We start from the raw sequence: 144,179 nt of genomic DNA on the forward strand, positions 1-144,179 counted from the left end.
GTGATACAAATGGAAACAGGCCCTTTGGCCCAACTCGCCTACACCGGCCAACAATGTCCCAGCTACCCTAGTCCCACTTGCCTGCGCTTGGTTCATATTCCTCCAAACCTGTCCTATCCATATACTGTACCTGTCTAACTGTTTCTTAAACGATGGGCCCAGCCTCAACTGCCTCCTCTGGCAGCTTGTTCCATACACCCACCACCCTTTGTGTGAAAAAGATACCCCACGGATTCCTATTAAATCTTTTCCCCCTTCACCTTGAACCTATGTCCTCTGGTCCTCGATTCCCCTGCTCTGGGCAAAAGACTGTGCATCTACCTGATCTATTCCTCTCATGATTTTGTCTACCTCCATAAGATCACCCCTCATCCTCCTGCGCTCCATGGAATAGAGACCCAGCCTACTCAACCTCTCTCTATAGCTCACACCCTCTGGTCCTGGCAACATCCTCGTAAATCTATTCTGAACCCTTTCAAGCTTGACAATATCTTTCCTATAACATGGTGCCCAGAACTGAACACAATATTCTAAATGGGGTCCCACCAACATCTTATACAACTGCAACATGACCTCCCAACCTCTATAATCAATACTCTGACTGATGAAGGCCAAAATGCCAAAAGCCTTTTTGACCACCTTATCTACCTGTGACTCAACCTTCAAGGAATCATGCACCTGTACTCCTAGATCCCTCTGCTCTACAACACTCCCCAGAGGCCTACCATTTACCGTATAGGTTCTGCCCATGTTCGACATCCCAAAATGCAACACCTCACACTTCTCTGTATTAAATTCCATCAACCGATCCTCCGCCCACCTGGTCAATCGATCCAGATCCTGCTGCAATCGTTCACAACCATCTTCACTATCTGCAAAACCACTAACTTTTGTATCATCAGCAAACTTGTTAATCTTGCCCTGTATGTTCTCATCCAAATCATTGATGTAGATAACACACAGTAACGGGCCCAGCACCGAACCCTGAGGCACACCACTAGTCACAGGTATCCAGTCCGAGAAGCAACCTTCCACCATCACCCTCTGCTTCCTTCCCTGGAGCCAATTTGCTATCCATTCAGCTATCCCTCCTTGGATCCCATGCGATCCAACCTTCCAGAGCAGCCTACCATGCGGAACCTTGTTGAATGCCTTACTGAAGTCCATGTACACAACATCTACAGCTCTACCCTCATCAACCTTTTTGGTCACGTCTTCAAAAAAATCTATCAGATTTGTGAGACACGACCTCCCACGTACAAAACCATGCTGACTGTCCGTACTCAGCCCTTGCCCATCTAAATGCCTGTGTATCCTATCCCTCAGAATACTCTCCAGTAACATACCACTTACAAATGTCAAGCTCAGCGGCCTATATTTCCCAGCATTTTCCCTGCAGCCTTTCTTGAAAAGAGGCACAACATTTGCCACCCTCCAGTCTTCGGGTACCTCTCCTGTATTTAAGGGAATTATCCCACTTTCTCATCCACTTTCTACACACCAGGTGCAATTGTACTGAGGCCAAGGCACAGGGTCGCAATGGTAGAGTTGCTGCCTCACAGCGCCATAGACCCAGGTTCAATTCCAACTATGGGTGCTGCAATATGGAGTTTGTACGGTCTCCCAGTGACAACATGGGTTTTCTTCGGGTGCTCCAGTTTCCTCCCACACTCCAAAGACGTGCAGGTTTGTAGGTTAATTGGCTTCGGTAAGTTGTAAAATTGTCCCTGGTGTGTCAGATAGGGCTGGTGTACGGGGTGATCGCGAGTCAGCGCGGTCTCGGTGGGCCGAAGGGCCTGTTTCCACGCTGTATCTAAAGTCTAAAGTCTAATCGATAATCTAATCTAAATCTATTAGTCTAATAGTCTAAATCTATAATCTATCAGAGATAGATAGATTCTTGATTAGTACTGGTGTCAGAGGTTATGGGGAGAAGGCAAGAGAATTGGGTTGGGAGGGAGAGATAGATCAGCCATGTTTGAATGGCAGAGTAGACTTGATGGGCCAATGCCTAATTCTACTCCTATTCCTTATGACCTTATGACCTTAAACCGCATGTCTTTGGGATGTGGGAGGAAACTGGAGCACCTGGGGGAAAACAAATGTGGTCACAGGGAGAATGTGCAAACTCCACATAGACAGCACCTGAGGTCAGGATCGAACCTGGCGCCGTGAGGCAGCAGCTCCACTAACTGTGCCATTGTACCACCTTCGGCTAAAGTTCATCAATTGAAAAGATTGAGTATTTGGTATTCTTGGGGGAATTTTTGTATCCTTATAGATGGATAGTGATAAACTGTCCATTATAATGCAAAATAGATTTGTAAATCAGAGACATGTACCCCAAAGGATGAATAACAAAGAATAAATGGAACATTTGTCGATGAGAAATAACTGTATTTATTACTCTGGATGTTAGAGCTAATGGCAATTAAAATAATTATACATTATCTATGAGTATTGAGTTTGCAGGCCTGTTATACTGATGCAAGTAACGAGTGTGAACAGTTGTTTGATGGTTGGCAAAGACTCAATGGGCTAAAGGGCCTGTTTTCATGTTGCATCTTTCAAACATTCATTTAAAAAGACACTATATCTTTTGTTGCATTGGTTTTGTTTACACAGAAATACATAAAACTCACATCATGGTAGCTGGCTGTTCCATCCTGGTGGGTCATACAGCGTTGAAACAGACCCTTTGGCCCAACTCATCCATGCTGACCAAGATGCCCCATCCAAACTAGTCCCATTTAGCCCATATCCCCATAAACCTTTCCTTTCCATGTACCTGTCCAAATGTCTTTTGACTCGAAGCACTGTTCAGATGCGCATGGAACTTGAGGTCAACTGCCCCATGCATTGGATAGAAAGTTATTGAGTTTCTTGAGCTTATGACTAAAGATAAGGTCCAATAACCATTTCAGTGAACACAATCCAAAGTTAAATGGAGACCACAAGGCCCCAATCCGAAATGTAGAATCTGAAGAAGGACCCCAACTCGAAACATGGACCATTACCCATATCCTCCAGAGATGCTGCCTGACCCGTTGAGTTACTCCAGCACTTTGTGTATTTTTTTAAATCCAAAGTTAAATAAAGAACGGGCAAATTTTTGCATGTATTAGTTCTGAAAGCATACATTTCCTGAAATTCGTTATTTCCCGAAAAAGGCGCATTTAATGTTACTTCACTTCAGTTACTTTAGAGATACAGCATGGAAACAGGTCCTTCGGCCCACCGAGTCCGTGCCGACCAGTGATCACCCTATACACCAGCACTATCCTCCACACTAGGCAGAATTTACAATTTTACCAAAATTAATTAACCCACAAACCTGTACGCCTTTGGGGAGTGGAAGGAAACCGGAGCACCCGGAGAAAACCCACGCGGTCACAGGGAGAACGCACAAACTCCGTACAGCCAGCACCCGTAGTCAGATCGAACCCGGGTCTCTGGCGCTGTGAGGCAGCAAGTCTACCGCTGTGCCACTGTGCCGCCCTAATCTTAAGGAGAGGTGGTGGCTGGTCCAGCTGTGGCACGTGCCCAGCCCCACTTCACACCCCAGCCCTACCTCATCTACCTCCTCTGGCACTCGTTCCACACACCCACCACCCTTTATGTGGAAAAGTTGTTGGTTATCAGTTTATCGTCCACAAGCAGCAGTCCAAGTCCCACCGAGATGCTTCCCTTTCTTATATTATTGCTGTTTGTTGTTCATCATCATGTTAATTCCTTAACCTAGCTCTTGTGTTCCCTTTTTGATAGATTTAATTTTCCATTCCAATCATATTGTGTAAGGCTCAAAATTATTGTTAGCAATATCAAATCAACACTAAATAAATTTGAGCCGAATCTCCATCCTTGTTATTTTAATGTGGATTTCATATGAGCAGCTAAACATTTATGCAATAACATCACTCAAGGTGATTTCCAGCCGGTAGTTCATTTTATTATTCTCTGATCTTGACTTATTAATCATAACACCAATCCCTAATCTCTTCAAAACACATTAGGCTAATCATATCAAACCATCGTTAACTTAAAGCTTGCTTCTATCATACGCTTTTACCTCTGGAGACCATTACGATTAGCAGTTGGTTTACAATACCTATAGTAATATAAGCAACAAACTTTACTATTACTATAGTGATTCGTGCGATCAACTATGTCCATTCATTTTCCATAACATAACTCCATATTTATTCATTATTTATATATTTACATTTCTTTTATCTAATGCTTTCCAGTTTAAATATGATACCTCAAGGGGACTATTGATTGATTGAAAGGTGCAGTATGGAAACAGGCCATTTCATCCCACTGTAGCGACCATAGGGATTGGTCCTGAGAGTCGAACCCTCAGATTGGCCAGCAAGATCACGTGTGAGTGCGACCGTAGGGATTGGTCCAGGGAGTTGAGCCTGCTGATTGGACAGCGTCATCACATGTGGTTGTGGAGATTCCTTCGAAGTGAACAGTTAGAATTAATGGTTGTCTGTAATCTCGTTCGTTATACTTTGTGATCGAATATTGCTGTCGCAATAAACTTCAACAAAGAACGAGCCTCCAGACTCGCCATACCACCAAGTCGAGCCAAGTTGGCGTACTGGGCTAGTCTCATTTGCCTGCATTTGGTTCAAATTTGGTCTAAACCCTTCCTATCCATATATTGGTCTAAATTAGAGGAATAGATCAGCTAAATGCACTTTTGCCCAGAGTAGGGGAATTGAGAACCAAAGGGCGTAGATTTAAGGTGAGGGGGGAAAGATTTAATAGGAACCCGAGGGGTAACTTTTTCACACAAAAGGTGGTGGGTGTATGGAACGAGCGGCTGGATGAGGTAGTTGAGGCGGGTATTACCGTAAAGTTTAAGAAACATTTGGACAGGTACCTGGGTGGGATAGGTTTAGAGGGATATGAGCCAATTGCAGGCAGATGGGAGTTGTGTAGACCGGGACATGTTGGTTGGTGAGGGCAAGTTGGACCGAAGGGCCTGTTTCCACGCTGCATGATTCCATGACTCTATTTCTTTTATGCAATGCTTTCCGATTTAAGTATAAAATACACCAAGGGGAGTACTGATTGATTGAAAGATACAGCATGGAAACAGGCCCTTCATCCCACAAGGTCCACATCAACCATCGATCACAGGGGCAGCACAGTAGTGCAGCGGGAGAGTTGCTGCTTCACAGCACCAGAGACCCGTGTTCGATCCTAACTACGGGTGCAGTCTGTACGGAGTGTGACTGCGTGGGTTTTCTCCGGGTGGTATGTTTCCCTCCCACACTCCAAAGACGTACAGGTTTGTAGGCTAATTAGTGTTAGTGCACGGGATGATCACTGATCGGCATGGACTCAGTGGGCTGATGGGCCTGTTTCCATGCTGTATCTCTAAAGTCTAAAATCTAAAAGATTGATTGTTAGAATATTGAGTATTTCCTGGATTTTCAATTTTTATATTTCCAGATTTCCCAAAAAAACAAAGCATAGGTCTAAACATGAACTATCCAACCTGTATGAACTGATTTGTCCACATCACCTGTCAAATCGTGTTGTTACGAGCTTCTAGTGATAAATTGTTCTGGCCTTTTCCATCAGAATAGGTCCAAAATGCTGCCTTTTGTTCCTTCTTATGTGCTCACAAATGCAGGCAAGCATGCAGTCAGAAATAGCTCATGTAATATAAATACGGACAGTTAATTGTGTTAACAACAGATTCATATTCACATCATACCTTGATATCAAGACCGGTGGCCCTGAACGTGAATGCAGGATTATATTTTCTTCTTTTTTACCCTCATCCTTTTCCCCTCTCACCACATTTTTGAAAACCAACATGAGTCACAAGAACAAAGATGGACTCGGGCGGCTGCCCAGAAAAAGGACAGGCTCGGAGAGCCACCACGTATGAAGATCGAGTGGGCCTCCTGTGGCCATGTGAAGCGGCAGGCCTGGTTCACCGTCGTGAAGAAGGACCCGGCAGGCCGCTGCCTGCAGGCCCCCCCCCCCCCCCCGGAAGCCGCCGAGCTCAGCCTTGCAGACCAGAGAGCCAAGGAAGAGGGAGCCGCTGGTGATGACAGACGTGAGGAGCAGGCCGGGAGCTGAGGGACTGGGGTAATGCCTCCTGCGACTTCAAGGTCAGCTGCAGGAGCTGCCCCCAGGCCACAGAGGTAGTCAGGTGAGGAGAGGGACATTGGTTCGCAGGCTGAGCTGGTCGAGGAGGCCCTGCAGCAACCTAGGGCTTACCTGGGCTCACCTGGATCAGGGGTGCTCCAGTACATCCAGCATGTGGACCGAACTGTGGACTTTGGATTTTTTCTTTTGTAAATGTTGCCCAAATATGGTGATGGATGCAAGAATTTCACTGTGCAGTGCATACGTGACAATAAAGGACCATTGAACCATTGTCTCTTTTCCTTGCCCTCCTAAAACCCATTTTTAATGACAGACAAAGACTGGATGAGTGTCAATAATATTAAAGGCTGTCACTGCTTTCCCCAACAGTTTAGGTACACCCGGTGCTATTCTTGTGACAGGTTAAGGTGTACTGGCACCTTGAAAAAAGTTACAAATCACATTATTTTTCATATGTACTGATTTTATGCATTTTAGTTTATTAAGTTGGTTGGTCACAAATTCAAAACAAAGGAGTGGTCTATATTGAAGGATTTTTTTTTGGTAAATGTAGCTTAAGTTGTAATTTAAGGGCAGCAAGGTGGCGCAACAGTTGAGTTGCTGCCTTACAGCGCCAGAGACCCGGGTTCACTCCTGATTTCAGGCGCTGTCTGTATGGCGTTTGTACGTTCTCCCTGTAACCGTGTGGGTTTTGTCCAAGTGCTCCAGTCTCCTCCCACACTCCAAGATGTACAGGTTTGTAGGCTAATTGGCTTGGTAAAATTATAAATTGTCCATAGTGTGTAGAATGGTACGGGGATTGCTGGTCAGCATGGACTCGATGGGCCAAAGGGCCTGTTTCTATGCTGTATCTCTGAACTCTAAATTAAATTGATATGCTTTTCGGCACCTTACTGTCTACGTAAAAAAAGACACCGGGTACATCTATTTTCCTTTTAGCAAACGGAGCTGTGTGAAATATATTGCTGCTAATTTGACATGGAATCCTCTTATTTACAACACTGGGAATAAAGCTGATTACTGCAGTGGAATGATTCTGTTTGAAGTATAGTCCAGTTGTTGTACTTGTCCCACAGTCTCCATGGTCGTGCTTCAGGGCACACAGAATGAATGGCTGTTGTGAGATTGCAAGTCATTCCGTTCTATGGCGTTGCTAGTATTTTGATATCACCGCTACCCTGCAGCAGTGAATTAAATGACATTAGGTCACAGACCATGATTCACTGAAGTGCCCTGGATACAATATGCTTTCACGAAAGGCTAAAGATTAGTTGGTAGTCAGAACACAATAAGCATCTTATCCAGGTATTCAAAGAGGAAAGGGAAGTTAAGCCAAAGCATAGAGCAAGCACGATGCAGAGTGCATATTGTATAAATACTTCCAGGATATCAAAGATGGTTTCAGTTTATGAATGACATGTCAGTGCACGAGTACACATCGTTTTACTTGGTGAATATTTTCAACGGTTCTGTGTCTGCTGCAGTGGGGGATAAGCAACATGGTCGCAGCAAATACAACGCATGGTCAGCCTGAATGTGTCCGAGAGCCACTTCACATCATCTGTCAAACACCAGGGTGTGTCTCGAGACACATGTGGCCTGATCATAATATATATCCCCACTCCCCCCTCCCTCCCTCCCCTCTCTCCCCCCCTCACACCTACCCCCTCCCTCCCTCCCCCTTACCCCTCTCTGCCCCCCCCCTCTCACTCCCCCCTCCACCTCGGGTTGACTATCCTGCATTGGTACAGCACCTTCTCCTCCCCAACCTCCTCCCCCACTCCCCCCTCCCCTCCACATCCCCCTCCCCTCTCTCCCCCCTCCCACTGCTCCCCTCCCCTCCCCTCCCCTCCTCCACCCTCCTCTGCCCCCACCTCCCCCCACCCCGCTCCCTCCCCTCCCTCCCCCTCCCTCTCCCCCATTCCTCCCCTCTCCCTCCCTCCCTCCCTCCCTCCCCCCCACCTGGGAGCAACACGCGGTTGCCGTAGTAGCCCACCTCCTGGGGGAGGAGGGAGGGAGTGGGAGGGGGAGGGGGGAGAAAGGTGGGGAGGGAGGAGGGGGATGTTCAGTGGTAGACGGCGGTGGCTCTCCCACTGTTGCTGAGTCGCTGGACTGGGCGGCGTGGGGAAGGCGCTGAGCCCTCCAGGGAGAGGGGGGACGGGGGTGCCGAGGGCAGGCCCAGAGCCAGGACCAGGCCTCGGCCTCCACCTCCACCAACGCCCGGCCTCACGGCCGCTGCTGCTGCTGCCGCCTTTCCCCTTGGCCCACCTCAGGCTCACGGTTACCCGGTCACGTCCAGGCCCAGGCCCAGGCTCCGGCTGCTTCCCCCGGCACCAGGCCTTGCTCTCCCTCCTCCAAGAGACAGGCGGTCGAGCCCTGCTCAAAGGGTCCCAACTGTGCAGGCGCAGACGCGTTTGTTCTGCGCACGCTCGGATGCGGCGGCCATCTTACGTAAGTACCAGATAAATGGGGCCCCAACTGCGCATGCACAGTTTAAAAAACTTTAAAATGTGAATAACTTTTAAAATATAACACCGATTTCAATGAAACTTCGTCCATAGGACCACGGGATGACGGTGAGTAAGGTGGGCCTAAAATTGTTGCGCTATCATGTACCGTTTTGGCTGTAGTTCAGGAACAAGTGAACAGACGAGTTTTAGTATATAGATATGTGTATGTGTGTGTGTGTAGATATATACATATAACAACATAGCAGTTAATATATATATATGTGTGTGTGCATATGCATATGCATGTGTATTTATGTATTTATATGACATCGTGGTTATGTATAATATATACTGTATATGTGTGTGTATAATAAATGTTGATATATATAATATATATACACTTGTACATATTATAGCTACTATTGCTTATATATATATATGTGTGTGTGTATATATATATATATATGTATGTGCGTGTGTGTGCGCGTGTATGTAGACACCCACGCACACAAACATGCAACATATACATATAAAACAACATAACCATCAATAGATGCTGTTAAATGTTCACATCCATTGAATGTTATCACATTTTACTACAATAATTACTGCAGGATTTGTAGCCCCTTTTTGCAAATGAGGAAGGATTTAATTGAATATAACAAACTCTTGGGGCGACATGGTGTCGCAGAGGTAGAGTCGCTGCCTTACAGCGCCAGAGACCTGGGTTTGATCATGACCACGGGGACTGTCTGAATGGAGCTTGCACGTTCTTTCCGTGACGGCGTAGGTTTTCTGTATCTCGGAAACTGAAATTGAAACTGAAACAAGGTTCCTATTAAATCTTTCCCCTCTTCTTTGACCAGATAACATGCAACAAAATTCTTTCATTGTACACATGATAATAATAAACTAAACTGAAAACCAAAAATAAACTAATACTTATGTCCTCTGGTATTTATTCACAAAATGCTGGAGTAACTCAGCAGGTCATTATTAGAGTCACACCTAATAAGGCAGCATCTCGGGATAGAAGGAATGGGTGACGTTTCGGGTCGAGACCCTTCTTCAGGGTCCTGAGATGCTACCTGACCTGCTGAGTTACTCCAGCATTTTGTGAATAAATACCTTCAATTTGTACCAGCATCTGCAGTTATCTTCTTATACTACCTATGTCCTCTGGTTCTTGATTTCCCTTCTCTGGTTGAAGTATTAAAATTGTAACAGGTTTTGATAATTCACATTGAATTTTTAATATAAATTTCCAAAATCAATAAGAAAGAACATTTTATTCTGCTGTATACATTTACACAGATTTTTACCAATGGAATTGGTAAAATTAAATTTCCAACAGTACTAATTCTACCAAGTTTAGAGAGAGAATAATCAATAAAGCCCAAATTATATTGCTCTTTAACTCTGGTATTGTGCATGCAAATTTAAAATGATTTATCTGTTACAGTAATCTGTCTCCATCAATATTTATTTGTCTTGTCTGTCCTGCCAAAATAAAACTGTTCGGAAACAGCTCCATCCAAGACCGTAAGAAATTGTAGAGAATTGTGGACACAGCCCAGACCATCACACAAACCAATCTCCCTTCCATTGTCTCCATTTATACCTCATGCTGCCTTGGCAAGGCCACCACCATAATCAATATTGCTAGTCCCACCTGCCCACATTTGGCCCATATCCCTCTAAACCTTTCCTGTCCATGTACCTGTCCAAATGTCTTTTAAATGCTGTTAGAATACTTGCCTCAACTACCTCCTCTGGCAACTCGTTCCATACACCCACCAGCCTCTGAGTGGAAATGTAAATCATAAGACCATGAAACATAGGAGCAGAATTAGGCTATTTGGCTCATTGAGTCTGCTCTACCATTCAATCATGGCTGATCTATTTTTTCCCTCCCAACCTCTTTCACCTGCCTTCTCCCCATAACCTTTGATGCTTGTCTATCCTCAACTCAAACCTTTTCTCCTCTTATTCTCGATTCCTTTACTCTGGGCAAAAGACTGCATTCAGCGTATCTGTTCCCCTCATAATTCTGTTCACCTCTCATCCTCCTGCACTCCAAGGAATAAAGTCCTAGCCTGCTCAGCCTCTCCCTCCATAAGATCACCCCTTAGCCTCCTGTGCTTCGAGGAATGAAGTCTTAGCCTGCCCAACGAGTCCTGGCAACATCTTTGTAAATCTTCTTTGCACCCTTTCCAGCTTGACGACATCCTTCCTATCGCAGGGTGACCAATGTTGAGCCCAACACTCCAGGTGTGGCCTCGCCACTGGTGACTTTTATAAAGTACACGCCTTTTGCCGTTGCCATCTTAGTGTGAGTGCCGGGAGCACCCTAGCAAGCAGGCCTGGCTCACTGCCGTGGACCGAATGCTTATCCACGACCGACGACAGAGGACCAACCGGTAGGCCTGGTTCGTCCATCGCGGACTCCAAACTTGGCCCCGAGCCACTGGCATCGACGGGGCCCGCGACACAGAGAGCGAGGAGGGACCTGAGAGTGAGGTGGATCATCGAGAACATTTAAAAAAAAAATTAACCAAAAATAATTTCATCAATTATTTACAATAATATGTACAGTACAAAATAAATTAAAACGAAATCCACCACCATAATACAAGTCAAAGAAATATACTAAATAAAATACTATACAACTTTATCACAAACCTTATTTAGGATACATTCAACTCCCCGCGGTGCCCAGTGGTGCCGGAAATCCCCCAGGGTGCCCGTAGACAGCGCGTAGTACCTTTCTAAAACCACCCGGGCGTGGATGTAACCCCGGAAAAGGGGCAGGCAGCTGGCCCGGGCACCCGTCAAGAACATTGGGGGGATCGGCGGGGGGCCTCTGATCGAAGAGATGGTGGTGGGGGGGGGGGGGGGGCAGCCACATGCAGCAGCAGGCTGTAGATAGGATTGTTTGGTGAACTTTCGTAACTGTGTCGGCGCCAGGACATGGGCGACACGACTCTTGTGCACTACCTAGATGAGGTCGGTGCCAGGACGTAGGCGACACGATTCTTGTGTACTACCTAGATGAGGTCTGTGCCAGGACATGGGCGACACGACTCTTGTGCACTACCTAGATGAGGTCTGTGCCAGGACATGGGCGACACGATTCTTGTGTACTACCTAGATGAGGTCTGTGCCAGGACATAGGTGACACGACTCTTGTGCACTACCTAGATGAGGTCTGCGCCAGGACATAGGCGACAAGACTCTTGTGCACTACCTAGATGAGGTCTGCGCCAGGACATAGGCGACACGACTCTTGTGCACTACCTAGATGAGGTCTTCACCAGGACGTAGGCGACATGACTCTTGTGTACTACCTAGATGAAGTCTGCTTTACGATCTTACCGGGTTGTATGCAAAGCAAAGAATTTCACTCGACTTAGGTAGTAGATGTGACAATAATGTGTCACTGAATAGGTTTTTTTCTGTTGAACTGTTTTTAAGACAAGCCACTTGACAGAATAGGTCTCTGGATTTGGTTCAACAAACATTGCCTGAAAGAAAGACTGTTGATACCTAGTTATCTTGTACGAGTGTGCCGTGTGTATCAAATGATTGATCAGGAGTGTGACTCTAATAATGACATACGACATACCCCCCTAGTGCTGTTTCTCAAGCTTCACCCATTATTCTTATTCAGTCAAAAAACTAACCTTTACTCCCAGGCATAGTGTTCAAGCTAATCGTGAAAACTTTTCTTTCCGTCGAAGCCTATTGGAAATATATGAATGTCTCTGAGGAAGCTGGGAATCTCTAAATGTCAGGATCATAAATTACATCAAATTACATATTACCTATGTTTTCCTTGACACCAGAGTTTGTAAAGATAGCAAGAACTATAATATTCGACTGGTTTCCTGAATAGATTTATTCATTTTGCTTGGAACATTGACAAATGTGAGCATATTTTTCTATTTTCACCTCTTTTTTTAAATTCTTTTAGACTTTTAGATATACAGCGCAGAAGCAGCCACTTCGGCCCACTGAGTCCATGCTGTCTATTGCAACGTTTAAGAAACATTTAGTCAGGTGCATGGATAAGATAGGTTTAGAGGGATATGGGCCAAACACAGGCAGGTGGGACTAGTGCAGATGGGACATGACGGCCATGATGTCTGGGCAAGTAGGGCCGAAAAGCCTGTTTCCTTGCTGTATGACTGTGATTCCATGACTCTGTGTCCAGCAATCACCCCATACACTAGCACTATCCTACACACTCAACCTATAAACCTGCACGTCCTTGGTTTGTGGAAGGAATTGGGAGCACCCGAAGAAAAACCACGCGGTCACAAAGAGAACGTACAAAATCTGTACAGACAGCACCCATAGTCAGGATTGAATCCTGGTGTTTGGTGCTGTGAGGCAGCAACTCTACCTCTGCACCACTATGCCACTATTGTACTGATGTTTTATGAATTTACACTTTTTTTAACCATTCCACCAGTGGTTCAATGGTTCTTTATTTCTTTTCTGCATACAGATTATTGCCTTACATATGTACAATCCCTGATTCAGTATGGAATGGATAGAAATAGCCCACTGTGCCCATATGCACCAGGTTTAGGTGCCATTTTCAATGTCCCAGTTGCAGCTGACCATAAAGGCCTATTGCAGCCATCACCTCCATTCCACTCAATTCTTTAATGGTTGATAGTCCATGCTGGGCATTTATAACTCGTAATTCGGACAGCTTCACACATCAAAGTCCTAAGCTATAGAATTTCCCCCTTTGCTCTCTCCACCACTCTTTATCCCGAGAAATCCATCTCTTCAGGGTAGAGAGTTCTAAAACTAGAGGGCACAGGCTTAAGGTGAAAGGGGAGAGATTTAAGAGGGATCTCAAGGGCAACTTTTACACTCAGAGGATAATCCGTATCTGGAACAAGCTGCCAGAGGAAGTTATAAAAGCGGATACAATTACAACTTTTAAATGACCTTTGGACAGATATATGGTTTAGAAAAATATGGTCCAAATGCAGGCAAATGGGACTAGCCGAATATGCCTACTTAGTCAGCATGCACAATGTGGGCTGAAGGGCCTGTTTGCATGTGGTACAGCTCTGTGACGTATGGCTAGCCTACCAATTAACATAGAATGTAGAACATTACAGCGCAGGAACAGGCCCTTCGGCCCACAATGTTCATGCCGAACATTATGCCAAGTTAATAATCTCTTCTGCCTGAATGTGATCCATATTGCTCCATTCCCTGTACATCCATATGCCTGTCATTTATTCTGGTACAGATCCACCACCGATCTTCTGGTAGCTGGTGGTCCGGCACTTCCTTCAACCCGCACAAAATTATGAGAGCGTACTTGCAATCCTCCTCAGGAGGTCCCCCTGAAAATGTGGCACCTAGGCCGGGTGAGGCGGCCGATCTCGACCTCATCGGGACTTCCACGCTCGATCGGCGGGTTGAATTTGCCCCCTGCGGCCGGGACTCTGTCCCGGCCGGAGCGGGCAGATCCGTTCCCATAGCCGACTTCCGAGGCCGACTTTGCAGGCCGGTATCTCGGCCCCTCGGTGGCCTTGGCGGAATGTTCTGGAACCGTTGGACTCCTCTCGGAGGCCGTGACCTCTGTTGGTCTGGCAAAATGGATAATCCAGCAAGGCTCTGGAACCAAGGGTGCTGGAAAAGTGGTGGTGGACCTGTATAAGCTTTTACAGCTCAGCGTTAATTTTTGTTCGATCACAATCTGTGAATCACCAGCCTGCATTGTTAAATTTGTGTTATATTAATAAGTTAAATAATAGAAATTGCTGATATTTCAGAAAGAGAATGATTTGAATTTTGATTGTACCTCCGTGGTCAAGGTTTCGTCCAAAGCACTTTACATCAATGAAGTGTGGTCATTGCTGAGGCATGGTCAGGAAATCAAGGCTTGGAGAGAGGCTCTTCATCCCACCAGGTCTATGCTGAGTATCATTCACACTACTGTTTAGGAACAGCTCTGTCCAAGACCGTAAGAAATTTCTGAGTTGTGGATGTAGCTCATTCCATCACACCCAAGTCCTCACCATCGACTCGATCTACACTTCAAGCTGCCTTGGGAAAGAAGCCAACATACTCAAAGAGTGTAGGAAGTGACTGCAGATGCTGGTTTATGCCGAAGATAGACACAAAGTGCTGGAGTAACTCGGTGGGTCAGGCAGCTTCTCTGGAGGAAAAGGATGGGGTACGTTTCAGGTCAGAACCCTTCTTCAGACTGTCTGAAGAGTTCCGACCCAAACGTTACGTATTCCTTATCCCCAGAGATGCTGCCTGACCCGTTGAGTTACTCCAGCACTTTGTGTCTATCTTGAACATAATCAAAGACTGGTCCCACCCTGGTCTTTCCGTCTTTTACCAGCTCCCAACGGACAGAAAATTCAGAAGCTTGAAACCATGCACCACCAGTCTCAGGAACAGTTTCTTCCCCTCTGTTATCAGGCTTCTGAGCAGTCCTTCCATTAGCTGGGGTACTGTCCCAGGTCAGGATCACACCGAGTCTCTAGTGATGTGAGGCAGCAGCTCTACCAGCTACACCACTGTGCAGTCCCCTGAGAACGTGACTGGTATCTGGAGCAATTCATGGATTGTTGGTTTCCATGCTGTATCTCGACATTAAACTAAAAGGATGCACTTCTCGGCCGCTAATAGGGACATGTAACAGGCTGAGGGTTCCAAGATTTTTTGGTTTAGCAATCTGTGTAAAATTGTCACCAGTCAGGATTGGACTCGATGGTCCAAAGGGCCTGTTTTAAAGCTGTATCTCGAAACTAAGGTGCGTTATACGATAAGTTGACTTAAAACATGCGCACTTTAAGCATGCAGACCATGTGCGCTAAATCTTTTATTGTAGTTTCTGGTCAATGAAATGACACACAATATTTTAAGAAGATCATGAATTCTCATAATACTTACATCAGTTGGAAGTAACGTCTTCATTGTAATTAAATGATGTATTTAGAGCTGTGTATAATGCTCCCTTGATACTTTGGTGATATATATTCTCATAAGTCTGTTTCCCTCCGTGTGGTGGAGGAGCCTGTAAGCTGTGACAGAGTCATAAATGTGTATTATCTGTCTCAGAATACACTAGAAGAGGTGATGTCTAGGACAAGTAGCAATTATCAGCAATCACACTGATCTGTAGTAATCCTCGATACATGCCCACTTCATTGTGAGTGATGAGAGATAGTATTTACAGAGACCAAGTCCAAAAGAGCTTCATGAAACAGAATTTAAACATGCAATGGGATTCTGTAGCTGATTACTGCCAGTGTGTGTGTGTGTTTTTCCTGCATAGAATTCCTACATAAAGGATGCAGCTAATTATTGCCAGTGTTGGCTCAGACTGGTGCGTTGAGAGTGGAGAAGGTATTCCCCAGGGCACTCTGAAACAGAACCAAATGTGTATTGTCCAGCCTCTTCTTTAGATTAGATTCTGGATGATGTGCCTGCCTCAGTGTGTTTATAGCCCAGCTGTGAAGTGCTTGCATTGCCTTTTACCTGATTGAATAGAGACTATAAGGCTGTGGTGAATTAGATGTTTTCTGTAGATTGTTTGTTGAATCGAAAGAAATTGTGCAATTTTGCATCGGAATTTTATTCATAAGATCATATTTTTTTTGTTGAGTTTAGTTTAGAGACAAACGTGGCCACAGGCCTTTGGCCCACCGAGTCCGCACCGACCACCGATCACTATGCTAGTTCTATCCTATGCACTGGGGACAATTTACAGAAACCATTTAACCTACAAACCCGCAGAAACAGGCCCTTCGACCCATCGAATCCATGCCGACCAGCAATCACCCTGTACATGAACATTACCCTTCAGACTAGGGACAATTTTATAATTTTACCGAAGTCAATTAACCTACAAACCTGCACGCCTTTGCAGTGTGGGAGAAAACTGGAGCACCCAGAGAAAACGCACGCAGCACAGGGAGAACATGCAAACTCTGTATAGACAGTACCCGTAGTCAGGATCAAACCCAGACCTCTGGCGCTGTAAAGCAGCAACTCTACCACTACACCACTAATTTTGTTTAATTTACGGTATAATGAGGTAGGATTTGTTACCTGGCATTCAAAGACTAGAGGGCATCGTTTTCAGGTGAGATGGGCAAACTTTAAAGTAGAAGTATGGTGCAAGTTTTTTACACTGAGAACGAGCTGCCAGGGGTGGTGGTGGAGGTAGATACGAAAGTGGAGTTTAAGAAGCTTCTAACCTCATGCCCATCAGGCAAGAGGTACAGAAGTGTGAAAACACACACCTCCAGATTCAGGGACTGTTTCATCCCAGCCGTTATCAGGCAACTGAACCATTCTTTCACCAACTAGAGAGCAGTCCTGACCTCCCATCTAACTCATTGGAAACCCTCGGACTATAATCGATCCTTACTGGACTTTATTTTGCACTGAACATTATTCCCTTTATCCTGTATCTGTACACTGTGGACGGCTCAATTGTAATCATGTCTAGTCTGTCCGCTGACTGGATAGCATGCAACAAAAAAGCTTTTCACTGTACCTTGGTACCCATGACAATAAGCTAAACTAAACTAAACTAAACTAAACTAATCTAAACTAAACTAAACTAAGACATGCATTAAGGAAGGGAATGGAGGGATGTGAATTATGTGCAGACTGGGAAGATTAGCGTGGCATCATTTTCAGCACGGACATTGATAGCCGAAAGGCCTGTTGCTGCTTTACTGTACTGTTCTTTGTTCTATAGTCTAAGGATGAATGTCCCAATGTAAATAAAAGGCCAACTGCAAACAGTAATCAATCAGACTGCACTGAAATGGTGGAAACTTAATTAATAAATTAAAATTGTTAAGTGCTTTGGTAAGAAATCTCTAAGTAATAAGTAAATAGATGTGAAATTTAAGTACATAGATGTAAGATACAACATTTTACAGCTATGCTTCCACTTTTTCATCAGCTTTGAGCTCTTTTCTTAAATAGTGCTTTAAGATCTGACCAACTATTAAGAACTTAAGTTAAATCTACAATTTCCATCATAAGTGTAAGTATTTTGAATTATACTCCACAGAAAATCTCCAGTCTACAGTAGGCTTGGGATTTATTCATTGGAGGTCAATGTATTTATTCATTGGAGGTCATTGTACGTCTTTATTCCAAAGACGTACAGGTATGTAGGTTAATTGGCTGGGTAAATGTAAAAATTGTCCCTAGTGGGTGTAGGATAGTGTTAATGTACGGGGATCACTGGGCGGCGCGGACTTGGTGGGCCGAAAAGGCCTGTTTCCGGCTGTATATATATGATATGATATGATATGATAGGATGAGGGTTGATCTTATAGAGGTGCACAAAACCATGAGAGGATTAGATCGGGTAGACACAAAGTCTGTTGCCCAGAGTAGGGAATCGAGAACCACAGGACATAGGTTTAAGGTGAGGGGGGGGGGGGGGGGGGATTTAATGGGAACCTGAGGGATAACCTTTTTACACGAGGGTTGGTGGGTGTATAGAACAAACTGCTGGAGGAGGGAGTTGAGGCAGGTACCATCGCAACGTTTAGGATAGGATAGGTTTGGAGGGATATGGGCCAAACGCAGGCAGGTGGGACTAGTGGGGATGGGGCATGTTGGTCAGTGTGGGCAAGTTGAGCTGAAGGGCCTGTTTCCTCGCTGTCTGACTCTGTGACTCTGTCCCAGATGAGAGAATCCGCGGTAAATGTCTAACGACCTTGCCAAGGGGAGATACATATTTATGAACCCGGTAGCTTCAATCCAACCTTGTTTAAAATATTTATGCTTGTATTAGGAACTGCGGACATAATCTAAATTCCAAACTGATTTTTAGGAAATAATTTAGTTGTCATAATGCCCAACTGCAAAGAACCATATGGCTAAGGGTCAAGAGACAAGAGTGTTTAATTGTCATACGTACCAAAAATGGAACAAGGAAATTCTTACTTGCTGCAGCATAACAGGTCTGTAAAAACTAAATACATAGATGCATAATAAACAAAAAATAAATCAAAATATAATGACCTCCAGTTTTACTGCAAAAATGCCCAAAGTCCTTACAACAACCAAGGCAGTTCATAATCCCTGGTTTAGTTTGTGCTGTGCAGTGTTCAAGAGCCTGATGGTTGTTGGGAAGAAGCTGTTCTTGAACCTGGAGGAACTAATCAAAAATTATATTGCACTGTCAATCAGAGTTTTATTCCGTGTGATGGAAAACTGATAGATTAGAATGAAGGTGAATAGGTTTTAAAAAGATCAGTAAGGCTGCTTTGGGACAAGAGTTTGCATTCAGAATGGAGGCACAAAGAACTGCAGGTGCTGGTTTACAGAAAAGATTCAGTGCTGGAGTAACTCAGCAGATCAGGCAGCATCTCTGGAGAACCTGGATAGGCGATGTTTCGGGTCTGGACCCTTCTTCAGAAAGCTCTGCCTGAGCTAAGCAGAGTCTGAAAAAGAACACTTGGCCTGAAGAAGGGTCCCAAACAGAAACGTCGCCTCCATGTTCTCCAGGGATATTACCTGACCTGCTGATTTACTCCAGCACTTTGTGTCTATTCTTGATTAGCATTCAGAAACTGAGTTTGCTAGGAAGTTGAAGAAACAATTACATTAAATCAAATGGATGAGTTGTTATACACTGTAGATAATTAATTGAAATAAGGTGGACACAGTGGCGCAGCTGGTAGAGCCGCTGCCTCACAGCACCAGTGACCCGGGTTCAATCTTGACCTCAGGTGCTGTCTGTGTGGAGTTTGCACGTTCTCCTGTGACCGTGTGGGTTTCCTTCAGTTTCCACCCACATTCCAAAGACGTGTGGGTTTGTAGGCTAATTGCCCCCCTGTAAATTGCCCCTAGTGTGTAGGGAGTGGATGGGAAAGATGGATAACATAGAACTAGTATGAACGGGTGATCAATGGTCGTGTGGACTCGGTAGGCCGAAGGGCCTGTTTCCATTCTGGATCTTTCACTCAATAGCAAGGTTGACTGGACCAAACTTAAATAAATAGAGGATGAGTGGTGCAAAGAAAATTTCTAGATCATATAGCTAGGAATTCTAAGATAAAATACACATAATGAAACTGATACATAAAAGATCCATTACCTCAGGGAGCAATGGAAAGGGTTTTGAAAAACAATATCAGAACTTAATTGTTATCATAAATCTTTGTTTTCAATGGTAGCTAGATCCAATCTCACTTTAAGATTGAAAGGATATGGATATTGGTGACCACCTTGGTAAAAATTCTCATGTGAAAGGCCAGGGCTGGCCTTATTACCAACTAATTCAGAACTGAAAATTGTGAGGTGCGGAAGATTTTCTTGATTAAATTCAGCCTGCACAATGATCCAAAGAGCAATGATGGTAAAACAATGAAAATGGGTTACGCAGGTAGTGCTAGTTACTGCGCCAGAGACTCATGTTCGATCCTGACTACAGGACGCTGTCTGTATGGAGTTTATACGTTCTCCTTGTGACCAGTGTGGGTTTTCTCCAAGTGCTCCTATTTCCTGCCACATTCCAAAGATGTGCAGGTTTATAGGTTAATTGGCTTCAGTAGTGTGTAGGATAGTGCTAGTGTACGGGGATTGCTGGTCGGCATGGACTCATTGGGCCAAAAGGCCTGTTTCTGTGCTAAGTCTCTAAAGTCTAAGGTCTAATTGTAAATGCGGCTTTTGGTTACAATCTCTGATCAGGAAGTTGGAAGAGAGACTTTCTTATAAATTCTCACTTTCGTTCAGTAGCTAAAATCCCTGATCGGCAGAATATTCCATTAGAATTTAGACACATGCATAATGTGGTAAATTATGTTCTCTCTCACTACCCCAGGGAGCAATGGAAGGAAGAAGGGTTTTGAGAAACACCAGGAGATCCTAATTGTTACCGTAAATCTTTATTTCCTATGGTGCCTGTATTTCATGAACAGTAGCATCAAGTGAAAACCATTCCAAACTTCTTCAGAGACGTCGCAGTGGAGATTCATCTTTGGATGCATGCAAGATATGCACAATGTACTAACGAATGCACATTGTACTCTGTTTCTGAAATCGCACTCTTTTGATTTTGTTAACATTGTTACCGAAGACGTATTTAGAGTCATACAGCACAGAAACAGGCCTTTCAGCCAACTCATGTATGCCAACCAAAATGCCCATCTACACTAGTCCCACCTACTCGCATTTGGCCCATATCCCTCTGAACCTTTCCTATCCATGTAGCTGTCCAAAGATCTGTTCAATGTTGTAATTGTGCCTGCCTCTGGCGGCCTGTTCCTTACACACGCCATCCTTTGTGTGAAAAGGTTGCCCTTCAGATTCCTGTTAAATCTTTACCCTCTCACCAACCTATAGTTCTTGATTCCCCTATCTTGGGTATAAGACTGTGTGTTCACCCTATCTATTCCCCTCATGATTTCATACATCTTTGTAACATCACCACTCAGCCACATGCGCTTCAACAAGATCTTATAAATAAAACAAAGATAGACACAAAATGCTGGTGTAACTCGGCTGGTCAAGCAGCACCTCTGGAGAAAATGGATAGATGACATTTCGGGTCAGGATCCTTCTCCAGACTGATTTTGAGATACTGGAAGTGGGAAAAGATAGGATATGAAAGGTTCAGAGGAATGTGGGCCAGACGCAGGTGGGACTATTGTAGATGGGGCATCTTGGTCAACATAGGCAAGTTAGGCCAACGGGTGCTGTATGACTATGCCATCATGTTCGGCACAGACATTGTGGGCCGAAGGGCCTGTTCCTGTGCTGTACTGTTCTAAGTTCTATGTTTTTTTAATTGACAAATAACATACTGAACAGTAACTTCAATGAGACAATGAATAGTAAGTTCACTGTGGTGAGAGATAAGAAGGGCACCTTTTAACATACCCTATGGTAAGAGGGTGAACTGTTACCGGAGAAGAACTGTGCAATATGGAAACGGGATGAGGTATCTATGTGAACTACAAGTATCTGTGAAGTCATCATAGAGTCATACATCATGGAAACAGGCCCTTAGGTCCAACTTACCCACGCCGACCAAGATGTCTCATCTACACTAGTCCCACCTGCCTGCATTTGGCTCATATCCCTCTAAACCTTTCCGATCCATGTACCTGTCGAAATGTCCTATTAGAACCAATCTGGGACAGTAAGCTGTCTGTCCATTCCCTCCACAGATGCTGCCTGACCTGCTGAGTTGCTCCGGCACTTTGTTATTTTGTAGGAAAATGTTCCTCCCACATCCCGAAGACGTACGGGTTTGTCATAGGGTTATACCACATGGAAACAGGCCCTTTGGCCCAACTTGCCCATGCTGACCAACATGGCCCATCTAAATTAGTCCAATCTGCCTGCTTTTGGCACATATTCCTCTAAACCTATCCTATTCATATACCTGTCCAAGTGTTTCTTAAATGTTGCAATTGTACCTGGCTCAACTACCTCCTCCGGCAGCTTGTTCCATCCACCCATCACTTTGTGTTAAAAAGTTAACCCTCAGGTTCCCATTAAATATTTCCCCCCTCACCTTGAACCTATGTCCTCTGGTTCTCGATTCCCCCATTCTTGGCAAAAGTGTGCATTTACCCTATCTATTCCTCCATTGAGTAGGTGAATTGGCTTCTGTAAATCGCCCCCTAGTGTGTAGGGAGTGGATGAAAAAGTGGGATAACATAGACATAATGTGAATTTGTGATTGATGGTCGGCGTGGACTCAATGGGCCAAAGGGCCTGTTCGACAGATAGTTTATCTCCAAACTAAACTAAATCAAGCTAAGGGTTGTGTGTATCCACTTCAGCTGCCAGATGAAAAGTCTTTGGAAGAGTTTCATCCTTAAGCCAGACATATGATTGATGTATCAGAATATAAATGCAAATGAGGGAACTCTGAGCTAATTCTTTAAGTGAATCTAATTAGGATCTTGTTTATTATGTAAAATACATTTCCACATCCCAATGTTCAAACAGATTAGGCTCTTATTAAACCAAAGTAATTCTATAGATCAGCGATAGAGATTGCTGAATAATACCACACCAAACACAGTAATTTCTATTTTCAACGGTTCTCAAATAGAACATAGAACAGTACAGCACAGGAACAGGCCCTTCAGCCCACAATGTCTGTGTCTAACATGATGCCCAGTTAAACTAATCTACTCTGCCTGCCTTGATCCATATCCCTCCATTCCCTGCATATCCATGTGCGTATCCAAAAGCCTCTTAAATGCCACTATCGTATCTGCCTCCACCACCACCCCTGGGGTTCCAGGCACCCAACACTCTCTTTGTAAAAATAATTGCCCCGCACATCTTCATTAAACTTTGCCCTTCTCACCTTAAGGTTATGCTCGCTAGTCTTTGAAAATGTGGAAATCGTGGTGATACAGCATGGAAACAGCCCGATCGGCCCACCCACCCACTCACCCATTCATACTAGTTCTATGCTATCCCACTTTCTCATCCGCTCCCTGCACATGAGGGGCAACCCACACTCCAAAGACGTACAGGTATGTAGGTTAATTGACTGGGTAAATGTAAAAATTGTCCCTAGTGTGTGTAGGATAGTGTTAATGTGTGGGGATCGCTGGGCGGCGTGGACTTGGTGGGCCGAAAAGGCCTGTTTCCGCGCTGTATCTGAAATATGAAATGAAAATGAAAACAATTTACAGAGGGCCCTTTAACCTACAAACCTGCGTGTCTTTGTGATGTGGGAGGAAATCGGAGCACCCAGAGGAAACCCACCCAGTCACAGGGAGAACACATGCAAACTCCGTAATGACAGCACCCAGAGCCAGGATGAAACCCGGGTCCCTGCATCGTCAGGCAGCAGCTCTTCAACGTGTACCTCCCTTGTAAAATTGTAAAATTACTATCCCTCTATACACTAATATAGTGTTTTTTTGTTTAAATATTAGCTTTTTTTCTTATAGCATAGATTTCTAATGCCTAACACAAGGTCTTTTCAAGATCGCTAATCTATCATTAAATAGATAAATAAATATTTTTTTAATGTATATAAATGTGTGCGTAGATAACACATTATATCTGATATATATATGTGTGTGAGTGTGTGTGTGTGTGTGTGTGTGTGTGTGTGTGTGTGTGTGTGTATGTGTGTATGTGTGTATGTGGGTGTGATTTATTTATTTAATTATAGATTCGCGATCTTGAAAAGATATATATACACATACATATATATACAGTATAAATAAAAACAAAACAGACGTATAAATAGACAAGAATAGTGTAAAGTAAAAAAATAATGCCCTCAAGTCTATGTAGTTTGTAAAATAATAATCTGATGGTTGCAGGGAAGAAGCTGCTCTTGAACCTGGACATTACAGTTTTCAGGCTCCTTTACCTTCTTCCCAATGACAGCGTGGCTAAGGTGGTGTGGGTCTCTGATGATGCTGGCTGCATTAGTTTGCATGAGAAGATTGTACATTATTGCTCTCCTTATTTCATCTCTCTCCGTGTCCTGCAACAGCTGCCACACTGCTGTGCGTTACAGTGGACAGGCCCGCAAGCATCGAGAGTGGCTCCGTTGACTTTAATATGAGCAGTTGCTTCCAACCTCTGACCTTCAGTGGCCGATTATTGATTTTACTGAGGGTCTGTGTCTCTCTGTCAGCTGCTCTGTTGGTCAGAAGGACCTTCCCTGAAACGTATATCCTCGTAGAAATGCATGATGCCTGGTTTCCATTCCATTTTCAAATTAAGGGCAATCAACGTGAAGGGATTCATCTGCTTATCTGTGCGTGGTCTGACAAATTCCACAGAAAATGCACTAAAACGGAAACAACTACCTTGTCCCAGTAAATAATGCAATAACATTTATACCACAAGGTAAATTTAAGCTGAGAAAGGCCAAAATGCATTCCCTCCCTCATACACAGGCACCAAAATGAAGACTGGGGAAAACAAAACAATGATTGGCAAAATGACCTTTTCTGCTTTTCACAATCAGTGCACTGATTGATAACCTTAGGACCATGTGACTTAATACAGATGTGCTTCCATCAGGAAAATAGACAAATATAAACCTGCTGCTGCAATAAATTTTCAGCATTAGGATATTAAAAATTGTCAAATTCTCAAAGGCAGAGTATTTGGTAAAAAATTTGTCTCGTCAAAGGATGGACAGCATTGTATTAAACTGACACACAAAAAGGAAACCAGATCTTCCTGGTGTTCACAGATGCTGGAAGCGTTGTAATTTATTCCAGTGCACACATCAAGGGCCAAACATAAATCTGTGTAGGAAGGAACAACAGATGCTGGTTTATATCAAAGATAGACACAAAGTGCCAGAGTAACTCAGCGGGTCAGGCAGCATCTCTGGAGAAAAAGGAATAGGTGATGTTTTGGGTCAGACTGAGGAAGGGTCCCGACCTGAAACGTCACCTATTCCTTTTCTTCAGAGATGCCACTTGCTCACTGAGTTACTCCAGCAATCCATGTCTCCGAAACGTAAACCCGTTCTGTCAATTTTCATCGGATCCGAGCCAGCTCTGATGCAGCGCTGTATCAGAGCCACACCACACGGCACTCATAGTTCTTAATAGCACTCTTAAATAAACTGCAATAGAGTGTGAATGGATGGCCTACTTGGGAATTCGAAGATTGTTAGATATAAGTAGTCCTCTTTATATTGGATTACCACCACTATATTTCCATCGGATTGAAACCACATATTTCAATAGGATGACATCCGCAGGATTTCTATGGGATCACAACCAACATCTTCCTATAGGATTACAAAGACCATACTGTAGTTTTATAGCATTACTATAAAAATATGTTTCTATCTAATATCAAACAATATATTTATATAGGATTACAACCAACACATTTCTAGAGGATCACAACCAATATATTTCTATAGGATTACAAGCAATATCAGGTTCCAAATTGCACCCCCCCCAAAAAAAGCATGCGGGTTTGTAGGTTAATTGGCCCTCTGTAAATTGCCCCTAGTGTGTAGGGAGATGGATGAGAAAGTGGGATAACATAGAACTAGTGTGAACGGGTGATCAGTGGGCCGAAGGGACTGTTTCCACGCTGCATCTCTAAACTAAACTAAACTAATCTAAGCACAGGAACAGACCTTTCGGCCCAAAATGTCTGTGCCGAACATAATGCCAAGTTAAAGTAATTTTTTCTGCCTGTTCTGACCATATTCCTCCATTCCCTACCTATCTGTATGCCTGTCTAAAAACCTCTTCAACACCACTATCATATCTACCCCCACCACCAACATATCAACAACTAGAGAGCAGTCCTGAGCTACTATCTACCCCATTGGAGACCCTTGGACTGTCTATGATCGGACTTTATTGGACTTTATCTTGCTCTAAAGGCTATTCACGTTATTCCCTTTATCATGTATCTGTACACTGTGGATAGCTCGGTAGTAATGATGTATTGTCTTTCTGCTGACTGGTTAGCATGCAACTAAAGCTTTTCACTGTACCTCGTTACACGTGACAGTAAACTAAACTGAAACTCACCGTGTTCCAGGCAGCCTTCACCCTCTGTGTCCCGCACATCTCCTTTAAACTTTGCCCCTCTCACCTCAAGTCCATGCCCTCTAGTCCTTGACATTTCCATCCAGGGAGAAAGGTTCGGAAAGAGTCTTTAATTCAGAAAGTGAATGGCAAACTGAATATTAAAAAAGGCTGATTTAAGATCTCAATTGCCAAATTAAAACCCGGTTGGATTTTTATTTTTCTCCGGTGATGCTTTCGGTGAGTTACGTGTTTTGCTGTCAAATTGACGAGATTGGATCCAAAGCATGAAGCCATTTCGAGCTGTAATTATTCCCCATTTCAAAAAAAAACCTGCAGTGTTTTCCAGTCATGGACACGCTGAACTTCCCCAGTGATCACAGGTTAGGTTTGTTTCCAAGATTCAGTTTCATTCATCACATGTGACTGGTTTAAAGACCACAAGCTGTAAGTTACAATGATAGAGCATGACAGACAGAATAGCACACACTATTAGGTAGGCCCCAAGTCTATTACAGTGGTATGTTTGACAACACAAAATCGAGGGATGCAAGGCTATGAGGTCAAATCTAGCAAAACAATACATTAATCTGTTTAGATTTTAAACACAAGCAGGTCTGCCAGCAAATATTGAAAGCACATTTATACACTTTAATTCTCAGGTTAAAATATCTCCTTATCCTGATTAATGGCAACATTTATCACACGAGCAAAGGATTTGTTTGAGAGGGACGAAATTATGAAAACATTCTTCAGATTAAATCTGCATTCCTCTCCCTACAGTTTACTTATCAGTTTTAAATCAAATTAATATTGTCACTGTCAATTATCACCGAATGCTGCGACTGATTTGGAATCTAAACAACTAAGCAATATGTAAATGGCGAATTATAATGATTGATTTTGAAACAGGAACAATTTCTGCTGAGGAATTTGCTTGTAAAGGTCTACTGCAATTTAAGTCATAGCTAAACACAGCAACATGGTTGTGGAAATTAGAATTAAAAGTTTAGTGATACAGCATGGAAACAGGCCCTTCGGCCCACTGAGTCTGTGCCAACCAACTATCACCCTGTACACCAGCACTATCCTACACACTAGGGACAATTTAAAACTTACCAGAGCAAATTAACCACCAAACCTGCACGTCTTTTGAGTGTGGGAGAAAACTGGAGCACCCGGAGAAATCCCACGCATTCACAGGGAGAACGTACAACCTCCATATAGACAGTATCGCACCCGGGTCTCTGGCGCTGTAAGGAAGCAACTCTACCGCTGCGTCACCGTGCTGCCACCGTGTGGAGAAAGTTAAACTGAAAATAATGCAAACATTTTTACGTTCTGGCGGGAATTGAGTTTCAGGCAACTGAAGTAGCTCTCTGTAATGCATGTATTTATGTACTACAGCAGAACAGTGACGCAGCTGGTAGTGTTTCTGTCTCACAGAGCCAGAGACCCGGGTTCGATCCTGACCACGTGCTGTCTGTGTGGAGTTTGCACCGTGACTGCATGGGTGCTCTGGTTTCCTCCCACATCCCAACAAAGTTGCCCCACTCCTTTAAACTTGCCCCTTTCATCTTAAAACTATGCCCCCTAGTATTTCACATTTCCATACTAGGCTAAAAGATTCTGACTGTCTACCCTATCTGTATCATGATTTTATATTCTTCTATCAGGTCCCCCTCAACCTCTGGCATTCCAGAGAAAACAATCCAAGTTTGCCCAATCTCTAATACCTTCTAAGTCAGACGTCAGTCTGGTAAACCTCCTCTGCTCCCTTTCCAAAGTTTACACATCCTTGTACGTTCTAGCTGTGACCACGTGAGTTTTCTCCGGGTGTTCCGGTTTCCTCCCACATCCCAAAGATGTGCACATTCATAGATTAATTGGCTTCTGTAAATTGCCGCATCAGTTTGATGTGATTGCCATTATTTTAACTGATTATGTTCCATAAACGGTTCAATACTTTGAGGAATTATTGCAGATACTGTCCATAGATTAATATTACTGTACTATTAAAGCTGATTCCATTATCAATGGAAAATGGACACAAAATGCTGGAGTAACTCAGTGGGACAGGCAGCATCTCTGGAGAGAAGGAAAGGGCGACGTTTCAGGTTGAGACCCTTCTTCAGACTTATCAATGGAAACTGGAGACACAACGAACTACAGATGCTGGAAACTTGAGCAAAACACAAAGTGTTGGAGGAACTCAGCGGGTCCGGCAGCATCTGTGGAGGGAATGGACAGACAATGTTTTGGGTTGGGACCCTTCTTCAGTCTAATGGAGTAGGAGGGAGAATGCTGGAAAAGAGAGGTGGGGGCGGGACAAAGCCTGGCAAGTGATAGGTGGATGCAGGTGAGGGGGGTGATAGGAAGATCGGTGGATGTGAAAAGGAGACAAAAGGGTGTCAGATAAGGAGAGAAAAGGAGGAAGGAAATGTAGGCCAAAGGGAGGGATATAGGTGGGAATTGATCCCTGGTTCTAGATTAATTGTAACTAGACCACGCTACGGCACCATTCAATTAGTTTACCTCTAGCTTTCTTTGCAAATATACCAGCATGTGTATATCATAAATATAGCTATGATTTTGATTTATGGAATCATGCAGCATGCAAAATGGGCCCTTTGGCCCAATTCATCCATACCAACCAAGATGCCCCATCTAAGCTAGTCCCATTTGCTGGCATTTGGACCTTATCACTCCAAACCTTTCCTATCCATAACAAAGCATTCTAACCTTGAAATTCAATTAGGAAGGGTTCTGACTTCGTTTTATGAGGAAAGAGCAAATGAATGGGTGAAATAATATTGTCATTCTCCCCGACCCTCACCAAAGCATCTTCGGCATGTGAAAGAAACGATGTAAGAACGAATAAACATCTTTCAAAACAAGAACTACTTTAACAAGCAGTTGAGGAAAATAATCTCTGTTCTTCAGAATATCTAGTGCTTGTTCACCACCCTTATATTATCTGAAAAATATGTTTTAAAGCTAACTCCAGGTTATGATAGCTTTTACTCTCTGTTTTAAGAATCTATTGGCTCTTAAATTCCAGCTGTAAAACCTCCAAACATCTTTGTTCAGTTTAGCTTAGCTTAGCTTAGTTTCGTTTATTATTATCACGTGTACTGAGGAACAGTGAAAAGCTTTTTTGTTGCATGCTAACCAGTCAACAAAAAGATGAAACATGATTGCAATCAAGCCGTCCACAGTGTACAGATACAGCATGACTGTTGGTTGAAACCTATTCTTCTTTGATAGAGAAAAAGGTGCCGGTACAACTATCAATTAAAAATTAAGCTGCTTTTATTAACAGTTTTTATCCATCAATAGACCCAATACTGGGGATACATTTATCTTGCCCCACCCTCAAATACATCTTTGTAGTGCAGCGGGTAGAGCTGCTGCCTCACAGCGCCAGAGCCCAGGGTTCGATCCAGACCTTGGAGTTTGTATGGAGTTCTCCATGTGACTGCATAGGTTTCCTTCGGGTGCTCTGGTTTCCTCCCTCATCCTAAAGACATGTGGGTTTGTAGGTTAATTGGCCCTCTGTAAATTGCCCATGTGTGTAAGTAGATGAGAAAATGGGATAACATGGAACTAGTGTGAACGGGTGATCAATGGTCAGTGTGGACTCGGTGGGCTGAAGGGCCTGTTCCACGCTGTATCTCTAAATTAAACTCAATTCTAAGTAAATGTTCCAATTCATCCACTTACATTATACATTTAGTAAGCACGTTGAATAAACATGCAAAACTTTTTAGAGGTGATGTGAACATGCCGTCACAAAAAAAGCACAGTTTGTAGCCATTGATATGACATAATGTCATATAATTCACTTTCTTTTGTACACGGTTTGGAGCCTGAATGATTTTACTGGAGCTAATTCACGAGAAGGAATTTCAGACTGTTAGACTCGTAGGCTTTTTTTGTCATCTCTTCTTTTTCTCACCCCAAGAGCCTTTTGTTGTGCTGCAAAAGAATCCCACCATTCATTATCCCTTCGAAGCCTGGCCCGGAGGCAGGGGGAGTCACAGAACAACAAGCAACGGAGCCTCACACTAACCCAGGCTATCATTACCGGTACAAGAGATGATGAGTTTGTAATGAAGTTGACCAGGCTGTATTCAGATGGCCACAGATTGGTGAGAGGATAAAAAGTCTCTGCAATTTTCATGTTGTCTGATGTTGAAGTTAGCTGTCATCTGGTACTCGATCAGTCACACTCTAAGAAAGGGTTGAAAGGAGAGGAACAAACTTTGGAGACTGAGGTACAGTATTCCACTCTCGGGGTGACTAAGCTTTACAAATATGATTTGTAATCCAAATCAAGAAAGTACTGTTCACTGCAACTTTCTCTTCTGATTAGCAAATGTTTGTATCAAAAGTGCTAACGTTAGGCTGCATTTTTCAGAGTAGTGTAACCCTTAGAAAATATTTCAGCTGAATTATGATCTATAAATATGAGTGAAACACTAAGTGCTGGAGGAACCCAACGGGTCAGGCAGAATCTGTATAGTTTTTCGAACCCTTCCCGTTTATAAAATTATTTATTGAGAGGTTCTGGTTATCAATTTTATGCCAATTTCAGCCTTCTTAAAGCTAATATACATGTACTTCATTTTGCAACAAATTTAGCGAAACAGTGTCACCTCTGTTCCAGTCAAAGTCCATTGACATAAGGCTAACATTTCATTGATTTCATTAAGGGGTGGCGCAGTGGCGAAGTGGGTAGACCGAACGGCCTCACAGAGCCAGAGACCCCGGGTTCTATTCTAACCTCGGGTGCTGTCTGTGTGGAATCTGCACGTTCACATCGTGACCACATTGGTATCCTCCTCGTGCTCTGGTTTCCTCCCCCATCCCAAAGACGTGTGGGTTTGTAGTTTAATTGTCCTCTGTAAATTTCCCCCAGTGTGTAGGGTGTGGATGCGAAAGTGGGATAGCATAGAACGAGAGAGAACGAATGACCGATTGTCGGCACAAACTCGTCTTTTAACTCTTATTCTGATTATATTTTGGTGCTAATTTAAGAAAAAGTAGACTCACAATAGGATCTGACCCAAAATGTTGCTGGTCCATTTCCTCCACAGATGCTGCCTGACCTATTGAGTTCCTCACAGTAATAGGTCCCATTGGGGTGGAACATTTCCCGATAATTACACAACTCTAAAAATGCAATGTAACATTACCAAAAGTTAGCACCTTTCATGCAAAAACAGGCTAATCATAAACAAACTTTATAAATGAAAGAAGGCAAATGTTCCTTGGTGTCATTTTGAGTTTAATTAGTTTAGTTTAGTTTAGTTTTTTTGTCACATGTACCGAGGTACAGCGAAAAACTTTTGTTGCACGCTAACCAGTCAGCGGAAAGACAATACATGATTACAATAGAGCCGCCAACAGGGTGCCGATTCATGATAAAGGAAATAACGTTTAGTGCAAGATAAAATCCAGTAGTCTGGATGAGTCACTAATGATGTAGATGGTCGGTGAGGACCGCTCTCTAGTATCTCGTTTTGAATTATATTAACATAAATTGGATATGCAGGGAATGGAGGGGAATGGATTACATGCTGGCAGACGAGATTAATTTAACCTGGCATCATGTTTGGCGTGGACATTGTTGGCCGAAGGGCCTGGTCCTGCACTGTACTATTCTATGTTCTGTGTCTCTACGATGTAGAGGCAGAGGGTCATACATCATGGAAACAGTCCCTTCGGCCCAACTCATCCTTACTGACCAAATTACCCCATCTAAGCTAAAAAGGGGACACAGAGTGCTGGGGAAACTCAGCGGGTCTCGCGGCATCTCTGGAGAACATGGAAAGGTGACTTTTCGGGTTGGGACCCTTCTCCCTTCTTTGGTTCCTGACCCAAAATGTCACCTATCCATGTTCTCCAGAGATGCTGCCTGACCCGCTGAGTTAGTTATGTATTTTTCCTAGCAATTTATTTTCTTTTTCTGTAATTCCTTGTGTTAAACCCTATCTACATTAGTCAAACCTGCCTGCGTTTGGCCCATATCCCTTGAAAACTTTCCTATCCATGTACCAGTCCGAGTGTGTGTTAAATGTTCCAAGTTTTCATTAATTGTATCATCGCTACATTATCTGCACACCAGGGCTCTGAATAACCCACCCCTCTGTGTACTAATGCCAGCGCTGACATAAATAGCCCACTCTTGCTCGAGTGGACCATGCATGGCCTCCCATCGTTATCGCGACATCCTCCGCTGAATCCAATCGCTCCGGCCCCTCTGCCTAGTTTCTGGTGCGGATCAGTCTGAGACAGTTTTATTCTGCAAGTCATCAGCCAAGTTTCCAGATGAGTAGATGAAAAGCCGCCTCTCTCTCTCTCTCTCTCTCCCTCTCTGGGATCCCTCTCAGTTCCAGCTGTGCCTGCAGGTGATGAGTTTCTGGCTAACTGCCCATGAAGGATAGGGGCGAGTGGAGAGAGAGTGAGAGAGAGAGAGGGAGAGAGAGAGGGGGGGGGGGGAGAGAGAGAGAGAAAGAGAGAGAGAGAGAGAGAGAGAGAGAGAGAGAGAGAGAGAGAGATGAGAGAGAGAGAAGAGAGAGAGAGAGAGAGAGAGAGAGGGGGGAGACGGGGGGGGGGGGGGGGGAGAGAGAGAGAGAGAGAGAGAGAGAGAGAGAGAGAGAGAGAGAGAGAGAGAGAGAGAGAGAGAGAGAGAGAGAGAGAGAGAGAGAGAGAGAGAGAGAGAGAGAGAGAGAGAGAGAGAGGAGAGAGAGAGAGAGAGAGAGAGAGAGAGAGGAGAGGAGGAGAGAGAGAGAGAGAGAGATGAGAGAGAAAAGGAGAGAGAGAGAGAGAGAGAGAAGAAAGAGAGAGAGGAGAGAGAGAGAGAGAGAGACGGAGAGAGAGGCGTTCTAAAATACAAGGGTTCTTTATCATGGGCAATCTTCACAGTGACCTGGCAGTGGAGTTTGCTGCACATTTCCCCCCACTAATGGGTCACTTTGACTCAGCAGATCTGCGGCAGAGCTGTGGGAAACGTTGCATCGACGGCCCTGTCGATGACCCGCCGTACTGATGCTAATTATTGATCAGATGATTGAGGCAGATGAAGAGGTTTTTTTTTGAAAGTGAAGGCTCTGATTGTGTATCCCAAGCAAGCCCCGAAAGGGGATGAGAAATCAATACTCTCAATCATAGTGTAAGGCACCGCTCTGTCACTCAGGCTGACTGAGGTGATTAGAATTGAGTCATAAGACCATGAATAACTTCACACTGGCTCCCACTCCGTCCTCCACACCGCACCAGAAACCTAATGAACTCTCCCAGATAATTCTGTGCGGAAAGTAAAACCTTGCTCACCGTGGAAAGAGGCTGTGGCTTCCTTGAGACTTTAGAGATACGGCGCAGAAACGGGCCCTTCAGTCCATCAAGTCCGTGCCGACCAGCGATCGCCCTGTGCACTAGCAGTAGACTTTAGAGATACAGCGTGGAAACAGGCCCTTTGGCTCATCAGGTCCACACCGACCATCGTTCAACCCGTTCACTGGCACTATCATCACTATCTTTAGACTTTAGAGATGCAGCGTGGAAACAGGCCCTCTGGCTCACCAAATCCGTGCCGACCATCGATCACCCCGTACACTAGCACTATCCTACACACAATCTTTTTACCGAAGGCAATTAATCTACCAACTTGCACATCTTTGTAGTGTGGGGAGAAAACCGCAGCACCCGGAGAAAACCCTCACAGTCACAGGGAGAACGTGCAAACTCCGTACAGACAGCATCTGTGGTCAGGATGGAAGCCGGGTCTCTGGCGCTGTAAGGCAGCAACACTACCACTGCACCACCCTAGCACCCATGTTTGTTTACATGTTGGTCTCTGTCTAAAGAAGGGTCTCGACCCGAAACGTCACCTATTCCTTTTCTCCAGCGATGCTGCCTGACCCGCACAGCTACTCCAACATTTTGTGTCAATCTTTGGTGTAAGCCAGCATCTGCAGTTTCTCCCTACACATTTATTTACATGTTATTTTGCTCTTCCAAGCTGCGAGCCCTTGTCATTTAAAGGACTCACAGCGGGGCTCTAGTGTGTTTGGAACACAGAGATGTGCGGTGGCAAGGGCGATGTTTTATAGTTTTTAAGCGTCAGGTTTTTGTTTACTTGTGCGCGTTGCTTGGATTTGTGAATTTGTGTGTGTGTGTGTGTGTGTCTCTCTCTCTCTCTAGCAGCTTCTATGTCCCTCTACATAGCTGACACCATCCTTTCTCAAACAGAGGACTTGTTAGTACTCTAACCAACAGTATGAACAGATGTGGCCCTGACAGGGGATAGATGACCAGAGTCCATCTGGTCTGTGCAGTCTGGACAGACATGATATATACTTCTTCATCACTGAATGAATGTCATCAATTTCCACCGGCACAGGGCACCTCTGACAGCCACACTAACGCCTAGCCCCAGGTGTGGCGTTGAGGACGGGGGATATCTCTAAGAACCCAGGTCAGTCGGATGGATATCTGGCTCCAACAATTTGTATTGTTAACTTCCTGCATTCAGGAGTCCAGAGTGTTTAATTGTCAGGCGTACAGAAAACAGAACAATGAAATTCTTCCTTGCAGCGGCATAACACTGTAAGTCTGTAAACGCAGGACTCAATAGATTGTATAATAAAAAATACTTCGCTATTTTTCACTTTTAGAGAGATACTGCATGGAAAGCCCATAAGTGACAGGAGCAGAATTAGGCCATTCGGCCCATTCTGCCACTCAATCACAGCTGACCTATCTTTCCCTCTCGATCCCATTCTACTGCCTTCACCCCATAACCCCTGACACCCTTACTAATCAAGAATCCGCCAATCTCTGCCTTAAAAATATCCATTGGCCTCCACAGCCGTTTGTTGCAATGGATTGCACGCACCCTCTGCTAAAGAAATTCCTCCTCATCTCCTTTCTTAAGGTACGTCCTTTTATACTGAGGCTGTGACCTCTGGTCGTAAACTCTCCCACTGGTGAAAACATCCTCTCCACATCCACTCTATCCAGGCCTTTTATTATTCGGTAAGTTTTAATGAGGTCCCCCCTCAAGGCCGTTCGGCCCACCGAGTCCATACCGACCATTGATCACCCATTCACACTAGTTCTACGTTATCCCACTTGCTAATCCACTCCATGCACACTGGCGGCAATTAACAGGGGGCAAATAACCTACAAACCCGCACTTCTTTGGGATGTGGGAGGAAACCGGAGCACCCGGGGAAAACCCACGTGGTCACAGGGAAAAGTGCATTCTCCGTACAGACAGCACCCGAGGTCAGGATCGAACCTAATTCTCTGGCATTGTGAAGCAGTGGCCCTACCAGCTGCTCCACCATGCTGCCTTATTCTGTTAATAATCTACAGGTATAATAACTCATCCACTCCGTACACACGCGGGGCAAATGACTGAGAAACCCATGCGGTCACAGGGATAACGTGCAAACTCCACACAGACATCCTCTAGGGTCGGGATTGAACTTGGGTTTTTGGTGCATGAGGCAGCAGCTCTACCAGCTGTGTCACAGTGCTGCCTTATAAATTAAATAACAAAAAACACAAACAAAGCCTGAAGTCCCTAGAGCACCCAAAACATTTTGTAGGTCATAATTTAGTTGGTGATTGTAGTGTTGAAAAGCCTGATGCTTGTCGGGAAGAAGCTCTTCTTTTTTCAGAGTGTAGAGACGAGGAACTGCAGATGCTGGTTTTCAAAAAAAGACACAAAGTGCTGGAGTAACACAGTGGGTCTGGCAGCATCTCTGGAGAACATGAATATGTGACGATTCAGGTCGGGACCCTTCTTTAGATTGATTGTAGGAGGGGGGAAGAAGATTACAATCCAGCCGTCCACAGTGTACAGGTACAGGATAAAGGGAATAACATGAATAATGTTTAGTGCAAGATAAAGTCCGAGTAAAGATAGTCCGTGGGTCTCTAATGAGGTAGATGGGAGGTTGGTGAAAGGATGGGTCTGTTGCCTGACAACAGCTGGGAAGAAACTGTCCCTGAATCTGGAGGTGTGCGTTTTCAAACTTCTGTACCTCTTGCCTGATGGAAGTGGGGAGCAGAGGGAGTAAGTGGGGGTGAGACTGGTCCTTGATTATGATGCTGGCCTTGCTGAGGCAGCATGCTTTTCAGACTCCTGAAGCTTCTTCCCGGTGGCAGGAGTGAAAAATTACCATTGTTCTCAAACGTAGAATGACTGTTTAATTCTGTTCAGACTGTTTGATTAGTAAGGGTGTCAGGGGTTATGGGGAGATGGCAGGTGAATGGGGGTTGAGAGGGACAGATAGGTCAGCCATGATTGAATGGTGGAGTAGACTAGATGGGCCAAATGGCCTACTTCTGTTCCTATGACTGATAAGCTTATGTTTACACGAAGGCACCAAACAATCCCAGCTCTAAATCCTCCAGAGCTTGAACAGAGTGGCCAGTTTGCTGTTAAATGTTAATCCTCTTGCATATTTTAACTAACGCAGCCGGCGTGAGGACCACACTTGCTGTCAGCCACAATTTAATTATTACCTTATTGATTTTTCATGTCTCTCAGTTTCCATTAATGGAGCCACTGTAGCATTCCTGCTCAACTCCTTGATTTCCCCCACCCCCTGTCACCAATCCTGCATTTGACTTTTTTTTTCTGTTTCTCGTCCTCCGTTTGTTTTGCTAACGTTCCCCAGCGGCAATATTTATATTGAGGACATCACGTACTTGGCAAGATGTTTCTCAGCCCCTGCGAGTTCGCCCCATGTCTTAACCGGACTCCAGAATCAGCACAGGAGTTTATTTTAAAGCATAGGTTTTTATTATTTGTGTGGGGGGAGGGGGAGAGAGACAGAGAGAGAGAGAGAGAGAGAAGGGTGGTGGGAGGGTCGGGGCGGAGATGAAAGCAGATTGTTTGGGGGGGAAGAGAGAAGGGGGGAAGAGAGAAGGTGGAGTGGGAGGGTAGGGAAAAGAGATAGGGGAGAGAGAAGGGGGGGAGGGAAGGAGGGGAGGGAAAGTGGGGAGGGAAAGTGGGGAGGGAAGGAGGGTGAGGGAGAGAATACAATCACATTTGGAGGGGAGAGAGAGAAGGGGAGAGAGAAGGGGGAGGGTGGGCAAACAGAGACAATCATATTTTGGGGAGAGAGAAGAGGAGGGGGAGCGGGAGAGTGAGGGGGGGGGAAGAGATGCAATCCCTTGGTGGGAAGAGAGAGGGGTAGATGATGGGGGGAGGAAATGCAATGAGATTTGGAGGGGAGAGAAGGGGAGTGAGAGGGTGGGAGAAGGTGGTGCATTCAGATTATGGGGGGAGAGTAGGGGATTGGGAGGTGGGGAGGAGATGCAAGAAGTTTCTTTTGATGGGGGGGGGGAGAAGGGGTAGTGGGATGTGGGGGAAGGGAACACAAACATAAACGCAATCAGTTTTATTTTCACACATAGACTAACAGGAAGCAAAACCAATTTCAGCGTTTCAAAGTCGAGCAGCGAAAGACTTTCCTCATTAGCAAGGTAGTGATAAATCAATGTAATCGATGTTCAATTAAAAGACAAAGTGAAACAAGAATGATGTTAAAATGTAATTTTTAATGAGTTGCGTTAATTTGTTTGTGCCAACGTACAATCAGCTCAATGCGATCAAACACCTCGCGTTGCTTGTTTCTCTCCATCCCTGTAGTTTCTCCCTTGCCCACTCTGCCTTGTGTTGCCAATCATTTTATAGTGTCTGCAATTAGAAGAGAATTAGTCTCTGTAAACAGCCCCGCTTATAGCCCAGGCTGATACATTTTTGTGGGGTGGGGGGGCTCTGACAGGAATGGGTTTTTTTTTCCCTTCTGTTTTTGTTGTTGATGTCGAGGATGAGAAAAGTTGTCGCTTGTCCAGCCAGGCCCTTTGGCTTTGCACAATGATGGGGCGGAGGGAGGAGGAGAGGGTTGGGAGGCAGGCAGCTAACAATGGAAGCCATGGTTCTCTATTGCTGGATCTCAGCAGGTGTCTGACGCCACTGTTTCTTTGAAGCCTCCAACACCCCGAGGCTCAGGGTTGAATGCAGCAGCTTGTTCCAGCCGGGCGGGGGGTTGGGACAGCGTAGCGATGTACGAGTGGGGGACCCAGAAAGACACCAACTGTGCTCAAATGTTTTCTGGTAAATTTCTTATGTTCATTGGTCACTGATTACTTCCAGATTTTAGTTCTGCTTCAGTGCACTAGCCCGACAACAGTTGCCCCCTGGTTGCATGTGCAAACAATCGCCACATATTCATTTCTTATTATGTGGTTGAAGGACTAAATATAGCATACAGCGAGCAGCCGTGATCAATGGTGCTGCTTGTCATTGTTTTTTAATGACTTTTATGATCATTAAACTTATTGTACAGACTGACTGCTCAGGAACTCCCCTAAGCAGAACATTTTACAAACACATCACGGACTATCGCTACTTGTTTGATTGCACGTGCTTCCATATTTAATATAAAATAGCTTTCGACACCACACACGCATTGACAAAACTTGTCCTATTTTCCAAACACAGGCTTTGGAATCTAATCATCTGGTTTAAAATAACCTTCGACACAACAGGTAATCATAAAGCATACTTTATTTTCAGAGATAGACTTGAGAATACAGATCTGCTGAGACGATGATGGACAAAACAGTGTTTTATATTGTAGACCAAAAAGATGTCGGTACACATATCCATGAAAAATCAAGCTACATTTAGCATCAACTTTTTTCCAGCAATATACCTCCTCCCCACACTTCCGCTTTGATTTTGTGTTTAATCAACTACTCATTTAATTAAATGAATTAAAATTGTACAGCATTATTATTCTAAAAATTAAGGTTTTATTATGCCAAATCAGTCTGTAATGTCACAAAAATATCACTAGGCATTACAGTGAACAATGTTAATATTTTCCTCTGATATAAAGCTAAAACATTAATATAATATAATATAATATAATATAATACAAAAATAATATAATATAGTATAATATAATGTATAGAATAATACAATATGATGTAATGCAGTATAATATAACATAAATATAATATAACACAACATATATAATATAATATAATATAATGCCTGGTAATATTCTGCAAGAATTTAATATTTCCCTATTCCAAATGACAAAATATATAGTTTACTTTGGAAGAGAGGAGAGTGTAAAATCTATTAATTTACATAGTGCCCTCAATAAGCTGGTGATAGAGTCAGTGCCAGCAGCATTGGCAAAAGGAGTTGAGAGGTTTCTCCGTTTGTTTACATATATTTCCAATGCCTTTTTTGTGATGGTAGAGTGTACAAAAAGTTAAACGTCTTTATTTTGTTTTCTGGCCAGGTAACAAGCATGTTTATTCATCGTACGTACCACCACCTTTTAGTCTACAAAAAAATGGCACTGTATATGGGTATGAATTCTTAAACGGTGCTAACATGCACATCCTAAGCATGCTGATGAAACATTTATAGTCATGTTAAGAACACGGGCTGAAATCCTTTTCACTGACTTTCAAGAAGGGGGGAAGGTGGTGCCTGGATTGTAGACGGACCACATCACTGTGACAGGAAACCTATTCTTCCAGGGAGGGGAAGATCAATCAGGGGACCTATTTTGCCTCCAGAAATCATTGCAGCGTTTTAAGGGCAGACAACCCTCACCATCCATCAATGATTCAGCGGTGACATTGGCCAAAATTTTTCTTGAAGGTTTGCTGTTTGTTCTGCCGTTTGTTGGAAATACGGAAATCGAATTTCCATCACATCACAGCCACACGTACAGTAACAACCTGGCTGCCATTCAAAGGAGGATAGACACTAAAGCTGGAGTAACTCAGTGGGTCAAGCAGCACCTCTGGAGAAAAGGAATAGTGACGTTTCGGGTCGAGACCCTTCCAAAGGATATTTTTTGTTCTTTGCAAACATGCCGCAAAAACTGTTGCACTCTCCAGTTATTGTGATGTTAAACTATTATCAATATCAAATAATAATTGCAGAAATTGCAGGCCCTCATCTTAGATTTGGAATTTGTGATTTAAACTTTACTTTAGACTTTAGAGATAGAGCGCCGAAAGAGGCCCTTTGGGCCCACTGAGTCTGCGCCGACCAGTGATCCCTGTCCACTAGCACTGGTTCACACAGCACCATACTCAGGAGCAAACCCAGGTCTCTATCACTGCACCGCTGTTTCATTGATTACTTTTCAGTTAATATCACTTTAGTTATTCATCAAAATCCCACGACATTTGGGTTTAGCAAATTATATAAACACCTCTGTATTATAACATAGAATAGTACAACACAGTTACAGGCCCTTTGGCCCACACTGCTTGTGCTGGATTTGATGCCAAGCCCAATTCTTACCTGTTTCAACATAATCCAATTTCCGCCATTCCATGTGTCTGTCTAAAAGCCTCTTAAATGCCTCTGTTATATATGCCTCCATCTACAGCTCTGGCAGCATATTCCAGGCCCCCACCACCCTCTGTGTCCAAAATTTACCCTGAACATCTCCTTTAATCTTAGCCCCTCTCAACTTAAAGCTATGCCCTCTAGTCTTTCACATTTCCGTCCTGGGGGAAAAAAGTGTCTAAAGTCTCCTGTGATAATTGTTCAAATTAACTAACAGATTTTAGCAGGTATTACCAGTATCGGCAGTTCCATCCACCTATTCCTTTTCTCCATAGATGCTGCCTGACCTGCTGTGTTATCCAGTATTTTGTGTCTATCTTCGGTATAATCCAGCATCTACAGTTCCTTCCTGCAGATTTTTAGCATGAATCTTTTTAAAAAGTTAATCTGATTTCCCTATAGCAGCACTTCTACATTTTTGAATAATCAAAAATACCAAATTTTTACTACTAACTAGACAATGTTTAATATTTAACAAAAAATACAAAATGCTGGAGTAACTCTGCGGGTCAGAGATGCTATCTCACCTGCTGAGTTACTCCTGCACTTTTTTTCTAATCCAGCATCTGCAGTTTGTTGTGTCTACATTGAACAAACTATAATAACGATTTAAAAAGTCACTGGGTATGATTGTAGGGAGGATGGAAAAGGTAAGATGTGTTCTGAGAATTTTGACAGTTCAGTCCCAAACCTTTTCCTGATATTCCTACATGCCAAATAAAACCGGCTGCACAAATTTGTGCAAATTTATAATCGCTTAAGGTCTATTTTAGTATTTGTGCACTGATACTTGAAGAATAAGTAGATATCAAGAAGACTCCCGACACAAAAGGTCACCAGAGATGCTGCCTGATGATCGGTTGAGTTATTCCAGTACTGTTTCTTTTGTAAACCAACACCTGTGGTTCCTTGTTTCTATATTTTTACTGCTCCACTGTGAAATCTCCTCAAGGTGTGCCTACTTAGAAGAAATTCTCCTCCTTTCTCCAAGGGGAGTTCTGTGAGACTCTCTCTCACTGCTCCCTCTCTGCGACTCCTGCTGCACTCCCCTTCGACCATGTTCTGACCCGGACTTGTTGCCACAGATCACCTCCCAAGCCTCTCCTTTCCAGCATTCACCCTCCGGTGCAATCAGTCTGAAGAAGGGTCCCGACCTGAGACGTCACCTATCTATGTTCTCCATAGACGCTGCCAGACCCGTTGAGTTACTCAAGCACTTTGTGTCTATTTTTAGTTAGTTAGTTAAGTTTATTGCCACGTGCACCGAGGTACAGTGAAGAGCTTTTTGTTGGGTGCTAACCACTCAGTGGAAAGACTTTACATGATTAGAATCGAGCCATCCACAGTGTACAGATATATGATAAAGGGAACAACGTCTAGTGCAAAATAAAGTTTGATTAAAGATAGCCTCAGGGTCTCCAATGAGGTAGATGGGTCAAGGCTGCTCTCTATTTGGTGATAGGATGGTTCAGTTGCCCGATAACAGCTGGGAAGAAACTGTCCCTGAATCTGGAGGTTCGTGTTTTCACACTTCTGTACCTCTTACATGATGGGAGAGGAGAGAAGAGGGAGTGACCGGGGTGAGACTTGTGTGTAGGAAGGTACTCCAGATGCTGGTTTACACCAATGATAGATATAAAATGCTGGAGTAACTCAGCGGGATAGGCAGCATCTCTGGATAGAAGGAAGGGTGACGTTTCGGGATGAGACCCTTCTTCAGACTCGTCCTTGATTATGCTGGTGGCCTTGCCAAATATAAAATATGTTTCTATGCCAATTAATTGCACACTTGCCCTTGCAAATGTCCATTTTGGAGCCTCTGATTCTACCTCTCGAAAGCAGTAAGCTATGGCGAGTCTGGAGGCTCGTTCTTTGTTGAAGAAGTTTATTGCGACAGCAATATTCGATCACAAAGTTTACATAACGAGATTACCGACAACCATTAAAACTAACTGTTCTCTTCGAAGAAGTCTCTCAACTGACTCCTTTAGGCGCCAAAGCCGCACGTGACCACGCTGTCCAATCAGCGATCTCACTCCCTGGACCAATCCCTACGGTCGCACCCACACGTGACCTCGCTGGCCAATCTGAGGGTTCGACATCTAGGACCACTCTCTATGGTCGTTACATGACCCCCCCCCAGAACCCAAGGTACGGAACCTAGCAGGGAGCCGGATTTCGCGACCAGAACGAGTAAGGAGAGGGGCAGCCGGAACCACAGGAGCAGGGGGTCCTGGACTGGGTGGAACTGCAGGAGCGGGGGGTCCGGGACCGGGTGGAGCTGCAGGAGGACGGCCTCGCCGAGGTGGTTGACCGACCAGGACAGGGCTGTCTGGATCCAAGTGCGCAGGTTTAAGCCTGGACACCGAGACGAGTTCACTCCTGCCGCCCATGTCTAAGGTGAAGGTGACCGTCCCTTTACGCAAAACCCGGAACGGCCCTTCATAAACCCTCTGCAACGGGGCACGATGGGCATCCCTATACAAAAATACAAACTCACCGTCCTTCAAGGCAGGGGGTTCATGCACCATAAGACACTAGTGACGCGAAGTCGGAACCGGGGCCAGGGAACCTACGCGTGCCCGGAGTGATGCTAACACTGAGGGAACTGAGGGCAGCTGGCCAGAGGACTCCGGCAGCAAATCTCCGGGTACTCGAAGTGGCGAGCCGTATACTAGCTCCGCGGACGAAGCACCGAGATCCCGAAGTGGCGGACTGGTATACCGAGGCGGTGTCCGCCAGGAGCTGTGCCTCCGCAAGTTCCTGGGGATCCACCTCGCAGTCTACCGCTGAAATGGGGGAAACAGCAGGCCGAGACAGGGCATCAGCAACGGCATTAAGCTTACCGGCGACATGACGGACGTCGGTGGTAAACTCAGAGATGGCAGTCAGGTGCCGCTGCTGGCGGGCCGACCATGGGTCGGACAATTTGGAAAAAGCAAAAGTTAACGGTTTATGGTCCGTAAAGGCCACAAACGGGCGGCCTTCTAGGAAATACCTAAAGTGACGGACAGCTAAGTAGAGAGCCAGAAGCGCTCGGTCAAAGGCGCTATATTTCAGCTCAGCCGAACTCAGTTGCCGGCTGAAAAACGCCAAGGGCCGCCAAATGCCACCGACCTGCTGTTCCAAAACACCGCCCACCGCCACGTCAGACGCATCAACCGTCAGGGACGTGGGGGCGGAGGGGCTTGGGTGGACCAGCATGGTGGCGTCTGCCAAAGCCGCCTTAGCTGCTGTAAAAGCCGACTCCGCGGCCGAGGACCATACCAGCTCTACAGGTTTACCCGCAAGGCACCGGAAGAGCGGGCGCATGACCCGTGCAGCTGCCGGGACGAACCTATGGTTGAAGTTTACCATGCCCACGAACTCTTGCAGACCCTTCACTGTGGTGGGCCGTGGGAATGCACGGATAGCCTCCACCTTCTCGGGCAAAGGGGTGGCGCCGGCAGGGGTGATTCTGTGCCCTAAAAAATCGAGAGAAGGGAGGCCAAATTGACACTTGGAGGGTTGGATGGTAATAGCACCAGCCGCGCTTGTGCGGATCCTTTTGGCGGGCTTTTGGAGAATTGGCGGGAGACACGGCGCCATCTTTATGCCGCTGTGGCGCGGCCGCTGATGTCGAGACCTTGTTGATCGAACTGCTTCCTTTCGATTTGGACGCCATGAGCGCATCAGCCTTTTCTGCATATGCCACGGGGTCCTTAAAAGAACAATCCGTGAGCACGAGTTTGACATCTTCGGGAAACTTCTCTCGGAATGCCTGCTCGAACATGAGGCAATCCGTGTGTTCACCTGCTAGCGCTAACATTTCAGCCATGAGAACTGACGGCAGCCGATCTCCGAGATCCGGTAGGTGCATTAGCCTCTTAGCTCGGTCATGCCTACTGAACCCGAAGGTTCGTAGTAACAGTGCCTTCATGGCCTCGTACTTGTCTTCTGCGGGAGGGTTGACGATGAACCGCATCACCCGTGCGGTCGTCTCCGGCGGTAGAGCGCTGACGAGGTAGTAGTATTTTGTCGCATCTGCCGAGATGTTTCTTAAGTGAAACTGGGCTTCGGTATGGACAAACCAAGATTGTGGTTGATGTGCCCAAAACGATGGAAAGTGAACGCTGACCGCGCTTAGCTCCGGTGCGCTGTGTATAGAAGCCAAAAACGAGGCGTCGTGTTCACTCATGGTCGGTGATCGGCTGGATCACATCGGGGTCACCAATATGGCGAGTCTGGAGGCTCGTTCTTTGTTGAAGAAGTTTATTGCGACAGCAATATTCGATCACAAAGTTTACATAACGAGATTACCGACAACCATTAAAACTAACTGTTCTCTTCGAAGAAGTCTCTCAACTGACTCCTTTAGGCGCCAAAGCTGCACGTGACCATGCTGTCCAATCAGCGATCTCACTCCCTGGACCAATCCCTATGGTCGCACCCACACGTGACCTCGCTGGCCAATCTGAGGGTTCGACATCTAGGACCACTCTCTATGGTCGCTACAAAGCATTCTTTCTTTATCCGCACCTGAGAAGGCTCACTGTTGGAGTTTGTACGGGAACTGCTCAGGGTGGTTAACTAGTTTATTATTCTATGCAAACATAAAGAGTGAACAACCTTGAAGCCATCCCAACTCACAATGCACAACTTACTTTCTTCTTGTGCATTGATAACCTCGAACTCACAATGCCTCACAGGAGCAGCCATTATCTCCAGGAATTCTCTTTTATTTTTTAAATTCTGTTTCTGCCTGAGATTAATGGGCAATCTGGAATCCTAGCTATTGTAGATACTGTAAGAGATATTGATTTATTTGACCCAAACTTAATTGGGATTCTGCCCATTTTCTCAATTTTTAATTGGTCTCAACTATTTCCTTCTTATCCTTTTTTATACCTTGCCCAGCGGTACAGTGGAGCAGCGGTAGAATTGCTGCGTATCAGCTTCTGAGACCCAGGTTCGATCCAGTCTTCGGGTGCCGTCTGTATGGAGTTTGTACATTCTCCCCGTGACCGCGTGGGTTTTCTCTGGGTGCTCCTGTTTCCACCCACACTCCAAAGATATGCAGGTTTGTAGGTTAATTGGCTTCTGTAAATTGTAAATTGTCCCTAGTGTGTAGAATAGTGCTAGTGTGCGGGATGATCGCTGCTTGGGGCGGACTCGGTGGGCCCAAGGGGCTGTTTCCACGCTGTATCTCTAAAGCTCCATGGCAATCTCTCACTTTGCCTGGCCATGCATTAAGGTCAAACCAACATTAGATTCAGTCCACAAAATTATAAAGGTGATATGATGCAACATCACTGTAGTTGTCATTTATAACCACCATTCCCGGTATAACGAAGGGATTTGGGTGGTTTTCAATTATCTCTCTACATGTGATATTCAGAAAATATAGCACGTCTTTAAAACTATTTATTATGGAGGAGGGGGAGGAGATGGGGTGGGGAGGAGCGAGGGGGAGGGGAGGAGGGAGGGGGAGGGAGGAGGGGGGAGAGGGGACTGGGAGGGGGGGAGGAGAGGGTGCTGCACGAATGCAGGAGAGGTTTGTGCCCAACGGGTCCACTTGGTCTAGTATCCCTCTAAACCTTTCCTATCCATGTACCTGTCCAAGTGTCTTTTAAATGGTGTTATTGTACCTGCCTCATCTACCTCCTCGGGCAGCTTCCACCCTCTGTGTGAAAAAAAATGCCCTTCAAATTCCCATTACATCTTTTCCTCTCACCCTAAACCTATTTCCTCCAGTTCTTCACTCTCCTACCCTATCTATTCCTATCATAATATTAACAGCTCTATAAGATCACCCCTCATCCTCCTGCACTCCATAGACCCCTAGCCTGCCCAACCCCTCCTTATAGCCAGGCCCTCGAGTCCTGGCAACATCCTCGTAAAAATCCTCTCTGCACTTTCTTCAGCTTAATGTCAACTTTTTTTGTCACACTTTTGTAGAGTTTGTAGCATTATCTACAGTTCTACCAAAATAGGAGTATAACGGTCTCAACATGTGAAAACATATCGCTCAGATGATGGATTCTCATATTGTTCTGTGTCTGTATTCATGTAAAGACACTCAGCGCTTTAGATTTTCCTCCATTTATAATAGGAAACTAGTTTATACAGCAATTTGATATTGAATCACCAAACAGCATAATCAGTCACAAATTTACCTTTCGTAAACTTCACCCAGGCGAAGTTAAAATATTTATATTTCCTAGGTATGTGTGCTTGTGAAAATCAATGCTATGTTTACATATTTTGAAATATGAAAAATGCTGCAAAAGTTCTATAAAAACTAGAGACACCTTACAATTTATGCACCTTTCACTAATGCATTTTTTGAATAAATGCACTTGTTTAATTAATACCAAAACCTAACCTACGTATTGTATTTTTGAAATAACACGCTCAAATTTACGGCTGTCTAAATGTCTAAATTCATATGTTTAGTTTACGCATTTTGAATTACACGTTGCGTTTCAGGAACGTAAGCGCCACATGAAACAGAGGTGCCTGCATATTGAAAGTAACGTGCTAGTTTCACTGTTCATATCCCTTCGTTATCACCTCTTCACCAGCCCCTTGTGTGCTCCACCCTCCCTGAGTCATCGGTGCCGGCTCTGATTTGTTCTCTACCTTGTCATGCCTCTAGTTTCCCTCTCTCCTGATTCTCAGTCTGAAAAAGGATCTCGACCAGAAACATCACCTATTCCTTTTCTCCAGAGATGCAACATGAACAGCTGAGTTACTCCAGCATTTTGTGTCTATCTTCTATTGAAAGTTACTGTTTGACCATACAATGAAAATTCTGGTTTGGTCTGAACATAGAACACAGCACAGATCAGTACAGCACAGAAACAGGTCCTTCAGCCCACATGTATGTGCCGAACATAATGCCGAGGTAAATTAATATCCTCAGTCTGCACATCATCCATATCCTTCCATTCCCTGCATATCCATGTTCTATCTAAAAGACTTTTAAATGCCACTATCATATCTGCCTCCACCCACCCCCCCCCCCCCCCCCCCTGACAGCGTGTTCCAGGCCCCCACCAACCTCTGTGTATAAAAAAATGTTTACTTTACTTTTTTCTACTTTAGACAGGCCCTTTGGGCCACCGAGCCCGAGTAGGCCAGCAATCCCCGTACACTAACATAATACTGCACACTAAGGACAATTTACCATTTTACCAAAGCCAAGTAACCTACAAACCTGAACATCTTTGGACTGTGGGAGAAAACTCACGCAGTTACAGGGACAACATACAAACTCCGTACAAACAGCACTTGAGGTCAGGATCGAACCTGGGTCTCTGGCGCTGTGAGGTAGCAGCTCTACCACTGCACCACTGTGCTGTCCCCTCTTCCAGCCTCCTTACGATGTACCCCACACATCTCCTTTAAACGATGCTCCTCTCACCTTAAAGCTATGCTCTTGTTTTTCATGAATAAAGCCTTTACTCATCTAACACTTAAGACTGACACTACACTAAGAGGTCAGGAAATGCAGTAGTGTTGGACTCACACATAGTCAGTATAATTCTGCTTGGGAGGAAGCTATTGATAGACCTAAAAGCATTGCTCCCAATTGCATAAACTTTTAATCTCTTACCTGTCAGAAAGTTTACAAGGGTAAGGTTTAGTTTGAATTAATACTCTACAAACTCTATTATTATATCAAAGGTGATCAAAGTGACTGTGGAGTAATTTTACTTAATGTCCTTGTATATTTAACATTTCCATAGATAATCAATCTAGGAGCACATTATAATAATGGAACGTTTTTCACGGCAGAGGTTCATTATGCATGCTCAGCGTTTTATTCTGAAGTGACTTCTTGCAAAGCATTATTGACTTTTCATAAATCTTAATCATAATCTGCTTTCTTTGAATTACTACCACACTTACATAAATTAGTGGCACGTATGTAATTGTTGCTAGATACCTGTAGTGTCATAGAGTTAGACAACGTGGAAACAGGCCCTGAGGGCCAACATGTTCATGATGACCAAGTTACCTCCATGAGGTGGTCCCATATGTCTGCATTTTTCCCATGTGCCACTAAAGGTTAGAGCTGCTGCCTCACAGTGCCAGAGACCCGGGCTTGATCCTGACTATGGGTGCTGTCTGTATAGAGTACATACTTTTCCCTGTGACCGCATGGATTTTCTGTGGGTGCTCCCATTTCCTCCCACATTCCAAAGACGTACACATTTGTAGGTTAATTGGCTTTCGTAAAATTGTAAATTGTCCCTAGTGTAAATTGTCCCTTGTGTATGGGGTGATCGCTGGTCAGCACTGGTAGGTGGGCTGAAGGGCCTATTTCCACGCTACATCTCTAAAGTAACCTCGGTCAAAATTTTGAGTTCAGATCAATGCACCATCTTGTTGCAAGAAAGAGTGCAATCATACTCGGTTGTAACTGGGCGCCCCTTTACAGCAAGGTTGTGGAAGCTTTGGAGAGGGTGCAGAGGAGGTTTACCAGAATATAACCTGGATTTATGGGCATTAGCTACAGGGAGAGGTTGGACAGATGAATAGGGAAGAGACTTGATGGAAGTATATAAAATTATGAGGCATAGATAGGGTAGAAAGTCAGAACCTTTTTGCCAGGAAGGAAAATATCAGACTAGAAAGTATAGCTTTAAGGTAAGTTGGGGCAAAGTTTAAAGGGGATGCACGAAGCAAGTTGTTTTTTACACAGAAGGTAGTGACTGTCTGGAAGGCGGTGGTGAAGGCAGATATGATAGTGGTGTTTAAGAGACTTTTGGATAAGCACATGGATATCAGGAATTGGAAGGATATGGAATATGCGCAGGTAGATGAGATGATCATGGCATCATGTTCGGCACAGACATTGTGGGCCATAGGACCTGTTCCAGTGCTGTACTGTTCCATGTTCTATGTTGGTTGAAGTAATTATTTCTACCTTCAGGAAGACTTCCCATATCATCTATCACAAAGACTAGCAACTTTGGAGAGAAATAAGAAGCTGTAACTTGTCAGGGACCACACTTAGAGTCATAGAGTCACAGAGTCATAGAGTCATACTGTGAGCAAACAGGCCCTTCAGCCCAACCTGGCCATGATGACCAACATGTCCCATCTACACTAGTCCAACCTGCCTGGGTTTGACCTGTATCCCTCTGAACCTAACCTATCCATGTACCTGTCTAAATGCATTGTAAACATTGTGATAGTACCTGCCTCAACTGTCTCCTCCGACAGCTCGTTCTGTAAACTCACCAGCCTTTGTGTAAAAAAGTGAACCCTCAGATTCCTATTACATTTTTCACCCCTTATCTTAAACCTATTTCCTCTGGGAAAAAGATTCTGGGCATAAGATCACCCCTCATCCTCCTGTGCTCCAAGGAATAAAGTCCTAGACTGCCGAACCTCTCCCTATAGCTCAAGCCTTTAAGTCCTGGCAACATCCTCGTAAATCTTCTCTGTACCCTTTCCAGCTTGACATCATCTTTCCTACAACATGGTGATCAAAAATGAACACAATACTCCAAATGCGGTCTCACCAACATTTTATATAACTCCAGCATGACATCCCAACTTCTATACTCAATGCTCTAACTGATGGAGGCCAAAGTGCTGAAAATGAAGGCCAATATGCTGGAAATGAATGGCAATGTGCTGAAATTAACATTTTGCCACTCCCTGGCAAGAATTGTGGAGGAAAATGAAGCACGGGGTTAAAAAAAAATCATAATTATTTGTAGTTTTGTGCTATTTTTCCATTTGAGCAAAACTTGTTTGATTCATAATTGAAGGGAATATTTAAAAACAGGCAACTTAAAATGTGAACCATCATGTTAACAAAGTGATTGAACTGAAACCATTAATTGCACTGAATGGACAATTGCCATCGCATTTACAGGTCAGAAGCTAATTGGCTCAGCATGCAGGGTTGGCCTGATGTCCATTTAACACTGAAGACTCACCATCAAACCGATGACGTTGTTATATGAATCCCTTCAGTGCTGTGGTACAAATCGGACTTTATGTCAAAAACCAAGAAGAAAAATGAATGGAGGCTTCAGACTGTCCATAGAAACATATCACTCTTATTGAGTCTCCATCATGATTTTTAACATTGGAGTAGATAATAGACAATAGACAATAGACAATAGGTGCAGGAGTAGGCCATTCAGCCCTTCGAGCCAGCACCGCCATTCAATGCGATCATGGCTGATCACTCTCAATCCGTACACAGTATACATTTTTTACACAAAGGGTGGTGGGTGTATGGAACAAGCTGCTGGCGGAAGTAGTTGTGGCAGGGAATATCGCAACATTTAAGAAAACTTTTAGAGAGGTACGTGGATAGGATAAGTTTAGAGAGATATGGGCCAAACACAGGCTGGTAGGACTAGTGTAGATCAGTGCGGGCAAGTAGGGCCGATAGGCCTCTTTCCATGTTGTATGACTCGATGACTATTGAAAAACATTATTCTTCTTGCCCTTTTCCATTCAACGATCTTCTAGTACCTCAACAATTAAGAGTCAAGTGTCAAGAACGTTTAGAATGCACAACGTAGAACAGTACAGCACAGGAACAGGCTCGTCAGGCCACGATGTCTGTGCCAAACATGATGCCAAGATAGGCTGATCTCTGGTTTCCTCACACATTCCAAAGATGTACAGGTTTGTAGATTAGTTAGCTTCGATAAAGAAATTGTTAATTGTCCCTAGTGTGTAAGATAGTGTTATTGTACAGGGAAATCGTTGGTCGGCGCAGACTCTGTGGGCCAAAGGGCCTGTTTTTACATTGTACCTCAAAAGTCTAAAGTCTAAATCTGCTTCTCCATGATCCACATACTCTATTTCCCACTTATCCATGTGACTATATAAATGCCTCTTAAACACCATTGTCATATTTGCCTCCACTGCCACTCCTGGCCACAGATTCCAGCCAATCACCACCCTCTGCGTAAAAGACTTGCCCCGCACATCTCCATTAAACGTTCCCTCTCTCACCTTAAAGATATGCTACAGTTGTTGTTTAATTGTCGTATGTACCGGCAATGGAACAAAGAAATTCTTATTTGCTGCATCTTTACAGACCCGTATACACAATAACGCAGCGAAATATAATATGATGTGGAGAGGGTGTTTCCACTAGTGGGAGAGTCTAGGACTAGAGGTCATAGCCTCAGAATTAAAGGACGTTCTTTAGGAAGGAGATGAAGAGAAATGTATTTAGTCAGAGTGTGGTGAATCTGTGTAATTCTTTGCCACAGAAGGCTGTGGAGGCCAAGTCAGTGGATATTTTTCTAAGGCAGATATAGATAGATTCTTGATTAGTACAGGTGTCAGAGGATATAGGGAGGAGAATGGGGTTAGGTTGGAGTGATAGATCAACCATGATTGAATGGTGGAGTAGATTTGATGGGCTGAATGGCCTAATTCTACTCCTATCACTTATGACCTTATGACAAGAATCGATAATACGGTAAATTAATAATCAGTAATATTAGGTAACACGACTATAATAGTGCAAGACCAAAACCTGTAATGCAACAAAAACAAAGTCCATAGTAGATTGTTGCTGAGGTTCGTGTGTGAATCTTTCAAAAGCCTGATAGTTGTTGGGAAGAGACTGTTATTGAACCTGGAGGTCCCAGTTTTTTAGGCTCCTGTACCTTCTTCCTGATGGTAGCAGCAAGATGAGAACGTGGCCAGGGTGATGTGGGTCCCTGATGATGATGGCTACCTGTAGATCCCTTCGATGGTGGGGAGGTCAGTGCCTGTGATGGACTGGGCAGTGTCCACCACTTTCTGGTCCCTACAGAGGCACAGCGTTGAGGGTCTTCTCAGACATTTCACATCATCAACCTTGTGAAATTTCACCTGCAAATACAGTTTCTATTCAAGTGGTTAATGCAATCATCAAGTCATACACCAATACACCATCGAAACAGGCCCTTCGGCCTACCTTGTCCAAGTTGGTCTACGAGGCTAGTTCCACTTACCTGCATTTGTCCTATGGTCCTTTAAACCCGTGGGAGGATGTGATATCTCTGAAGGGACTTTGGGGGTTGACTCTTTGCTGATGGTCAAATCTTTGTATCTTTAAACTCCTGATTCAACTTGAGTGGCCATAAGTACCAGATATTACCAGCAAACCCAACATTTATATCAGACTCCTCACCATTGACTCCATCTACACTTCACATTGCCTCGGAAAAGCAGCCAACATAATCAAAGACTTGTCCCACACTGGTCATTCCTTCTTCTCTGCGCTTCTGTCCAGCAGAAGGCACAGAAACCTCAAGAACAGTTTCTTCTCCTCTGTTGTCAGGCTTCTGAATGGTCCTTCCATAAGCTCGGGTACTGTCCAATTCACCTCTAGCCCATTGTGGACATTGGACTTTGTCTGTGGAACTGATGCGACAATGCTGAGAACGATATTCTGCACTTTTGCTCTACCTATTGTACTTGAGTTTGACCTGATTGTATTTATGTATAGTATTATCTGATCTCATTGGATAGCATGCAAAACAAAACTTTTCACTCTATCGCGGTACGTGTGACAATAATAAACCTAAATCTAAACCTCTCTTTAATTGTTGATTGTCTTATTAAATTATCTTTGTTGTTCTAGTTACGTGTGGGATGAAGGGGATAAGGATGACAGATTTTCTCTGGTGATGGACATCAGATAGCCAAGTGGGGTTTTTAACGATATCATTACTAATGACTTTTTTAAAAAAAATTACATATTATTAACCAAATTTAAATTCCACAGTTACCCTGATGGGATTTGAACTTAGACCTCTGTATCATTAATCGAGACCTCTGGATTTCTAGTGTGATGATTTAACCACTATATCTCCACCACACCTACTAATGCATCATAATTTTCTTTAAATCTGTGGTTCTCAAAGATAGTTATTTATCCTAGTTACTCTTGACAAAGTCATTCCTGTAGGCATAAGCGAATAAAGGTGTTGGAATAGTCTATCGCACTATGGAATTTCACAGGTAAAAGCACAACATTTCAGAAAGGGGAAGATTAGTTTAGTTTAGTTTAGTTTAGTTTATTATCACGTACACCGAGGTACAGTGAAAAGCTTTTCTGTTGCATGCTATCCAGTCAGCGGAAAGATCACACATGATTACAATCAAGCCATCCATAGTGTACAATTACAGGATAAAGGATATAATGTTTAGAGCAAGATAAAATCCAGTAAAGTCTGATTAAAGATAGTCCAACGGCCACTAATGAAGTAGATGGGAGGCCAGGACTGCTCTCCAGTTGGGGAGAAGATGGCGGCATCTTTCCTTGGTCATCTGTTGACGGCCATGATTTGTTCTGGCATTTTCGTACCTCCAGTTCCCTCCCCGCTACTTTCAGTCTGAAGAAAGGTCCTGACATCAAATGTCACCCATCTTTTTTCTCCAGCGATGCTGCCTGACTGGCTGAGTACCACCAGCACTTGTCTATCTTCAGTATTAACCAGCATCTGCAGTTCCTTTCTCCATAAAAGCTGGTTCAGTTGCCTGAAGAGAGGGAACATTTACATTTATTTTGTCTCAAGTTGTCTTAAACAACCAAATGTTTATGCAGTGTTGTCACTTTTGTACCAACAGTACAATATATATAAATTTCTCAGTCGTTGTCTTTAAATTGCCTGGTTCAGCAAATTCAACTCTCAGGAATGAAGGAGACTACATAGAGTGGTGAACGCTGCCCAGTCCATCACGGGTACTGACCTCCCCACCATCGAAGGGGCCTACAGGAGGGGTCAATGCCTCAAAAAGTCAGCCAGCATCATCAAAGACCCACAGCACCCTGGCCACGCTCTCATCTCGCTGCTACCATCGGGAAGAAGGTGTAGGAGCCTGAAAACCCTGACCTCCAGGTTCAGGAACAGCTTCTTCCCAGCAACTATCAGGCTCTTGAAAACTGCACAACACTAACCTCAGCAAGTGTGATCTTCTACAGACTGTGTCTTTGGTTGCACTATGGACTTCAGTTTTGCACTATCATGGATACCTTGTATTACTGATTAATAATTTATTGTATTATTGATTATTATGTATTATTTGTGTGTTATGTGTATTTATGGGCCTATTAAGCCACAGTAAGTAAGAATATCATGAGTTTAGAGATACAACATGGAAACAGGCCTTTCGGTCCACCGAGTCCACATCATCCCGTTCACACAAGTTCTATGTTATCCCACTTTCTCATCCACTCTCTACACACTAGTGGCAATTTACAGAGGGCCAATTAACCTACAAATCTGGACGTCTTTTGGACATGGAAGGGAAACAGAGCACCCGGAGGAAACCCATGTGGATTTTGGATTGGACGATACAGTAAGGAAACAGGCCCTTCGGTTCACCGAGACCATGCCAGCCATTGATAACATCATTGAAGTTATTATTTGCAGCAGCATCACATGTCTGTGAAGTCAGTACTTATAGATAACGTAATTAAAAATATAGCTTTTCTTAAGTTTTGGAGAGCATGGAAACAGGGCCTTCAGCACAGTGAGTCCACACCGATCATCGAGAACCCGTTCACACTAGTTTTATGTTATCCCACTTCCTCAAACAAGGGCCAATTGCAGAGGGCCAATTAGCCTGTATGTCTTTGGGATGTGGGAGGAAACCGGAGCACCCGGAGGAAACCCGGGCTGTCACAGAGAGAACGTACAAACTCCACACACAGACAGGCCGTGCCTGAGGTCAGGATCGAACCTGGGTCTCCGGCGCTGTGAGGCAGCGGTGCCTCTGTGCCACCCTTTTCCATTGTTGGGGTGCACACGACAATGAAACATTCTTAACATGTCAATGTACGGAAGGGGTTAAAGCAGATTGATTTGAATCGGGGCGGTGTGTAACAGTTTGCTAAAATCCGAGCGTTCCTGCAGCACGCTGGAGAAAATATATTCATCGGGCTTCTAAAGCCATTCATCTGGTGTTGTAGCATGGTGCACAGGTGGACGGGAAACACCAGGGAAATCAAATTCAGTTTGAAGCTGCGATCTGAACTGAATTGGATCTCTGGTGTAAATAGAGTCACAGATCACACTTGGTCTGAATTTAGAATACTGCTTTGTGGATTAATCCAACGGCTTTGCCCCATTTCTATTCCACCCAGGGTCAGAACTTTAGAAATGCTATCACTCCTCCATTCCTCAACCTTCCCAAATGTGCAATATCTTTTAATTTGGAGAAATAACTTGACCTAATTAGTGACTAATATTTAAAAATGTATAGCCTGTCCTCGTGCCTCATTGTGTCAATATTGATAACCCCATAAAGATTTATGTTACAATGATACATTAGCTCATACATTTCGGTTTACCTTTTTTTAAATCTGTAAATTAAGCCCCTAACACAACACAACGGAATATGCTCGAATAAAAAATAAGTCACTAATTATGTGGCTTTGTGCTAATTTCTGTATTCAATGCTGCCTATTTTCAGAATCTCATTTAGATTCTTCTTCTGCTGAGTAATGTACCAGGGGTACCAGCCTAGATGGCATAGCCATTAAAAAGTCATTCAGCAACTGTACACTGGAATACCAATGAGTGAGGTTAAAAAGCCTCCGCTCTACTTTGGAGAACAACACTAATTCAGAGACATGCCTCAGAAGAGCCACTGTGGACTCATTTCCAAAACCACATCATAATGTTAGCCTATGTCAATCATCAGATGGACAGCTTTGTCCCACGACGTTAAAAAAAAAAGTTATACATTAGTAATCCATCAGAGGAGCGTCATTAAAATAGCACACATTAAAGGGAAGGAAGACTTTTCATTGTGGATATTCCTTCAGATTTCGCCTTTCTTTAATTTACAGTCCTTCTTTTCTCAAATACTCTTTAAAAATCGGAATTAGGTGCAAGGCGACATTAACAAACGTAGCTATGATCCTTAGAAGCACCTTCGCACTTCCTAATTGTTCCGTAAGATTCCAGATGATTGCTGCGAAAAATCTACAGAAATCCTCAGAGATTGTCCGGGAATTTTAATAAGCTTAGTTTAGTTTAGTTTAGAGATACAGCGCAGAAAGAGGCCCTTCGGCCCACTGAGTCCGTGCTGACGTGCGATCTCCGCACATTAACATTATCCTACACACACTAGGGACAATTTACAATTTTACCGAAGCCAATTTACCTACAAACGTGTATGTCTTTGGAGTGTGGGCAGAAACCGGAACACCCACAGCAACTCTACCGATGCGCCACCGCACTTCTGAATATTATTGTAGCTGGAGTATAGTCAGCCTTTTAACATATCCAGGCAGCATTCTGGTAAACTTCTTCTGTACACTGTCAAAAGCCTCCACATCTTTCCTATAATGGGGCGACCAGATCTGCACACAATACACCAAAATACAACCTAACCAAAGTCCTAACCAAAGCAACATGACTTCTTGACTCTTATAATCAATGCCCCGACCGATGAAAGCAAACATAACATACACCTTCTTTATTGCTCTATCTACATAGTTTTTGAGCTTTAGTTTTACTTATAGAGATACAGTGGATGGCACGGTGGCGCAGCGGTAGAGTTGCTGCCTTACAGGGCCAGAGACCTGGGTCCGATCCTGACTACGGATGCTGTCTGTATGGAGGTTGTACGTTCTCCCTGTCACAACGTGGGTTACGTCCGGGTGCTCCGGTTTCCTCCCACACTCCAAAGACGTACAGGTTTGTGTATTAATTGGTTTTAGTAGATTGTAAATTGTCCCTAATGTGTAGGATAGTGCTGGTGTACGGGGTGATTGCTGGGCATATATCGTGTCAGTTGACTGGATAGCATGTAGAACAAGCTTTTCACTGTATCTCTGTGACCCTAGACCAGCCATATCGAAGCAACGACAAGACAGCACACCAATGCCTCTATTTCCTGAGAAGACTCAGGAAGTTCGTTAACTTAGAAGGCATTTTATCGGGATGCATCACAGCATGGTTTGGGAACAGCTCCACCCAAGACCATAAGAAATTGCAGTGAATTGTGGACGCAGTCCAGACCATCACACAAACCAAATTCCCTTCCATTGATTCCACTTATCCTTCATTCTGCCTCGGCAAGGCCACCAGCATAATGAAGGATGTGTATCACTCCCTCTTCTCCCCTCTCCCATCAGGCAAGAGGTACAGAAGTGTGAAGATGCATATCTCCAGATTCAGGGACAGTTTCTCCCCAGCTGTCACTAGGCAACTGAACCATCCAATCACCAACTAGGGAGTGGCCCTGACCTATCATCTACCTCATTGGAGACCCTCGGACTATCTTTAATTGGACTTTACTGGACTTTTTCTTTCACTAAATGTTATACCCTTTATCCTGTAACTGTACACTGTGGGCGGCTTGATTGTAACCAGGTATAGTCTTTCCTCTGACGGGTTAGCATGCAACTGTACACGTGACAGTAATAAAACTAAAATAAACTAAATTGCAGACGTGAGAACAAAGAAACCATTGAAACATTCTTCCTGACCTGCTTGTACCTTACTGCGATCCATCACCTCTCTTCGTCCTCTTCACACTACTGCCAAGTTTTGTGTCATTCACAAATTTAGAAATTGTGGCCAGCTTCCACAGGTTGAGGTCATTAAATATAGATTAAAAAATGATCTCAGCACCAACGCTGCCAACATCATTACTCACCCTACTCATCATTAACAACCACTCACAATGACCATTTATTTGGCCAACTCTATATCCACGTTGTCAATTTCCCTTTAAAGCTTTCTGTTTCAACTTTGCTGACAAGCCTGTAATAGAGTCATAGTCATACAACATGCCTCATCTATAATAGTCCCATGTGCCTGCATTTGGCCCATATCCCTCTAAACCTGTCCTATCCATGCACCTGTCCAATGTATTTTAATCTTTATAATAGTACCTGCCTTAATTACCTCCGGCAGTTCATTCCGTACACCCATCACCCTTTGAGTAAAAAGTTACTGCTCATATTCCTATTAAATCTCCCATTGCTCTGCCCCCTCCCTCACATGGTCCCCCCATGCCGGGCCCCCATTGCCCATTGCTCTGCTCCCTCCCTCATGTGGTCCCCACGCCGGGCCCCCATTGCCCATTGCTCTGCTCCCTCCCTCACATGGTCCCCCCATGCCGGGTCCTTTGTTCCTTCCCTCGGCAGCGACATCCTAACTTCCACGTGTCCATCCTCATCCGTTGGTCGCTGCCATCATCGACCGCCACACTGACCTCTCCACTAACGCTGCCGTGTCCTCTCCGGATGCATCAGTGGCACCGACCCAGGCCCCAGCCGCTGGCTCTGCTGACCCAGGCCCCGGCCGCTGGCTCTGCTGACCCAGGCCCCAGCCGCTGGCTCTGCTGACCCAGGCCCCAGCCGCTGGCTCTAACCCAGGCCCCAGCCGCTGGCTCTGCTGACCCAGGCCCCAGCCGCTGGCTCTGCTGACCCAGGCCCCAGCCGTTGGCTCTAACCCAGGCCCCTGCCGCTGGCACTGCCGACCCAGGCCCCAGCCGCTGGCTCTGCTGACCCAGGCCCCAGCCGCTGGCTCTAACCCAGGCCCCAGCCGCTGGCTCTAACCCAGGCCCCAGCCGCTGGCTCTGCTGCCCCAGGCCCCAGCCGCTGGCTCTGCAGACCCAGGCCCCAGCCGCTGGCTCTAACCCAGGCCCCAGCCGCTGGCTCTGCTGACCCAGGCCCCAGCCGCTGGCTCTGCCGACCCAGACCCCAGCCGCTGGCTCTAACCCAGGCCCCAGCCGCTGGCTCTGCTGACCCAGGCCCCAGCCGCTGGCTCTGCCGACCCAGGCCCCAGCCGCTGGCTCTGCTGACCAGTGTTGGCCATGGGCCTCGTCACCCCGCGTGGCTCCACCTCCGGCCCGTGAAGCCCGGGCTGCGAGGCTCCATCGGCGGCCCGCAGCAACACCTCCGGAAGACCTCAGGGCCTCGAGTCCGAGCAACAGCCTTGTAAATCTTGTCTGCACCATTTCCAGCTGGACAATCCCTTTCCTATATGTTATGTGACACATATTCAAGAGCATGAAACACAAGGAACTGCAGCCGCTGGATCCTGAGCAAAACACAAAGTGCTGAAGGAACTCAACATGTCAGGCAGCATCTGCGGAGGGAATGGACAAGTCTGAACCCTTGTATAGACCAATTCAAAGACTGATTCAGTCTGAAGCAGGGTCCGAACCCGAAACATCATCTTTCCATTCCCTTCATTCCAGTCCATTCCAGGTGGTGCCTGACCCATTGAGTTCCTCCAGTACTTTGCTATTTACCTGATCAAGAGCCTTTTGGAAGCTATGTCCACCATATCAACTACATTACCCTTGTGGTGGACTTTAGACTTTTTAGACTTTAGAGGTACAGTGTGGAAACAGGCCCTTCGGCCCATCGAGGCTCTGCCGACTAGCGATTACCTTGTACACTAGCATTATCCTACACACTAGGGACAATTTACAATTCAACCAAAGCCATTTAACCTACAATCCCGCACGTCTTTGGAGTGTGGGAGGAAACCAGAGCACCAGGAGAAAACACAAGGGGTAACAGGGAGAATGAATAAACTCCATCTAGATAACACCCGTAGTCAGGATGGAACCCGGGTCTCTGGCACTGTGAGGCAGCAGCTCTACCACTGTGCCACCGTGCCATCAACAATAGGAGGAGATCTGTCATCTCATACAAAATCCAATCAGATTAGTTACACAAAATTTGCACTTTACAAATACATCGAGTTTGCCTTAATTATGCATTTTCCTCTAGGAGACCATAAATCCTGTCCATGAGTCAAGAGCCGAGAGTCAAGAATGTTTAATTTTCATATGTACTAGGGAGGGGGAGGACAGATGTACAAGGAATATTTTGCAAGGATTGTGAAGAGTCAAGAATCCTTAATTGTCATGTCTACCGACAATGGAACAATGAAATTCTTAATCAGTCTGAAGAAGGGTCTCGACCCATTACGTCACACATTCCTTGACTCTCCTGAGATGCTGCCTGACCCGCTGAGTTACTCCAGCTTTTTGTGATATCTTCGATGAAATTCTTAATTGTCGGCCAAAGGCTCATCAGTCGGCGGGACCAGGAACCCACCCGAAGGTTTGGCGATCGGCGGGACCGGGGACCTGCCTGAAGGCTGTTCTTGTCTGCTCCCTCCCAGTTACGCCATCCAAGAGTGATTGCTGCTCGGTGCAGGCTCAGCGGGCCGAAGGGCCTGTTTCCGTGCTGTATCTCGAAAGTAAACTCAACTAAACTGGACTTCTCAGGATCTTGGCTTTCAGTTTCCCATTAGTTTTTAGATCTCCGAAGAATATGTAATTGTATTTTTCTTTGACAGGAATCGTCAAACACCCATAAATCAGGCAATTAGAGTTATAGATTGCATTTCTGAATCGGTAAACACTGTGAGCAAAGTTTAACCCTCACGGATGGTGGGATGTCAGTGAGTGGGAAGGTGGAGATGGTAAAATGATCAGAACTGACCCTCGGTCACCTCCAACCTTCAGATTTAATGGTGATGTGTTTGGTTGTGTGCATCTAACCTTCTCACCGGGGCTGGGGCAATCACTGTCACATGCTAATGAGAAACATTAGAAGACGTTTCAGCAGAGACTTGAATTTAATCTTCCACACCGGTCTTCAGAATGATGAAAGTTGCCAGGGAAATGAGGACTGATTCAACGGCACTTCAGCGGACTGTTTCCATTCAGGTGAACTAATGCAAACACCAACTTAGTTATATCCTCATTCCTCAGGTTTCTCTGGTAAACTGCAGACATGGTACATGGATAGGAAAGATTTAGAGGGATGTGGGCCAAGTGCAGGCAAATAGGTCTAGATTAGATGGGGCATTTTGGTCTGCATGGTCGAGTTTGGCTGAAGGGCCCTGTTTCCGTGCTGTATGATTCTGACCCTACAATTAGTCTGATAAAGGGTCCTGATCTGAAACATCACCCAGCCATGTTCTCCAGAGATGCTGCCTGACCCACTGAGTTACTCCAGCACTTTGTGTCTATCTCTGGTATAAACCAGCATCTGCAGTTCCTTGTTCCTACCACGTTTGAAGGTTTTATTTTAAGTCTTCATGAAGAATAATCTGCCTCTGATGTTCAATTATCACAACCTCCCACAGCGCTCGTGAAAGCAGTTTGTAATATTGCCAAACCTCACATTTAAACATGTAGTTTAATTTCACCAAGTAAACAACAAAGATAAAGTCAATAGTTTGACAGCAAATAACTAAATTTGATTTTTGAAAAACATTTCTAAAATATATTACAAGAGTTCCACTATATTGTCAAAACAGAACACATATATTTGACTAAAAATGACACTAATTAAACTTTTTCCCAAGTCAGTTTTGACAAAGTGGCGGTAAGTTTAATTCATTCAACCCAAAGGAAAACCAGAATACTGGATAGTCTTACAAATCTATATATGTAACACACAAAGTGCTGGAGGAACACAGAAGCTGTGGAGGGAATGGACAGATGATGTTTTAGTCTAAAGAACTGGTCTCAACTCAAAACGACATCTGTCTATTCCCTCCGCAGATGCTGCCTGACCCGCTGAGTTCCTCCAGCACTTTGTGATTTGCTCAAGATTCCAGCATCTGCGGTCTCTTGTGTCTCAAATTTATACCCTTTCAAGTTTTACTTTCCAATAGCTGTGGGCGGCGCATGTGGAGTGTGGGAGGAAACCGGACCACCCAGAGAAAACCCACGTGGCCACGGGGAGAACGTACAAACTCCCTACAGACAGCATGTGTAGTCAGGATCGAAACTGGGTCTCTGGCACTATAAGGCAGCAGCTCTACCACTGCGCCACCCATTTAGTTTAGTTTAGTTTAGTTTACTTTACTTCAGTTTGTTTAGTTACAGTGAAAAGTTTTTTTGTTACCCGCTATCCAGTCAGCGGAAAGGCTACACATGATTACGTTCAAGCTGCCCATCGTGTACAGATGCAGGTTAAAGGGAATAACATTCAGTGCAACATCCAGTAAAGTCCAATTAAAAATAGTCCAAGGCTCTCCAATGAAGTGGATGGGAGGTCAGGACTGCTCTCTACGTAATGATTGGATGGTTCAGTTGCCTGATAACAACTGGGAAGAAACAGTCCATGAATCTGGAACTGCCCTCTGAGTGAAAGATTTTGCCTCTAAGATCTTTCTTAAATCTCTCCCCTCTCAACTTATGCCCTCTAGTTTTCTAATCCTCTGGGCAAAAGACTGTGAGCTTTCACCTTTCCATGCCTCTCATGGTCTTGTACACGTCAATAAGGTCACCCCTCAGCCTCCTGCGCTCCAAAGAAATAAAAGGTCTCTGCCTTTGATCGATTGAGGAAAGGGATATTTGAAGATGAAGACCCCTGACTTGGCACAAAAACACACAGTCCACCAGGCGCCAGTGATCCTTGCCCTCCCATGCACTTCTGAGGCATGAATTACTGATGGCAGACACTGGAAAAATGCCATCAAAGCTGTCCTCCATGTTGAAGATCACTTGAAAGAAACATTGAAAGTTGCAGAATCTTCACTCGGTGGGAGAACTTCAGTGTCAGTCGACAAGAGAGGCTTGATAGCAGACCATTGATGAAGCATTCAACTGAGTTACTCCAGCACTTTGTCTTTTATTTTCAACCAGCATCTGCAGTTCCTTGTGTCTCCAATACCAATACCAATACTGTGGGGTTGTAAGCGATCCGAGCAGAATGTGAGGTGTATTAAATGTGCATTCCACTTCTCCACGGATGATAGGTTCCCACCCGAACTGTCACCTGTTCATGTTCTCCAGTGATCCAGCATTTTGTGTCTATCTTCCATTTAGTTAAGTTGAGTTTAGTTTAGGTTAGTTTAATTTAGTTTAGCTTGGCTTAGTTAAGTTACTTTAGGGATACAGTTTGGAAACAGGCCCTTCAGCCCACCGAGACACACCAGGGATAATTTACAATTTACCTAAGCCAATTAGCCTACAAACCGGGGAGTGGGGGGGGGGAGAGAGGAGAGGGGCGGGAAGGGAGGTTCCTAAAATTGGAGAATTCAATATTCATATCGTTGGGTTGTAAGCTTTGCTGCCCGTTACCTTGTAAGATGGCTCCCAAGCCATGCTGGTCCTAGAAGAGGATCTGCAATCACTCATTACAATTGTTTCATCTTTTAAACGACTACTCCCAGCAGCAGCACTTCTTACACTTTAACCGGACTTCACTGGACTTTATCTTACACTGAACGGTATTCCCTTTATCCTGCTTCTGTACACTGTGGGCGGCTTGATTGCCATCATCTACAGTCTTTCCGCTGACCGGATGGCAAAATAGCTTTTCACTGTTCCTCAGTACACGTGACAATAAACTAATGGTTATTCTGGGAGAGTGTTATCTAAGTGTCCCACAATTTGAAGCATTCTCAGCTGAGTGACAGGCAGATACTTATGGCCACATAGCAGAACAGGTACTTGATTGCCCAAAGTCAAACAAGTTACCCTTAGCATTAAACTTGTTCTGTTCCCTCACAATGCACATAATAAATGGAAACACTAATCTCGAAACAAATTGTGATGTTATTCAACTTCAATAGGCACTTACCGCTACTGCAGAGTTCCTAAGCAAATACCTAAGACTCCAAATAACTGAAGTTTTAAACAGTGAATACTTTTCTAACGTCAGCAATAATTCATTTTTCATCATTTAATTTACACAATAAAAGCACTTTTCAAACAGCTTTGAATGAATCATTAACCGCCCTTTTTTTGTCGGGCAGAGGATAATGTCAGAACGCTCACTATTATCATCTGAAATAGATGGAGAAAATGTCAGAGCTTTTCTAAGGCTTCACCGGTGATTTTTTCCCGTTTCCTTTCTGAAGCACGTTTTCCCAACAGAAACAAAACAAAAACACCTCAGTAAAACACTGCGAATGAAAGTCAGCTCTCAGGCAAATGTCCCAAAGAAGGAGATGACATTCAAAACATGAAGAAAATGAAGAATGAGGTATGAATTGAAATACAGTTTCCTGACTAGGGACAATCGCAAACAAGCTATCGGTACTTTTCCCCCCTCAAAAATGATTACAATGACAGCCAAAGATGGTGATTCAAAGAGATTCTGTTACCAGCTTATTGGGAGCAGTCACCTCCAATATTACTCCCAAGAGATCTTGTTCAGAACACCAACAGTAATAACTTGTATTTATATAACTCTGTTACTGCAAGAAGATATCCTCAAGAGCACCTGCAGGTGTGGGGGAAAAATGCCTGGACCAATGATGCTGTGGTTTCAAATGGTCACCAGTGTTACTGACCAGGAAGCGCGGTGGAGTACAGCCCCAATTGGCATCAATGGTGCTGAAGTGGGAATGGCTGAGGGCTCCAAGTTCTGTGGTGTCAATTTACCGATGTAATCAGCAACCATGTAGGTGCAGCAACTACGAAGACACATCGACACTTTTACTTCTTTTGGTGACTGAGCAAGATTGACCCTGAAGACCGGAAACCGGTTAGACAATAGACAATAGACAATAGACAATAGGTGCAGGAGTAGGCCATTCAGCCCTTCGAGCCAGCACCGCCATTCAATGCGATCATGGCTGATCACTCTCAATCAGTACCCCGTTCCTGCCTTCTCCCCATACCCCCTCACTCCGCTATCCTTAAGAGCTCTATCCAGCTCTCTCTTGAAAGCATCCAACGAACTGGCCTCCACTGCCTTCTGAGGCAGAGAATTCCACACCTTCACCACCCTCTGACTGAAAAAGTTCTTCCTCATCTCCGTTCTAAATGGCCTACCCCTTATTCTTAAACTGTGGCCCCTTGTTCTGGACTCCCCCAACATTGGGAACATGTTATCTGCCTCTAATGTGTCCAATCCCCTAATTATCTTATATGTTTCAATAAGATCCCCCCGCATCCTTCTAAATTCCAGTGTATACAAGCCCAATCGCTCCAGCCTTTCAACATACGACAGTCCCGCCATTCCGGGAATTAACCTAGTGAACCTACGCTGGACGCCCTCCATAGCAAGAATATCCTTCCTCAAATTTGGAGACCAAAACTGCACACAGTACTCCAGGTGCGGTCTCACCAGGGCCCGGTACAACTGTAGAAGGACCTCTTTGCTCCTATACTCAACTCCTCTTGTTACGAAGGCCAACATTCCATTGGCTTTCTTCACTGCCTGCTGTACCTGCATGCTTCCTTTCATTGACTGATGCACTAGGACACCCAGATCTCGTTGTACTCCCCCTCCTCCTAACTTGACACCATTCAGATAATAATCTGCCTTTCTATTCTTACTTCCAAAGTGAATAACCTCACACTTATCTACATTAAACTGCATCTGCCATGTATCCGCCCACTCACACAACCTGTCCAAGTCACCCTGCAGCCTTATTGCATCTTCCTCACAATTCACACTACCCCCCAACTTAGTATCATCTGCAAATTTGCTAATGGTACTTTTAATCCCTTCGTCTAAGTCATTAATGTATATCGTAAATAGCTGGGGTCCCAGCACCGAACCTTGCGGTACCCCACTGGTCACTGCCTGCCATTCCGAAAGGGACCCATTTATCCCCACTCTTTGTTTTCTGTCTGTCAACCAATTTTCTATCCATGTCAGTACCCTACCCCCAATACCATGTGCCCTAATTTTGCCCACTAATCTCCTATGTGGGACCTTGTCGAAGGCTTTCTGAAAGTCGAGGTACACCACATCCACTGACTCTCCCTTGTCAATTTTCCTAGTTACATCCTCAAAAAATTCCAGTAGATTTGTCAAGCATGATTTCCCCTTCGTAAATCCATGCTGACTCGGAATGATCCCGTTACTGCTATCCAAATGCTCAGCAATTTCGTCTTTTATAATTGACTCCAGCATCTTCCCCACCACTGATGTCAGACTAACTGGTCTATAATTACCCGTTTTCTCTCTCCCTCCTTTCTTAAAAAGTGGGATAACATTTGCTATCCTCCAATCCACAGGAACTGATCCTGAATCTATAGAACATTGAAAAATGATCTCCAATGCTTCCACTATTTCTAGAGCCACCTCCTTAAGTACTCTGGGATGCAGACCATCAGGCCCTGGGGATTTATCAGCCTTCAGTCCCATCAGTCTACCCAAAACCATTTCCTGCCTAATGTGGATTTCCTTCAGTTCCTCCATCACCCTAGGTTCTCCGGCCCCTAGAACATTTGGGAGATTGTGTGTATCTTCCTCAGTGAAGACAGATCCAAAGTAACGGTTTAACTCGTCTGCCATTTCTTTGTTCCCCATAATAAATTCCCCTGCTTCTGTCTTCAAGGGACCCACATTTGCCTTGACTATTTTTTTCCTCTTCACGTACCTAAAAAAACTTTTGCTATCCTCCTTTATATTATTGGCTAGTTTACCCTCGTACCTCATCTTTTCTCCCCGTATTGCCTTTTTAGTTAACTTTTGTTGCTCTTTAAAAGAGTCCCAATCCTCTGTCTTCCCACTCTTCTTTGCTATGTTATACTTCCTCTCCTTAATTTTTATGCTGTCCCTGACTTCCCTTATCAGCCACAGGTGTCTCTTACTCCCCTTAGAGTCTTTCCACCTCTTTGGGATGAATTGATCCTGCAACCTCTGCATTATTCCCAGGAATACCTGCCATTGCTGTTCTACCGTCTCCCCTGCTAGGGCCTCCTTCCAGTCAATTTTGGCCAGCTCCTGCCTCATGCCTCTGTAATCCCCTTTGCTATACTGTAATACCGACACTTCCGATTTTCCCTTCTGCCTTTCCATTTGCAGAGTAAAACTTATCATGTTGTGATCACTGCCTCCTGATCACTGCCACCGTAGCATTACATTTTTGACACGCCAATTTTATCTCCTGATTCAACTTGCACCCTATGTCGAGGCTACTGTTTGGGGGCCTATAGATAACTCCCATTAGGGTCTTTTTACCCTTACAATTTCTCATTTCTATCCATACTGATTCAACATCTCCTGATTCTATGTCACCCCTTGCAAGGGAATGAATATCATTCCTTACCATCAGAGCAACCCCACCCCCTCTGCCCACCTGTCTGTCTTTTCTATACATTGTGTACCCCTGAATATTCAGTTCCCAGCCCTGGTCCTCTTGTAGCCATGTCTCAGTGATCCCTACAACATCATACTTGCCCATGACTAACTGAGCCTCAAGCTCATCCACTTTATTTTTTATACTACGCGCATTTAAGTACAACACTTTTACTTCTGTATTTACCTCCCCTCTCACATCGTTCACAATTGGCCCTCCCCTTAATTTCTTTTCCCCTCTAGAACTTCTGTTCCCATTTTTCCGAGAGTCTTTTGCAATATCTCCTGTATTCCCTTTTACCTCATCTTCATATTCACAATTTGTTAACCCCTCCCCCCCACTACTTAGTTTAAAGGGAGGCTGCGAAGGTGGACAAAGGGCCATTTTCAAGATGGCGGCAGACGAAGGAGAGGATGGGTACCACCACCAGGTCAACGGACCTTTAAGCCAAGATACGCTGCCTAGGCAAGGCCAGCAACATAATCAAGGATGAGTCGCACCCTGGCTGCTCCCACCTCTCCCCTCTCCCATCTGGCAAAATGTATAGGTGTTAAAACGCACACCTCCAGTTTCAGGGACAGTTTCTTCCCAGCTGTTATCAGGCAACCAAAACATCTTATCAACAACTAGAGAGCAGTCCTGAACTAATATCTATCTCATTGGAGACCCTTGGACTATATTGAATCGGACTTTACAGGACTTTACCACGCTGTATCTAGCTAGATAGAGCTCTTAAGGATAGTGGAGTCAGGGGGTATGGGGAGAAGGCAGGAACAGGGTACTGATTGAGAATGATCAGCCATGATCACATTGAATGGCGGTGCTGGCTCGAATGGCCGAATGGCCTCCTCCTGCACCTATTGTCTATTGTTATCTCTAAACTAAACTAAAACTAAACTGAGATCCAATAAGAAGATCGATGTATGTTAAACTTTGAAAAAGTAAATGGCTTAGATGGTTTATTAACTTTAACCTGTCCCTGAAAATGAATTCCCTCATTTGAATCTGATAGTCTATGTAAGCGACACAGTGGTGCAGCAGTAGTGTTGCTACCTTACAGTGCCAGAGACCAGGGTTCAATCCTGACTATGGTTGTTGTCTGTGTGGAGTTTGTACGTTTCCCTGTGATTGCGTGGGTTTTCTCCGGGTGCTTCGGTTTCCTCCCACATTCTAAAGGCGTACAGGTTTGTAGGTTAATTGACTTCAGTAAAACAAATAAGTTGTCCCTAGTGTGTAGGACAGCGTTCATGTATGGGGTGATCGCTGGTCAGCGCAGACTGGGTGGGCCGAAGGGCCTGTTTCCGCACGGTATCTCTAACATGAACTAAAAGTAAAGTACTCGACTTAGCAAAATCAATGGTGGTAGATTTGATTGTCACTCTGTCCTGGAGATTAGACCTATGGTCTCTGTGCTTCGCTGAGCATGTGATTTTTCATTTGTTCAGGAATTAACTTTCAATCAAAGTTGTGCATTGTGAAAGGAATCAAACAGATTTTAGTTTTGTTGAAATGGTTCAGCGCATGAAAATATTTTTATATTTGAATTGGCTGGGGCTATCTTGATGATTTTTTAAAGCAACAACCGAAACTTACAGCACAGGAACAGGCTCTTCGGCCCATATCGACCATGCTGACCAAGATGCCTATCTAAAACGGCTTCTCGGCCACCCTCTTTTCTCCCCTCACCCATCAGGAAAGAGATATAATTTATATGAATATCCTATCCATGTACCTATCCAAATGTATTTAAAATGTTGTTATAGTACCTGCCTCAACTACCTTCTGTGGCAGCTCATTCCATACACCCACCACTATCTGTGTGAAAAGGTTACCCCTCAGGTTCCTATTAAATCTTACCCTTTCGCCTTTAACCTATGACCTCTGGTTCTTGATTCCCCTACCCTGGGTTTAAGACTCTGTGCATTCACTCTGTTCATATTGAAATAAAATAAATAAACTTGGATCTGGAAATTTATTTCGGACAGGCAGCCATGATGGCTTGCATTACCGTTTTTTGCTTTGATTATATGTGTTGTTTTTAGTGAGCATGCAAATGCCAACATAAAGATGAAGTGATCTTTGCCCAAAATGACCATGTCTCACAGTGCTGTCGGTGTGGAGTTTGCACGTTCTCCCTGTGACTCCATGGGCTTCCTTCCCTCGCACTTCGCCAACACATGCGGGTTTGCAGATTAATTGGTCTCTGTATATTGTACTAAAGGATATAAAAATGCTGGAGTAACTCAGCTGGTCAGGCAGCATCCCTGGAGAACATGGATAGGTGACGTTTCCGGTTTGGACCCTTCTTCAGACTGATTGTGGAGGGGGCAGGGGAGGAAAGCTGACAGAAGGGATATTGTGTTTAGGGATTGGATGGGAGAGTGGGAGAAGATAGAACTAGTGTGAACGGGTGATCGATGGCCGTTGTGGATTTGGCGGGCTGAAGGGCCTGTTTACATGCTTTATCTTTCAATCAATCAATCAATGAATCAGCTAACCAACCAAGGCAACTCCATAGCAAGGTTAAATGCTTTCCTGTTACAATACCAACAATTACCTTCAAATTAGAAAAAATGTATTTTAATATTTGACAGTAAATTTTCTAATGACTACACAGACAATTCATGATTATGTAAAGTCAAGCAAAATAATCCTAAGGAAGTCATATTTCATCTCATTTTACTGTGAATATCAGTGTTAGGCCAATGGAAATGGATTAATTTCCTCAGATTTGATTGTCAGAAATCGCTGCATGTACAAGATGTGTGTCAGCAGTAAATTTAATTATTGATTACAATACAATAGTGCTGAGTGCACAAGCCACCACAGCCTGCTGAAAGCATCAGCAAATTGGAAATGAAGCAAATCCCAAATGCAGGTTTATCTAAGGAAGCATTGCCCACACATATCCGCTTATAGCTCTTGGCACCCTCAATTGGCGAAATATAAACCATTCATGCGCAGACTCGCCGACTGTTGCGCTGAATACTTGCGTTCAGTCCACCAGACCATCACACAAACCAACCTCCCTTACATTGACTCCATTTACACTTCACGCTGCCTCAGCAAAGCCACCAACATAATCAAAGGACCAGTCTCACTTCCTCGCCTCCCCTCTCCCATCAGGCAAGAGGTACAGAAGTGTGAAAAAGCACACCTTCAGATTCAGGGACAGTTTCTTCCCAGCTGTTATCAGGCAACTGATCCATCCTATCACCGACTAGAGAGCGGTCCTGAGCTACCATCTACCTCATTGGAGACCCTCGGACTATCTTTAATTAGATGTGTAGGAAAGAACTGCAGATGCTGGTTTAAATCGAAGACAGACACAAAAAGCTGGAGTAACTCAGCGGGACAGGCAGCATCTCTGAATGGATGGTCTCTACAGTCTGAAGAAGGGTCTCAACCTGAAACATCACCCATTCCTCTCTCCAGAGATGCTGCCTGTCCCGCTGAGTTACTCAGCATTTTGTGTCTACTATCTTTAATTAGACTTCACTTGACTTTATTTTGCACTAAGCGTTATTCTCTTTATCATGTATCTGTACACTGCGAATGACTCAATTTTTATCATGTATAGTCTTTCCACTGACTGGTTAGCATGCAACAAAAGTACACGTGACAACTAAACGCCTGCTGGATCTCTCAGTTGCTAACCATTTTAATTCCCCTTCCCAATCCCACGCTGACCATCCTGTCCTGGGCCTCCTCCTTTGCCAGAGTGAGGCCACCCACAAACTGGAGGAACAGCACCTCATATTCTGCTTGGGTAGCTTACAACCCAACGGTACGAGCATTGAATTCTCCATTTTCAAGTAATACACCTCCAGCCCCCTCTTCTCTTTCCTCTGCTCCTGCCATCCCACTGCACACACATGTCTCCCACTGTCTCCTACTCCCCATGTCATTCTTCCCCTGGCCCTTCCTCCATATACTCATCTCCTATCCCTGAGTCCTTCATTGCCCTTTTAGTGCCCTCATGTGCTATTTGCCCCACACATATTTGATGTTTGAAGCATTGCAGAATATTAATGAAACAAAGCATTCAAAAATATATATTTTCTGTCGTTGCAAAGTGTATCTGGGTTTGCCAGAGAGACTGATAATTATTGGCCATCTCTAACTAGAACATGGAACACGATGCCAAGATAAACTGGTCTCCTCTGCTGGCACAAGATCCGCACCCTCCATTCTTTGCATATCCGTGCGCCTATCTAAAAGCCTCTTAAATGCCACTATCGTATCAGACTCCACCACCATCCCTGGCAGCACTATCCAGGCCCCCACCACACTCTGTAAAAAAAACTTTGCTCTGCACATCTCCTTTAAACTTTGCTCCTCTCACCTAAAAGCTGTACCCTCTGGCCTTTGACATGTCCACCCTGAGAGAGAACTAGTCTACAAACGACTAGCAACAAATTGTTCTTGAGAAGGTGGTAGTGAGCCATCATTTTGAAGCACGCCAAAATAAGACACAAAGTGCTGGAAGGGACACAGTGTGCTGGAGTAACTCAATGTGTCAGGCAGCATCTCTGGAGAACATGGATAGGTAATGTTTTCAGTCGGGGCCCTTCTTCAGACTGCAAGGGAAGGAGAAGAAAGCTGGAAGAGAGAGGCGGGGGCAGGACAAAGAACGGCGAGTGAGCAGTGGATACAGGTGAAGGGAGAGCTTTAGAATGGCAGACGGACAGTTTGTATTCTTATGTGTAAACCAGCATCTACAGTTCCTTGTTCTTACCAAAAGTACTGGAGTGTGAAGGAGGACCCCGACCCGAAACGTCACCTATCCACGTTCTCCGGAGATATTGCCTGATCCGTTGAGTTACTCCAGCACTTTGTGTTTAGTTTGGTTTAGTTTAGAGATACAGTGCGGAAACAGGCCCTTTGGCCCACTGAGACTGCACTGACCAGCAATCCCAGCACATTAACACTATCCTACACATACTAGGGACAATTTACACTTATACCAAGCCAATCAACCTACTTATACCAAGCCAATTAACCTAGTCGGGATCGAACCCAGGTCTTTGGCACTGCAAGCACTGTTAGGCAGCAACTCTACCGCTGCGCCACTATGCCGTGTCTTTTTTTTAATGCACAAAAAAAGCCTTTAATAACAAACTCCAGAAGAGAGGGCACTTTGTTGGTGTTTATGATGTCATTCCATGGCAAGGGACCAAGTTGAAATGTGCACTGCGATCAGCATTCACGATGCCTCATTTTGTGACCAGACCAATCAAAAGTGCAAGCTTTCAAGATGACTGACTGCTAAACAAAAAGTCTCAATGCCCATTATATTTCTGATTAATAACTACATTGCAGAGAACATCCGATGAGTTGTAGGAGAGAATAACGTATCATGTCTGCATGGAAATACTGTCCTCATAAGTTCATAAGTTCAAACGTCGTTGGAGCAGAATTAGGCCATTTGGCACACCGAGTCTACTTTGCCTTCAATCATGTCTGATCTATCTTTCTCTCTCAACCCCATTCTCCTTCCCACAACCTTTGATACCCTTACTAACCAAGAAAGCGGTTATTATCTGTAATTCTTGATTCCCCTACCCTGGATAAAAGACTATCATTCACCTTATCTATCCCCCTCATTATGTTATATGCCTCTATAAGATTGTCTCTCAAACTCGTGCATTCGAAGGAAAAAAGTCCGAGCCTGCCTAACATTCATAAGTCAGAGGTGCAGAATTAGCCATTCGGTCCATCGAGTCTAATCCGCCATTCGATCATGGCCGATCTATCTTTCCCTTGACCCCGTTCTCCTGCCTGCTCTCCGTAACCTTTAACACCCTTTACTAAACAAGAACCTGTCAATCCTCGCTTTAAAAATAACCAATGACTTGGCTTCCACAGCCGTCTGTGGCAATAAATTCCACAGATTCACCACCCTCTGACTAAAGAAATTCCTCCTCATCTCCTTTCTAAAAGTACATCCTTTTATTCTGAGCCTGTGCCCTCCGGTCCTAGACTCTCCTCCTAGTGAACACATCCTCTCCACATCCACTCTATCCAGGCCTCTCACTATTCGGTAAGTTTCAATGAGGTCCTCCCTCATAATCATCATAATCATACTGATAATCATAATCATAATCATGATCATACTTTATTAACCAAGTATGTTTTGCAACATACGAGGAATTTCATCCATCTGAACTGTAACAACACTTCAGGCATCAAACATATGTGAGGCAGACAGCACAGTTCTCCTTTATTGCCATCTTTATCCTGTGAGGCGACACCACTCAGTAAAAACTGTGTAGGAGCATGAAGAAGGAGAAAATATATCAGAATTTGAAGCTAGCCTCTCAATTATTGATTGGTGGGGCGATTAAATGCATTTATCAAAGTGGCCACAAGAGCTGATTATTGCTTCCATTATCTGGTAACGAACCATCAGCATGGCATGTAGACTCAAGGAGCTGCAGATGCTGCTTTACAGAAAAAAGACACAAAGTGCTGGAGTAACTCAGCGGACCAGGCAGCATCTCTAGAGAACATGGATTGGTGACATTTCGGATTGGTGCCCTTCAAACTGTTGGGGAGGGTGAAGAAAGATGGAACTCTTCACCTCACCATGTTTTGCTAATAATAATAATAATAATAATAATAATACATTTAATTTATATAGCGCTTTTCAGGAAACTCAAAGACGCTTTACAGAGCAAACAAGACATAAAAACAAACAAACAAACAAAAGATTTGTCCAGACGGAAGATTTGTCCTAATGAGAACACCAAGCTTCTGCTTAGAATTTAGTTTAGTTTAGAGATACAGCATGGAAACAAGCCCTTCGGCCCACCAAATCCATGCCGACCAAGTTCTATGTTATCCCACTTTCTCATCCACTCCCTACACACTAAGGGGCATTTTACAGAAACCAATTCACCTACAAACCAGAGCACCCAGAGTAAACTCACGCAATCACAGGAAGAACATACAAACTACATACAGACAGCACCCGTAGTCAGGATCGAACCCGGGTCTCTGGCGCTGTAAGGCAGCAACTCTGCACCAATGTGCCGTGGAAACAAGTTATTTAACAAGCATTTCATTGTTTGGGACTTCAGCTTTTCAGTAAATAACCAACCCTTTGTTTCGCATTAGTATCACGTTACAAATGCCACGGTTACACGCTGCAAATAATGGGCCATTAAAATATTATTGCATGCCGTTACCGCACACAAAATGCAAAACTAAAAGACATGAAATACTCTGCCACCGTTCCCAGCGATGGTGTTCTTTCCATTATTGTAATTTTGGACAAGGCTTCACGTTTATTTTAAGCTTGTAAGCCCCCAAATAACCAGCCCGCATTAAAGATTTCACACAGACCCCAGGTCCTTTGGAGCAGCTGAATGTGAAGAGAGTCCTTCCTTCCTGCGTGTGTGTGTGTGTGCAGAGAATTCTCTTCTACCTTGCCCCCAAAAAATAATGAACCGTGCAGAAGCACCCAGCTTGAGAAAAATGTCAAAAGGACAGAAACTGAAGATTTTATTCACTGAAATGTAAAATAACCAATGTTTTTTGGACCATGCTGAGATTTCTATTCATTTTAAATTCCCTTGGTTAAATAAAATACGCTGCTGCATTTTGCAAATGTACAGATTACAATAGAAACAATCAGCGATTGTAGCAAGAGGGAGCATCCAGTGTGGTTTAGTTTAGAGATACAGCATGGAAACATGCCCTTCGGCCCACCCAGTCCACGCCGACCAGCGATCACCCGCTCACACTAGTTCTATGTCATCCCGTTTTCACATTCACTCACTAGGGCCAATTAACCTATAAACCCGCACATCTTTGAGAGGTGGGAGGAAACTGAAGCACCCAGAGAAATCCATGTGGTCACAGGGAGAATGTGCAAACTTCACACAGATGGCGCCCCAGATCAGGATTGAACCCGGGTCTCCTTTACCTGCTGCACCACTGTGCCGCCTATTAATGTGCTCAACTTATCCTTGGGAGGTGTAGGAATGAATTGCAGATGCTTGTTTACACAGAAGGTAGATACAAAATGCTGGAGTAACTCAGCGGGACAGGCAGCATGTCTGGAGGAAAGGAATGGGTGATGTTTTGGGTCAAGACCCTTCTTCAGACCTTCTGAGTTACTGAAGCTTGCTTTTCATTCTAGACTTATGTAATTGTAAGGCAGGCTGCTAAAGAGGGATTCAAACTCAAATGTTTGCATCTGTAGTTGCTAAATCTGGTAATTTAACCACAATGCTACCGTCTCTAATCCAATAACTCAGTGGGTCAGGCAGCATCTCTGGAGGGAATGGACCAATGATGTTTCTGGTCACGACCCTTCTTCAGACTTTGTTTTTGCTTTAGAGGTATTGTTTGATGAGGAAATAAATATATAACATTTTGCCAACAAATGGGGTGGCACAGTGGCGCAGCGTTAGAGCTGCTGCCTTACAGCGCCAGTGACCCGGGTTCAGCCCTGACTACGGGTGCTGTCTGTATGGAGTTTGTATGTTCTCCCCGTGACCACGTGGGTTTTCTCTATCTGTTCTGGTTTCCTCCCACACACCAAAGGCGCACTGGATCGTAGGCTAATTGACTTGGACAAATTGTAGATTGTCCCTAGTGTGTGTAGTCTAGTGCTAGTGTATGGAGTAATCTCTGGTCGGCGTGGACCCAGTGGACCGAATGGCCTGTTTCTGTGCTGTATCTCTAAATTAAACTAAACTAGAACCTGAAGCATGTGCCTGGTAACATTTTAACATTAAAGGAAGTGGGATATCTCTGCTTCCTTGTGTAGACTACTTCAAAATACACAATCCTACTGTTTCAGTTAACATGGATTTGCAAAGTCTGGCCACGTGCTGAGATTCATGTTACAGCTTACATTTCCAGATGACACACATTGCTCAGAAATGATGGAAAAACTCCAGGGATGCATCCTTAAAATTGATTCACACATCAGACTGATTTAAAAAAAAATCTCCTTAGTGTTTTACCAACTGCAGCTGAGAGATGCAAAAAGCACCCTACCCCGTTTAATCCGAAAGCATTGGGAAACGGTGGCTATACATCTTTGTCTTCGTTGAACGTAACAGGACCCTGAGAATCGCCGAGCAGCAAGGGGAAAGTGAGCTGATTTAAAACATACAAGGGCGGCTCAAGGTTCACCTTGCGATCTCCGAGCTGTGGGATGAAAATGAAATGATTCCACTGAATAATATCACTGCGCATTTGAAACAGGTGTTGCTGCCATTCAACTGAGAGTCTGTCATCAGGCCAAGAACAGAACCTCTGTGATATAAAAATCTCACCACCAGCCAGTAACCCACCCCCATCCCCCCCCTTCCACCCTACACGCTTTCATTTTGTTTTCCCTAAAATAAAACCTGACAGGACCTCTTTAATCAAAACTCACAAATCATAGCACTCCCACTGTGATTTTGACGCTGAGTAAAAATATTGCTCATATCTATTATTAAATACTGATACTTATCTGACAGAAAAGAGTAGAAGTGTAAAGATAGTGGATGAAATCTTTTACCCTCAGGCAGTTTTATTCCTACAAGTTCATTAATCATTCTAAACGAATTAATACTTTTATAGTATCTGCTGTATTTATGTTAAAAGGCAATTGCAATTAGTCTGCTCAGAGTTAAATACTTTTCTATTTAACTATTTACGATGATGGACACAATGTGTTGTAGTGAATCAGCGGATCAGGGAGCATCTCAGGAGAAGAGGAACAGGTGACGTTTCGGGTTATGTACCCTACTTCAGACTTCTAACCCGAAACATCACCAGTCTGAAGAAGGCTTCCAACCCGAAACGTCACTCATCCTTTCTCTCCAGGGATGCTGCCTGACCCATTGAGTTACTCCAACACCTTGTGTCTATCTTCGGTATAAACCAGCTTCTGCAGCTCCTTCATACACCAGGTCGGCACGGTGGCACAGCGGTAGAGTTGCTTCCTTACAGCGCCGGAGACCCAGGTTTGATCCTGATCACCAGTGCTGGCCCTGTCTGTACCAAGTTTGTACGTTCTCGCTGTGGCCACATGGGTTTTCTCTGGGTGTCATGGCTTCCTCCCACACCCCAAAGACTTACAGGTTTGTAGGCTAATTGAGTTTGGTTAAATTGTAAGTTGCATGTCGGATAATGTTAGTGTATGGGGTGATTGCTAGTCAGCATGGACTCGGTGGGCCGAAGAGCCTGTTTCTGTGCTGTTAAGAGTAAGGGGTAGGCCATTTAGGACTGAGATGATCTCTTGCTATACACTTTGCTGCTGTAACACTGTAAATTTCACCGAAAAATAAAGGAATATATTATTATTATTATTATGAGGAAAAACTTTTTTACCGGGAGAGATGTGAATCTGTGAAATTCTCTGCCACAGAAGGCAATGGAGGCCAATTCACTGAATGTTTTCAAGAGAGAGTTAGAGAGTTAGTTCTAATGGCTAACGGAATCAAAGGATATGGGGGCAAAGCAGGAATGGGGTACTGATTGTGGATGATCAGCCAAGATCATATTGAAGGGCGTTTGCTGGCTCAAAGGGCTGAATGGCCTACTCCTGCACCTATTTTCTATGTTTCTATGTATCTCTAAAATCTAAAGTAAAATAAACACAACTATTTACGATGCTCTTTTAAACACTTCAAAAAGAGAATGTTTTCTCTATGTCAGGCAGATAATGGTCAGTGTGTCTTAATCGCTGTTTATTGTGATTTATTATTGAAACTGGTGTTTGGAATCATTCTGGGTCTCAGCAGTTTTCTGTGTAATTCCCCTTGATTTGAGGGTGTAAAGAGTACTGTGCTCCCACTAAATACCAGCAGGAGAGCACATTGAGACACCTGGAGATAAATGAACAATATTAGGAAAATTGGATGGAAATATTATAAATAATGAAATAAATTTGTGGGGCCTGACATGAAACTGATATGACTCCTGCCCTTGACTGGACATTAATTCTTATTCCCACGATCATCAATGTTAATTGCAATAAAGCAACCAGTCACCCTTTGGACTGTTTGACACCTATAAAGTGCTTTAATAGTGCCACATTAAAAGCCGTCTGTGAGTGCTAAACTATTGCACAGAGCAGAGTTTATGATACAGAATGGAAGTACTGCATGGAAACGGGCCCTTCTGTCCACTGGGACCGCACCGACCAATGATCACACTGAACACTGGCACTATTCTACACATTAGGGGTGATTTACAATGTATCGAAGCCAGTTGACCTACAAACCTGTATGTCTTTGGATGTTTGGGCGGAAACCGGAGCACCCTCGCAGTCACAGGGCGAAGGTATAAACTCCACACAGACAGCACCCCTAGTCAGCATTCAACCTGGGTCTCTGGTGCTGAAAGGAAGCAACTCTACCATTGTGTCACTGTGCCACCCTATTGCCAACAAACTGTGTGCAATAAATGTGGGTTTTACCATGGGTTTTTTCAGCTGAGAGATGCATCATAAAAAAGCAAGGACATCATGCTGAGGATTTCTAAGGCGCTGGTCAGGCCACATTTGGAGTTTTGTGAGCAGTTTTTGGGCCTCATATCTGAGCAAGGAAATGCTGGTGTTGGAGAGGGTCCAGAGGAGGTTTACAAGATTCATCCCAGGAATGATTGGGTTAATGTATGAGGAACATTTTACGACACTGGGCCAGCACTCACTATAGTCTTTTAGGACCGAGATGAGAAAACATTTCTTCACACAGAGTGGTGAGTCTGTGGAATTCTCTGCCACAGAAGGTAGTTGAGGCCAGTTCATTGGCTATATTTAAGAGGGAGTTAGATGTGGCCCTTGTGGCTAAAGGGATCAGGGGGTATGGAGAGAAGGCAGGTACAGGTTACTGAGCTGGATGATCAGCCATGATCATATTGAATGGCAGTGCAGGCTCGAAGGGCCGAATGGCCTACTCCTGCACCTATTTTCTATGTTTCTATGTTTCTATAGTTTAGAAGAATGAGGGGGGATCTCATTAAAACTTACCGAATCATGAAAGGCCTAGTTCGAGTGGATGTGGAGAGGATGTTTCCACTGGTCTACAGGACCACACCCTCTGAATAAAAGGATGTACCTTCAGAATGGAGATGAAAAGGAATGTCTTTAGCCAGACAGAGGTGAATCTGTGGACTTCATTGCCACAGGCGGCTGTGGAGGCCGTCAATGGGTATTTGCAAAGTGGAGATTGATAGGATCCTGATTAGTAAGAGCATCAAAGGTTATGGGGAAAAGGTGGGAGAATGCGGTTGAGAGGGAAAGATAGATCAGCCATGATTGAATGGCGGAGCGTACCTGATAGGCCAAATGGCCTAATTCTGCTCCTATGTCTTATAAACAGCAAGGAAATAGATTGTTTGGCCCACCATGCTGACCATCGATCACCCATTCACACTAGTTCTATGTTATTCCACTTTCTCATCTACTCCCTACACATTAGCAGCAATTTACAGGGAACCAATTAACCGACAAATCCGCATGTCTTCGGAATGTGGGAGGAATCTGCAGCACCCGGGGAAACCCCACGCGGTCACAGGGAGAACGTGCAAACTCCACAAGGGCAGACAGCACCCGAGCTCAGCATCACCATGTGGCAGCAGCACCACCCGCTGCGCCACCATGCCGCCCTGTGAATCTTTTTTCATTCTTTCGTTGAAAGGAATTTGGGATTAAATTGGATTTTACAGTTTGCGTTTAAAACCAAAATAGCTGGTGCAGTTTTGGAAGAAAAGAAGGCTACGGGCATTGAATATATGCAGTGCATTCAGAAAGACTGGCTTGTTGGATTTCTTGACAAGTACATGACAATTGTCTCATTCCAGGACCATTATCTTGCGTAGTCCCCATTCATCTTCAAAGCAGCTAGATGTGTCTGCTTTAAACTTACACCCCTAGGGTGGAAGAACCATTGTCAGCTTTATTGACAGGTTTGGTGCTGATTCACTATGGGAATGAAAAACCCCCCACATTATCTCAGCTTCTTCTCCTGTTGAGGACACTGTGCTAGTCAGATTTTTAACAGGGGACAGAGCCCTACTCTTGAAATCAATGCTAACATTCTAAAAGGCTACTTTAGTACTTAGAAATAACCAGAAAAAAAAAGAATACTATCAGCTGACATAAAGCCATGTGGTTTGTGGCATTTCTATCAGGTTTTGCAGTAAGAATTAGGGGCGGCACAATGGCGCAGTTGATAAAGTTGCTGCCTCAAAGCGTCAGAGATCTGAGTTCGATCCTGACTGTGGGTGCTGTCTGCATGGGGTCGTACGTTCTCCCTGTGACCACGTGGGTTTTCTCCGGGTGCTCCGGTTTCCTTCCACATTCCAAAGTCGTGCAGGTTTGTAGGTTATTTGGCTCCCTGTAAATTCCCCGAATGTGTAGGACGTAGAACTAGTGTGAGCGAGTAATTGATGGTCGGCACGGACCTCGGTGGGCTGAAGGGCCAGTTTCCACGCTGGAGCAATCACTGTGATGGCTGTTTGTGTTCAAATTGTATCTGTGTGTCCTGTGCTTTTTGTTGTCTACTGCCGGACCCTGACGTGAGAGGACGCTGGCGCTGTTTGTTCACCGCTTCTCCGTCAGGATAGTTTGTCTGTTTGTTTTTATGTTATGACTGTTTTTGTAAAGCGCTTTGAGCACCTGGTAAAGCGCTATATAAAATAAATGCTTATTATTATTATTATTATTATCTCTAAACTACACTAAATATGAAGAAAGGTCTTGACCCGTAACGTCACCTATCCATGTTCTCCAGAGATGCTGCCTGACCCACTGAGTTACTCCAGCACTTTGTGTCTTTTTTCTTCCATTGAAAATATTACCTTCCAAAAGCTTCTATTGAATGCACCTACCAGCACTTTCCCCTGATGTTTTAGGTGACATTGTGGGAGACTCACATTTAATTTAGTGTAGTTGAGATTAGTTTAGTTTAGTGTAGCTTAGCCTAGTTTAGATTAGTTCAATTTAGTTTCATTTTGTTTAGTTTAGTTTGGTTTAGTTTAGTTTAGTTTAGATTAGTTTATTGTCACGCGTACAGTGAAAATCTTTTGTTGCGTGCTAACCAGTCAGTGGTAAGACATGATTACAGTCAAGTCATCCATAGTGTATAGACAAAGGATAAATGTTTAGTGGAAGATAAAGTCCAGTAAAGTTTGATTAAAGATAGTCTGCGGGTCTCCAATGAGATAGATGGGTGGACAGGACCACTCTCTAGTTGGTGAGAGGACGGTTCAGTTGCCTGATAACAGCTGGGAAGAAACTATCCCTGAATCTTCAGGTGTGTGTTTTCACACTTCTGTACCTTTTGCTTGATGGGAGAGGGGAGCAGAGGGAGTGAGCGAGGTGAGACTGGTCCTTGATTATGCCGGTGGCCTTGCCGAGGCAGCGTGAAGTGCAGATGTCCCAAGGTTAAGATAATGTTTTTACTGTCCAGGTGATGTCATCGGATTGTGGTCTTTGCATATTTATAAGCCTTCATCAGCCGGTGGCTCATACCTAACACATAGATTTTCTAATTAATTCAAATGGGAATGCTTGCAGTGAAGTAAGTGGATTTGATAAATGTATTCCTGGTGGCCATAGACCAGGTTGTAATTTGGAATAAAAAATAATGTGAGAAACATTTTGATGAGGGAAATTGCAAAGGAAGCAATCAAGCAAGACACGAAGAAAGTTAGTCACTGGATGTCAGAGGTGATGATAGAGGCTGGTCAAGTGTGAGAAAGGGACAAGGGATCTTCGTAATGGAATTATGGAGCGGATAAGAGGTGAAGTTAGTCAGACAATGTGATGGATGAGATTATTGGGGCAGTGTGCAGTGCATGAAGGATCATGTGAATCAGATGCACATAAACACATTCATAACTAACGCTTCTACCTTAATAGAATGTTTACCTTAATAGAATATTTTGGGTGGCACAGTGGCACAGCAGATAGAGCCGCTGCCTCACAGCGCGGGAGACCCCAGTTCGATCCTGACCTCGGGTGCTGTCTGTGTGGGGCTCGCACGTTCTCCCTGTGACCGCATGGGTTTCGTCTGGGTGCTCTGCTCTCCTCCCACATCCCAAAGAAATGCGGGTTTAGAAAAATAGAAACATAGAAACATAGAAAATGGGTGCAGGCGTAGGCCGTTCGGCCCTTTGAGCCAGCACCACCATTCAATATGATCATTGCTGATCATCCAGAATCAGTACCCCATTCCTGCTTTCTCCCCATATTCCTTTTTTTGATTCCATTAACCCTAAGAGCTAAATCTAACTCTCTCTTGAATACATCCAGTGAATTGACCTCCACTGCCTTCTGTAGCAGAGAATTCCACAGATTCACAACTCTCTGGCTGAAAATGTTTTTCCTCATCTCTGTCCTAAATGGTCTACCCCTTATTCTTAAAATGTGATCTATATCCCTCCTTCTGGTATTGCAATTCATTCCTTTTTATCCCCCATGTTATCACACCTTCCCCAGCTAATAACAGGTCATTATGGGCTCCACTCTTCCTGAAATCTGTTGCCAGCCCTGATTTGTTCTGGCCTTTTCTCGCCTCCAGCTGTCAGGTAGTTGTGGCAGGCACAATAACAACATTTAAAACACATTGAGACAGGTACATGGATAGGAAAGGCCATGTTACCTCTGGATGCTCCGGTTTCCTCCCACATCCAAAGACGTGCGGGTTAGTAGGTTAATATACGGGCAAATGGGACTAGTGTAGATGTGACATCATGATTGACATGGGCAAGTTGGATCTAAGGGCCTGTTTCCGTGCTCTTTGACTCTCTGACTCCATGACTCATACATGGAGAAAGATTGGATGACCCGGCGTTGCTTCCTTAGAATGGTGGAGGCTGAGGGGAGACTTAATCGAACTGTGGGAAATTATGAATGTCTTAAAAAGGAGGGATCAATTTCACTTAGCAGTGGGGTCAGAAATCAAAAGCATCATTTTCAAGTAATTGGTTAAAAAGAAAAGCGAGAGAAATTGAGAAATCACTTCACCCTCTGAATGGTCAAGGAGTTGAACTCAGAGACTGAACGGGTGCTTAGAATTGGGGGTAATCTCTCATCACGTTTAGCTAGCACCAGCATCGATACATGTGGACCTGTGACCTATTGCACTGAATGCTGGCAAGGGGAAATAGGCTGAGGGATGGCACAGACACAATGGGCCAAATGGGACAACGTGCCTGTTCCTTCCTTGTTTCAACATTGCCTATCAATGGTGTCCGTGAGATGGAGCCTTTTGTGAAAAGTATAATCTGGGGCTAAAATCTGCAATATTAATATATTGCAATCTGAATCCAGCATTGCAGCAAAGACAGGGAGGAGAAATTCAATTGGAAAAGAGCATTTCCAGTAGTACCCAGATGCTGGATTTCTTGTGTATGAAGGAACTGCAGATGCTGGTTTTAACCAAAGATAGACACAAAATGCTGCAGTAACTCAGCGGTACAGGCAGCATCTCTGGAGGAAAGGAATGGGTGACATTTCAGGTCGAGACCCTTCTTCAGACTGGATTTCTTAGTTGGGCTCCAAACTAAAGCTAAAACAGCTATTTCCCCTTTTTCCTTAATTCTTTTGCTTTCCAGTTGTGCATTTGATTCCTTTCTAGCCCATTGCAGACATTGGACTTTGTCTATGGAATAGGTGGCACATTGGAGCAGTGGTAGAGTTGCTGCCTCACAGCGGCAGAGACCCGGGTTCGATCCTGACTACGGATGCTTGTGTACGGAATTGCACATTCTCCCTGGGTTTTCTCCGGGTGCTCCGGTTTCCTCCAAAACTCTGAAGATGTACAGGTTTGTAGCTTGTAGAAACAAAGAACTGCGGATGCTGGTTTATACCAAAGATAGACACAAAGTGCTGGAGTAACTCAATGGGTCAGGCAGCATCTCTGGATATTCTGCCTGGTTTGTAGGCTAATTGGCCTCTGTAAATTGTCCCTAGTGTGTAGGATAGCACTAGTTTGAACAGGTGACCATTGGTCGTGGCAGATTCAGTGGGTCGAAGGGCCTGTTTCCTGACTGTACCTCTAAACTAATCCAAACTAAACAAAACTGGTGCACTGCAATGCTGAGAACTATATTCTGCACTCGGTATCTTCCCCTTTGTACTTCTTGTACTTGACTGGATTGTATCTTTTGCGATTGACTGGATTGTATTTATGTATGGTGATATCTGATCTGTTTGGACGGCATTCAAAGCTTTTCACTGCACCTCAGTACACGTGACAAACCTAAGCCTAAGCGTGGGAATTTCATTGACCAGAATGGTGCAAGCATTCTGTCTTCAGATCCGAGCGTGGATTTTGGCAATTTTCCCAGATTATGTCATGGACATTATATGTCAGTGTAGTGACCAGAAGTGCACATCAGACAATGGGCACACGTGCCCCTTGGCTCACAGCCTGATGTTAAAGTGCATACATACATAACTCACAGTAAATGGTTCAATGGTCAAATGTATTGTCACATTTACCTAGGCACAGTGAAATTCTTTGCTTTGTGGTACTTTAGACTTTAGACTTTAGAGATACAGTGTGGAAACAGGCCCTTCATACAGTCAAAGTTGGCCAGCCTGCCATGTCCTGGATTGTGTCTGTTAGATTTGCACTCGTACTGGTAAGCGTACATTTTACATCACCCTTCTGAGATGTTGCAAAAGCGATTGGGAATTGGATTCCCCAGGAAGGCTCCCGACCCGAAACATCACCTATCCTTTTTCTCGAGGAATACTGCCTGACCCGCTGAGTTACTCCAGCACATTGTGTCTATCTTTGGTACAAACCAGAATCTGCAGTTCCTTGTTTCTAAATTCTTACTTTCTGCAGTTTAACAAGCCCATAAACGCAATAATACTCAAATAAATATATATGCGACTTAACATAATAAATTAATAAGTATTATTAGGTAACCATAATAATGAAAAACCAAAGTCCGTATTTCAACCAATAACACAGTCCATAGAAAATAATGGTTGGTAGCACAGAGGCGTATCTGGTAGAGCCACTGCCTCACAGAGCCAGAGACAGGGCCGTTTTTACAGCATTATGGGCCCCCGGGCAAAGCAGTGTACTGGGGCCCCTACCGTTACTCTCCCCCACCCCCATTTCCCTACCAGCCCCCCCTGTCATGCCGGCGAAAAGCACTTACCGAAAAGCACTTAGCGATGGACTTAGGGTGCTACATTGTTGCGAAAAGCACTTACAGATTGCTGTGAGAAGCACTTAGGGACCGAAAATGTTGCGAAAAAAGCACTTATTGAACCTACATTTTTAAAGTAGTATTTATTTATTGCAAGTCACTTAACATACACAGATCAGCATGGGGCCCCTATGCTCGTGGGGCCCCGGGCAAGTGCCCATCAGGCCCATGCGTTAAGACGGCCCTGGCCAGGGACCCTGACCTCAGGTGCTGTCTGACTGTATGGAGTTTGCACATTCTTCCTGTGACCACATGGGTTTCCTCCAGGTGCTCTGGTTTCCTCCCACATCCTTAAGACATTCAGGTTTGTAGGTTAATTGGCCCTCTGTAAATTGCCCCGAGTGTGTTGGGAGTGGATGAGAAAGTGGGATCAAGGTAGATACAATATGTTGGAGTAACTCAGTGGGTCAGGCAGCATCTCTGAAGAACATGGATAGGTGACGTTTCAGGACAGGACCCTTCTTCAGACTGATTGTAGTAGGACAATGTGGAACTAATGTTAGTGGGTGATCGATGGTCGGCGTGGATGCAGTACGCCAAAAGGCCTGTTTCCACTGCCATGTCTTTCAATCAACATCATCATTGCTGAGGTTAGTGTCATGCAGTGTTCAAGAGTCTGATGGTTGCAGGGAAGATGCTGTCTCTTTTTGTTCTATCGCCGTTACTTAGAGATGTTAGAGTTGGTGCAACGTTAGAGTTGCTGTCTTACAATGCCAGAGACCCGGGTTTGATCCTAACTTTGGGTGTTGGCTGTATGGAGTTTGTACGTTCTCTCTGTGACCATGTGGGTTTTTGTCTGGGTGCTCTGGTTTTCTCCCACACTCCAAACATGTGCGGGTTTGAGGGTTAATTGTCTTTGGGAAAATTGTAAAATTGTCCCCAGTGTGTAGGATTGTGCTAGTGTACAGGGTGATGGCTGGTCGGCACGGCCTCGGTGGGCCGAAGGGCCTTTTTCTACACAGTATCTCTGAACTAAACTAAACTAAACTCATTATGTAGGAAGGAACTGCAGATGCTGGTTTAAACCAAAGATAGACACAAAAAGCTGGTGTAACTCAGCAGCAGACAGCATCTCTGGAGAAAAGGAATAGGTGATGTTTCATTTCTTGAAAGGAGGGTCTCTCGACCCAAAACATCGCCTTATTCCTTTTCTCCAGAGATGCTGTCTGACCCGCTGAGTTACTCCAACATTTTGTGTCTATCTTCTTAAACTAAACTCAAGTATCTCATGTCTGTGATCATTTCAGTAAATCCCTTCTGTATCCTCGTTATAGTCTTTACACTTTTTCTAAAGTGTGGCACCCGGAAATAGAACCGATACAGTCTTAGAGGCCAAGGCATTATTTTAAGAAAGGTATATCATAGCATCCTTGCTCCTGTTCTTTGCAGTTCATTTTGTTTTATTCAGGCACAGTAAGCCAAGGTAAAAGCAATTTTATTGCTTCCCGATAGAATATAATTTGCTTCAGCATTTTTGGGTCAGGAAGGGAAGCAAGTTAACCATTGACCTGATCAATAACCCCTCTCCACTGCAGTAAAGGGGGCTCTTCAAGACTTGGATGTGCACTGTGGTAGTACAACTGGATCCATCAGCATAGTTCTGGAGGAAAACGTTCTGAGTGTAAAAAACTTGCAGAAGTCCTGTCTTAAACTACAATCCTGTCTGATTCTGACAGAGAAGAGTTGTGGCGGCGCGGTGGTGCAGCGGGTAGAGCCGCTGCCTCACAGACAGGGTCAGAGACCTGGGTTCGATCCTGACCTTGGGTGCTGTCTGTGTGGAGTTTGCACGTTCTCCCTGCGACTGCGTGGGTTTCCTCCGGGTGCTCCCGTTTCGCCCAACATCCCAATGATGTGCAGGTTTGTAGACTAATTGCCCCTAGTGTGTTGGGAGTGGATGAGAAAGTGGAATAAGATAGAATTAGTGCTCCACCTAGATGTGTACCATTTCTCCATTTTCCCTCCCCCTGCCCCCCCCCCCCCCTCCTCCCGTTCCACCTATATTTCTTCCACTGGCTTCACATTCCAGGCCTCTTCTAATCTCACACTTTCTGTCTTTTCATCAGTCCTTTATCCATCCATCTGCTAATCAAAAAGCCCCCCTCACCTGCTTCCACCTATCACTCGCCAGGTTTTGCCCTGCCCCACCTCTCTTTTCCAGTTTTCACGCCCTACGCCCATCAGTCTGAAGACGTTTCCCATCCCAAACCCATCGACATTCTCCAGAGATGTTGCCTGAGCCGCTGAGTTACACCAGCACTCTGTGTCCTTTTTCACAATAGTTCTGTTATCCCACTTTTGCATCCACTGAGACTGAAGATCCTTCGTATATAAGATCATGAGGGGAATAGATAAGGTAAATGCATGGAGTAGGGGAATCAAGAACCAGACCACATGGGTTTATGCTGAGGGGGAGAAAGATTTAATAGGAAACTTTTCACACAGAGGATGGTATCATATCATATCATATCATATATATACAGCCAGAAACAGGCCTTTTCGGCCCACCAAGTCCGTGCCGCCCAGCGATCCCCACACATTAACACTATCCTACACCCACTAGGGACAATTTTTACATTTACCCAGCCAATTAACCTATATACCTGCACGTCTTTGGAGTGTGGGAGGAAACCGAAGATCTCGGAGAAAACCCACGCAGGTCACGGGGAGAACGTACAAACTCCTTACAGTGCAGCACCCGTAGTCAGGGTCGAACCTGAGTCTCCGGCGCTGCATTCGCTGTAAAGCAGCAACTCTACCACTGTGCTACCATGCCGCCGTGGTAGGTGTATGGAACGAGCTGCCGCAGGAGGTAGTTGAGGCAGGTACTATCACAACGTTAAAAACACATTTAGATAGGTACATGGATACGCAGGCAGGTGGGACTAGTGTAGATGGGGCATGTTGGTGGGCAGGGGCAAGTTGGGGTGAAGGGCCCGTTTGCACGCTCTATGACTCCATGGCCTGATGAGAAGGGTCCCACAATTAGGGGCAATCTTTTACAGGAGCCAATTAACCTAGAAAGACACGTGTCTTTGGGATGTGATGGGCAGAATGTGAAATGAAAGAATGCTCGGTGCCGCCTCTGAAGAAAAATGTTGCTCCTTGGCTACATCTTTCCCTGTCTTAATGAGCCTAGATACATAACAAAAGTAGAAAAGTGCTGGGATCAAACTGAAACAGTTCACAGGGATCCTTATCATACGTTGAAAAGAGAGTGGAGAAATCTTTGATGAAGGTTGCAGCGATCTCCACTCCCGGCAATTACCCTCTCAATTGTATGGTACAACGTCGCTAAATTTCAAAATGTCATCTGCAATGAATTCACAATGTGCACTTGGACAATAATGGTATTCTTGGTTTGCTGTCAATAATACAAGAAGACACTCTTATCTCAAGTGCTGCTTCACATTTCACACGAGTGGTATATTCCACAAACCCGTTATCAGTGTTTTGTAATATTTCTATGCAAGAGGAGCTCTTTAGTGAGTGACAACACATTTCAAATAATGCTTTGTGTCTGTACAATTGTTGCTAAATATATATGCCTGCAAAAATTAGTTTCTCCGGCAGATAATATCGTCGTGTGTCAAACCAGATCGGTGTTACAAATGACTGAAAATTGTTTTTTGATTGATCGCAAGATACAACATGGAAACAGGCCCTTCGGCCCAAAGAGTCCACACCGACCATCGATCACCTGTTCACACTAGTTCTATGTTATCCCACTTTCTCATCCACTCCCTACACACTAGGCGCAATTTTACAGAGATTAGTTTAGTTTATTGCCACATGTACCGAGGTACAGTGAAAATCCTTTTTTGTTGTGTGTTCTGCAGTTATACATGATTATACACGACTAGACATGATTACAGTCAAATCACCCACGACATGCAGATATACGATTAAGGGAATAGCGTTTAGTGCAAGATAAAGTCCAGTAAAGTCTGATTAAAGGTAGTCCGAGAGTTTCCAATGAGGTAGATGGAAGGTCAGGACCACTCTCTAGCTGGTAATAGGATGGTTCAGTTGCTTGATAACAATTGGGAAGAAACTGTCCCTGAATCTGGAAGAATGTATTTTCACACTTCTGTACGTCTTGCCTGATGGGAGAGGAGAGAAGAGGAAACATTTGGAGTGAGATGTCCTTGATTATGCTGATGGCCTTCCCAATTAACCTGCAATCCTGCATGTCTTTGGGATATGGAAGGAAACCTGAGCACCTGGAGGAAACCCACGAGGTTGCAGGAAGAATGTACAAACTCCATGTAGACAACACCTATAGTCAGCATCGAGCCGGGGTCTCTGACGCCATATGGCAGCAGTTCTACCGCTGCACCACTTTGCTGCCCTTTTGTTTTGGTTTGTATATTTGACAAAAAGCTAAGATCTAAAGCCACGTTCCTAGCTCACATTGATGTACAACCCACAAAAAATTGTAGATCCAGCCACTTTGAGGTATACAATTTTATACCAATACACTATCGAAAAGCAGTTTTAACATTCTCATCAGGAAAATTGCTTTTCAATACTTGATTTAAGGGCGGCACAATGGTAGAGTGGTAGACCTGCTGCCTCACCAGAGACCTGAGTTCGATCCTAACCTCAAGTACTGGCTATGTGTGGAGTTTGTAAGTTCTCTCTGTGACCGTGTGGGTTTTCTCCGGGTGCTTCAGTTTCCTCCCACATCCCAAAGATGTGTGGGTTTGTGCCTATTGTGTAGGGAATGGATGAAAAAGTGAGATAACATGGAACTAGTGTGAATGGGTGATCGATGGTCTGCGTGGACTCGGGGGGGGGGGGGGGGGGGAGGGGGGGGATAGCCTGTTTCCATGTTGTATCTTTCAATCAATCAAAAAACAATTTTCAGTCATTTGTAACACCAATCTGATTTGACACATAGAGATATTATCTGCCGGAGAAACAAATTTCTGCTGACATAATATGTTTTGCAATGTTTCTACAGTTGCACAGCAGTAGAGCTGCTGCCTCATATCACCAGAGACCCGGGTTCGATCCTGACATTGTGTGATGCCTGTGTGCGGAGTTTACAGTTTCTCCCTGTGACCAACTTTCACACAGAGGATGGTAGGTGTATGGAACGAGCTGCCGGAGGAGGTAGCTCCTCACATGGGTTTTGTCCCGGTGCTCCAGTTTCCTCCCACATCCCAAAGACGTGCGGGTTTGTAGGCTAATGAGCCCCTGTAAATTGCCCCTAGTGTGTCGGACATAGAACTAGTATGAATAGGTGATCGATGGTTGGCGTTGACTCAGTGGACCTGTTTCCCTGCTGTATCTCTGAACTAAACGTAACTAAAATAAACAAAATAACCTATTAAACAAAAGGATTTTTTAAATGCTTGTTGTGCTCATTTTGACAGATTTGAATGATTAGATAAGCAAAAATAGATCAAAAGGATAACTTCTCAAAATATCATATTCCATCTGTCACTCTGACATTGACAGCATACAACAGTTGTCATTAAGGAGAAAATGCATCTTAGCCAATTGTTGCATCTTTGTTGTTAAATCTGATGGATAATCAATGAACGATATATCAGCAAACCTGCTATGTTAATGCTTGGATTAATACTCCACAAATGCAGCATATACATATAGGTGACAATTTGTAAAACAAATTGCAAATGAGTTATTGATTTGTTCCAGGTATATTAGAGGTCTTTATTATGGTAGGCATTCAGTGGATCATTTTGTGATCATTTACATATTGTTTGAGAGTCTCCAGGAGATAAACCACAAAGGCAAATTTTCCATATGTGCCACTAATTACATATTTTCTATAGCAATTAAGGCAGATCTAGAAATAGCATTCTCCTGGATAAATACCATCAATGTAGGTAAATTATTAAATAGTTGAAGAGAAATTTAATGACATAGTGAAAAACGAGTTAAAAATTATACTATATCTCAAAGGTTGTTTCTGCAAATCTTCTGCAGAATACACCTAGGCTAGGATCTTAGCTTTGGAAGAGAGGACATTGATCAGACTTTACTGGACTTTATCTTGCACTATACGTGATGACGAATCTCACCCCAGTCGCTCCCTTTTCTCTTCTCACCCATCAGGCAAGAGGTACAGAAGTGTGAAAACGCACACCTCCAGATTCAGGGACAATTTCTTCCTAGTTGTCTTCAGGCAACTGAACCATCCTATCACCAACTAGAGAGCAGTCCTGACCTACCATCTATCACTTTGGAGGCCCTCGGACTATCCTTACTAGGACTTTATTTGACTTTATCTTGCACTAAACGTTATTCCTTTCATCCTGTATCTGTGCATTGTGGGCGGCTCAATTGTAATCCTGTATGGTCTTTTCACTGACAGGATAGCACGCAACAAAAAGCTTTTCACTGCTCCTCGGTGCACGCGACAAAAACTAAACTAAACTAAACTCCAGCACTCCAGCACAGGAACAGGCCCTTTGGCTCACATTGTCCATGCTGAACATAATGCCAAGTTAAACTAACCTCTGCCTGCATGTGATCCATATCCCTCCATTCCCTGCATATCCATACAAATATCTAAAACCTACTAAATGCCACAATTGTATCTGCCTCCATCATCACTCCTGGCAGCACCTTCCAAGCACTCACCACTTTCTGTGTAAAAACAACCCAGCACATCTCCAGATTAGTTCTGACTAGTTCCAAAAAGGTTCTGATTATCCACCCTATCTATGCCTCTATTAATTTTATATACCACCATCAGGTTATCCCTTGGCCTCCAACGTTCCAGTGAAAAGAATCCAAGTCCGTCTCACCTCTCCTTGTAGCTAATGCCCACTGATCCAGGCAGCACTCTGGTGAACCTCCTCTGCATTCTCTCCACAGCCTCCACATCCCTCCTGTAATGGGGTGACCAGAACTGCACACAGTACTCCAAATGCAGCCTGACCAATGTGTGACAGAGGAAAAGGACACAAAGAGTTGGTGGAGCATTCATTCGAAGGAAGAAGTAAAATTTAGAAGATACGTCAGTCCATTTTGGTCCAAAATAAATAACGAGTAATGAACACGATTGTGCAAGTCTAGGAGAAGGCAAAGCACCTGCCATTTCATGTGAAGTAAATCATGATTACGTGGAGGAATTTCCAATTGGCTTAAACACAAGGATTCAATGCAAATAGGATTTGGCAGCACCAGCAGAAACAAAATTAGTTATTCAATTCAAATGGTCCTGAAACAGCACTATTACAGTCAGAGGGTCATACGACACAGAAACAGGTCCTTCGGCCCAACTCGTCCTTGCTGACCCAATTTACCATTTTACTGAAGCCAATTAACCTACCATTCTGCACGCCTTTGCGGTGTGGGGGGTAACCAGAACACCTGGAAAATCCCACGCAGTCACAGGGAGAACATACAAACTCCATATTGACAGCACCCACAGTCAGAATTGAACCCGGATCTCTGGTGCTGTGAGGCAGCAACTCTACCAACCGGTGTCCCACCATGCCGCCCCCTGATGGGAGAGGGAAGAAGGGGGAATGACTGTGGTAAGACCCTTCCTTGAATCAGCTGGTGGCAACCCCATTCCACATATGTATGACAATTGATTAAAAGGTTAGAATGCTTGAAAAATTATCCTGAAATAAAATAATATTTAGATAAACTCAATAAAAGAATAACGGTCCAAAGTGGAATAAAATTGCATTAGCAAATCGAGTTAAACTAATTGTCAGATCAATAATGAAATACGTTTTGAAGGTGATGAATGAAACTTTAAGATGATAAATCTCAGCAGCTTCCTCAGGTTATGTGCAAACAGTGAGCGGAGGAGAAAATAATGAGAAGTCGTTTGTCGAACTATAAACGGTGAGTAGATTTAAGGTATTGGACGATGATAAGAGGGAGGCAAACCACATCAAGAGCGCTGAATAAATTGCAGCATTGTGTTGAGAGATGTATCATTAAGCATGTGGACAGAGACACGTGTTTGAGCGATAAAATATATGTTCCAGCTTTGAAATAAAGAGTTTAAACATTGACTCTGTGTTAACAGGGGCTGGGGAAAAGATCACAATTACATATGTTGGCATCAATCATTTAAGTAAGAGTAAATTGGAGGCTTTAAGGATAAAGATAATTTGAAGGTCAGAAACAAAAAGTGGAAGTGATTATCCATGGCCCGTGGCCACGATTGTTATGGAAAGTAGTTAACTGGTACTAGTAACTGCTCGCAAGATAATGCAATAGGGATGAAATAGTTGATTGTTCAAAGTATATTGAAAAGAAAGGTTGGCTTTGGAAGTCTGAGAGCAGCATAAATGAGCTAAATGAGCAAGAAGGATCAGAACACAATATTAAATTTAGAACAGGATTGCTTTCTCAAACTTTATGAATACATAGAACATAGAACAGTACAACACAGGAACAAGCCCTTCACAGACATTGCCTGTGCTGAATATGATGCCGAGGTAAACTCATCTCCTCTGTCTGCACATGATCCATATCACTCCATTCCCTGCATATCCGTGTGCCTATCCACAGGTCTCATAGGAGCTAAAGAAGGCCATTCAGCCCATCAAGTCCACTCCGCCATTCAATCATGGCTGATCCTTTCCTCTCAACCCCATTTCTCCTGCCTTCTCCCCATAACCTCTGACACATATACTAATCAAATCAGCAGTGTAATGGTAGACTTCACCGAGATGGTACACAAACAATCGCCACGTTTCTGGTGCCAACAAGGTTTCAAAGTTCTTAAGAGTGCAGTCGTATCCTGGCCTTAAAGGCCCGTTGTCCTGAGGGCACCGATCCTCTCCTCCGTCCGCCGCCATCTTGAAAACTGGCCCTTTGACCAGCGCCCGCTGCCCGTCCCAGTATTGACCTTCAGCAATGACGGATCTCAGACCTCCAGTCAGAGTAACCACCACCCCCTGTCTATTATTGCCAAGCCAATGTTGCAGTGAATTGATGAAGTCTCCTTGAATCCCCTGTGCCGTAATCTTCTGGATCAGCCTACCATGAGGGACCCCGTCTAAAGCTTTACCGAATCCCATGTATGTATAATCCACAGCCCTACCCTTAACAATCATCTTCATCGCCTTCTGAACAATCCCAATCGAGGGGGTGCCGCCAAGAACAAAAGGGTGGCCAACAGGGGGTGGGGGGCAGCAGCAGGCAGTAGATAGAATGTTTGGTGGAATCTTGTAACTGTCAGCACCAAAAATGTGGCAACGCTTGTGATCTGCCTAGATGAGGTCTTCTGCACAATTTTACCGGGCTGTCTACAAAACAAAGCATTTCACTGTACCTAGGAATTTGCACTGCTTCTTGCTTGGTCACACATAGTGTGTTACACAGCACGGAAACAGGCCCTTAGGCCCACCGACTCAACACCGATCACCAATCACCCGTTCACACCAGTTCTACATTTTCCCACTTTTTCATCCACACCCTGCACACTAGGGAGCAATTTACAGAGGGCCGACTAACCTACAAAACCGCACGTCTTTGGAATGTGGGAGGAAACTGGAGCACCCAGAGGAAACCCTCGTGCTCACAGGGAGAACATGCAAACTCCGCAGAGATAGCACTCGAGGTCAGGATCGAACTCAGGATTCTGGCGCCATGAGCAGCTGGCACCAATGTGCCGTCCAGTTCCTTCGCCGTGTTGAAATTACTTCTATAAAGGCAAATAATTAGAAAACACAGATTTTAATTTTTCCTTCTCAATGATCATTCTCTCCAACAATCTTGTAACAAAGACTAGAATTCTATTCTCCTTCCAATTTGCTTGTGGTACCATCTTTTACCAAAAGAGGCAGCACAATGGCGCAGTGGTAGTTACTTTACATCGCCAGAGACACGGGTTCGATCCTGACTACGGGTGCTGCCTGTATGTGGTTTGTATGTTCTCCCCGTGACCGCATGAGTTTTCTCCGGCTTCCTCCCACACTCTAAAGCCGTTCAGGTTTGTAGGTAAATTGGCTTCAGTAAAGATTGTAAATTGTCCCCAGTGTGTAGGATTGAACTCGTGTACGGGGTGATCGGTGGTCGGCGTGAACAGTGGGCCGAAGGGCTGGTTTCCGTGCTGTATCTCTAAACTAAACCAAATCTCAAACAGAATGCAGTATTCACACACCACTTACAAGTGAAATCTGTCAAATTTAGTTTGCCATCAAATTTTGCACATTGGCTCATATCAGATCAACTCCTTAGGACATTTGCAAAGTCAGACAGTTTGCTGTCTGCAACAAAATCAAGGTTACTGATGCATTATTGATTAGGGGCAATTATAAATGGTTTCAACCAGCACCAATATTGTTTCTAAAACACATTGTTTCGACATGATGGTTGTAGGTAGTTTGAGGACGTTGCCAGGACTCGAGGGCCTGAGCTACAGGGAGAAGTTGGGCAGGCTAGGACTATATTCCTTGGAGAGCAGGAGGATGAGAGGTGATCTTATAGAGGTGTATAAAATGAGGGAATAGATAGGGTGACAGTCTTTTCCCCAGGGTAGGGGAATCAAGAAATTAATTCAAGGAATCATTAAACAAATGTTTAAGGTGAGAAGAAAAGGTGTAATGGGAACCTGAGGGGCAACGTTTTCACATAGAGAGTGGTGGGTATATGAAACGAACTGCCAGAGCAGGTAGCTGAGGCAGGTTCTATAACAACATTTAAAAGACATTTGGACATTTACTTGGTCAGGAAAGGTTTAGATGGATATGGGCCAAATGTGGGTAAATGGGGCTAGCTTGAATGGGGCATCTTGGTCAGCATTGACAAGTTGGGCTAAAGGGCCTATTTCCGTGCTGTAAGACTCTTTGTCAGTAAAGTCATAGATTCACACATCGTGGAAACAGGCCATTTGGCCTGACTTGCCCACACCAACCAACATGCCCCATCTACACTAGTCCCACCTGCCTGCATTTGGCCCATATCCCTCTAAACCTATCTTATCCATGCACCTGTTCAAATGTTCCTTAAATGTTGTGATAGTACCTATCTCAACTACCTTCTCCGGGAGCTTGTTCCATACGCCTATCACCCTCTATGCGAAAAAGTTGCCCCTCGGGTTCCTATTGACTCTTTCCCCCCTCACCTTAAACCTGTGTCCGCTTCAGACTGATTAAAATAGTGGGGAGAAAGCAGAAAAAGATAAGTGTGGGCAGGACAAGGCCAGGACCTTCGTACTACTGAGTTTTGTTTAATTTAGTTTCGTCTCACCGAGTCCGCGTCAACCAGCGATCCCCACACACTTACACTATCCTACGCACACTAGGAACAATTTACAATTTTACCAAGCCAATTAGCCCACAAACCTGTACATCTTTGGAGGAAACCGGAGCACCCGAGGAAAACCCACCCAGGTCACAGGGAGAACATGCAAACTCCATACTGATAGCACCCAAAGTCAAAATCAAACCTGGGTATCTGGTGCAGTAAGGCGGCAAGTCTACCGCTGCACCACTGTGCCGCACTTTACATTTTTATTTTTCTGATTAACAAAAATAGAGAAACAATGTTGAATCATATATACACATCATTTCTGTGAAATGAAGTACACACGCACCAAACATGGCAATGCAAACAACCATACTCACGTGTTACATGTCAGAGGCTAATAATACATTAATGCTGATTTGAACACAAAAATTTGATGTCATGAGTTAGAAATAGCTGGAGGTCAGTGGAAGGTCACAATAGCTTGTAGTCGAAGAACCGAGCATGACATTGTACAGTGAATAGTTGAGGCAGTTTTGCAGCTGATGTTCATAGTCATAGATTGAAAGAGTCATACAGCATGGAAACTGGCTCTCCGGCCCAACTTGCCCACGCCGACCAACATGCCCCAACTCCACTAGTCCCACCAACCTGCGTTTGGCCCATATCTCTCCAAACCTGTCCTATCCGTGTACCGGTCTTGTTGCTTCTTAAACGTTGCACTAGTCCCTGCCTCAACTACCTCCTCTGCAGCTCATTCCGTAAACTCACCACCCTTTGTGCGGAAAAGTTACCCCTCAGCTTTCCCTTTCACCTTAAACCTATGTCGCCTGGTTCTCGATTCCCCTCCTCTGGGCAAAAAGATTCTGTGTATTTACCCGACCTATTCCTCTCATGAATTTATACACCTCTATAAGATCACCCCTCATCCTCCTGTGCTCCAAGGACTAGAGTCCCAGCCTGCCCAACCTCTCTCTATAGCTGAGGACTTCGAGTCCTGGCAACATCCTCGTAAATATTCTCTGTACCCTTTCCAGCTTGACAACATCTTTCCTATAAATATTGTATATATTGTATAGCTGAGGCACTCCAAAAGACACGATCCTGCAATTATAAATGTAGAAAGGTTATCTCCTGCAAGGTTTCCTCTGACTACTTGCATTTTCACCCTCCTTTCACCTTGCAAATGCACCAGACAGCAATTATTGTCAATGTTTTTGGGTAGGAGTATTATGTATTAGACAACTCTGAACACATCCAGTTACAAGGCTGTTGTAGGCTACTAGATGGATATTTGAGATTAATTCTGGCAGAGGACAAGTTTCCACACTCACTCTGGAGTTGATGAAACAATCTAGTTTAGTTTAGTTTATTATTGTCATGTTTACCAAGGTACAGTGCTGTGTACTATCCAGTCAGCGGAAAGACTATACATGATTACAATCAAGCAGTCCACAGATACAGGATACAGACAGAGGATAAAGGGAATAATGTTTAGTGCAAGGCAAAGTTGAGTAAAGTCCAATTAAAGAGTTTGAAGGTGTCCAATGAGGTAGATGGTGGGTCAGGCCCGCACTGTTGCTGATGAGAGGATGGTTCAGTTGCCTGATAACACCTGGGAAGAAACTGCCCACTGGATTTTGAACTTGGGGCCTACCACTACCAAAAACCATCCTTCCTTGCAATTTCGTCATCCATGTAGAGTCATAAAGTCATACAGCACAGAAGCAGGCCCTTCAGCCCCTCATTTATGCCGACCAAGATGTCCCATCTAAGCTGGTCCCATTTGTCCATGTTTGGCCCATTTCCCTCCAAATCTTTCCTATCCATGTACCTGTCCAAGTGTCTTTTAAAAGTTGCTATTGTATCTGCCTCAACTACTTCCTCTGGAGAAAAAAAATGACACAAAGTGCTGAAGTAACACAGCGGGTCAGGTAGCATCTCTGGAGCACATGAATAGTTTAGTTTAGTTTAGAGATACAGTGCGGAAACAGGCCCTTCGGCCCACCGAGTCTGTGCCGACCAGCGATCCCTGCACATTAAAACTATCCTACACATACTGGGGACAATTTACACTTATACCAAGTATCCAAACCCAAGCTACAAACCTGTACGTCTTTGGAGTGTGGGAGGAAACCGAAGATCTCGGAGAAAACCCATGCGGTCACAGGGATAACGTACAAAATCCATACAGACAGCACCCCTAGATGGGATTGAACCCCTGGCTCTAGCGCTGCAAGTGCTGTAAGGCAGCACTTCTACCTCTGCGCCAACGAGCCGCCCTAGGTGACGTTTTGCATTGGAACCCTTCTTCAGGCATCATAGTAGAGGGCAGAAAGCAGGAAAAGAGAGTCGGGAGCAGGATAAAGCCAATACAATGACTGGGCAATGGTGGTGGGTGGACAAAGGCCAGTCAAAACCCCCCTCACCTGTATCTACCTATCACTTGTCAGCCTTTGTTCCACCACCTCTGTTTTGAAGTTTTGTCCCCCCTAGTTGCCTATTCATTCCTTCCACAGATGCTGCCTGAGCCGCTGAATTCCCCTAGCATTTTGTAAAAGACACAAAGTGTTGGAGTAACTCAGCACGTCAAGAAGCATCTGTGGAAAACATGGATACGTGACGTCTGAAGCAGGCTCCCGACCCAACACGTCTATCCATGTTCTCCAGAGATGTTGCCTGACCCGCTGAGTTACTCCAGCACTGTATCTTTGGTTGTAAACCAGCTTTGCAGTTTCTTGTGACTACCTCCTCTGGCAGCTCATTCCACATACCCACCACTCCTCTGTGTGGACAAGTTGCTCCTCAGGTTTCTATTAATCCTTTCCGCTCTCACTTTAACCTGTGCTGTCTAGTTCTTCAACCCTCTAGCCTGGCAAAAACACTGCGCATAGTTGCCATAGTTGCTCACCTCCACACCATCTCTCCAGGTCCGTGCTGTGGGCCACTTCTCTCTTAAGCAGGCTTTCCTTGCTCTAATGTCCAATATTACAGCAAATCGCGCTGTAAATATTTCCCTTTGCCTGAACAGTGTGCTATTTGAGGCCAACTGCTTGCCAATTATTGTGCACAGCTGATCAATAACTACTCACTTTTCAATTGCTGGGAGATTTCATTTCTTTTTAACATGAAAGAAACAAAAGACTTACTTACATCACAGGTTTTTATTAACCCAACGATAACTGGCATTTACGAGGTTTTTGGATAGGATGGATTTGTGGGGAATGGAGGGATTTGGAGGTGCCGGGCAGGAGAGGCCTTGCCGAGCTGCCGGGCAGGAGAGGCCTTGCCGAGCTGCCGGACAGGGGAGGCCTTGCCGAGGTGCCGGGCTGGGGAAGGTCTTGCCGAGGTGCCGCGGCCGCAGAACCGGAACCCATGCCCAGAGGACCCAAAGGCTTGGCATATCACGGTACTGGGAGGGAGCCGCTGGAGAGACTGACGTGAGGAGCAAGGGCTGGTAGCACGTTCAAGGTCGGCTGCAGGAGATACCCCCGGGACGCAAAGATGGCCGGGCGAGGAGAGGGATGTCGGTTTATGGGCCAGGCTGGTCGAAGGCGACGGAGCAAGGCCCTGCAGGAGCCTGGGGCTTTCCTGGTTTGGGAATTGCTCCAGTAGACTGAGCACTTGGACAGACCGGACTTTGGACTTTGGAAATGGCGCCAAAACATGGCGGCGCCCACATGTGTAAATACGCACAATGTGCAGTTGTTCATGTGACAAATAACGTGCCATTGAGCCATTGAACCATTAAACCATGTTGGGGAAATGAACAGGACAACACAGGAGCGGGCCCTTCGACCCACAATGTCTGTGCCAAACATGTTTTCTCTGGAATGCCGAAGGTTGAGAGGAGACCTGATAGGAATTATGAGAGGCACGGATAAGGTAGACAGTCAGAACATTTTTACTAGGGTGGAGATGTGAAAGACGATGGCACAGCTATATGGCAAGAGTGGCAGGGTTTAGAGGAGAAGTGCAGGGCAAGTGTTTACACAGAGAGTGGTGGGTGCCTGGAACGAACGAGCTGACAGGGGTGGTGGTGGAGTGGCATATAAGAGGCTTTTTGATAAGCACATGGATATGCAGGGAATGGAGGGATATGGAATAGACGTGGGCAGATAAGACCTGTTACTGTGTTCAGACTTTAATTTATTGTCACGTGTACCGAGGTACAGTGAAAAGCTTTTGTTGCATGCTAACTAGTCGGCAGAAAGGCAATACATGATTACAATCAAGCCATCTGCAGTGTACAGGTACATGATAAAGAGGATAACGTTTAGTGCAAGATTAAGTCCAATAAAGAGCTGTACTGTTCCATGTTCTATGTTCTATGTTCTATGAATCATGTGCAGAGTGAGGAGATTAGGTTAACATGCCATTATGCCCGGCACTGACAATGTGGGCCGAAGGGCCCGTTCCTGTGCTGTACTGTTCTATGTTCTATGTTCTACATTGCATGTTAACTTTTAAATACCACTCCAGCAACGATTTATCAGCTAGAATTTGTTTCATAAAGATCCATATAATTGGGTAGACTCAAAAAGCTGGAATAACTCAGCAGGACAGGCAGCATCTCTGGAGAGAAGGAATGGGCGACATTTTGGGTCGAGACCCTCCTTCAAACGTCTGAAGAAGGGTCTCAACCCCAAACATCACCCTTTCTTTCTCTGCAGAGAAGCTGCCTGTCCTGCTGAGTTACTCCAGCTTTTTGTGTCTATCTTCGATTTAAACCAGCATCTGCAGTTCCTTCCTATCCTTGGAGTTGTTAATAAATGTTAACAACTTGGAGTTGTTAATAAATATATCTTACATCCTCCAATATTTTGTCCAATATATCCTCGAATATTTTGTCAGTCCTTTTGCTCTTCATCATGAGATCATTTATTAATGTTCGTCTGGGAGGAAATTACATTCCCCAGCATCTTGGTCTCTGCTTGGGTTAAGTAGGGGCTGTGGCATTGAACAGTGCCTGTCCTCTGAATTAACTAAAGGGTAGCCATCATTTCAGCACAAAAGGGATTGTTAACAAAATTAATTCAAATATCAGAGATATTTCCAATCGTGTCATTGTGCTCTGGAATAATCCCTGTCATACACCAGTGTCACAGGTAGATAGGGTCAAAAAGACTTTTGTCACATTAGCCTTGATCAGTCCAAATATTGAGTATAGAAGTTGGGAGGTCTTGTTTCAGTTATATAAGATGTTGGTGAGGCCACATTTGGACTATTGTGTTCAGCTTTGGTCACCATGTTAAAGGGAAGATTTTGACAAGCTGGAAAGGGTGCAGAGATTTACGAGGATGTTGCCAGTACTCGAGGGCCTGAGCTACAGGGACAGGTTGAGCAGGCTAGGACTTTATTCCTTGGAGGGCAGGAGTATGAGGCGTGATCTTATAAAGGTGTACAAAATCACGAGAGGAATAGATCAGATAAATGCACTGTCTTTTTCCTTTGCCCAGAGTAGGGGAATCGGGAACCCGAGGGGTAACTTTTTTACACAAAGGGTGGTGAGTGTATGGAACGAGCTGCCAGAGGAGGTCGTTGAGGCAGGTACTTTTGCAACATTTAAGAAACATTTAGACAGATACATGGATAGGATAGATTTAGCAGGATATGGGCCAAACGCAGGCAGGTGGGACTAGAGTGGATGGGGCATGCTGGTCGGTGTGGGCAGGTTGGGCCAAAAGGCCTGTTTCCACGCTGTATGATTCTATGACTCCATGACTGTACGACCTTTAATAAGCCGGAATTGAAGGGAGTGATTACATGGGTAGGGCAGTGGAGTTCAGATAAAAACATCCAGTTTATCCCATTTTCTGTAAGAATCTAGACCTTTCGTACTCCCTGATCAGAAATTGGTGTAGTCATTCAGGTTGAGGAGGCTGGGACTTATTCTTTTGGAGCATAGGAGGCTGAGGGGCATGGAATGAGTGAATGTTCACAGGCTTTTCTCCTAGGGTAGAGGTTTCTAAAACTCGAGGGCACAGTCTTAAGATGAGAGGGGAGAGATTTAAGAGGAAGCTTGGGGGCAAATTTTTCACAGAGGGCAGTCCGTACCTGGAATGAGCTGCCAGAGGAAGCTATAAAAGCAGATAGAAAAATGTTGACTTCTAAAAGACATTTGGACAGATATATGGATAGGAAGTGTTTAGAGGGGCCAAATGCAGGCAGATGGGTATGCAAACTTGGTCAGCAAGGACAGGATGGACCGAAAGGCATGTTTCCCTGCTGTTCAATTCTGTAACTCTATGAAATCATAAATCTGGGAAGACAATTGATGATATTGGCAGACAGGTATTTAACTTGCTCAAATGGTTATAACATGAAGACAAACAGTAATGTGCTTAAGTTAGCTGAATTGCAAACTCCTCGCAAAAGCAAGACGTCTTTGCTTGCTAATATTGAAATGCACTAATTTCCAGGCTTTGCCACTTTTGCCCAGGGTAAAACTGCATTGGTTTTATTCAATAACGGTGGCTTGTACCCCAGGATGGTATTATGGCCATCAAATCAGAGGCTTGTCCCAACGGAAAAGCTCACTTTTATTCCCAAGTAACAGTAATCCCGATGACCTCCATCTCATTTCACATCCATTTCACATCCATTTCACATCCGGCACCGTCCCCTCTTTAATTCCTCGGATCAGAGATTGCTCAATTATATCATCTTACTTTCTATGGGGGACAAGGAGAATTCCACGCAATACTAATTGTGCAAGCTGGCTGAAATCTTTATTGCAGAAGGCACATTTTGTGTTACAGTGTCTTTACAGTATTGAAAATGGATAAATCCTTGCTCAAAAATTGCTTTTGCTTAGGCCTACAACACTGAAAACTGTTGAGGTAAGCAATCCCTTTTGTGCAGGCCACTCAGTGAATTGTGATGAGGGTACGTTGCCACTTACTGCTTATAGACGGAAGCTCCAGACTGCAGCTTCGATTTAACTGAAATTTAGTTCAGTTATTAGTTTAGAGATACAGCGTGGAAACAGGCCCCTCGGCCCACCGAGTCCGCACCAACCAGCAGTGATCACCCGTACACTAGTTCTATCCTACACACCGGGGACAATTTACAGAAGCTAATTAACCTATAAACCCGCACGTCTTTGGAATGTAGGAGGAAACCGGAGCACTCAGTGTGTAAAATCGTGAGAGGAATAGATTGGGTAGACGAGTCTGAGGCAGCAACTCTACCGCTGTACCACTGTGCTAAAATAGGGTGGTGGGTGTATGGAACGAGCTGCCAGAGGAGGTAGTTGAGGCAGATACTATAACAGCATTCAAAGGACACTTGGACAGGTACATGGATAAGACAGATTTAGAGGGATATGGGCCAAATGCAGGCAGGTGGGACTAGCGTAGATGGGGCATCTTGGTCAGTGTTTCCAAGTTGGGCCGGAGGGGCTGTTTCCATGCTGTATGACTATGACTGCAAAATCAATGATAATAAATAAATAAGGTTTAAAAGATCGTTCAAAGTTGGCCTTTATTTCCCCTTAAATACTAGGTGGGCCAGTCTGTTTCTGTGCTTTACGACTCTATGGGTGAACTTATAGAGGTGTATAAAATCATGAGGGGAATAGATAGGATGAATGCACAGTCTTTTTACCCAGAGTAGCGGAATCAAGAACAGGAGGACATAGGTTTAAGGTGAGAGGGGAAAGATTTAATCGGAACCAGAGTGGCAACTTTTTCACTGAGAGGTTGATGGGAATATGGAATGAGCTACCAGAGGAGATAGTTGAGGCAGGTAGTATAACAGTATTTAAAAGTCATTTGGACAGATACATGGATAGGAAAGGTTTAGAGGGAGGTGGCTTCAGGATCAGCTTCTTCCCAATATCCAGAAAACATCGAACTGTGATTTGTCTTGGTTGCACTAGGGACTTTGGGTTTTTGTTTTAGTTCACATTATATGGCTTTTTAATATATTATTGGATCTTCTTTTTGCTTATTCTGTTATCTATTGAGTACTGTTTACAAATCTATTGTGCTGCTGCAAGTAAGAATTTCATTATTCTGTTTTGGGACATATGCCAGTAAAACACTCTTGACTCCTGAATGGGAATTAGCTTAGATGGGGTAACGGTCGGAATGGATGAATAGGGCCGAAGGGCCTATTTCTGTGCTGTATAACTCGATGACTATTAAATTAGGGTGAAGGGCCTTTTTCTGTGCTGTGTAACTCAATGACTCTGACTACAAGTGTCATAAATGGGAAGAATAGATTAAATATTTATATAATGGATGGCCATATGACTCTATGACTCACAGTTTAAATGTTTTTTTAAACTTTTGAGAAAAAAAAAGTGGCTTTTAAGAGGCTTTTGGAAAGGCACATGGATATGCAGGGAATGGGAAGATTTGGATCACAAGCAAACAGGCACAATTAGTTGATCTTGGCATCATGTTCAGCACAGACATTGTGGGCCGAAGGGTCTGTAGCTGTGCTGTACTCTTCTATGTTCAATGTTCTATGAATTTTTAAATGTTTCAACAATCTTCACATATCTTTTTAACTTCTTAGTAATGTATTCAAAATATTTTATAACTTGACCACTTTACTTCAGAGTGAGAGAGATTAGAATTTGGATTAGAGAGCTCTAGACCAATTTCATTGTTACAACTATTTTGAAAAAGGTAGTGATAATTTTTTTGTAATAATTCAGCATTTGCCTGTTATCTAGATCATAAAACAAAAAACGTAGAACAGTACAACACAGAAACAAGCCCTTTGACCCACTAAGTCTGTGACGAACATGATGCCAAGTTCAATTGATCTATTTTGCCTGCACATGATCCATATCCCTCCATTCCCTCCATTCCCTGCAATGCCAATGGAATGTTGGCATTCATAACAAGAGGAGTTGAGTATAGGAGCAAAGAGGTCCTTCTGCAGTTGTACCGGGCCCTGGTGAGACCGCACCTGGAGTACTGTGTGCAGTTTTGGTCTCCAAATTTGAGGAAGGATATTCTTGCTATTGAGGGCGTGCAGCGTAGGTTTACTAGGTTAATTCCCGGAATGGCGGGACTGTCATATGTTGAAAGACTGGAGCGACTAGGTTTGTATACACTGGAATTTAGAAGGATGAGAGGGGATCTTATCGAAACGTATAAGATTATTAAGGGGTTGGACATGTTAGAGGCAGGAAACATGTTCCCAATGTTGGGGGAGTCCAGAACCAGGGGCCACAGTTTAAGAATAAGGGGTAGGCCATTTAGAACAGAGATGAGGAAAAACTTTTTTAGTCAGAGAGTTGTGAATCTGTGGAATTCTCTGCCTCAGAAGGCAGTGGAGGCCAATTCTCTGAATACATTCAAGAGAGAGCTAGGTAGAGCTCTTAAGGATAGCGGAGTCAGGAGGTATGGGGAGAAAGCAGGAACGGGGTACTGATTGAGAGTGATCAGCCATGATCACATTGAATGGCGGTGCTGGCTCGAAGGGCCGAATGGCCTCCTCCTGCACCTATTGTCTATTGTCTATTGTCTATCCATGGGCCTATCTAAATACTTAAATACCACTATCATATCTGCTCCACCACCACCACAGGCACCCACCACTCCCCATGTAAAAAACCTGTCCCGCACATCTCCTTTAAACTTTGCCCCTCTCACCTTAAACCTATGCCCTCTATTCTTTCATGTAGTGGAAAATCTGGAATCTGGTTAATTATTTTTAATCACTGCAAATTGCAACACAAAAACCGACATTATATGTTGGAAGAAAGGAATGATGAAGGAATGATGAAGGAATGATACTAGAATGTTGCCTGAGTTTCAGCACTTAAGCTACAGAGAGAGGTTGAACAGGTTGGGTCTTTATTCTTTGGAGCGTAGAAGGTTGAGGGGGGACTTGATAGAGGTTTTAAAAATTTTGAGAGGGACGGACAGAGTTGACGTGGGTAGGCTTTTCCCTTTGAGAGTGGGGAAGATTCCAACAAGGGGACATAGCTTCAGAATTGAGGGACAAAGGTTTAGGGGTAACATGAGGGGGAACTTCTTTACTCAGAGGGTGGTGGCTGTATGGAATGGGCTTCCGGTGGAAGTGGTGGAGGCTGGCTCGATTTTATTATTTAAGAGTAAATTGGATAGGTATATGGATAGGAGGGGATTAGAGGGTTATGGTCTGAGTGCAGGTAGATGAGACTAAGTCAGGGAGAATGGTCGGCGTGGACTGGTAGGGCCGGACAGGCCTGTTTCCATGCTGTAGTTGTTATATGTTATATGTTATATGTTATAAGTGATGTTAATTCACCACCGACTACAATATCCAAGACATTGGGCCAGATCTCAATAAGCCCACAAGACACAGGTGCAGAATTAGACCATTCGGCCCATCAAGTCTACTCCACCCTTCAATCATGGCTGATCTATTTTTCTTTCTCAATCCCATTCTCCTCCCTTCCGGTAACGTTTGACAGCCTTACTAATCAAGAACCTATCAATCTCCGCTTTAAAATTACCCAATGACTTGGCCACTGCAGTCCGTGGCAATGAATTAGTGGGTGGCACAATGGCGTAGCGGTAGAGTTGCTGTCTGTCTGTCTGTCTGTCCAGAGACCCAGGTTCGATCCTGACTACTGGTGCTGTCTATACGGAGTTCGTACGTTCTCCCTGTGACTGCATGGGTTTTCTCCGGATGCTCCGGTTTCTTCTCGCACTCCAAAGATGTACAGGGTTGTATGTTAATTGGCTTCTGTAAATTGTAAATTGTCCCTAGTGTGTAGAATAGTGCTAGTGTGATCGGCACAGACTCGGTGGGCCGAAGGGCCTGTTTCCACGTTGAATCTCTAATGAAAAACTAAACTTCCACATATTCACGACCCTCTGTCTAAAGAAATCCCTCCTCATCTCCGAAGATTTGGAGCTACTCCAAAATGCTAGAGTAACTCAGCGGGACAGGCAGCATCTCTGGATAGAAGGAATAGGTGACGTTTTGGGTCGAGACCCTTCTTCAGCTCAATTCTAAAGGTACTTCCTTTTATTCTGAGGCTGTGCCCTCTGATCCTAGACTCTCCCACCTACTGGAAACATCCAGTAGGTAACATTTCCTACATATTTCTTTTCAAAATTGTGAAATGATGGCTGTGATTTACGAGCCTCATCCATGCCTGTTTATACAGTCTCTGGAATTGCCCAGAGGAAGTCTTTCTCTGCTTGAGTTATAAGTAAATAATAGGCTTCAGTTACCTTTTCTCTGCCTTTTTTGTCATTTTAGGAAAATAATAGTTAATCAATGACTAATCAATGAAGAACTGTATGTTATTACTTTGTCGTCTTTCACCATCCCATTTTCCTCAATTGCCTGGAGCTTTGCTTTCAATACTCGTGACATCGATTCTTATTAAGAGAAATCAGTCAGCAGAGACACACAACAAGCGACGGCATTTTCTGTGACTTGTGCCAGAGATCAGTGGTGATCCCACCACTCTCCTGCCATTGCAAATTCACCCTACGCTTCCCTGCAATTCACCGAGACACGAGCAAAGACCTGGATAGAGCGGACATGGTTAGGATGTTTTCACTAGTGGGAGAGTCTCACACCAGAGGGTATTTACTAGTAACATGAACCAGTAGCTCTGTACGTTAGCACTTGGGACCTCCAGCTCTGAAAAAAACTCTCTGGTGGAATACAGGCACATAGTAGTGCAAGTGAAAATGGAGAAAAAAAACATGGCGCCATTTGCATGCGGGATCAGTGGACTATTTCTGTACACTTTGTACTGCGTCAGGCTATTAAACACTGCAACCTCCAAATAGGCTCCGAATTATATAGATTTGGGGATATTAATTTTGACTTTGCACTATTATTGCTTATTTATTTGTTTTTAGTATATATACTGAACTTTTTTCATTTATTAAGGTGTGTACAGAGTACTAACCAGAGACGCTGCCTGTCCCATTGAGTTGCTCCAACACTTTGTGTCTTTTTTTTGTTGTAAACCAGCACCTGCAATTCCTTGCGTCTACATTTAGATGAAGAAGGTTGGCTGCAAGCAGATTTGTAAAATGTTACGAGGAAACAATGAAATAGACTCTGAAATTTGGTCAAAGAAAGAAACAGATAAAGCATGGTGGAAAACAGCTGAAAAAGCAGTGAATGGTTTTTATTATATTGATTTAGTTATTGTCTGAAGCTTCCATGCGCTTACATATGGGATCTGATTTGTTTATCTCGAGTCAGGGAAACCTTTTGAGGATATCAGCAATTTTGACAATGTTTAAAAATATACTTTTAAGGTCAGTATCTCTCCTATACACACTTCAAATATTTCTTTTTTTTCAGCCCACTAAATATCATTGCAAACGCCCTGGGGAAATTATCTGAAATACATAAATAATGTTGATAATTATTTTAACTTTATGAATTTTGGTTTGCCAGTGGATAGTGTACATGGATAGGAAAGATTTAGAGGGATATGGACCAAATTGGAGGCACTTGGACTATATTTAATCAGACTTTACTGGACTTTATCTTGCACTAAACGTGATTCCCTTTATCATGTGTGTGTGTGTACTGTGGATGGCTCGATTGTAATCATGTATTGTCTTACCAGTGACTGGTTAGCACGCAACAAAAGCTTTTCATTGTATCTCGATACACATGACAATAAACCAAACTAGTTAAACTAAACTAAATAGGACGTTTAGATGGGGCATCTTGGTTGGCTGATGGGCCGAAGGGCCTGTTTCCATGCTGTGTGACTCTATGAATGTATGCCACAGTGCATTTAGATCTCTTTTTTTTAACTCCAAGATTTAAATACATTTATTGTGTATTGATTGACTTTAAAATAGTCAGGAAATGAGCTAAATGTGACGGTGAATGTAAAAGTACACTATTCAAAGACAAATGTTTGGGAAAATTAATATTTCATTGCAGCCTGCCTATAAATTGTACTCATAATGTCACTCCATGAGAAATCTGCATTGCCTTGTGATGTTCCCCAATGTAATCAAGGTGGATCAATGCAATCTTCAAGATAATTATTAGTTTTACAGTAACTGTGTAATTAAAAATAAGAGGACACTGTACCTATTGCTCAGCCAATTCCCTGGTAATCAGTTTGGATGATAAGGGAGCTAAATAAATCCAAGCTAATATACAAACAGCAGCCTGGCACAGCATGTAGAGCCGCTGCCTTACAGCGCCAGAGACGCGTTCGATCCTGACCTTGGGTGCTGTCTGTGCGGAGTTTCAACATTCTCCCTGTGACCGTGTAGGTTTCCTCGGGTGCTCTGGTTGACTCCCACATCCCAAAGACGTGCAGGTTTGTAGGTCAACTGGCCTCTGTAAATTTCCCCAAGTGTGTGGGGAGTGGATGAGAACGTGGGATAACATAGAACTAATGTGAACAGGTGATCAATGGGCAGCGTAGACTAGGTGGGCCGAAGGGCCTGTTCCCATGCTGTCTCTTTCAATCAATGAATCAATCAATCAATGTTGCTGTATTTTTCCAAGAATAATAAAACATCTAAATCATTTTGATAATATTGGAAAATGATGTGATGAAGAAGGAAGTTTTTTGTTTAAAAAAATTCAATACCGCATATATTTTCTCCACAATTTAAACTGAATTCACAACAACATTGCTTTATCCTATCATGCAGAACAAAAGACATGGATGCACAATTTAATTTATTTTTTGATCATTTCAGATTTCACGGGCTGACATTAATGCTCAAATATGAAAAAGGAATTTCACAAATCATCATTTCTCTTTTAGTGCTAAGAATGCCCCCTTGTGGAAAGCAAACTCTGAAAAGTTGTTCTTAACTGACGGAAAAAGCTTCATTTTATTATTTCCATTTACTCAAGGCATTAAATTGATGATGAAAGTGACTCCTCAGTAAATCAAGATAGCAATAAATTCACACGAAGAAAATTCAGAATGGTTAATCTTGTATTTCACCACATAGAGACAGAAGGAACCGCAGACCCTGCAATCTAGAGAAGAACACAAAGAGCTGGAGGACAGCACAGTGGCTCAGCGGTAGAGTTGCTGTCTGACAGCACCAGGGATCCGGGTAAGATCCTGACTACTGGTGCTGTCTGGACGGAGTTTGCACGTTCTCCCTGTAATTGCCTGGGTTTTCTCCGGATGCACTGGTTTCCTCCCACACTGGAATACACTGGAATTTAGAAGGATGAGAGGGGATCTTATCGAAACGTATAAGATTATTAAGGGGTTGGACATGTTAGAGGCAGGAAACATGTTCCCAATGTTGGGGGAGTCCAGAAACAGGGGCCACAGTTTAAAAATAAGGGGTAGGCCATTTAGAACAGAGATGAGGAAAAACTTTTTTAGTCAGAGAGTTGTGAATCTGTGGAATTCTCTGCCTCAGAGGGCAGTGGAGGCCAATTCTCTGAATACATTCAAGAGAGAGCTAGATAGAGCTCTTAAGGATAGCGGAGTCAGGGGGTATGGGGAGAAAGCAGGAACGGGGTACTGATTGAGAATGATCAGCCATGATCACATTGAATGGCGGTGCTGGCTCGAAGGGCCGAATGGCCTACTCCTGCACCTATTGTCTATTGTCTATTGTCTACTCCAACGATGTGTGGGTTTGTAGGTTAATTGGCTTGGTAAAATTGTAAATTATCCCTAGTGTTTAGAATAGTGCTAGTGAATGCTGGTCAGTGTGGACTCGGCCGAAGGGCCTGTTTCCGTGCTGTATTTCTAAACTAAACTAAACTCAGTGAGACAGGGAGTATCTGTGGAGGGAATGGACAGGCAATGTTTCGGGTCGGGACCATTCTTCAGACTGATTGTCGTGGGAGGAGGAGATACAGCTGATAAAGAGGGGTGGGGGGGGGGCAGGACAAAGCCTGGCAGGTGAAAGGTGGATACAGGTGAGGGGGTTGATTGGCAGATGGGTGAAGTAAGTGACAAAGGCTGCATTTGGAAAGAAGGCAAAAGGATAAGGAGAGAAGGAGAGAAGAGGACACACAAGGAACTATAGATGTTCGTTTACAAGTAAAAAGTCACAAAGTGCCAGAGTAACTCAGCAGGTTAGGCAGCATCTCTGGAGAACATAGAAGAGTAGTGAAATGTAGAGACAAAGGGAGTGATATGGGAGTGATATGGGTGAATGTAGGATATATCTCAAGGATTTGACACATACCTTGGTTGAATTTGCATTTTGAAATATTAAGTTTAGTTTAGTTTAGAAACACAGCATTGAAACAGCCCTGCAGCCCACTGCGTCCATACTGACCATCAAACACCATTCACACTAGGTCTATGGTATCTCACTTTCCCATGCGATACACACACTGGCACAATTTACAGATACCAATTAATCCGGGTTTGATCCAGACCTCGGGTGCAGTCTCTGTGGGACTTGCACATTCTCCCTGTGACCGCATGGGATTCCTCTGGATGTAGGTTAATTGGCCCTCTGTAAATTGCCCCTGGTGTGTAGGAACTGGATGAGAAAGTGAAATAACATAGAACTAGTGTGAGTGGGTGATCGATGGTCAGCGTGGACTCGGTGGGCCTAAGGGCCTGTTTCCATGCTGTATCTCTAAATTAAACTAAAGAATATTTAAACATGAATAAGTGACATATTTAATGTGAGAATCATTGAAATATATTGACCATAACTGTGAAATTGGTAATAAAATATAATTTAAGTATCCACCAATAAACAGGGCAGACAGATTAGGCTAAATATAAACTTGTAATGCCTCTGCCATGAATCTTCACAAATAATTGCTTAAATGGTGCATTCATGTGATGTAATTGAGCCAAGGTGAGCCTTCCCTGAGAAGGATTTGCAGGCCACCAGCATGTTCAAGACCCTGTCTGATCCCGGCCACTCCCTCTTCTCCCCTCTCCCATCAGGCAGGAGGTACAGAAGTGAGAAAACACACACCTTCAGATTCAGGGACAGTTTCTTCCCAGCTGTTATCAGGCAACTGAACCATCCTATCACCAACTAGAGAGCAGTCCTGACCTACCATCTACCTTATTGTCAATTGGACTTTACTGACTTAATCTTGCACTAAACGTTATTCCCTTTATCCTTTATCTGTACACTGTGGACTCTATGATTCTAATCATGCGTAGTCTTTCCGCTGACTACTCAGCATGCAACATAAAGCTTTTAACTGTACCTCGCTCGGTACATGTGACATTAAACTAAACTAAATTAAATGTTGTGGCAGTGGGATATTTGGCAGATTGAGAGAAGCGTTCAAAGATCTGAAATGCAAACATGGACAGATTAGAATGTCTTGCAGTGTTATTGTGGGGATGGCTTTAGTTAAAACTCACTGGAATGTGATCACATCAATCAATCACTGCTCTACAAATTGGCGCCTGCTTCGGACATCTGACGGCACAGTGGTGTAGCGCTAGATGTGCTGTCTTACAGCACCAGAGACCTGGGCTTGATCCTGACAACAGGTACTGTCCATCCGGAGTTCATACATTCTCCCTGTGACCGCTTAGTTTCCTCCAGCTGGTAGAGCTGATGCCTCACAGCGCCGGAGACCCGGGTTCGATCCCGACCTTGGCTGCTGTCTGTGTGGAGTTTGCACATTCGCCCTAAAACTGCGCGGGTTTCCTCCGGGTGCTCCAGTTTCCTCCCACATCCCAAAGAGTTTGTGGGTTAATTGGCCCTCTGTAAATTGCTCCTACTGTGTAGGAAGTGGATGCGATAATAGGGGTAACATAGAACATAGACAACATGATCTTATCAGTGCACAAAATCATGAGAGGAATACATCGGCTAAACGCAGAGTCGCTTTCCCAGAGTAAGGGAATCGAGAACTAAAATACATAGGTTTAAGGTGATGGGGAAAGATTTAACAGGAACCTGAGGGGTAACTTTTTCACACAGAGGGTGGTGGGTGTATGGAACAAGCTGCTGGAGGAGGTAGTTGAGGCTGGGACAATCACAACGTTTAAGAAACAGTTAGACAGATACATGCATAGGACAGGTTTAGAGGGATAAGAGCCAAGCACAGGCAGGTGGGACGTGTAGATGGGACATGTTGGCCCGTGTGGTTAAGTTTGAACGAAGGATCTGTTTCCACGCTCTATGACTATGACTCTAACTAGTGTGAGCGGGTGATCAAAGGTCAGCATAAACTCGATGGGTTGAAGGGCTTGTTCCCATGCTGAGTCTTTCCCTTCAATTAGAAAAAACATTCTAACGCAATCCACCTTCAGGATGAGATTTCATAGCCCGTCGCCACGGTTCATGTGATATTCTTCTTGTTGTTCCAATATTGCTCACAGGAGCAAGCTGAGACAGGGGCGCAGTGCTGTGTTGCTGCCAGGTCTTATGTGCAGTGGCGTAAGGAAGAGAAATCAGTCGCAGCCATGCTGGCAGTGTTGGTAGATGGGGGCCGCGGGTCAGGGGTGAAGTATAGGATGGCCTCACCACCTGTACTCTCCCTGATTATCTGCTGCAGTAACCAGGGCCAGAGGTTGTTATTCACTGACAACGCTGCCTGCCTGCCTTTGCAGTTTACTGGCCAACACACAATATCATTTCAGTTCTACCTCATGGGCTGCGATTTCTGTCATTGTTCCACATGCATTCTTCAAGAAAATTAAATCCTTGCTCTGGAATTACAGACCTTTGCAGAGTTACTATTGGCACTTTAGAGATACAGTGCGGAAACAGGCCCTTCGGCCCACCGACTCCACACCAACCAGCGATCACTCTGTACATGGACACAAAAAGTCTGAAGAAGGGTCTCGACTCGAAACGTCACCCTTTCTTTCTCTCCAGAGATGCTGCCTGCCCTGCTGAGTTACTCCAGCTTTTTGTGTCTATCTTCGGTTAAAACCAGCATCTGCAGTTCCTTCCTACACTTTCGATCACCCTGTACACTTGGACAAGTAAGTGGGATAACATTGAACTGGTGTGATGGTCGGAGCGGACTCGGTGGGCCAAAGGGCCTGTTACCACGCTTTTTCTCTGAACTAAATTAAACACCCCTTCAGACAGTGGTCAGAGGATCAACATTAAATGCTAGAGTAACCCAGCAGGTCAGTCACCATCTCTGAAGAAAGGTTCTGACCCGAAACGTCAACTATTCTTTTTCTCCAGAGATGCTGCCTGACCCGCTGAGTTACTCCAGCACTTTGTGTCTATCTTTGGTATAAACCAGCATCTGCAGTTCCTTCCTAGACACAGTAGTCAGAGAATAGTTCATTTTAAATTCTTTTCCCAGCCCTCTGGAGCTAATTGCAACGGTTTCTTGTTTCCTCAGTCTTGATCTGCCAACTCAGCATAAACCCAGGACCTCCTTGCCAATTGATAGTTCAATATTGCCCACGTGAACCATCAGTACAGAGGTGAACTGTGCTAAACTCATGACTAAGGCTGAAAGTCTCCAATATGGAGCAATATCAATTGGAACCTAGATCGGTTTTGCACTAACACTAATACCGTATCATTGTACTACGTGCAGAGGTTAGTCTTTATGTAGAAATTAATTACAGGAATCAAATTATGTTATAAAATATTTAATATTAATATTTGAAATGCTATCGTATGTGTGAATATGTCTAAAATCTGGATACTGAATGGCCTTTGTGTCAAACACTGTTGTCACTAACATATCTTACAACGAAGGCAATAGTGGCCAAATAAAATTGTACAACATTTTGAGTCAATGCAGTATTGAATTTTTAGACTGTTTTTAGACTACCTTCTTGCTAAAGGAAACACTGAGCCTGCTGACATTCCCTCTGGGTATGTCTAACGAGTTCCGTGCATTATATTTACGCCCCGTTATTGAATAAAGATTCACATTCTTCCAGGTGTGGCATTGATTGGATGTTTAAGTGATAAACTGATGTACCCAGGGAATGTATTGAAGGATAACCCTGAGAGTGGCAACTCTCCAGAAGACCATAAGACATAGGAGCAGAATTAGGCCATTTGGCCCATCATGTCTGCTCCGCCATTCGATCACGGCTGATCTATTTTTCCTCCTCCACCACATTCTCTTGCCTTCGCCCTGTACCCTTTGACGCCCTTACTAATCAAGAGCCTATCAATCTCTGCCTTAAAAATACCCAATGACGGCCTCCACCGCCATCTATGGCAAAAATTCCACAGATTTGCCACCCTCGAGAAATTCCACCTCATCTCCATTCTAAAGGTACGAGCTATTATTCTGAAGCTGTAGCCTCTGGTCCTAGGCTCTACCACTACTGGAAACATCCCTTCCATATCCTCGATCTAGGTCTTTCATTATGTGGTAGTTTTCAATAGGATTTCCCCTCATACATCTAAATTCCAGTGAGTATAGGCCCAGAGCCTTCAAACGTTCCTCATAAGTTAACCCAATCATCCTTGGGATCATTCTCGTAAACCTTCTCTAGACCCTCTCCAATGCCAGAACATCCCTCCTCAGACAAGGGGCCCAAAAGTGCTCCATCTGAAAGTGGCAACACAAATAGATCGGGTGGGTAAAGAAGGCGTATGGTCTGCTTGCTTTCATAGGTCGGGGCATTGAGCATAAGAGTCAAGAAGTGATGATGCAGTTTTATAGGACTTTTGTTAGGCCACATATGGAGTATTGCTTGCAGTTCTGATCACTCCATTATAGGAAGGATGTGGAGGCTATGGAGGGGGTGCAGAGGAGGTTTACCAGGATGATGCTTGGATTAGGGGGTAAGAGCTACAGGCAGAGGTTGGACAGACTTGGATTGTTTTTCTGGAACGCCGGAGATTGCAGGGAGACCTGATAGAAGGATATAAAAATATAAAGAGGGTGGTGAGTGCTTGGAACGCACTAGTGGGGTGATGGTGGAGGCAGACAGTAGTGGCATTAAAGAGACTTTTGGTTAGGCACATGGATGAGCAGGGAATGGAGGTGTATACACCCCCAGGAATGTGAAATTGTTGACTCTCCACCACCGACGTGTCAATGAAGACAGGTTCATAGATTGTCCACTAATTCACCAACTAAACGGTATGAACGTTAATTTCTCTAATTTAAAGTAATTCCTGCATTTCGTTCCCACCCCCCACCCCCCCTTCCCCCTCCCCATCCTAGTCATCCTAATAGTTCCACTGCTCACGCCCTTGCATCCCTGTCAGCACATCTTCCCCAGCCAACAATGGACCATTGTGGACTCCACCCTTCCTAAAGTCATCTGCTGCCGGCCCTGTTTTGTTCTGGCCTTCTCTATCTCTCAGTCTGAAGAAGGGTTCCGACCCAAAAAGTTACCTAGTCCTTTTCTCCAGAGATGCTGCCTGGCCCGTTGAGTTACTCCAGCAATTTGTGTCTAACTACTGTTTATAATGTAGATTTAGTGTAGGTTGTTCAATTCTACCCTAATCAATTCTCACCACTTCTACTCTAATCATTAATTTGCACCATGTTCATACTGCTGAAATAGGCAGAGAACTCTACAGAATTGATTATGCATGAATGCCAACCATTTAATGTTTTTACAGTATATTGTGGGGCTGCATATTCCTGCCACGAACCCTAGTGATTTTGATGATCAACTGGACTTGTTGTTCTCAATGAGTTGGAGGGGCCATCACCTGAGAAAAAGATCTGAATATAAAGCATAGGAACATAGAACATAGAACTGTACAGCACAGAAACAGGCCCTTCAGCCCACAATGTCTGTGCTGAACATGATGCTGAGATAGACTTAATCTCCTCCATATCCCTTCATTCCCTGCACATCAATGTGCCTATCTAAAAGCCTACTAAACACTACTATCGTATTTGCCTCTACCACCACCCCTGGCAGCGCATTCCAAGCACCTTCTGTGTAAAAAACTTGCCCCACACATCTCCTTTAAACTTTGTCCCACTCACCTTAAACTTATGCCCTATAGTATCTGAGGGTTCTACTCTGGAAAAAAGTTCTGACTGTTTACCCTATCCATGTCTCTCATAGTTTTATATACTTCTAAGTAAGAAAACAATCCAAGTCTGTCCAACCTCTCTTCAGAGCTAATACCCTCTAATCCAAGCATCATTCTGTAAACCTTCACATCATATCCAGTTACTTATCCAAATACATTTGTTTAGGTACATGGACAGGAAAGATTTGCACCGAGGGTGGCGGGTATATGGAATGAGCTGCCAGAGGAGGTAGTTGAGACAGGTACTATATCAACATTTAAAAGGCACTTGGACAGGTACATGGATAGAAAAGGTTTAGAAGGATATGGGCCAAATGTGACCATGTGGGACTAATGTAGATGGGGCATCTTGGTCACCATGGGAAGGTTGGGCTGAAGGGCCTGTTTCCGTGCTGTAGGACTCCATGACTCTGTGACATCCGTCCTGTAATGGGGTGACTAAAACAGCACGCAAGACTCCAAATGCAGCCTAACCAAAACCTTATATTAAGGCCCCTGTGTTTTGTAATAAGCAAATTCTGGTGGATCTCACGGATAGAGTGTGATTTCCATTGTGCTTGATAATGAAATGCAGTGCCGTGAATGATATCCTATCGGATAAATAGTATCTTGTAACACTCATAAAATTTGCAGTGTACTTGAGTGTAAGATAAATGCCATAATCCACTTGAAGTAAATTTTCACTTTACGCTAGACAGATTTCTGCCCAACACCACTTAAACTAACAGAGTCAGAGGACTATTGACCTGTGATGGACATTTTGGATGTTACTTCACTTGCACAAACCCATTACAAGTCACTCATGCCTACAATGATCATCAGTTACAGATATTCTCAGTTGCAAAAGAATATTGGTACCTTTCCATTACCTGACGAACATTATATTGAATTTTAATGTTCATTTCGAATGTACAGCACAGGCAGGCCTATATATTATTAATCCGTAAACTGTAAGGAAAAACATACCCAAAAACATCGGGACACTTCAAATTTCTCTTGCCAGAGGCAACTGTGTTAAGAATAGGCGTCTTGCTAATCTTGGTGGGTGCTCAAAAACACGGATAGGACTTGATGGAATTTTCCTCTTGTTTCACCTGGCAAGTCACCAATCTCCCCGTAAACTATCAAAGGTTTCTGGGACTTGCATTGATCACGTCTATGCAAAGGACAGAGACTCAGACAGCGACACTGCCTGGAAGAGATCATACATATGAAGGGTGTAGGAAAGAACTGCAGGTGCTGGTTTACATCAAAGGTAGACGCAAAATGCTGGAGTAATTCATCGGGAAAGCCAGCATCTCTGGAGAGAAGGAATGGGTGATATTTCGGGACCCTTCTTCAGACTGTGAAGGGCCTGTGCAACATTTGCTCGTGGTACTCTGAGTGAAGATTGAGTTGAGAGCACGGGAGTGACATGACATGGACAAGAAGATCTGACTGCGGAAAAATCGTTCTCAACAAAGCTGTCCAACATAGCACAGGCTTGGTCAGGACAGGCACGTGGCCGTATCTTTCTGATTCAATAAAAGATGAACTCTGCCAATCGGTCTATTTTTAACGAGGACTGATTCTGGAAGATGTAAGTGATGTTTTCACTTTGACTTTACAGATCTAGCGTGGAAACAGGTCCTCCAGCCCACCGAGTCCACACCGACCAGCGATCACCACATAAACTAGTACTTTCCTACACACGAGGGACAATTCACAATTTTACCAAGGCCAATTAACTCACAAACCTGCACATCTTTGGAGTGTGGGAGGAAACCAGAACACCAGGAGAAAACCCATGTGGTCACAGGGAGAACGTGCAAACTCCACACAGACAGCATTTGAGGTCAGGATTGAACCTGCCTCTCTGGCGCTGTGAGGTAGCAACTCTACCACTCACTGCACCTAGTCGCTCCAGTCTTTCAACATACGACAGTCCCGCCATTCCGGGAATTAACCTAGTGAACCTACGCTGCACGCCCTCAATAGCAAGAATATCCTTCCTCAAATTTGGAGACCAAAACTGCACACAGTACAGTTGTTTTAGTTGTTTTAGTTTTAGAGATAGAGCATGGAAACAGGCCCTTCAGCCCACCGAGTCCATACCGACCATCGATCACCCATTCACACGAGTTCTATAATAATAATAATAATGCATTACATTTATATAGCGCTTTTCAAACACTCAACGACGCTTTACAGGGATTACTAGAACATAGAGAAGAAAATAAATAGATAAATAAGTAAACGAACAGAAAAAGGAGACAGAAGGTGAGGTGACGGTCAGTGGTTGAAGGCAGTGCTGAACAGGTGAGACTTCAGTGATGTTTTGAATGTGGTGAGTGAGGAGGAGTCTCTGACGGTTTGGGGTAGTGAGTTCCAGAGGGTGGGAGCAGCGATGGAGAAAGCCCTGTCCCCCCAGGATCTGAGTTTGGTCCGGATGGGGGGGGACAGAAGGTTGGCAGCAGCAGAGCGGAGGTGCAGGTGGGAGTGTGCCTGTGGAGGAGCTCAGTCAGGTAGGATGGGGCCAGGTTATGGAGGGCTTTGTAGGTCATGAGGAGGATTTTGTACTGGATTCTCTGGGGGATGGGGAGCCAGTGGAGCTTGTAAAGGACAGGGGTGATATGGTCATGGATCGGGGTGTGGGTGAGTAGACGGGCAGCGGAGTTTTGAATGTATTGAAGTTTACTGATGATTTTACTATGTTAACTAAAACAACTGTACTGTGTGCAGTTTTGGTCTCCAAATTTGAGGAAGGATATTCTTGCTATTGAGGGCGTGCAGTGTAGGTTCACTAGGTTAATTCCCGGAATGGCGGGACTGTCGTATGTTGAAAGACTGGAGCGACTAGGATTGTATACATTGGAATTTAGGATGAGAAGAGATCTTATTGAAACATATAAGATTATTAAGGGATTGGACATGTTAGAGGCAGGAAACATGTTCCCAATGTTGGGGGAGTCCAGAACCAGGGGCCACAGTTTAAAAATAAGGGGTAGGCCATTTAGAACGGAAATGAGGAAAAACCTTTTCAGTCAGAAATTCTCTGCCTCAGAAGGCAGTGGAGGCCAATTCTCTGGATGCTTTCAAGAGAGAGCTAGATAGAGCTCTTAAAGATAGTGGAGTCAGGGGGTATGGGGAGAAGGCAGAAACAAGGTACTGGTTGTGAATGATCAGCCATGATCACATTGAATGGTAGTGCTGACTCGAAAGGCTGAATGGCCTACTCCTGCACCTATTGTCTATTGTCTATTGTCATAACAAATGATTTTTCCACTAAATATACCACCATCAGTGAACAGAAGTACCAGGAAAACTTATTAATAACCCTCTAAAGTCACTGCAGTGACATAAACATGGCTAATAACCTTTCCCTTACAATTTTTACCCCACTCTCCCTACTACAATCAGTCTGAAGAAAGGTCCCGACCAGAAACATCACTTATCCATGCTCTTCAGAGATGCTGCCAGACCCTCTGAGTTACTCCAGCATTTTGGATAAAGCAATATCTGCAGTCTCTATCTTTGGTATAAAGTAACTGAGGTTTCATTGCATTACATTTTCACTTCTATTTCCCTCTGAGCTATTAGGAATTTCTAATGTCCCCTGACTTTTATCCCCATTTGTGCCCTAATATCCATTAATTCTCATTGCTTCCATTTATTCCAATGTTATATTTGGCCTGTTCTTCATTCAGTTTTAGTGTTGGTAGCAATAAACATCTTATACCAGCAATTGTGACTGTGTCGTGGGATCTCGTCCAAGTCAGTTGTAGATTGTTAATACGGTTTCAACGCATATCATTTTCACATGGAGATTGTGTGGAACTTGATGTTAAATTGATGCTAATATAATTCATCATTAGATAGCAATTTAGAGGATGCTTGGTGGAATCACCATGCCAGTTTGATTTAGCAACAATGCAGTTGGATTTTCACTCTGCATTGATGTTCTACGAATATTTACAGGTAACTGATGCAGAATCCTAGTAAAACAAATGTACATTTCTATCTATACTTCACACAGGCAAGAAGTACAGAAGTGTGAAAACGCACACCTCCAGCTGTTATCAGGCAACTTGAGCCATTCTATCACCAACCAGAGAGTAATCCTGACCTCCCATCTATCGCGTTGGAGACCCTCGGACTATCTTTAATTGGAATTTTACTGGATTTTATCTTGCACTAAATGTTACACTGTGGAGAGCTCGATTGTAATCATGTATAGTCTTTCCGATGACTGGATAGCACGCAACGAAAAAGCTTTTCACTGTACTCCGGTACACGGGACGATAAACTAAATCAAATATAGCATTCAAGGTCCCAGCATCTGCAGTTCCCTGTGTCAACTTTATATTATTATAGTCAGGCTACCAGTTATTACTGATGATCAATGTATTGTATATTTTTTTGTCGTGTTGTTGTGTGAATGGGCCTGTCAAGCTGCAAGAATTTCATTGTTCCATTGCTGGTACTTGACTCTTGTTCTCCAGATGCTACCTGACCCGCTGAGTTACTCCAAAACTTTGTGTCCTCCTGTGTTTAGTTTCGTTTTAGTCTAGTTTAGTTGGCCTTGCTGAGGCACCGTGAGATATAAATGGAGTCAATAGAAGGGAGGTTGGTTGGTGTGATGATCTGGGCTGAGTCCACAATTCGCTGCAATTTCTTACAGTCCTGGATGGAGCTGTTCCCAAACCAAGTTGTGATGCATCCTGATAAAATGCGTTCTATGGTGCATCTGTAAAAGTTGGTGAGCGTTGTAGGGGACATGCCAAACTTCCTAAGCCTTTTAAGGAAGTGAAGACTTTGGTGCATCTTCTTGGTCGTTGCTTCAATATGGGTGGTCCAGGAGAGGTCATTGATGATATTGACTCTGAGGAATTTGAAGTTTTTGGCCATCTCTACCTCTACACAGTCAATGCAAACTGAGGTATGTGTACCGCTTGGCTTCCTGAAGTCGATCACTATCTCCTTTGTCTTGCTGATGTTGAGAGAAAGTTTGTTGTCTCAACAGAGGACACAAGGTTCTCAATCTCCTTCCGGTACTCCGTCTCATCATTATTTGATATCCGGCCCACAATGGTGGCATCGTCTGCGAATTTGAAAATTGAATTAGATTTGTACATGGCTGCGCAGTCGTGGGTGTACAAGGAGTAAAGAAGGGGGCTGAGAACGCATCTTGTAAATCAGCATCTGCTGTTCCTTGTTTCCACAAGGGCAGCACAATGGCGCAGAAACAGTTCTCTCCAAAACAGCAATGACAAGGATCTAAGAATGTTATAAAATGTAATGATGTTGCTTCTAACATGTGTCACTCTATTTAGACCATAAGACATCGGAACAGAATTAGGCCATTCAACCCATCAAGTGTACTCCACATGGCTGATCTATCTTTCCCCAATTCTCCTGCCTTCTCCCTGTAAACTTTGGCACCCTTACTAATCAAGAACTTATCAATCTCCACTTAAAAAAACACCAAAATGATGGCCTCCACAGCCATCTGTGGCAAAATGAATATCACAAAGTTACCACCCTCTGGCTAAAGAAATTCCTCTATATCTTCTTTCTAAAGGTACATTATTTTATTCTGAGGCCGTGCCCTCTGTTTCTAGACTCTCCCATTACTGGAAACATCCTTTTCATGTCCACTCTATCTATCTATCACTATCATTATCCGGTAGTTTTCAATGAGGTCCCTCCTCATCCTTCTAAACTCTGGCAAGTACAAACCAGTGCTGTCAAATGCTCATCATAAGTAAACTCAATCATCCTCAGGATCATTCTTGTGAACCTCTTCTGGGCCCTCTCCAACACCAGCACATCCTTCCTCAGACATGGGGCCCAAAACTGCTCATGATATTCTATTTGTGACCTAATCAGCATCTTATAAAGCCTCAACATTACATCCCTGATTTATAATCTAGACCCCTTCAAAATGAATGCTAGCCTTGCGTTTGCCTTCCTTCCCGCCAACTCAACCTGCAAATTACCCTTTTGGGAATCCTGCACCAGCACTCCCATACCATTGTACCTCCAATTTCCGAATCCTTTCCCCTTGTAGAAAATAGTCTACACCTGTAATTCTTCTACCTTCTATCCTTCTAAGTGCATGACTGCTCACTTTGTTAAGTTTAGTTTAGTTCATTGTCATGTGTACTGAGGTAAGGTGAACATCATTTTGTTGCGTGCTTTCCAGTCAGCGGAAGGACTATACATGAATACAATACTGATGCAGGTTAAAGGGAATAATGTTCAGTGCAAGGTAAAGTCCAGTAAAGTCTAATGAAAGATAGTCCGAGGGTCCCCAATGAGCTTGATGGTAGCTCAGGACCGCTCTCTAATTGGTGATAGGATGGTCCAGTTGCCTGATGACAGCTGGGAAGAAATTGTCCCTGAATCTGGAGGTGTGCGTTTTCACACTTCTATACCTCATGCCCTTTGCTCTACTGTATTCCATTTGCCACTTTTTTGCCCGCTCTCCCATCCTGTCCAAGTCCTTCTGCAGACTCTCTGCAGGTTTCACTGATTATAACCAGATACCAAGCGTTAATGGAGAATTAAATGTAACGGCTTGTGTCATTATATTGATAAGGTAGCAGAGATTCTCACTCCAAATATATTCACATTCTGATTTATTCTATCACTTTGACAAAGAAATATCTCGAACCTTGTTCGTTCTCCAATGTTTTCCTTCATTATTTATATGATCAGCCATTCTCTTTCTGCGGTAATTGAGACAGTTTGCCCAAAAACGTGTGAGAAATGCATAGAAATGAAAGAGAATAAGAAAATCCACTAATGGTAGTTAAAAATAGCGCATTTGCTGCTTTTGCATGCAGTCCATTTCTGTCTTTTGAGATTTAATGACTCTCTTGTGATTTAATGGAGAATTACTTCTAGTAATTGATTATTAAAATTTAAAATTGCTAACCATCTACATTATTAGATGAGTGAATATGTTATCGTTGTAATTAAAAAAAGCCGGGGACTTATTCTCATTCCATTGACAGGATGTGCAAATGCATTCAGCATCAACAGCTTGATCAGATGATTTCAGGGTCAGGCCCTGAAAGAAATAACAGGCATGTAATTTTCATGGAGGGGAAGAAATACCGCCGGCCTCGGAGATGAGAAATATAATGCAAGGACAGATGGAGACAAAGGCAAGGAGTGATAGACCTAGCACAAAGGAGAAAGAGGGAGGAACACAGTGCCAAATGCAAAGATATCAGACTACTTGAAAGGAGAATGCATCGGCATTATTGCCTCTCGGTGCCTTCAACCCATCCAAGTGATTATAAATAGTGTGATATGGTCAGAGTAGTGAGAATTGCCTTGCTCCAGATACACTGATACTTTACACTTTAGACTTTAGAGATGCAGCGTGGAAACAGGCCCTTCGGCCCTACTAGTCTGCGCCAACCAGCGATCACCCCTTATCATACCACACACTCGGGACAATTTGCAATTTTTTTACCAAAGCCGATTAACCTACAAACCTGCACTACTTTGGACTGTGGGAGGAAACTGGAGCACCCGGAGAAAACCCACTCAGTCACAGGGAGAATGTACTTAATCCGTACAGACAACAGCGTAGTCAGGATTAAACCCGGGTCTCAGACGCTGTAAGGCAGCAGTTCTACTGCTGTGCCACCGTGCCACTCTCAAAAATACCTGCATTTTTTCCCCAGAAATAGACTTTACTCAGAATAAAAAATATATACAAAACAAAAACTGTAGAGAAACTCTTCACACATTCCAATTGTCCATACAGTCAATAGTGTCATATTCAGTAGTATTTGCACCTATCTTTAAATAAAACCTAGAAAAAAGGAACTGCAGATGCTGGTTTATACCAAAGACAGACACAATGCACTGGAGTAACTCAGCGGGTGGGTACCATCCCTGGAAAACATGGATAGGTGATGGTTCGGATCAGGAAAGGATGGGTCAGGAAGAAAAGTTCCAATCCAAAACCTCACCCATCTTTTTTCTACAGAGATGCTGCCTGATCTCCTGAGTTATTCCAGCACTTTATGTCTATCTTTTTAATAAAACCAGTCTTTATATAGTCCCCTCACCTGTGTTCACCTATACCTGCCGGGTGGTCTGTCCCTACCCTCTTCCAGCTTTCTACCCTCCTGCCCACCACAATCAGTCTGAAGAAAGGTCCTGACCAAAAACGTCACCTATCCATTTTCTCCAGAGATGCTGCCTGACCCGCTGAGTTACTCCAGCACTTTGTGTCCTTTTTGTTTGTAAACCAGCATCCGTAGTTCCTTGTTTCTACAATTAAACAACACCCCCTTGCCATTCATGTGCCTTCCTGGGGTGATATCCCTTCCCTTGTTTGAGGAACCTATTAAAATATATCCATTGACTTGACCTCCACAGAACTTCTGTGGCAATGAATTCCACAGATTCACCACCCTCATTTAGATCTAACCGAACAAAGAAAAAAATCAGGATTGTTTTAAAACAATGCTTCCTAATACTTCTTTGTGTGATCCTTCCAGCTCAAAGTGTCTATTGAGTTGTTTACATTCAGTCTGCTGTAACGTAGAACAGGGCTGCAAACAATATCGTGCCATGAAATGGTGTGACACATGCTGGAAGGAATAAGTGGAAACAAGTAATTAGCTAAACACTGTAAAAACATCCATGGAAATGCAGTATAATTAACAGAAGTATTTTACATAATGATAAATATTAATGAAACATTGAAAGTATATGCAAATGACAGGGTTATAGGTATGTAGCAAAGTGGAATCAATTGCATCTCTGACAGCTTTTTATAAATTTAGGAGGATGCAAAGAAAAAAATTAATCCATTTGTATTAAGGGAAAAAGCACACTTAACAGCAGTGGTAAAACTGATTAAAATTTATATTAACTTTTAGCTTATTTATTCATTGTTATGCAAAATGCGCAGCTATATATGCATAATATTTTACAAATCCACATCTTCAATCACCATCACTTTGCTCTCTGCTCCGAGCTGTAGTGCATAATGCGTGGTATTTAAAAGGTTAAAAAATTGCAATTATCCAGCCTTAGTGTCATTAGTGTACAGCTATCTCCGCAGTATGACTTGTGTTCACATTCATGAGCTAATAAGGCCTTCAGATAGTGATTTGCAATAAAGCCCTTTCGCACCAATTAACTTCTGTGGCCAGTAGCACTAGGCGAATGTGCAACAGCGGAATATGACATTTGATAAATCATGTTACTTGCAGATGAGTTGGATACATAAAGGAGAAGCCCCCCCTTTAGCACCGGCTGTCCTGATTCACGTGTGAACAGTTCAGCAGCACTGCAAAATTTAAATGATTTTTTTTTGGACAATTTTCCTATCAAATTGCCGGGCAGTGGTATTACTGTATATGAGATTTGGAACACTCGTTGATAGAATGCTAAGATTTCAGGATGCAAAGGTGAAAAGGTTAATAATAACTAAATGTGCTTAGTCCTCAATGTCCACCAGTAAAATGAAGGTTTAAAATGAGCCCACAAACCCAACACTTTAGTACTCAGCTGTTAAGTGACATCAAATTCAATGACTTACTGTGAGTCAAGTTAGAAGGTACCAGCATTAACATCTATATTGCCAGGGAGTAATGTTATGTTTTTAAGACTGTTTTTTAATTTAAAAGGACCACAGGTGTTCTTTGGCTACCGGGCAAACAAAATCAAACCTGGTGCATTTAAGAGAGAGGGAAACAAGGAACTGCGGATGCTAGTTTACCAAAAAAAGATGCAAAGTGCTGGAGTAACTCAGCGGGTCAGGCAGCATCTCCCCTTCACATTCCCATACTGACCTTTCTGTCCTGGGCCTCCACCACTGTCAGAGTGAATTGTGTAAATGTTCCTCCAATCATGTAAATTGGAGGAACAGCACCTCATATTTCGCTTGGGCAGCTTACAACCCAACCGTATGAACGTTGATTTCTCTCATTTCAAGTAACCCCTGATCATATTGAATGGCGGTGCAGTCTCAAAGGGCCAAATGGCCTACTCCTGCACCTGTTTCCTATGTTTCTCCCTCTCCCTTTCTCTCTTCCCCTTGCCTCTCTATCTTCACTCTCTCTCTGTCCCTGTGCATAGCCTCCCCTCCCCTCCCCTCACTCACCCCATCATTGTACCCCTCTTGTTATCACAACTTCCCTCCCCAACAATAGGCCATTATGGGCTCCACCCTTCCTGAGGTCATCTGTTGCCTGATCTGATTTGTTCTGGCCCATTCTTTTCCCCCAGAGATGCTGTCTGACCCACTGAGTTACTTCAGCATTTTGTGTCTATCTCTGGAGAACATGGATAGGCGACGTTTTGAGACCCTTCTAAGGACTGACCAGTGGCGTATTACTCTTAAGCAACCGATAAATATGAAATAGGATATAATATTTATCAATACACATGTATTACAAGGATGTTACCAGGACTAGAGGGTGTGAGCTATAGGGAGAGGCTGGGTCTCTATTCCATGGAGCGCAGGAGGATGAGGGGGGATCTTATAGCGGTGTACAAAATCATGAGAGGAATAGGTTGGGTAGATCAAGAACCAGAGAACATAGGTTCAAGGTGAAGGGGAAAAGATTTAATAGGAATCTGAGGGGTAACTTTTTCACACAAAGGGTGATGGGTTTATGGAACAAGCTGGAAACCTAGACTACCACTTTGTAAAACCCTTTTCCTCCTTCAACGTGTTGGAAGCTTATTGATAAATGCTTTATCTTTTTTTCTTTTTTCTTTCTAGAGTAATTATTATATAGAGGCAGTTGAGGCTGGGACTCATTTAAGAGACAGTTAGACAGGTACATGGATAGGACAGATTTGGAGGGATATGGACCAAGCGCAGGCAAGTGGGACTAGTGTAGCTGGGACATTGTTGGGCGGAGAGGGTAAATTGGGCCGTAGGGCATGTTTCTACACTGTATCACTCTATGGCTCTATGACTATGTTATTACTGCCCAGACATTTCATATCACAATTGCTTATTAGTATCATATTGAAAAATACTAAAATATTTCCATTAATTTCTTTGGTTTGGAATCGCTTTTGTCTTGATGGGGCTAATTTAATCTCATAAAACTATGCAGTTAGCCATTGTTAAATAGGATTTAATATGCAAACACACACCTAAACCTTTTCACATCCAGTTTAGGTGTGAATTGCCCTCTCATTAGCTGCTTGAATATATTAGCATGTGAATAGACGTGACTACCCAGTTAATCCTTTAATCCTTCAACTGTTCTCCAAAATTTCTAGAACATTATTTATCAATTCCTGATTTCACCTTCCTTAGACAATTTTATTGTGTTTTATATGATTACATTTCAGCGCCAGTGTACCCTCTCGTTATATGTGTAGGAAGAAACTGCAGATGCTGGTTTATACTGAAGACAGATACAAAATGCTAGAGTAACTCAGCGGGTCAGGCAGCAAAGGAATAGACGACGTTTTGGGTCGGAACCCTTCTTCAGACTGAAAGTTCGAGGTGGGGGGAGGGGCCGGGATAAACTAGAGGCGAGAAAAGGCCATAAGAAATCAAACCCGGCAACGGATGACCTCAGGAAGGGTGGAGTACATAATGTTCCATTATTGGCCGGGGAAGGTGTGATAACAAGAGGGATACAAGGATGCGAACCGTGGAACTAGTAGGATGACTAGGGTGGGGGAATGGGGACAGGGAATGCAGGAAAAATCAATCATCTTACCGCTGGGTTGTAGGCTGCCCAAGCAAAATATGAGGTGCTGTTCCTCCAATTTGCGTATGGCCTCACTCTAATAGTGGAGGAAGCCCAGGATGGAAAGATCAGTGTGGGAATGGGAAGGGGAGTTAGAATGATTGGCCATCGGGAAATCGAGTAGGCCAAGGTGGACTGAGCAAAGGTGTTCAGTGAAATGATCACCAAGTCTACATTTGGCCTTGCCGGTATATAGGAGCCCACATCGAGAACACCAGGTACAGTAGATGAGGTTGCAGGAGGTACAAGAAAACCTCTGCCTCATCTGCCGCACCTGAAAGGACTGTTGGGGTTTCTGGATGGAATTGAAGGAGGTGGGCAGGTGTTGCACCTCCTGTGGTTGCAGGGGAAAGTCCCTGGGGAGGGGGTGGTTTGGGCAGGAAGGGATGAATGAACCAGAGAGTTGTGAGTACAGGCCCAGATCCTTCAAATGATCATCATACGTTAACCCAATATCCCCGGGATCATGCAGAAAATATGCTTGGACTCCATGCTCAACACTCAAACTGTTCAGCCATTAGATCTTGCATGTAAATACAACTGGAGCCATTTAGTTTTAGTTTAGAGATGCAGCATGTAAACAGACCCTTCGGCCCATCGAGTCCCCGCCGACCAGTGAACCCGTACACTAACACTATCCTACACACACCTTGGGACAATTTACAGTTTTTACAGAAGCCAATTAATCTATGAACCTGGACGGCTATGGCTATGGACGGAAAACCGAAGCACCAGGGAAAACCCACGCGGTCACAGGAAGAACATACAAACTCCGTACAGACAGCACCCAGAGTCAGGACCGAACCCGGTTTCTGGCGCTGTAAAGCAGCCACTCAACTGCTGCACCGCCTGTTACAGTATGCAACAAAAATAATGCAAACTTTAAACGACAGAAAAAAAGGTGAGTCAGGCAACATCACCAGTGATAGTGCGGCCCGCCATGATAAGCTTAATGTTTTCTATGCTCGCTTTGAGCAGAAGGCCAACAGGGCGATGACATCTGTCCCATCAGACTCAAGTGTGCCTCTTCTCAGGGTCACTGTTGTAGGTTAGATCGGCCTTCCTGAGGGTGGACCCACAGAAAGCAATGAGCCCGGATGGAATCCGTGACTGCATCCTCAGACACTGCGCAGACCAGCTAGCTGGAGTAATCATGGGAATATTTAATCCCACCCTACTCCGTTCTGAGATACCCAACTCCTTATCAGAAGCCCACTATCATCCTGGTACACAAGAAAATTAAGATCTCGTGCCTTAACGACTACCATCCAGTGGGCTTGGCATTCACCATCATGAAGTGCTTTGAGAGGCTAGTTATGGAACACATTAAATCCAGTCTACCAGGCAGCCTTGAAATACTGCAGTTCACCTAACCCCACAACAGGTCCATGGATGGTGCCATTTCCATGCCCCTACACTCATCCCTGCAACCCTTGGATAAGAAAGACACCTATATCAGACTTTTATTCATAGACTACAACTCTGCTTTCAATACCATTATCCCATCCAAGCTCATCAACAAACTCACGGGACTTGGAGTCAGCACTTATCTCTGCAACTGGATCCTCGACTTCCTGACCAACAGACCACAATCAGTGAGGATACTACGATCATCTAGCTTGGTCTTGCTTATGTAGAGGTGGACACATGGGGAACACCAAGTGCTGTAGATAGCTAACTTTATGTCTGAATTATCCCATGCACACCTGCACATTGGCAAAACTAGTGATTAGATCTCTTTTGTGACTAAATTCTCTTGTGACCATGAAGTCCAAAAACAGGGTTTTTTTTACAACTTTTCCTCATTTATTCCCACCATGACAAACACTTCATATTGTTTGCAATTCCCATCTGCTTTACAATTAGTATTTTCCATAAAATGCAGGGGCGAGGAATTGATTTTTGTTTTTTTTGTTGCAAATGAGCATATATGGAGTGAGCCACATTCCCGAGACCGAGCCTTGTATAATTGCCGCTAGCAGTGTTTTTCAGAACTATTACAGCAGAGGAGTGGGACTAATTGGCTTTCAAAGACTAATGTGATGAATGGGCTCATTCTGTGTTGTACGATTCTGTGAATTGTCCCTGAATAAAAAGATATGCATGAATTTGCCACTTGGGAAATAATATGGTATCATGTTCTGGCATGTAACACAATGTCAACTAAAATTCTCCAGCTGTGAGTTTTGGCTGGAAGCTTCGGCAAGAGTAAGGCATCTTTCCAATAGTTATCAGAGCAGTTTTGTAAAGCAGCATGCTAAGATTTTTAGATTTTTTTTTAGATTTAGGGATACAGCGCGGAAACAGGCCCTTCGGCCCACCGAGTCCGTGCCGCCCAGCGATCCCCGCACATTAACACTATCCTACACACACTAGGGACAATTTTTACATTTACCCAGTCAATTAACCTACATACCTGTACGTCTTTGGAGTGTGGGAGGAAACCGAAGATCTCGGAGAAAACCCACGCAGGTCACGGGGAGAACGTACAAACTCTGTACAGATGGCGCCCGTAGTCAGGATCGAACCTGAGTCTCCGGCGCTGCATTCGCTGTAAGGCAGCAACTCTACCGCTGCACCACCGTGCCACATATGTAATATAACGCCAAGTATGTAATATAATAGAGATTGGGTTTGAGTTTGAGTTTAGTTTATTGTCACGTGCACCGAGGTACAGTGAAAAGCTTTTGTTGCGTGCTAACCAGTCAGCAGAAAGACAGTACATGATTACAATCCAGCCATCCACAGTGTACCAATACATGATAAAGGATATAGTTCTCCCACTTTCTCATCCACTACCTGCACACTAAGGGGCAAATTACAGAGGGCCAAATAACCTACAAACCTGCACGTCCTTGGGATGTGGGAGGAAACCCTCGTGGTCACAGGGAGAACGTACAAACGCCGCACAGGCAACATCCGAAGTAAGGATCGAACCAGGGTCTCTGGCATCGACAGGGCAGAGTTCTATGTGTATGAATGATAATAAAATTCTTCATTTTCTTTCCAGACTGAGTTTTCTTGTGTTTTTAAATTATTTCATGGCAAATATTTTGTGATTTCATGAATAAACAATGAATGCAACAACACTTGGACATTTTTGGCTTTTAAAACCTTGAGATGCCGCTTTAGTTTTGTATATTAACACCACCTTTTAAATCACCAGCTGTCAATCCTTTTGCTTCATCTGTTTGTAATTGTTACAAAAATACATTTAGAATTGAATTGAATTGAAATGAATTGAATTGAATGGAATGGTACAACGTGGAAACAAGCCCTTCGGCCCATCGAGTCCATACCGACCATCGATCACCCCTTCACCGAAAGTTCTACATTATCCAACTTTCTCATCCACTCCCTGCACAATATACAGAATTTAAAGAAGCCAATAAATCTACAGACCACACGTCTTTGGGATGTGGGAGGAAACCAGAGCACTCGGTGGAAACCCATGTAGTCACAGGGAGAACGTGCAAATTCCGTACAGACAGCATCCAAGATCAGGATCGAACCTGGGACTTTGGCGTTAGGAGGCAGCAACTCTACCAACTGCACCCCTGTTGAAACGCTGTGTTTGATAATAGATTTGCTTGCAGATCTCCAACAACAGTAACAAATGTTCTTGGTATGAACACAGGTATCTGTTGTAAGTGCCAGGAATGGTGCTTACCCCTCTTTCACCTGTAGACACTGATAGCTGGTACAGTGAATTATTGGGTAGGACACTTGAATGGGGTCTTCATCAGACCAGCCTCATCGAGTCCTGTCCTGTCCTGGGCCTCCTCCATTGTCAGAGTGAGGCCACACGCAAATTGGAGGAACTGCGCCTCATATTTCACTTCGGCAGCTTACAACCCAATGGTATGAATATTGATTTCTCTAACTTCAAGTAACCCTTGCAACCCCCCTCTCCATCAGCCATCCTACCTCTTGTTCACCCAGGGGCTTCAAATATAGTTAACACTACAGGAGCTGTATATTATTTACGGATCTGATATTTTTTACTGAATTTGAATTCTTGTTGTAAACATACTACTCGAAGAATGTAGGGAGATAAGGGAATAGAGGAAGTGGATGTAATACAAAAAAACAACATTTATACATTCGTAGAAAATGGTTCAATGTTAATGGACCTTGTCTGCCTAAGTGCCTATTTGGTCAACTCTGATTCAAATCACTTTGTGTGAGAAAAATCTAAATTCAATTGTTTCCAATTGAATAGAAAAATCTAAATATGTTGACACATGTACCTGTCTAAATGTTTCTTAAACGTTGTGATAGTACCTGCCTCAACTAGCTCCTCCAGCAGCTCGTTCCATACACCCACCACCCTCTGTGTGTAGAGGTTACCCCTCATGTTCCTAAGTAATCCCCATTACTTAAAACTATGTCCTCTGATTCTCGATTCCCCTACTCTGGGCAGAAGACTCAGTGCATCTGCCCGATCTATTCCTCTCATGATTTCGTCTTCTGGATTTTGGAGACACAAGGGACTGCAGATGTTGGTTAACCAAAAAAAGACACAAAGTGCTGGAGTAACTCAATGGAAAGATGGTGTTGGCATCATGTTCGGCACAGACTCTGTGCGTCTACCCGATCTATTTCTCTCATGATTTTGTACACCCCTGCACTTCCTCGTGTCTGCACACAATGTAGCGTGCCCGCTATTTTTGCGATCCTTGCAACTGGCAGCAATGAAAAGACAAATTGCCTGTGGTCTCTCCCACATCTACTCAGGGGATCCATTGCTTTAAACACTCCCTTCAAACGTAATGTATTGCTTAATTAAACTTTGCATATGCAGAATTTGAATTAATGTATCAGGTGGGAAGTAAGAGCTTTGTTGTTACATTTTATGGTATATCTTTAATGAATGTGTTGCCAAGACATATTGTAATTTGCATGCAATTAAAGCATCTCCTAAAGCACTGGTAAGCTTTGAAGTGGCTGTCCCAGATCAGAAGTCACTTCTTGCATCGCAAATCTCAGAAGATTAACAATTGATCCTATTGATGCGAAGTAAACTTTGCCAATTATGGCATGAAACACATCTCTCAATGTTTGAAATTTAATAAGAAACGTTGCGATATTGAACATTTAAAAGACACTTGGACATGGATAGTAAGGTTTAGAGGGATATGGGCCAAATACACTCCAAAGACGTACAGGTATGTAGGTTAATTGGCTGGGTAAATGTAAAAATTGTCCCTAGTGGGTGTAGGATAGTGTTAATGTGCGGGGATCACTGGGCGGCACGGACTTGGAGGGCCGAAAAGGACTGTTTCCGGCTGTATATATATGATATGATATGATATGTGCGCAGGTGGGACTAGTGTAGATGGGGCATCTTGGTCAGCATGGACAAGTTGGGCCGAAGGGCCTGATTCTGTGCTGTATGACTTAAATGTGTGACAGAGAAAGTTAAAATCATTTTTTAAATGAATGTATTCTGCCAAATTGATGAAGGTGAAGTATTGTAAATTTATATGCAAGAAAACTTCTTGTTATATTACAGTTACATTATTTGTCAAGTAACAGCAAAAAAAAGTAATGAACTTTTTTAATCTTTGTGTCACATAATATTACATGATTTGGTGTTTAATGAATAGAGGTTTAGAGGGATGTGGGCCAAACGTGGGCAAATGGGACTAGCCTAGATGGGGGGGTTTTGACAGCTTGGATGAGTTAGGTTGAAGGGCTTGGTTCTATGTTTTGTGTGAGTCTAAGACTCAGGTACAATAATGTTGAGGCATAAACACCCTCATCTATATTGTGATAGGTAATAGAATGACAATTAGTGACTGTGTTTTGTGACTCTTGGCTCCGTGGAAGATGCTGTTTCTGAGTCTGGTGGTGCGCGCTTTCAAGCTTCTGTCTGCCGGACGGGAGCAGGGAGAAGAAGGAATGACCAGGGTGGAACGTCTTTGTATATGTTGGCTGCTTTCCTGAGGCAGCGTGAAATGTGGAGTCAGAGAGTCATACAGTGGGGAAATACACTTTTATACTCAGTACTGATGAAGGCCAATGTGCCGAATGACATCTTGACCACCCTATCTACTTGTGACGCCAGTTTCAAAGAACTAAGTACCTGGACTCCTAGATCCCTCTGCTCTACAACACTTCAAACTGCCCTGTCATGGAAGGTGCATGTCCTGTCCTGGTTTGATTTCCGAAAATGCAACACCTCGCACTTCTCTGTACTAAACTCCATTAACCATTCCTCAGCCCACCTGCTCAACCGATCAAGTGTAGATGGAGTCAACGGTGGGGAGTCTAGTCTGTGTGATGGATTGGGCTACATCCACAGCTCCCTGCAAATTCTTGTGGTCATGGGCAGAGCTGCTCTGAAACCAAGGTGTGGTACAACCCGACAGTATACTTTCTATGCTGCATCTCTAGTAGATTGTAAGAGTCACTGGAGGTATGCCAGTCCCCTGAGGAAGTACAATACAATACAATACAATACAATATATCTTTATTGTCATTGTACAGGGGTACAACGAGATTGGGAATGCGCCTCCCATACGATGCAATAATTTAGTTAATTTAAACAACAGCAACCCAACGAAACAAATTGTAACAGTTTCAAGACAGAATAAAGTGCAAGTAGATCTGTGCCGGATCACTGTGCGATGTGACCATCCGGCTCAGCAGGACCGGTTCATTGCAGCTATGGCCCTGGGGATGAAGCTGTTCCTGAGTCTGGAGGTGCGGGCGTAGAAGGCCTTGTATCGTCTGCCCGATGGAAGGAGTTCGAACAGAGGCGTTAGTGTACCTTCTCGGCTGTTGCTTCAACATGGTTGGTCCATGACAGATTGTTGTTAATCTTCAGTAAACTTAGCACATAGTGACCAATTATAGTTTTCCCATCATATCTGCAGCTCAAATCAGACAAATTCCATGAGCAGTGGCTGAACTGAGATTTTCTATTGACTTAATTTTGCTTGTAATATTTGAATGTAGATTATAAATGTTTCTCTGCATGACCTATCAGATAACTCAGCATACACTTACCAGATTCACCCACAGAACTTTGAAAACTCACAAAATAAATGCAGAATTCCCTGATAATAACCATCACATAATTGGAAAGATTTTCTGAATTCCTAGAATCCAGAAACAGATTATTTTACAATACAAATATTTTAACATTTTTCGGTGTACTATCCAGTAAACTAAAGATTAAACAGGTCCACTACTGATTTTCCGGCAACTGCTGGTCTGGCATCTCCTTTAATCCAGCCAAGAATCATGAGAGGAACAGATGGGGTGAATGCAGAGACTTTATTCCAGGATAGGGGAATCAAGAACTAGAGGGAAAAAAATAGAAACAAAGTGCTGAACTAACTTACCCCTGACCCATTACATAGAGCATAAAACACAGAACAATACAGCAGAACAACAACCCTTTGGCCCACAATATCTGTGCCAAATATGATGCCAAGATCATCTCACTATTAAGTTGCTCCAGCACTTTGTGCCTTTTTTTGTAAAGTTACATTTGTGATCCCTTATGCCTCCAAGATCTAGAAGATGAAATCATGAGAGGAATAGATCGGGTAAACGCACAAATTCTCTTGCCCAGAGAAGGGGAATCAAGAACCAGAGAACATAGGTTTAAGGTGAGGGGGGAAAGATTTAACTTTTTCATACAAAGGGTGGCAGGTGTATGGAAAGAGCTACTGGAGGAGGTAGTTGAGGCAGGTAATATCACAATGTTTAAGATTCATTAAGACAGGTATATGAATAGAAAAGGTTTGGGCCAAACATAGGCAGGTGGGAATAGTGTGGATGGGGCATGTTGGTCGGTGTGGTCAAGTTGAGCCAAAGGGCCTGTTTCCATGCTGTATGCCTCTATGATTATGACTATGACTCTAAGGTGAAGTTTGAAGGTGAGGGGGGAGAGATGTAATAGGAAGGTGAGGAGCAACTTTTTCCACACAGATGGTGGTGGGTATGTGGAACGATATTTGGTATTAGAATTTTTTGAATTTAGAAAGAGATTGTATTTGAGCAGTATAAGCAGACAAATGAACAACATTTCACTATTGCTTGATATTTCATTAGGCAACGGAAATGTAATTGGATTAATCCGACATTGTTGTGAACTGTTGATAAAAGAGCAAATTGTGAATGGATGAATAATACACCACTTGAAGTAAGTGGCTGATGGATTGTCCACTGAAGCAGTGCGTCTGCCAAGCCAAGTCAAGAATAGGATGTCATTCAACAACAGTACTTATTTACTTTTGCTGCCAATAGATTCATCACTGCCTGGATAAATAGGAAAAAATACATTAATGTCATGCTAAACTGATGAAGAGATGTGCCTGGGTGCAGCATCTTGGATGGCGAAAGTCTTGGAGCATGTATTGATCTATGTTATATAAATCTTGTTTTCTGTCTGAAGAAGTGAATCACGACTGACCCACGAGGTTAACAAACATTGTAAAGTCTTTCAGTTGGGGCAGATGCCTGCGTGCTTTACACATTGTGTTTCCCTAAGTCTCATCTTGTCATTTTACTGCCAAGAAGCTTAACTAATTGTTGGCGATCATAAGGCAGCTTAATGGAAGTGGAGAATTCTTCTGATTGTGGCTTATCTTTTCTGTCTTTAACAAGCGCTGAAAGCCATGTAACGGAAAACAATCAGCGGCGAATTAGTCAGCGGGAGGTTCGATGCTGTTGGAACTTCATGTAATTGGCATGTAAACTTTTGAACATAGCAGAACTGGACCTGATTAAGCTGATGTGATTTGTTTCGGTAAACTTTTACAAAGAGGGTTTCCCACTTCTCATCTGCTTTCACGTCATACTGCGTTAACTTATGACTCTTTCTTTTTGTCAAAGAAATAGGCCCAACCTGACCCCAATTAAATTTATAAGCACTTCTCCAGTTTGGCACAAAAGAAAAAACGGTGAAATGAAGTGCTTACAAGTGGAGGAGGTCAAACCAGGGGCAGGCTTCCAAATTACGATAAGTCCAGAGAAGGGACCGAGCAGAAATTCCCTTTTGCCCCTCCGTCGGGGAGAAACATGAAAATGCCAACCTTCCGAATCTTGGAAGCAAAGCCCTTTAACCCTTCACTTACACCAAATACATCTCTCTGTCTCAGTCAAAGACAGACTCAAGCACCAATTATGACTTTATGCTCTTGCGTTTTCCTGCACATCTGTCGATTTGTTTAGAAGCACAGAATAGAAGAAGGAAGTGCATGGTGTTTCATTTGAAATAGATTGAAACTGCGAACCAATTCTATGCTCCAAGATTGCTTTCTTGGCTTTATCTGTAAGATAGGCTTAACCCAAAACATTATTTTCTTTCTTTTCTAATTAAATGATACATCTTCCAATAAATAGTGTAGACGGCAGTAAGTAATTCCCTTGCTAAACACTGAGCTAATTTCAGATCAGTCCATTGCCAGATTTTTAATCAGCAGTAAATCCTCTCAGAATTTGTAACCACTTGCACTGATTTGATTAAGACCTTTCTAGGTACATCTGCACGTATACTTACACAGGATTGCTAAGTATACTATCCACATATCTTCAAAAAACTGCAGTACAGATTTTAACTCTCAGAAATGTTGCAACTAAATGAAATGTATATTGTCCCCATTTAATTTTCTAAATGTACTCATGTATCCTGATAATTTAGTGATACTCTATCTCATTATTCTAACGTGGAAGTACTCTCTCATCTCTTGAGGATCAGACAGATTTTATTCTGAACATATTAAATTTCAAAGGTGATCGGAAAAAGGTTTTTAGAAATGTTGATACTGGTGATTTGTTCCGCTGCAATTTATCTTTATCATTAGATGGTATTAGCTACCAGGAGACATTGGACAAACTTAGATTGTTTTCTCTGGAACGTCAGAGGTTGAGGGGAGACCTGATAGAAGTGTATAAAATTATGAGAGGCATAGATTGGGTAGACAGTCAGAACCTTTTTCACCGGATGGAAATGTCAAAGACTTGCGGGCATAACTTCAAGGTTAGGTCAAAGTTTAAAAGGAGATGTGCAGGGCATTTCTTTTACTTAGAGGGTGATGGGGGCCTGGAACGCACTGCCAGGGGTGGTGGTGGGGGCCTGGAACGCACTGCCAGGGGTGGTGATGGGGGCCTGGAACGCACTGCCAGGGGTGGTGGTGGGGGCCTGGAACGCACTGCCAGGGGTGGTGGTGGGGGCCTGGAACGCGCTGCCAGGGGTGGTGGTGGGGGCCTGGAACGCACTGCCAGGGGTGGTGGTGGGGGCCTGGAACGCACTGCCAGGGGTGGTGGTGGGGGCCTGGAACGCACTGCCAGGGGTGATGGTGGGGGCAGATACAATAGTGACATTTAGTGGGCTTTTGGATAGGCACATGGATATCCAGGGAATGGAGGGAAATGGATCACATGCAGACAGAGAAGATTAGTTTATCTCAGCATTATGTCAGGCACGTACATTGTGGGTTGAATGGCCTGTTCTTGTGCTGTGCTGTTCTGTTTTCTATAATTTGAAGAACTTTGACTGATGGTTTGCCAGACAGGACTTGAAGCAACAGGAATAGACTCTGCTCCATTACAACCCAGATAAAATCTGAGGGAAATAAAGGACGCAAGTGCTGGAGTAACTCAGTGGGTCAGGCAGCATCTCTGGAGAACATGGATAGATGACGTTTCAGGTTGGGGCACTTCTAACCATGTTATCCAAAGATGCCGGCTGGTCAGCTGAGTTGCTCCAGCACTTTGTGTCTTTTATTTCTCTCAGATTTTCTCGTGGGCGGCCCAGTGGCACAACGGTAGAGTTGCTGCATTACAGCGCCAGAGACCTTGGTTCGTTCCTGACTATGGGTATTGTCTGTACAGAGTTTGTACGTTCTCCCTGTGACCGCATGGGTTTTCTCTGGGTGCTCCGGTTGCCTCTCACACTCCAAAGACGTGCAGGTTTGTTGGTTAATTTGGCTTCGGTAAAAAGAATTGTAAATTGTTCCTAGTGTGCGGGGGATCGCTGGTTGGCGTGGACTTGGTGGGCCGAAAGGCCAGTTTCCACGCTGTATCTCTAAACTAAACTAAACTAAACTTAAAATAGAGTCCCAGCCTGCTCAACCTCCTCCTATAACTTCACTGTGAGATTCTTCACCGACAACTATGCAGAAGACTCTTTCTCTCCCCCCCCCCCCCCCCCACCTCCTTGTGCTTCCTCTAGTCACCTGATCAGACTCTGGAGCTGCAAACTCCAGTAATGAGTGTCTCTTATGCATCAGTGCGCCTACTAATGAGCTGACAGGAAAGGCTGTGCAAAGCATTGCGGCAGTGGAGGGGCAACGCAAGAAGTCTGAGCCATTGCTTTCCTGCTGTGATCCCAGCCTTTATTTTAACAGGGTGCTATAACTCAGAACAGTTAATGAGCACGTTACATAGTGTGCCCAGCTGATAATCCACTTGTCTGTTCTCAGAAGCACAGTCCGGACGTCTGACAGTGATTCCACTGGAGATGCAGAGACCCGGGTTCACTGGCGCCATCTGCTGATGGCCACGTTCCGGTCTAACATCGTAACCCTTGCATCCCCTCTCTCTCCGTCACTCCCCCACCCTAGTCGTCGTGCTAGTTTCACTGTCGTCCTGTTGAGTTTCATTGTCTGTATAACTCGTTATCACCTATTCCACAGCCAACAATGGACGTCTGTGGGCTCCACTTTTCCTTGATCATTGTTACATTTCTGCATATCTTTCATTCATTCGTTCTACATCTCTCTATATCACCGTCTTTATCTCTCATTTCCCCTTCCCCTGACTCTCAGCCTGAAGAAGGGTCTCGACCCGAAATGCCACCTATACCTTTCCTCTAGAGATGTTGCCTGACCTGCTGAGTTACTGCAGCTTTCTGTTTAAACCAGTATCTGCATTTCCTTCCTCCACACTTCTGGTCTCTGATGACTATCTGTGCCCATCTGCTCTCCCAGTCGCTGATGGTAATGGGGAGAAGCCTACACACCACATCACTGGACCACACCTGTTCCCACATATCCCCACTGTACAATCGGTGTTCCATCTGTCAAAAAGTACCGGTGTATCTCCCTTGCTAATCCTGCATTTCGCCAGCTCTCTCAGTGGCTCACATTGTAACTAAGACTTTTTTTTCCAAAGTGTTAACCTCCCTTCAAATACTTTCATTTATTTTTTGAGACTTAGAGTTCAGTTATTATATTATAATTTAAAGACTCAGACTATCTTCGATCAGACTTTATTGAACTTAATCTTGCACTAAACGTCATTCACGTTATTCCCTTTATCCTGTATATGTACACTGTGGACGGCTCGATTGTAATCATGGACAGTCTTTCTGCTGACAGCTTAGCACTTAACAAAAAGCTTTTCACTGTACCTCGGTACACGTGACAATAAACTAAACACAAACTCGAACTCAAAGTGTGCATATTGATGGGTAAAATATTGCTGACAATTGTAGCTTAATTTTTATTCAATATATGTATTGATACCTATTGTGGCATCAATTATTGATGGAAATATTTGAAATTGTTCCCCCCACAGTAACGAGAAAGATGACATTACTCATACTTGTGAGTAGGAAGGAACTGCAGATGCTGATTTATACCGAAGATAGACACAAAGTGCTGGAGTAACTCAGCGGGTCAGGCAGCATCTCTGGAGAAAAAGGATGGGTGACGTTTCGTGTCGGGACCCTCCTTCAGACTGACTTTCAGCCCGCCGAGTCCACGCTGACCATCGATCACCCGTTCATATGAGAGTTCTATGTCATCCCATTTTCCCAATCTTCTTCGCACCCAATTACTTCCACCACTTTATCCTGACCCCTAACCTATACACTTGCACATTACCCTTTGAAGGGTCTCGACCCGAAACGTCACCCATCCTTTTTCTCCAGAGATGCTGCCTGGCCTGCTGAGTTACTCCAGCATATTATGTCTTACTCAGATCTGCTCTTAGTCATGCGTGCAACAAAATTATAGACCCGCACATTAGCAAAAAAAAATCTAAAGGAAGTGTTTTAGCTGAGCTTCAGTTGGAACTATAATGATCATCTCTGTGTGGAAGCGGCCGCTGGGAATGGATTTAATTTCAAAATTATTATTTAAACCTCACATCCATAGATAAACAGCTGAGGAGCGACTGTTTCAAACTTAAATGAATACAATATCGTTAATTAGCACTCCCTACCATTGCATATCATTTTTACGGGAATCTCTCCTTAGCAAGAAACATTTAGCACTTGCAAGTATGGAACAAAATTATCTGCAGATATATTATATGGCATATTGTTGGCACTAAAGGAAATTTGCTTTTTAATAAGAAAATAATTATAAAAATTGAAACTGAAGTTAAATTAAAAGAACACATAGGTACATGATTTATTTTGGTTCTTTTTTTTGTCTGTTAATTGCTATTTAAATGTTAATTATAGACTGACCAGCAGAATTTCAATGCAAAGTTTGGTGAATACAGAACTGAAACGTAAACGCAATTTAGTGATCTGTGATTTAGTTATTGCTTCTGATTCAACTTTAACGTACTAAAAATTGTTGATTTATATAATTCCAGCTAAGAATATTTTTAATCAACCTGTGAGAATAAGCAGTTCCACGATGGCATGATTGTATCATGCAGTCTTTCCGCTGACTGGATGACACACAACGAAAGCTTTTCACTGTACCTCCGTACACTTGACAATAAACGAAACTGAAATAGGTATCAATACATATATCAATTAAAAATTAAGCTATAATTACCATCTCTAGGTGGCGCATCAGTAGAGTTGCTGCCTTACAGCTCTTGCAACGCCAGAGACCTGGGTTTCATCCCGACTAAGGGTGCTGTCTGAATGAAGTTTGTGCGTTCTCCCCGTGACCACGTGGGTTTTCTCTGAGGTCTTCGTTTTCCTTCCACACTCCAAAGGTACACAGGTTTGTAGGATAATTGGCTTTGCATAAATGTATAAATTGTCCCTAGTGTTTGTAGGATAGTGGTAATATGTGGGGATCACTGGTTAGCATGGATTCGGTGGGCTGAAGGGCCTGTTTTCATGCTGTATCTCTAAACTAAACTAAACTAAACTAAATCTATCAGCAACCTTTTTGATCAATATACCCTTTCATTGGGGACACTTTAAATTGTAATATAATAATTGAACTCTAAGTCTCATCAAATAAATGCTCTAATTGATTCACATACGTTATGCATTGGCTAAGCCTGATTGATAAACATACATGTATCGCATTTGAGGCACAGCGCACCATCACAGCAAAAAAACACTAATAATAACAAAAGTGGAAATATTATTTTGTGCATAAACATAGAACAAATTTATGTCAATAATTGCAATTGCATTTGATGGAAAAAATGTCCAAAAATCTTCACACAAAATAGAAACTGTGAGCAATATATGATATCAGAAGTAAATAATATCAAAAGTTCAAACGGCGAGTCTTGCAACAGTTACCAAATGTCCATATTTCACATGTGTTTGTAAGTGTTCACTTTTTTTAATATCCATATGTCCTTGTTACTACAAAAGGAACACTTAGCGATTGTGTCTAGAAGCACTTGTAATGATGGCACTTGGCAAAAGATGAAGGCAAGCAAAGATGGTGTGATTGTGTGAGTCACCCCTGCCCTCCACCCCCCTATCTCTGGTCATTAGTTGTCACAGCCGTAGTTATATTC

The sequence above is a fragment of the Rhinoraja longicauda genome, chromosome 8, assembly GCF_053455715.1.
Source record: "Rhinoraja longicauda isolate Sanriku21f chromosome 8, sRhiLon1.1, whole genome shotgun sequence".
Classification (NCBI taxonomy): Eukaryota; Metazoa; Chordata; class Chondrichthyes; order Rajiformes; family Arhynchobatidae; genus Rhinoraja; species Rhinoraja longicauda.